Raw genomic sequence first — 103,576 nt, forward strand, 5'->3', positions numbered from 1 at the left:
AATGGCTCTATGGTTTTGGACATGTTTGGTCTGTTTTCCAAACTATCCGTCGTTCCTCACTCCTTGCTTGTCCTCTCCTGTCTTCCTAATTCATCTTCTCCTCGCTCTTTCGTTCCCTCTCTGGTATATTTTACCCTGGCATGTGCCACAGTTGAAGCCCATTAATCAGGCTTGCACAGTGAGGGCTGAATGCTAAAACACTCGCTCTCCACTCGGCTCCTCCGCCCAGCCACACAAAAGGACACATTAACCTTGTAGCCGCTTCAATTTCCCTGCCCCAACTTGGTCAAAGGGGGGGAAAAAGGGATAACTACAATTATTATTATTATTATTATTATTATGTTTTTTAATGAATGGGCAAGTACGTTTTTGATTGGGCAAATGTGAGTAGGTTTGAGTGTATGTGTGAGTGTGGCTGGTCTTGTGAGTGTGTGTCCATGTGTGTGCACACCTAGGTTTGTGTTTCCGTGTGTGTGTGTGTGTGTGTGTGTGTGTGTGTGTGTGTGTGTGTGTGTGTGTGTGTGTGTATGTGCGCCTATGTGTGTGTATATTTGTGTATGCAAAAATATCTGGGTATGTGCACATTTGTGTATGCACATATCTGTGTGTGTGTTTGTATGTTTGTGTGTGTGTGTGTATGTGTGTGTAAGAGAAAGCGGGAGAGAGACTGTGTGTGTGTGGGTGTGTTTGTGTTTGTGTGTGTGTGTGTGTGTGTGTGTGTGTGTGTGTGTGTGTGTGTGTGTGTGTGTGTGTGTGTGTGTGTGTGTGTGTTTATGTGTGCGTGTGTGTGAGTTGCCTCTGTGTCTGTGCTCTTGAGTTTGTTGTGCCCATTCACCAGGTTGTGTGAGGCAGAGGCATCCATGCTATAAATAAGGCTGGCTGCAGGCAGAGCTGGGAGCCAGTGGAGAGCTGTGACAGCTGAGGGCAGACTGGCCTTGTCTCCCTGGGAGACAACCATTAAAACTGGTCCCAAAACTAGCCTGGGCTCACAACAGTATAACAACCACTTAACCTGCTGACAAATAAGGCTGAGTATTATTGTGACCAATCATCAGATAAATGACCACAACACGTGGACCTGGTAAGACCTGAGTCTTTGTTGAGAGTTTGTTAACACGGGAGTACAATTTTTTTACATTGCAAGTGCAAATATTACAAAGATTACATAACGACAACTGTCCAAGAACCTCTCTTCACAAACCATCACGACAAAGCAGCCATGATCGAGCAAGCACAGACACAGCCAAATGAAAGAAGAAGAAATATCTTCAACCTTACCTTGACCTTGAGCATCCACTGTCTGCAGACAAAAAATACAGAAGGTAGGGAGAACCAGGGAGAGTGTGAGGAGCAGGGTCTCAGGCAAGAGAGCCGTCTGCCCAACTCTGTCCAGTCTTGCAGCCATGGCACCATTGGACCCTGGAACATAAAGGAGGGCTATGAAGACTACCAGTGGGTATAACATAAACAAAGCTTTGCTGTAGCATCCTCACACATTTTTAAGCATAAAAGTTATTACATCGTTTTCAAATGTCATTAGAGGGAGAGTTATATAGCCATTAATATGTCTGTGGCATTGGTGGACTAAAAGCTTAATATGTCTAACACCATACAACTATGGCTGACAATCCTAGTACAAGAACACGGAGCATACGCATCATGTCGCACAAGACACAAAAAGGGGTGTGCAGCAAAATCAATTAGAGATAGAGAGAGGAACAGGCAGTCATAAAGCATCGATGGCGTGTAGTGCATGTCAGGCCAAGCTTGTTTTAATTCACCAAGTGTGCCGCTTCTAAATATGAGTCTCCCCCGCCAAGACGGAACCACTCATTAAATACAAAGCTTTTATGAACCAACGATTCATCATTCCATTTAACGACACATTTTGTAAGCGTGCATTCAGGCATGAAATTTACGGCATTACCATTACGCTTAATGAACTATTATTTCTTCATGAACAGTGAGTAAAACAGGCCCCGGCAAATACAGACTCCAGATGAAACTGGAATCTGACAGATTTCGCGCTGGTGAATGAATGGCGGGGCACAGGCATCTGGGACAAGTTAATGCAGGTAATAAATTAGGCATGGCTCAGGAACAGCTGAGCCTATCACCGGCGCGCAACGACACACCTACTGCAGGTTTGGTTGGTCTTGAGCGCCGGTGTTTATGAGCAATGAGCACCGTCATGCACCATCTGGAGGGTCAGCACATGGCCAGTCCAATTCCAGCCGTCACAACAATAATACAGCACACAGGACAGAGCCGTTAACCAGGCAAAACGACAAAACACCACACAAATGTAAAGCTCTGGGTTGGCATTTCAAGGGAAACCTTGGGATTTTTCAACCTGGGCCCTTTTGGATTCCAACATTTTACCAAGGACAACGATCACAATTGGTCCAGTTGCAATGCTATAACCACCAACCACAAAGCAGCTATACATCTGAGTCAAAGTACACCGCTTGTTTGCGCCACTGTCAGGCTCATAATGTTATTGTTATCTGACAACATGGAAAGGATCCCGACTAAAATAGACCAGAGGCTGTTTACCTCAATGACTGTAAAGAAACTGTAGGAATTGACTCTTTCTTCAGTATTATGTAGTTTAAGTGTCAGTTTCTGCTTCAATACAAAATTACACTTTGTACTGTTTCTTTAAAGTTTGTTTACAGGTAAACAGACAAAGGGGACAACATGTTTCTTGTCAGGAGGTGAGTATCAGCTGTCCACAAAGTTTTCTGACATGCGAATAGGACAAACAAGGATGGGAGCAGTGGTGTCACAGTAGCCATCAAATTAACTGAAAAACAGACAAACAGAAGTGCCTCATAGAGGCACAGTGAGAGTTAATTTACTGTCAGAGCAACAGGTGTCAGCTATATGACTGCTTCCCCTTCTGTGAAGATAAAGCCATAATACACCATAAACACCATAGGCAAGTTTATTTACATAGTACAGTTCATACACAAAGGCAGTTCAGTATGCTTTACATAAGTATATGCAAAAGGAACAACCACCTGAAAGAATGAAAAACAATAAAAGATATCAATATAATAAAATCATTAAGAGAATGTACACAAAATCAAAAAGAATGTGTAATTTGCTAAAACTAAATTAAAAGAAAGAAATATAACAAAAACATAGTGGAAGTAGCCCCGACTGTGTGTTTATCTCTTTCAGAACTCTGAATAGAGAACCTTAGTAAGCCTGAATAGAATTCTGAATAGAAGTCACAATGGAATAATTTTCAGAGAAAGGCCTGAAATGTATGGGTACCATGTGACGGTACTGTGCTTTAGCGCAGCCTTGTTTGTGTCCAAAACGGTTGCAGGGCCCAAAGACATAAAGTACATGTTTCTCAGCATTAGGGCATCTACAGAATGGCCAAGTATAATGGATATTAACATGAGTGGGTTATACCACAAAATGCAACAAAGAAACAGTTTTTATTAACAGTAGATTAATATCATTTTTTATAATGCATACTCCACTCATCTCTTTTACAATGAAAACATCAATGCCATAAATAATTTGCTAAATAAACTACGATCAAATTTACAGTTATATAGATTCAATAGTAGCATAAGAGGGATGGTAGAACGGCAGCCCAAATATGGCGGCAGGCTTATCGGAAGTGACGTCTTTGGAACCCATGAATAGAGCTCACCCCGAGAATAGAGCCCTAAATAGGCTTGTAAAATATAGCTTTTACCGTAAGCCCAAGACATCACTTCCCCGCTGGGAATGACTAGAGAACTCAGAATCAGAGTGCAGTAAGAATAGTGTGCATGTTTTAGAGCTCAGTCATAGGCACATGAAAAGAGAAATGTTTTTAACCTGAATGAAATAAAATAAAATGTGCTTAATTTGGGGAACATCTAAGATATTCTGGCAGTTTGTTCGAGATGCATGCCACATCACAGCTACATTCTGCCTCACCATATTAAGTTTGGACTCTGCAGCACTTTAACATCTATACAGTAACTACCTGGAAGACTGTGTAAAGATTTAGAACTAGAGTGATGTGCTCTGTTCTCTCGGTCCTGGATAAAACTCTAGCAGCAGCATTCTGAAGAAGCTGCAGCTGTTTAACGGAATTCTTAAGCAGTCCAGTTAATAGACCATTATAGTAGTCCAGCTTACCAGTAATAAAAGCATGGATGACTTTCTCTTGGTTATTGTGGACACCAAACCCTTGATTTTGGATATATATTTTTAGATGACAGAATGCTGTTTTGGTGATTGCCGGCAGGGTTTTGTGCTTTATACAGGTGTACGTTGCTCACAGGTACGTTAATTAGAAGATATATATGGCAGGTGTGTGGTTTGAAAGCGTATTGGTGTATGCTCATATTTACAGTATAGGCTTTTCTCTTACAGGTGTATACATATTTACAGTGGAGACTTACGAGTCACTGTGTATGCACACAGCGGAGGCTTAGAAGTTTAAGCTGTTAAGCTGATCAGGGCGTCTTCATTACTCTCTTCAAATGGGAGTAAATATGTTTACTATGTTCTTTATAAAAACATTGCAGATGTAAGAAATGTTTAAAATATAATTACAGTCCCCGCCTCAGTTCAGTTGTTGGTGAATTACAGGATGTATCCCTGTCCTGCAGATGTTTTAATAAGCAACAAATAAAAAAACATAATACCAGTAGCATTTGCAGCGTGAGGAACTGTGGAAAATCATTGGGAAGAGCACTGATTATGAAGGAAATTAGGGGCCTGGCGGAGAACATCTTTCCTTGAGTGTTTATGCCTGAGCAGTTACCGAAATTGCACCAGCAGCCGTCTCATCACCCACTCATGTTCCACACAGCACAATGCACCACTCACATCAGCCCAGCTCCGCTAGTAGAGCATAACCCTCTTACCGTGCATGATGTGCCATAACGGATACATCACCTGCTGCATGATTGTGCTGCTCAAAATTCAGCACAAAAGCCCACACCTTGCTCTTGTTCCACTAGCTCCATCTGGAAGGTGGTCTTTAAGTGCGTGTTGATACTACACTGACTTGACATGACCATGCCTGCCGGAAGCCATCACTCACTCCACACCTCTCACATGCTTGGAGTGGGACCATGAGGGGGATACAGTCGGTATAGAAGGGATTGATAGACCTCAAGCAGATGGGTTCCCCCTTATGTGCCGTGGATATGCTTAAGGTTCCTTCCTGATTAACATGGAGTGTATCCTTGCCCCTGTTGCCATTGTGCTCTGTAAAGCCCCTTGAGACAATTGTATGGTTTTGGCGCTATATACAATTGATTTGAATTAATTGAATAGACCTACACTTTTCAATCATGCCTATTTAGACATAACAAAGGTATACACAGGTATTATCATGTGTACCTTCAGTGCATCAGTTATGGGTGGGAATGATGGGCACATTAGTTAGTGGAGACAATAATAGTTAGAGGGAATGAGGAAAAAGAGAGTTGGCCTTTTGAGCTTTGAATAAACTCAATACTAATGTTTTTGCTATAAAGAAAGTCCTCAGTTCCTGTAACTATAAAGAATAACCCAGCTTCAGAATTCTTTTCACGGATAAGCCCTTTTCTCTTCAAAACTTAATTTGATGATTGATTAAACATTTTATTGTAATACACATCTATTAATATTCACAAGTGTGTGTGTGTGTGTGTGTGTGTGTGTGTGTGTGTGTGTGTGTGTGTGTGTGTGTGTGTGTGTGTGTGTGTGTGTGTGTGTGTATGTATGTATGTACGTATGTATGTAAGTACAGTATGTATTTTATATAGGCTTGTCGGGTTTCATTCTGTGCTCAGCATGTTATACATCCGCAAGCAAAGAGGGCATAATGGCTTACGAGACACTCTTTAGAATGCAAACTATCATGTCCTGTTTGCCTCTCTTCTCCTCTCTTATTCAATTACCTCTGGACATTCTGGCTTGTCTGATGCATCATCTCTGGAGCTGCAGCCCACTCTCGAGCCCGGATCATATATTTACCATTCTCTCCTGATTATATTTTCCATTGATAGTCATTTACAGTTCCAGAGGGGGGGAAATGGTGGTCAATGACTGTTGTCCTGTGCCAGGCTGGCGCTGGAAGCCCGCCCAGAGGAAACAGATTGGAGTGGAATGACTGGCAACGAATGACCAGACGCGTTCATTACTCACTGAAGCCTTCTTCTTCCTCCTCCTCTTCCTCTCTCTGGCTCTGTGTCTGAGCCTGGGCGAGATCAAAATGCACGCTGCCACTCAGACATAACCACCCGGCTGAGATTAGCCTTGCTATTCAAACAAGCTGTTTTTCGAATTACTGGGTGAAAAAGTACTAGAGAGAAAATGAAAGGAGGTGAGAACTGTCTATATGTTTCCCATGTTTTTTTGACAGTTTCCCCGCTGCAAAGATCGCAGCCAAGTTGAGCTGTCCAGCGTCCTGAAGTGTGAGTTAAAGACACAGGGCTCACTAAATCAGCGTGACACTGTTGGCGTTTAGAGCACAGACGCTCTTCTCAGGCATGCTGTCAGAGCATAGTAATTATGCAGAATCCAACAGTGCCAAGAAGCAAGGAGTGGAGGAAAATAAACAGCCTAACACAAACAGTGAGGTCTGGAGTGAGATTGCCAGGTGCTACGTTCCGCAAACAATCCTGCATGCTGTCGAAAACCACGTCAGCCACCAGCGAAAGCACGGCACATTTGATCAGACTTGACAGTGGGAGCTCTAGTAGAGAAAACGTGATTTTAATATGGTAATAACACATGTACAGACCCTCTCCTTTAGCACAGATTTAATGGATAGGACTGAGTGTCTCTCTTGTAGACCTCAACAAAGTATAATTGCACCTGAACCACGGGGTAAAAACTGACATCTTGCTGGGGTATTTTTCTCACTAAATCTGCAAACTTATTTAATCCCTAAGGACTGTTGTCTCACTGTCATAATAGTCTTCCGGCTATGCAATTTTTAGAAACGACTTACATCACTAGGTGGCAAAGGTAAAAAGTCATTCAAGCTCATTCAAACAGAAACACTGATTGAGGTGTCTTCCTTTAATATCCAATTTTTTCAGAGAGCTCCCTATTGCTCTCAAATTACCTTCAACCAACCCGTTGAACGGTTACCCAGGTACTTCCTTCAAAAATATCTTGCGCTAGATGTCATTGTCTAAATTGCCATACATTCTACATGACTAATTTTACTACTAGACACAAGACTTCACACTAAAACTCTTTCATCTATTTCTATCAGTCTCTGTACTTATAGCACCAACTTATAGCACCAACATATCTTACCTCTATCCAAAGGGCCTGTTGCACGACAGTCCCAGGAGGAATGCGCCCTCTACAGTTGGGTATCCCACAAGTCCGCTGCTCTCAGGGAAAGATCAAGTCTTTGTGGCCAGATGATGAAATGGACCAAGTACCAGCTCCTTCCTGCTCTCCCTCTCTGTATGAAGAACTCTGTCTGTAATACATGCACACACACACTCACACACACACACAACTGGGGAGGATCTCTCTACCCTGTCCAAGCACAACCCGTCACCAAAGGGAGAGAGGAGTGAGACTGAGAGCGAAAAAGACAGAGAGGGAGAGTAAGGCAAGAGAGAGAGCTAGAGCCACAGAGAGAGAGAGAGAGAGAGAGAGAGACAGTGAGAGGGAGAATGAGAAAAAGAGAGACTGCGTCAATGATGCAGATTGTCGTGGAGAGGCTGTATTCCTGGTAATCTAAGTGCAGTAAAAGCCTGTGCCATTTCAACAGACTTAATTAAAGTGATTTGATTGTTTGCGCGCTCTCTCTCTCTCTCCCAACATAATGGGCTTCAGCAAAGGTTCATTTGTCCCAATTTTGTGCTCACCAGCTCTCACTCTCAAATTACCTACCTTTTAATCCATCTAATGACCGAGCATCGCACTTAAACTTCCCTTCAATACCGACTGTGAATATGAATAGTGAAATCAAGAGGGGCTGTCAAATGTGTCAAAAGAACGGACATCTTCATCTTCACCGGAGAACGTAGGAACACGCACTGCACCGCACGGTCACAAGGCTTTTTATGGAATATTTACAGAATAGAGGATAATAACAGACTGTCACCAGTCCGTCTAGCCGCTTCAATACTTTCATTTTCCTCACTATAGCTCATTAATCAGACCTTAGGGAAGGGAGCCATAGCTTGTCTCTAACATAATACAGTTAATGGCACATTCTGTTTTTTGTGAAGAGGCATTCATGATGGCTGTGCTCTATAATTCCCATCCAGGACACATCACCGAGAATAAAGAGTTCTGAATATTCATATGTGATTAATTAAGTAGCGGTCCAGCAACAGCATCATTTGTAACGATTACAATCAGAAGCGGTATAATAAATCCTGAGAGATCCAACAGACTCATTTAAATGGTGGCCAATATGATGTATAGGCCTGGAGTACAAGCCATACATTTCACAGTAGAAGTATTGCACTAGCTTTAAGCAGTTCAAAGCCAAACTGAGACTGAACTCAGAAAGCAGAGAATGACCATGTTTAATTATTGAACACCTTCCCAAAGACTCTGGGAAATGGCGCCTGTAAAGAGTCATGTCATTATGGCATGTCATTGATTCTACATAAATACTAGAACATAATTCAATCAAGATTGGTCCGTGCTTGTGCTACGAGTGACAGGTCACAGCAGAGGAATACAGTCTTGTCGTAATTGTGGTGATACAGTGTGCCAGGTTGTTTGCAGGATGCCATGTTCTGCCTTCGTAATCATCATTTCATTGCAACTGTGACAAAATTACGATCTGAACACAAGCCCCTTTGGTGGGGCAATTGGGGTTTTTACAAGATACAGTGGCCTCAAAGCACACTTGACATGTTCATGTTCATGTTCACTGAGCCACTCAGCAGTTGCAATTGCTAACGGGCTTAACCCAAGAAATAAGAATTAGCTTGGTGGTGGGTAGCGCTCTTCTAACGTCCTGGCAGGCTTAGTCAGAGAGCTGCCATATCCCAGTGGTGTAGTCCAGGGTATACGCAGGTATACGGAGAATACCCACTTATTTTTCAGTCAGCATTCCGTATACCCACTTCTCGAAACAGGGTGTTTATCCTGTGTTGTATGGGCTGCTTAAAAATAAATTAGAGTATACCCACTTCTCTAGGGACCAATACACCACTGCCATATCCCCTGTGCCATGAATATCCTTGAATATCAGTGAGCTACTAATGCTGATGCTCTCTCCATCACCTGTCAGTGTTTTGGTGGTTCAATACTGCCCTGTCACATTACAGGGCTATTTGCGCCTGTATTTTTGTAGACAGTATATACCACAGACAATGAACTTACACTCATACCTACTATTTACTTTATAAAACTGCGGCAATCTCAACAGATTGGAGGTGGACACAGAGGTTGCAGGTTCAAAGGCAAGTCCAGTACCCCATTTACCACACGCCCCCTGGGAATGACGCTTTTTAAGTGCAACTCCCATACCCCATATACCCCCAACCCTGGGAGTGCCAAAGAACACACGCCAAAAGAGATACAGAAGGCAGGTCTTACACATGGACATGACTTAAAACACTATTGGTGGACAGATGCGCTAACCAACACAACAAACCTACACAGGCATCAAATGACACAGCCTCCAGACAAAATGAGAAGAGTAATACACACCAACAATAAACCCAAAAGGGGAGACATAAACCACACCATTTGAGAACATTAGGCACAGAATTTTACATAAGTACACACACAAAGCAATATAGGTCAAACTATTACACACACAGAAGTGCGCTACCGCCCTTTATGCTACAATACATACATTTTGTATGCCAATAAGGCAATATGAGGAGGGTATTCAGAAAGTGTTATATGTTATTCAAACATATATGTATGTATTCAGTGTATTAATATTGTCATTTGCAAATTTGTCACAAGGTAAATTAATTACTTTTACAATGAAACGATTCTGTTCTAAAGTCCTTAAGGAGGTATGAGATGGTTGTGTGTGTTAATTGGTCTACTTCTCCTGGGAGGTGGCTGTTGTTGGAGTCAGGGCAGAGTACACTGCACACTGAAAATGTTTCCCAGATGAGAACTAAAAGCAGAGCTGAGTGGGCTTCCGTCAGTCGCAACCGTTGAGAAGAATCTTTGCAGAAACAAAAGGAACAAATTGGACAAGTGTATTTCACAACATAAGGAGTCATGGAAAATATCACGGTAAGTCCATGAATTCTCTTCTACAAGATACAAGTGAGATTATTTTCATCACAATTACCCTACCTAAATGTTCTAATCTACTCCAATTTCACCTTGTTGCTTGACAAACATGACATATTATTGTATTATTAAATATATAAAACTAGGGTTACGCTTCCTTTGTTGCTGTTTCATCAATGAGCATGTGTTTAATGCATTGCCAATCAACAATAAACTGGTCTTATTTTTTCAACAACAGCCAGATCAGTGGAAAGTTATTGTGAACAAAAAGTTACGTTTTCCTCCTGAGCTGATTGCTGCCATCCATGAGGGAAATGTTGGGCTTGTTAGCAAGCTGCTGTCCACCGGGGACGGCATCATTCGCCAGCTGGATGACTCTGAAGACAGACTATGGAGGGAGGCCCTCAATCTCTCCATCCGCCTGGGCAAAGAAAACATGATGACCACCCTGTTTCTGGGGGTCAAGTTTGACTTCCGTCAGATCCATGAAGCACTCCTTGTCGCCGTGGATACCAACCAGCCACGGGTCGTGAAGCTTCTGCTAGACCGGCTTGACCAGGAGAAAGGCAACAAGATGGACGTGCGCTCCTTCTCGACAGCCATCTTTGATAGCTCAATTGACGACTCTCAGTTTGCCCCAGGGGTGACTCCGCTAACGCTAGCCTGCCAGAAAGACCTGTATGACATTGTCGCTATGCTGACCCAGAGGGGCCACGACATCCCCCTGCCCCATTCCATCTCCTGCATCTGCCTGGAGTGCCGCAACGCTCGGCAGTACGACCTGCTCAAATTCTCCCTCTCCCGCATCAACACCTACAGAGGAATAGCCAGCCGTGCCTACTTGTCCGTCACTGCAGAGGACTCCATGCTCACTGCCTTCCACCTCAGCCGTGAGCTCCGCAGGCTTTCCAAGAAAGAGCCAGAGTTTAAGGTAGGAACAAAACTAATGGAACATTCCATCCACAAAGTTTGAGAGACATGAGTATGAGACATGACCTTATTACCATAACAATAACCCCTTCAACATTTGCTAACAGTAATGAGTTAAAGAGAGAGACACTTTTCTAGTTGTTAAATATAGACTTCTGAAATAAATCTATTTATATTAAGGCATATGTTGCCATCAGTTAGTGAAAAGCACCAATAGAAGCTTAAAGCCTAACCCACCCACTGGGTGTATCCCTCACCTTTACCTCATTTCAATGTGCGGTTCTATGTGTGCTGAGACTATGAATGCCGTTGTGCATCTCTTGCATGTGGTTTCCCCAGCCCCAGTACCTGAATCTGGAGGAGTTGTGTCAAGAGTTCGCTGTGGAGCTCCTTGCCATGTGCCGGAACCAGAGTGAGGTCACCACAATCCTGAACAACTGTGAAAGTGACAGCGATGACGACGAAGATGACCGAACGTTCGATGAAGGAATTCCCAACTTATCCCGCCTGCGTCTAGCTGTCAACTTCAATCAAAAACAGGTCCAAGCATGAGAGTGCAGTCTTATTTTTTTGATTGTCTGGCTAATGAATCAGCTTATTTGCAATTAAGATAAAACGTAACACAATGGTTGACAAGGTAAAAAGGTAAGTCTATTAACCAATCATGCATACTATTAACATTTGAATACAGTGCATTACAGAAAAAAAACTGGCTTCATAATGACAGTTTACTAGTGGCGTATTTGTAGGATTTGCGTTATAGGATTTCAAAAATCTCCCTGATATCATCTGGCCCTACAGTTTGTGACTCACCCCATCTGCCAGCAAGTTCTCTCCTCCATTTGGTGCGGTAATCTCTCCTGGTGGAGAGGAAGTAAAACGGCATGGAAACTTCTGGTGTCTCTCGGCATCTTCCTCACCATGCCCTTCCTGTGTCTCGTCTACTGGTTGGCCCCCAAGTCCAAGGTTTGGGGTGTTTGAATGATTTGTTCAGGTTTCTAACTGTTTCAAATTAGATTCGGTCTTATGTGGTTCCTTTGTTCACTGTTCCAACAGATGGGGAAGAACATGAAGATCCCTGTGATCAAGTTCTTGCTCCATTCGGCATCTTACATGTGGTTCCTTATCACTCTTCTGGGCGAGTCTATCTTCATGGAGATTTATCGAGATGACTTTGCTTCGCGCAACCAGAACTTCCTTCACAACTCTCTACACATGGTTTGGGTGGTTGGTAAGTCATGAGGTCAACGTTGTCCTTCAGTTAATTCATACTGTCCATACTATAGCCTACCTATCCATACTCTGAGTTGTAAATAAAAGGTTAGGATCATTATCTTGCAAATTTATGCATGTGTAAAAAATCCTTCAGAACAGCCTTCAAAAGTCTTCAAAGTTATCGAGATCATTATCTTGCAAATTATGCATGTGTAAAAAATCCTTCAAGGCAGCCTTCAAAAGTGAGTGCCATGTCCACATGGTGTGGCAGCCGTGGCCTACTGGTTAGTGTAACTTCACTTCACTGTGTGTGTGTCACTGGGTGCTTTGTGTGTCCCTTCCCTGGATGGGTCAAATGCAGAGGTGGAATTCAGAGTGTGTGTAAATCTACACCACCTCTGCCATAGAGTCACTTTCACACTTTCACTTTTCACACATTTTCAGGTTTCTTCTGGTTTGAATGTAAAGAGGTCTGGATCGAAGGGCTAAGAAGCTACTTCCTGGACTTCTGGAACATTCTGGACATGATGGTGCTCAGCATGTATCTGGCCTCTTTCGCACTGCGAGTTGTCATCATGTTGAGGGGATACATTGTGTGTCAGGATTCAAATGCTGTTGAAGAATGTGTTTACTTCACAGACTCAGGTTATAACACATTTGCATTATCACTGAATTTATGACTGTTGCAGCCATTTTATCGCAAGTGTAATGAAACTGACACACCATGTCACAGCTATATTTTCCCAGTTTGTATTTCAGTACAGACAGTATTCATTATTAGATACTACATTAGACACTAAAGCAGGGGTCTCAAACTCAGGCCCACGGGCCAATTCCGGCCCCCCAAGCGATTTTATCCGGCCCGCAAAGGTCCATTGATTAATACAAAAATGTAAAGTTCCACTGATTTAAATGGGCCACCCCAATGTTTACCGTAAAAATCTGACCCCCCAATGGCCAGACTGGACGCTCATCGGCCCACGGGTAATTTGAGTTTGAGACCCCTGAACTAAAGGGTTCTCTTATCCCTTTCCTTGCTACTGTTCTCACAGTTTCCTCTACTTGGTCTCACAGTCTACCTTACTCATCTGGTTTGTATTGTCAGTGCGACAGGACTGGCGACAGGAGGACCCACAGTTCCTCTCCGAGATCCTATTTGCCGTCACCAGCATGCTCAGCTTCACCCGCCTTGCCTACATCCTGCCCGCCCACGAGTCCCTGGGGACCCTGCAGATCTCCATCGGAAAGATGATTGATGACATGATGAGGTGAGATATGGCCCGACAGCACATCGTCGCCATAGCTACCATTATTGAGATATGTTCTGTTTTTGATGGAAATACTGGAGGTATTTGACTTCCTTCTTTTCAGGTTCATGTTCTTGCTGATGATAATTGGAACTGCATTTCTCTGTGGACTCAACAATATATATGTGCCTTATGTTATCTGTCCACACCTTGGGAAGTATGTCATCTTACACATATTTTATTGTATTGAATTGAGATGATGTAGCACCTGTTACAATAGGTGCTGTTAGACAGAAACCAGTCTAAAATAACCACAGAAATGTTGGAATACTCAGCAGAATTCACCTGTAGGTGAATAGAAATATCTTTCATTCAGCCCTATTTCAGAAGATTGATACATTTATTGAGATGTTTTTTTTTTCAGGTTTAATGAAACAATAAACTTCCTGTTCTGGACCATGTTTGGAGTGGCCAACCAGGATTATGTGGATATGCCAGCATATGTATTAGCCGAATTTATGGGAAGAATTCTTTATGGGGTATTCACTTTGGTAATAGTCATCGTGCTTCTCAACATGCTTATAGCTATGATTACCAATTCCTTCCAAAAGATTGAGGTGAGTTTTTCTTTTCAGGTGCTTCATTAATTTATGCTCCTTTGTGCAGTTGCATTATTCGTAGTCCAGAATATTTGTCTGTCTCATCTCACCTATCTCGTGATGTAAACACAGCAGTATCCATGCATATCTGTGGCTGTCTTGAAAGTGTGTGGCAATGAGAGTAAGTGAAGAGATATAGGAGATGATTTTTCATGCAAGTATGTTCCTCTGGCTGTCAGGATGATGCTGATGTTGAATGGAAATTTGCTCGCTCTAAACTGTACCTGAGCTACTTCAGAGAGGGCCTCACCATGCCAGTGCCCTTCAACATCATTCCTTCACCCAAGGCCCTGTTCTATGCCGTGAGGTGGGTGCATAAGCTAATAGTCGGACCATTACAAATATGTTTATCTGCGCATAGGGACAATAAGGAAAGGCAGCTCGTACAGCTACATGATTAAAGACCAGGTTGCCTACACTCAGTCACGAATTAGGCCTTAGGATACAAATTCCTGATCAATATTTTAGCCAGACTACGATAATTCACAACAATTTCATAATTATTCATTTGATTTGATTATGGAAACTGGAAAAACTGAGCACTGGTCATCATTCATCAACATTATTTCAGTTTGAAATGGTTTCTGTCAGTTTTAAACAGTGGCATTTGCAGCAAAACACTGATCAATTCTGACTAGATATCAGTTTGTTTGCACGCATGTTTTGCTGGCACTAACTGTTCCCATGTGAAATAGGGAACAGTTACATTTTAAATGCTTTACAGCAATCATGTATTCTCTGTTTTATAATAACATGCATTAATTACCTGATATTTTGCAGGGGCACCTTTCGAATGCTTTGTTGTTGTTGCAGAGGCAAGAGCGATCCAGAATATCCTCCAATAGCATCAATGGTACGTTAATGAGTCAACGGCACTGTTCATGCTTGATCATTGCATTTTAATAGAGCCTTTTCTGTTGCCACTTCACAGTCCAACAGCACACTTAACAACAGTGGGGGACAAGAGGAGAGCCGTTTGCCATATCGCGTGCAGGTTATGAAGGCCCTGGTCCAGCGCTACATTGAGACGGCACGGCGTGAGTTCGAGGAGACTAAGCGCAAAGGTAACGCAGATGTGGCATATCAAACCATCTGTAAAATGATCAAGATAGACAGTTATACCAATAGGTGGATCTGGTAAAGCATTTTTAATATATATTATGTTGGCTTGAAGTTTAAAATTCAAATTGGTATGTGTGAATCTGTGAATGTCTGCCACAGATGTGGGAAACAGGATCACAGAGCTGAGTATGGTTGTGGGAAAAGTGCACGCGGAGATGAAGAACCTCCACCAGACCCTTGCCAGTGGTCTGGAAAGCCAAGGCATAACTACCCCCGCAAATGAGGGCAGCAACATCCTCAGCAAATACATCATGGGAGCCAAAAACAACTTCCGGGGCTTCGACAACAAGGCAGCGTGGCAAAGAGGCTCCTCACCTCTGGAGGTGGCTGTGCACATAGAGGATGAGCAGGCACAGCAGGAAAAGAAGGATGAAGAGACAAGGCAGGAAAAGAAGGATGAAGAGACAAAAGAGGGAAAGAAAGATGAAGGGATAAAAGAGGGAAAGAAAGATGAAGGGATGACAGAGAGAAAGAAAGATGAAGGGATAAAAGAGGAAAAGAAAGGTGAGGGGTCCAAAGATGGAACAAAAGATGAAGGGATGAAAGATGGAAAGAAAGGTGAGGGGTCAAAAGATGGAAAGAAAGATGAAGGGATAAAAGAGGAAAAGAAAGATGAGGGGACAAAAGAGGAAAAGATGGAAGAAGAGGATAAGCAGAACAATAAGGGTGAGGGGTCAAAGGAGGAAACTAAGCCTGAATGGACAATGAAAGAAAAAATAGGAGAAGGGAAGGAAGGAAAGATGGAGAGGAAGAGGGAGATTGGAGGGATTGCCTCGGCAGATGACAAGAGGCTGGAATCTGTCTCGCCAGGATCTTTGAATAGCAGCAAAGACATCATGGGAGCAAATAACAACTTCCGGGGCTTTGACAACAAGGCAGCATGGCAAAGCGGCTCCTCACCTCTGGAGGTGGCTGTGCACATAGAGGATGAGCAGGAAAAGAAGGATGAAGAGACAAGGCAGGAGAAGAAGGATGAAGAGACAAAAGAGGGAAAGAAAGATGAAGGGACTAAAGAAGGAAAGAAAGAGGAAGAGACTAAAGAGGGAAAGAAAGGTGAGGGGTCAAAAGATGGAAAGAAAGATGAAGGGATGACAGAGAGAAAGAAATATGAAGGGATAAAAGAGGAAAAGAAGGAAGAAGAGGAAAAGCAGAAGAATAAGGGTGAGGGGTCAAAGGAGGAAACTAAGCCTGATTGGACAATGAAAGAAAAGATAGGAGAAGGAAAGGAAGGAAAGGTGGAGAGGAAGAGGGAAAATGGAGGGATTACTTGGGCAGATGACAAGAGGCTGAAAACTGTCTCGCCAGGATCTTTGAATAGCAACTTTGCTTCCACGAGTACCCAGGAGGTTTCCACTCAGAGGAAAACAGAGAGCAGAACTGCTAATGGGACTTCAGAGACAAAGATCAGCAATAAGTAGCTATGCACTTCATTTTCCATTTCAATCACTTCATGTTAGAAACACAGCAGAAATCAGTAATTAAATCAATAAGGGCATAAGTCGCCTTTTACTCGTCTTTACACTTTACCTTTACTTGTCTCACACAATGGCATGCTCCTCACACACTCTCTCAAACTCTCATATCTTCTGTGTTATACAGTTCAATCTGTCAAACATGGTCTTGAGCTATTGTTCCCCTTTTCTCTGCTGGGACATGCGATTGTTAAGTAAGGCTTATTCCAATTTGGCAGAATAGCCATGACAAAAAGTGCAATCGGCAACAAACGCTTGGCACAGCAGGCTAGTGAAGTTCTTAACTAAGCTTACACACCTATTCATGCTGCTACATTCAAACAGAACACTATTTGATAGTTGTCAAAAAGGATGGATGGGAACTAACTAATAAACTAATAACTAATAAACTAAAGTGTTTCATATTGATAGACAAGCACAATCTATTTTAGTAGTACCTAAAGCTAGTACCAAAACAAGACAAACACAAAACATTATTGCTAACTGTGGTAAAAGCAAGATAATGTCCTGTCTCAATGTAATGCTGTCTGTAAAGTTAGCTCTTCCAACTGTTTGGTGGACCAGCAGCTCTGGATTATCTTTTGTGTGTGGTGTGTCATGTCCGTCATCGTGTGTCAAGAGGTGTACAATGTCATATCACATGTAATCAGGTGAAACACAAAAATGCTTTACAAGGATGTAATCCAATGAAACTATCTCTGATTCCATTGTATTTTGTTCAAAAATCATCTCTAACAACACACACTTTAATAGATTTAGCATGGGTGTGAACACATGCCTTTGAGCTTTTAAGACACACGTTTTGACTGATGACTACTTCATATGACTTCCATTCTTGTTTAGACTGGTTGGTAAGCGATGGGAGCCTTTAAGTAATAATCAATAGAACATTATAACAACATACAGCAAACATAATTCATAGATTTTCCGTCCATTCACTTCAAGTCTGACATTTCCATTAGAGGAATCCTTTTTTGAAACAGTCATATGATGTAGCAGTTAAAACCATTTACTTATCGTCTCATTAGTATGAGGGACACTGTTATTTCAATTAGGCAGGATACCTTGAGACTTGGCTGTTCCTGTGTGGCTGTGTGCAGGTCTCAGCTTGCTGAACACCTGCTGTTTGTGACAGACCTCTGAGCCCTCTCATGTGACCACACTGGTATTCATTATCATTACCTGGAGCACAGGTAGCCTCTGGGGGACAGGAGCAGTGAGCCAGGAACAATAGCCCAGCTTTGTGAAGCCATGCTTCAACAGTCATGCCATCAAGAGACTACAGAAAGCAAGCACAAGGGCCTGGGAAATGCCAACCTGACCAGGTACTGGTAAAAAAACAAAAAAAAACATGTGTATACCAGATCTGCTTGTCTGCAGCAGCAGGAACAATAACATATAAAAATAGGTTTCATGAAAAATGACCATGAATCTATAACAAACAAATAACATCATCGTTGTCACCAAGGGCATGTCTCTTAATGTAGCCTAGTTTTTAAGTGACAGCGTGGTAATGTAAGAATTGTTCATTTTAACAAGCAGTGGAACAAATCTGAGAATAGCTTTCTTAGTCAACACATTAGACTATTAAAGGCATGGCCTGCTAAATTTAAATAACACGTCCCTTTTTTTAACAGCAATGCAGCACTGTGTCAGCCCAAAGGTTTGTCATTACAGATCATCAGAAAAGCCAAACTTAGCCTTAACAACATCACGGATGCAGAGCTGGCTTTGTCTTAGAAAGAGCTTAGGAGCTACCTAGCTGGTCTGCTAACCAGCTAAACTTATCAAACATAAATAAAAGAAGAGAAAGACACATTAAAGGGATGAAATAATTTACTGTGTCATTCATTATTAGTGAATCCTAAGTGTGGCACACTGAGGCTGTGCTGAGTGATATTAACTGAATGTCTGATGTCCCTTCCCACCTTGATGGGGGTCATGTGATCTGAGCAGTTTCCATGACATGTCGTCTGAAGATTTTGGACAATACAAAGACCACCGCTATGGTGGCAACTGTCACAGCAACAGTACTTGACGTCTGAAAGACAGCAAATACACAACCATGTTTGAAAATACTATTGAAAGCCAAAAGAAGAAATAGAATGACATGTCTTTTCAATTAACTACCTTGAGAATAAAATCTGTCTCCCAAAATGACTGTAGATATATATTGAACAGAGCAAGACTGCAAGGTACGTATGCATCTGTGGCATTTGAATCTCTACATCTGTTTGGCAGAGGGGAAAAAAACATGATGTTTGCTTTTTCACAAGAAACTGTTGTATACATTATATGGGCCATTCTACCGAATTCGTGTAATATGCAGTCCCTCAACAATAAAAACTATTTACAAAACAATTAGGTATTTAGGCATAGATATTTAATTAGAAAATGTTATGGTCTATATAAAACCAATGCATTACATGAGATAGTGATAAGCTAAATATATACAAAATCATCATTTATAGGGTACTTTCTATTGGGAAGTAGCTGTCCCCAACCCTGACATCTAAATTTCAATGCCTTTAAATAACACTTTTCAATTTTTTTAGATTTTTTTCAATGATTTAATTTCAAAGATCTTTATGATTGGGTTGAAATAGAACTTGGAATATTTAGATTTATTGTGGGTTTAATTTTTAAATCAATTTTCTATACTCAAAAAATCATGTCCCTAGTTTTCATGTCACTACCGAAACACAAGAGTTTTAGTCCATTGGCTGAGCCTGTGTTTTAGCCACGACTCTGCATTTTTGACCATGCAGTGACACTGCATCTCTGACCCTCATGGTTGAATGGTAAGTAGCTAAATCCCATAGTTTTTATATAAATGTGTTCCAAAGTCTGAAAATCGACGTGTAACCTTAAGAATTGTCACTACCGAAACGCATGTTTTCTTCAATTAAGTAAACCTTTTGGGGTTTCATGGAAAATCGTATGTTTGTATGTGTGTTCACCTCTTCAAAGATGTCTTTGCATGCAGTGTGCTTGTTAGAATTCTTTATTTATGCTTAAAATTAGCTAGAATTGTCACTACCGAAACAGTCACTACCGAAACATATGGTAGTGACCTGATGATTTCAGTAGTGACAAAATGAAATGGTAAGTAGTTCAATCCGATAATTTTTTAAATAAATGTGTTGTGTGGACTAAAGGGTGGCCCAGAGCACCTTTTGGAAGATTTTGGGAGAGAAATGAACATCCATCCAACAGTGCAGTCACTACCGAAACACTGGATGTCACTACCGAAACAGTGCAGCACTACCGAAACACAGGATGTTTTGTAAAAAATTAAGTATATTGAGTAATCAACTAAAATGTTATGATACTGATTGGATTAATGTATGTTCAATTTCATCAATCAACAACTCTGGAATCAATATGATCAGTATTTTGCATTTTACAAAGAAATATTGCACTTAGATTTTGATGAATTGTATAAATTGAACTTGAAAATTTGGTAAAAAATTCATTTTTATGGATTTCATTGTGAAAACCTTCAAGAAATATTTGTAAAAATACTCTTCAGAGAAGGGAAGGAAACACAATCTGAACAGGTCAATAATAATACTTTTTTACTATAGTAAATGTGATGTTTCGGTAGTGACAATTTTTGGAAGAGGAAAAACATTCCAACACATTCTGCAAATACAATATTAAAATTGACTGTTCTTTTACTAGATAAGTGTACTTTAGATATGGTGCAATATACATACGGACAAAGTTTTGGGAATAAAACATTAAAAAAATCTAAATATTTCCGACCTGACTTTGCACCAATTCGGTAGAATGGCCCATATATTGTATATATACATATTGAATTAATAAATGCAGATAGACAGACAGACAGACTAGGCAAAAACTTAACAAAACATTCTCGAGGAAAGAGTAGCTACCTGCGGTACAGTGCTGTGAGAAGGTCTTGTCTGTCTGATAGGTAGGGCCGCAACAAGTTCAATTCCACCAGCAAAAATAATGGCAATGTCTCCCCCTCCTGGACAAGCAGACCTAGACTGAACCATCCCTGTGGTACAGAAGGTGAATGAAAACAGACTGAAAACCCCCACAGTTAAGGCATGTACAGAGTAAAGCATTGGACAAAAGCAGTGGATCAAAAGAATTACATAGACAGGGTTCCAGTAACAGGGTGCAAAGGTCAATATAGGAAACAAGGGGCAAACCTGGGGTTCACCGCTGAGAGTAGCAAGCTTGTACATCTCTGCAGCTTTGGCCACATCTTTCTGACCAGTTGCATTACGACTAGAGAGCAAGTCTCCCATTTTTATTAAAGCTGCAAAACAAATATCATTAAACCGTCACAAAACAACACAACTGTCATAGAGACGCAAAGATGAGTTGTTACACAACTTTCGTGGTAAAACAGCTGCATGCATTTGCAAATGAAATGTAACTAACTGTTGAACGGACACTTGCTGAAATCAACCTCTACAAATGCTTATGCTTTGTGTGACATGCCATGAAGGAGACACATTGTCACATGATGTTGTCCTGATGTTTATTTGAGTCAGTTACCGTGAGCATCTGGATCTTGACTCTGAATGGTGAGATTGTAGTATCTAAGCATGCACTGTTTCACAAAGGCCTGGGTCAAAAAACCTCCCTGTGGAGAACAATACTCAGTAAGTTAGTTTCATGAATGTCTTACTCCTGTAACACCACATCCATACAAACAATGCAGAGGTATACGGTATGTTCATGCAGTTTTCACACATTACAATATATTAATATATAAAAAATGCAATAACGTACATCTCATTTGACAGAAATGTAAATGTAATTGCAAATGAAATGAACTCACAGGGTTTTGTTCGCACAAGTAGGCCACATTGAACTGGGCCGAAGCAAATCCTGATTCAGCTGCCATCAGGTAATAAACGAGAGCCATCAACCTTTGAAATGGGATGCATTGGTTAGGTTTATCACACTGTAAATCACACAAGGCCCTCATTATAACCTGTATAGTTTAAATCAAGGTTTGCTTTTACCTTATACGGTTAATCAATGGAAGTACGCTTACTAAAAATACAATTTAACTTCTGATTTACAGTACCAGTCAAAAGTTTGGATACAAATAAAAGTTTTCTTTACTTTTATTATTTTCTACATTGTACATTTATACTGAAGACATTTAAACTACGAAAGAACACAAATGGAAAGATGTTCTAAACAAAAAAAAGTGTTATCTACCATGAAGAAAATGATAAAAGTAAAGACAAAACTTTTCATACAATCATAAACTGTCATTGTACTGCACTGGAGTAGCAAGATACTTCTGTGAACTGAAGTGAATTAAGAGAGTTCAGAGGATGCAGTCCAAAAATACGACTGTGAGGAAACTATTAGTCACGTACAATTAGCATAAGATGTTCCCCTTCTGAAGGTTAACAGCCATGACTGTATCTTAATATATCCTACCCTGGTTGGTAAAACCTATTGTTGTGGCAATGGTGTCTCCTGGCTGTAGGGCCTCCTAAACAACTGTAATAGTTACCATTTTTCTTTAAAATAGGCATCAAGGCCTTTCCGCAAGATTGTGCCAAGGTAACCATTCTGTTCCGATGCCCATTTTGCCCATCTGAAAGTGAAAGACAGAGCATTACATGGGGGACTGGCAGGTTAACTGAACATGGCATTGAGTTACTGACTAGTGACGTGTGGTACGTGCATAACGGCATGTTCAGGACGCCTCCTCATCCGGTTCGGAAGCCCCTGATTCAATATCTCAGCCAGATTGATAGCTCCGTCCACATGACCCCTTTGAGCAGACTTCTGGAAGTAGTGATATGCCATGAGCTAAGATATATAAAAAAAGAAACATGAATTACTATTAGCTGAAGGAGAAGCAAAATATATGCGGCAGCTGATAGTAGGAACTGTGCTTTTTTCAGCAAATCCACATACTGAAGAGGGTGTTAAACTTCTGGTAACACGTCTGAGCCAGCATTGAACTAGGGTGATGTTCCCCTTGGGAACACCAGTTTCTGCCAATACAGCAAAAAAGCCAGCGTGCAGTTTCATTTCCTTTCCCCCATTACTCTGCTGTAAGCAAGGTCACGCTAAGAGCTCAGTTAGCGTTAACACACTTAACACACTTGCCTGATCCGCTGGTCTCCCTGGATACAGCCCTTGGGAGTGCATGACCCCCAGGTTCATGGCTGCGTCTGGGCTTCCCTGGGCATCAGCCTGCTCCCACAGCTCCACAGCGCGCCCATAGTCCTTCTCATAATGCTCGTAGTACCAGCCCAGAGCATTCATTGCTGGGACAAAGCCCTGTGAGGATGAGGTAGCGCAGGATGTTAGATGTTATGACACAGAAGGTGAGGCATTCCTGGTATTAAAATAACCCTATGTATGCTTATTTATGTTATGGTTTACTGGCAACAAACCCGCTCTATGGCTTTCTTTAGGAATATGACAGCCTTAGGGATGTCTTGTTCAACACCCCGTCCCTGACAAAAAAAAAATGAAATGTATCATTATTTATGATAGTGTATAATTTAAGATTTATGATTCTTTTTTCACACTTTGAAGAGGGGATAGTCATGACCAAATCAAGTTAAACATTTCTCAGAGGGGGATAGCTGACCGTGAGCAGGACAATGGCATAGTCGTACATGGACACTGGGTCCTGAAGTCTAATGGCCCCTCTCTGATAGTGCCTCACAGCAGTCTGGATGTCTGGAGACACACCATGCTGACCCCAGAACAGCATCCGGCCCATTGTTTGCTGTGAAAAAGCAGTCACCACATTACCAGTGAGTAATGAGTTCAAGTAAAGTCATATTTAAGTAAAGTATGAGTAAAGAATATGAGTAAAGTATATGAGCAAAGTACAGTATATGAGTAAAGAATATGAGTAAAGTATATGAGCAAAGTACAGTTTATGAGTAAAGTAATACATGAGTTAAGTATATGAGTAATATAATATATGAGTAAAGTATATGAGTATACGAATAAAGTATATGAGTGAAGTAATATATGAGTAAAGTATATGAGTTAAGTAATAAATGAGTAAAGTTTATGAGTAAAGTATATGACTAAAGTATATAAGTAAACAAATAAAATATATGAGTAAAGTATATGAGTTAAGTAATAAATGAGTAAAGTATATGAGTAAATTATACAAGTTAAAAGCCAATGAGCATCATACCTCTGCTCCTGCCACCCCATTCCGTGCTTGGAGTTTTAACCAGTGGAAGAGGTCATGGTTCTCATTAGTCTGAGACTTCAGTACTTCCTCATTATTCAGATATATGGCCTCCACATAAGTCTATGTCAGCAAGGATAAGCACAGGGTAAATTACCGCTCACACACAATATATATAACATACTGACTGTATTAATATGTGTAATTACTATTAAATATATAGTGCAGTATAGTATAGTGGAACTTCACAATCTCAGTGTGTCTGGGTTGTAGACTTAAATTGAATGTGCCTTCCAATTGCCTTGTTGTAACATTCACTAAAATACATTTAATAATATGGAAAAGGAAAGTGGGTGGAGAGAAACAACAACAACAACAAAACCAGCCACCCACTTTGTTCACTGACAGTTTGATAATGCTACCTGCTGTGTGGTGAGGTTTTGACGATCAGCAGATGTTTGTTTAGCGATGTTGGCGTAGTAGGCATAAGCCAGGTCAGGGTCAGGAGGGATGTTCTCATCACCTAGATGGTGCAGATGCCCGAGCCGCAGCAGCCCCAGTCTCCAGTCCCGCTGGGCCGCCAGCAGAGCGAGCAGCCATGCCTGGAGGAGAGAGGAGAGGAGAGGAGAGGAGAGGAGAGGAGAGGAGAGGAGAGGAGAGGAGAGCTGATCTATGAACTAACTCAAAACTAGGAATTAGGGACGGGGGTGGGGGGCTGTAAAAGTGACATTCTACAAACTTTAGTGTTTAAGGGCAGGTCAAACATTCCCTGATTTTTGGAAGCCTCCTATAAAATAACCTACACACATAGTAGGTAATGTTTTGATTGATTAACTGCCAAGGTATCTTGTTAATACTATGGGGTTGACACAGCTCTGCAAAGGTCAGCAGTGACTGTGATCAGTGATTGATGTTTTGCATAGTTTCCCTGTACCTCTTCCTCGTGTCCTCAAAGGAAAAGAGTTGAGACACAAGTGACAGGACACAAGTAAAGGAATACGAGATCCACTCAGTGTATGCTCACACACCCGCATAGGACGTGTCTTCACGCCAACACCACTGCTGTACAGCACCGATGAGAGGTAGAGGGCCCTGTTGTCCCCAAGGCAACCAGCCTGCAGCAAGAGAGGCAACACCCTGCTGATGACTCTTGTATCCACTGCCTGGGTCAGTTTATTAAGGCTCAGGGAGTACAGAGCCTTGCCAACGGAGGCTGGACTAACAGATGGACCTGGGTAACACAGCGAATATTGAGAAATAATGTTATGTTTGGAATTAAAAGAACTGTACACTGAGGCTTTATTGAAAGCAGAAATGCTAAAACAAGGAAAAAAGTATATATGATTAAATGTTTTACCATATTTTTTTGCCAACTTTTCTGCTATGCGAACTGTTTGACGTCTCTGGGGTGAACCAGGGGCTTCCCATGACTCACACTGTGGTGTCCTGACTTGGGACTTGTCTTTGGATAGCCACTGGCTGTATGAAGCAACACAGACATCTGAGTATAAATGAAACACCAGTTAGAATGGCTGACCTAGAGTGGTTGAGACAGGCTCTGGTATGTATGTTTCAGTAGAATTGCTTGCCTCTTACGCCATCTGTTGTACAACTTAGGTATTACCTGAGTGTACATTCTCTCTTGCTCTTTGTAGGTAGCCAGCGATTTTGAGCTTCAGTTCAAATTCAAAACTATGACAAGACTGGAGCCATTCTGTCATAAGTGTTATAGGAGGTGGTATGGGGACTTCAGACTGTCAAAAACAACAATAACAAAACTGACATGGGAACATATTTTACCTTTTGGATTATGATAGTGCAGAAGGCAGTATTACCTTTTTTTGGGGAAAAGTAATTTTTCTTAGAAAATACAATAATAGACTACTGAAAGTGAGTGGCTTTCTACAAGAAAAAAAATATTCAATTGCATATTTGATGGGTTCCTATTCCCACAGTTTTAAAATCCTGCCAAATATATTTTCCCCTTTAAGGCCCTGCTGCCTGTTCAATCAACTCACCTCACTTTGAGGAGGCATCCTGTTTCTGTAATAAACCATAGGTCCGTAGTACCCCTCAATGCCTTTAACAAATTCACCTCCGCCAACCACAAAGTAGCCATCTGTGTCATCCAGGTGAAATGCTATATCAAATCTGTTGGAAATATCATAATAATGTGTTCCGTCTCCTGACATGACCTTTATAATTTTGTACCTGTACATACAAACATTCAACTGAAATGACGCACTCTTACACATGCTCAGAGTTCTGTACAACATAGTGCTCTCCATCTCTGCACATCATGGTTATCCTGACCTGTAGATAAGAGTTTGTTTTCATTACCACTGAACCACGGTTATAAGAGTACTCTGTTCTTTTGATTGATGAGGTGTTTCTTACCGTCCAGCCATCCAGCTCCATGTTGAGATGGCACCACTGCCTGAGTGGCACTGTGAACTTGGAGAGGAAAGCTGACGACACTCCTGCTTTCCCATGCAGCTGGATGTGTAACTGACCTGAGGGGGGCAGTTAGAATAATAAAGGCTTTGAAATGAACAGATTGAAGATAACGCCCCTCTGATGCTATAAGAAACCACTTCATTTCAAGCTTGGATAATGGCCACTTTAATGGAATTTTTGCAGTTCTCCTCACAGTTTTGGTGCAGTCTTATCATTATTAAAATACAATTAGTTTGAGTTAGCCTTTTCTTTTTAACCCATATGTGTTCAAACCTGAAGCAGCTTAGTAACACAGGGCTTTTTTTTAGCATAGATATCAAACATCTCACCATCTAAACAATCTCTATGCACTTCTGCAAAGCCTACTTATAGACTAAAGAACAAATCGTTTCCCTTCTGTAAATGACTTTCCACATATTTGTTGGTGCTTCTGCTTAATATAAAGCTTGACAAAAAGATGCTACAAAACTGCTATGATAGATCATATCACAATGTCTATTATTTTACTTTCACCTGATTGGTACCACTGTTTATTTTTTCATTAGCTGCATTTCCCCTGTAGGCTCAATCTTTGTGATGATGACTGTGATGTGGACAATGGTGTTAAATATTATATAGTATGCATGAAGGATTGTATTAGGATGTGAATCATGTCATAGGCAGAGCGCACTGTCTCATTTCAGGTAAATTCCAATGGCTACATTATATATTAGAAAGATATTATTAGAAACACAAACCATGTATCCAAATATGGATGGAACTAGTGTTGCATCAGTACCTGAGCTCCTAAGGAACAACGAGGGAGAAGCATAACCCTTCTTTGAGTCTACATGATGCAGCACCCCACACAACTGCTGGCCACAGGGATGGAGCTGGTATATCCAGATCGAGAAAGCACACCTTTACAAAAGCGTGAACACAAGGAACCCCAGTAAATTACTGCTCTTACAAAGTGGCAGAACACCAGAAGACACCACTAAAGACACCAGACAGACAAACGGATGTCTGAATAACTGATGGCTAAAAGCTCTATCAAATAACAGACTCTGAAAAGTGACCTGAACCTGAGTGAGGTCTAGATTATGTGAAATCCGTAAAAGCAGACAATGTGAGGTAACTACCAGTGGTGTAGTCCAGGGTATACGCAGGTATACGGAGTATACTCACTTATTTTTCAGTCAGCATTGCGTATACCCACTTCTCAAAACAGGGCCTTTATCCTGTGCTATATGGGCTGCTTAAAAAAAATTAAGAGTACACCCACTTCTCCAGGGACCACTACACCACTGGTTACTATACAGAGCAGTGCACACTGAGTGGTGTTCTCGTGCCTCACCAGGGATAGAGAATAGCTCTGAGCCGCGAACTCTCCAGAGCACCATCGCTGAAGGGCTGAAGACTCCTTATGAGGCCAAATTTCTCCCCAGTGGAGGCATACAGTGTTGACAGGAAAATCGCCACCTCTGAACAGAATAGTCAGGGTTAAAAACAGTGACGCATACACAATGCAACCCTCCTAGCTGTGCAGATATACGTATAACTGCCATATTAATAGAGACTGTATATAATATATACATTATTAATATCTGGCTAATAATAAACTGAAAATGCATTTTAAACTGTTGAAATTTCACAATGTACTTTGCAATGGATACATTGAATGTTCATGTATTATTCTGCTCTAACTTCAAATATTTCACTTCAGTTGTGCGGTTGTATACAATACGTATAGTAACCTACCCTGTTCCCAGGGACACTGTAGGATTCTGTCTTTATTTGCTGCCCACAGCCTCTCCATGCCCCAGCTCAGACACAGCTGGTGCTGCTTCAGAGGCCTGCTGAAGGGGTCCCGGAACTTCAGCAGCATCATTGTATGAGCCGGTGCAGACATATACCCGTCCACACCTCCATCCTCACTGACCCAGGCCCGCAGCATACCACTGAGGACCCACGCCGAGGGCTGGACCATCCAGTCGGCTTGGTACACAAGCCAGTCAGGCAGGGTGAGAGGCACTGTCCTTACCTTCGTGGAGCCTGGATGACAGGTCCAGTGCCTACTGAAGACAGTTGACATGTCTCCAGTGTTGAAAGACACGAGGGCCTCTAAATGGACTGCCGATGGTTCAGAACATGAATAGAGAACTTGCAGAGAGCTGGATTCCACTTCCTCTATTTGGTTTAGAAATCTTACATCATCCAACATGTGGTGATCCCCAAGGCATTCAATGACCGTAAACTGAGTTAAACAGAAAATAAGTTGTCACTCTTCACAGGAGACATGCTAAAATATTAGTTTCTCTTTCTATTCGTAACCAGTTTCAAAGCCTGACATTAAAAAGTCCTTCAACAGCGTTTAAAACAAACCAAAGATAAGTTGCTTACTCACCAGCAGCACATTGTGAACCATCAGCCTGAGCAGGGGACACCTCCATTCTAACCCCTCCATGTCACCGTGGACAACAACATATGTTTGACTTGTTTTAAGTATAACTCTGTATGTATGTCCATGTATTAATCGATTTCAGTCACTGAATCTGTCAGGTTAAAATACCTCCTCTAAAACAATGCTGTAGCCAAGTCCACAGTCTTACGGTCTCCAGTAAGGTTGGTCGTCCAGGCTTGACTTGAGTGACTCCGGGATGATATCCTGCTCGGTCAACATAGTTAAGTAGTAAGCAAACAGTATGGGTGGCTCCACCTGTTAGTGCACACCACAAAGGCAAAGAAAGAGTGAGACAAGCAGTTCAGTGTATGAGTCGTTACATTATTAACTTTCTGGTTGTTCGTGGTGCATTCAGTTGAGAAAACAGAGATAATAGATAACTAACGTAAAAGGTCAGTAGGCATGTCATAATGAAGCGTTTCCTTCCTCAATGACTATGCATCTAGATTTCAGAGGATTAGAAAAACAGCATAGTTCAGTGTGCTCCGTTTAGAGGTAATGAACCTCATTCAATGGCTTAAATATGAAGCTATGTAGACAGGCTATTCTAAATGGGAGACAGCTGTTTTTTTGAAGTGATGCGAGCTCCTGTTATGTTTCGAAGCCAACAAGCCTAGGCCACATAATACATGAACCAAACACAGTCAATGCAAATGACACATACTCATCTGCCTAACAAGCCTGGTTAGGACTTAATAGCTACTTGTAATTGAAGATTAGGCTATCATCACCTACTATCATGGATCAAGCAGCAGCCCCCCCCACCCCCTCGATTTATTAATGTGTGCAAACAAAGATGAGAAGATGAATCCTTCTTTTAAAACTTTTTATTGCTATCATGCAGGAGTGCCATAAAATTTGTAATACTTGAAGAGTCACAGAAGATGCAAAATCCTTCCTTTTTTCCCCCGTACAAATGCACAATCACAAACAGAAGCTCAAAGGGAGATAAGTAGATAAATAACTGCTCAAATGTTTTTCACTCCCTTGCCCCAGCAGCACAGGTGTTGCAACAGGTTAACATGCATCAACAAATTGCAGTGCATTTTACTAATAACAGATATAGATTGGCACACACCCACACACACAGAGACACACACACACACAAAGAAAGCAAAAATCCATTTACAGCTTTTACGTGCAAGAGAGGTACAAATGACGCATCGTAAATGACCTACACCACACTGTTATTATAAACTGCTAGATGAAATACAACTTTTCACATTTTGATGAAGCACTGTCATCCATGCCATCTTCTGCTCCATACTGGAGAGTTTCCATGAAGACGGGAGGGGTCCTATGCAACACTGCTGTGCTTTCTCAGGAGTTTTGGGAGCTAAATTCAGATGTGACTTTTTGAAATGAAATTTCTGTCATTTTTCAAAACAACAAACAAAGGAACTTTTTGTCATCTCATGATAACCAAATATAATTTGATAAATCAAGGCACTATGACGGTTTTGGAAGAGCCAATCCAGAACGTTAGGGGGATAACCCACATGACAAATGCATAGTGCCAACCAGTAAAATACAAGCTCAGGCCCTTTTGAAAGTTTCCAAACTTTTGCCATGTAAACATTTTTAGAGAAGTGTGCTTGGGGATCAGCACCAGAGGATCCGAGTGAGGTGTGGGTCATGGTACCAGGAGTGCCGGAGGCACATTTTTACTGCCATAAAAATATAAAATGGTGAAATTATTGTGGAAATATATGAAATTTTCTATATGTTCTTCAAAGCCTCATTACCAAATAGATATTTATGATATATCTGAACTCTAGACACTGAAATCAGCACAAGTGTCTCTCTAAACTACATCTTTGGTTTGGCACTTCAGATCTGGACAGATACATTCCAGCCACATATGTTCAGGTCAAATAACTACACGGTTCAGGAACAGAAGACAGCTCACTAGGATACAAACAAGCACTTAACAGATATGACCAGTGATTTTGACAGGGACCTACAGGGATTTTTTATTATTATTTGACTTAAATAACTTACTTGTATAATGTCTATCTACTACTGACCAAGATGCTTTAAAGTGAGCATGCTGACATTACCTGCATGCATCCAAAGTCAGAGTATGGCCCTAGGAGTCAACTTTGTTGTGACAAGATAATATTAAATTAACGAAACGACAAAGAAGTTTACTAACACCTTTCAAAAATACATTCTTTTTTAGTTCTGCATATTAAGAGGGCTTGATAACTTTCTTTTTATTTGTCGATTTGGTCTCAACAGTAAAAAAAAAAGATCTGTTTAAAAATGTGTTCCGACAACCCCCTAAGGCCTTGTCCATGACTGTGACTCACCACTCTTCTATTGACTGTAGATGTTTTTTTTTTACTGTAGCTGTTTGCCAACAGGGCAGAATACTACAAATTCAGCATTAGTACAAGATATTAAGGAAGGTTATCACATATACATACACATATATATATTAATAAATATATATATAGCTCAGCCCTTTTCTACCTTCCTAGCAAGGGTCATGGGGTAGCTCAGAGTTGGGTTGTTTATCGACTACCAGGAAGGTGTGACGAAGGTGGCGAAATGGAGCAGAGACGATGAAAACTGAAATATTCTGTTTCTGTGAAAGGGATGTTAACCAAGCAAACACCTAAGAACATTCAAGATTTCAATCAAACGAAGCTAGACATGCAAAACGAAAAGAGATAATAGGACAAGTATTAAGTCTGAAGAGGGATGCGTCCCTTTGAAAGACTGGCACTGTTTCCTGCAGAATAAATAGTGCTTTGCATTATCATATGCAACCCAAACCCAAAAGAGGAAATATTTTGTCATTAACCAAAGACAAAAAGAAACACAATGACATAATTTACTTGCTGGTTGCTCCCAAAAATCATAGGAAAAAAAAAGTACCTTACAAAACCTTCAAAAGGCAACTGTTTGTGCCATCGTTTGTAACCAGTGTATTAAAGAAAAAAAAAATGTAATACATATATTTGGACATCTGCTTTAAAGACAGAAAATTATTCTTTACCATTAAAAACAACAAAACAAAGACTAAACAAAAAAAAGCGTTGACCGCTATAAAGCAGTCCAGAGTTCCTGTGTATTTTGTAGATTATTTTCAGCTTTTTACTTCTTCTGCTTCTTGAAGATCTTTGTGAAGGTGTGTTTCTTCCGGCTGGCAATCGAGTCAGTGTCTTCGCCCGTGGAGCCGCTGTCCTCCTCCAGGGGGCTCTTCTTGGCGGACAGCTGGGGGATCCGGCTGTTTACCTTGTAACCGGCCACCCCGGGCTGCCCTGTGGGGGAGGGTGTGTCCGGGTCGGTGGAGTTTGGGCTCAGGGAGCGTGAAGACTCAGACATGGAGAGCTGGACGGCCTGGACGGCCTGGGCGCTGTTGATCTCGCCGAGGCTGGCCGACTTCTCAATGCCGTAGGTCTTCTTCATGAGGATGGGGCTATCGGGGACCGCCTCCGGATAGGCGTCCTGCACGCGGCCGCCTCCATTGGGGGTGTGGCCGTGCAGCGGCTGGGGTCCGGCCTCATCCACTCGGGATGCGGGGTCGTGCATCAGGGAGGTGGGCTTCGTCATTAGGCCCTTGGAGCCGCCGTAGGAGGCAGAGAGCCGCTCCCCTGCCTGGGAGATGCAGAGGGACGATTCAGAGTCGGAGCGGTTCAGGTCCCTGTGAAGGAAGCACACAGAGTGGCTGTGGAGGCTGACATGACAATGAAAAAATGGTTTCTGATTGAATAGCAGCATTCATGACGGACACTTGTTCACAACTGCGATATTACCTTCAAGGTTCACAGCTAATATAAGCTTTGAAGGTCACAGAGGGAACACCAGTTGAATGCAGATGCAAAATGCAGTTTAGGAATTTACACATTTTAAATATTATATTGCATGAATGGAACATCATGAACAATAAATCATCACTGCAAATGTTTTATGGAGCTTGTGGACCGAATTTCTACAGTTCCCAACAGTATAAATTAAACATATCAAACATTAGGGGCTGTCGTGGTCCAAGTTCAATGCATGCTTGAAATGTTTTGCTTGTATAAAAAAAATATATATATAATTAGGCTTCTAAAGTATAAATTAGTAATGCACTCAGAGCACGGGGGTGGCGAGGTTGGAAAACATCATAATGGCAAAAATAAACAAGGATGCATGAACAAAACAAGATATTCAAGAAGGAAAACTGGAAAGGGAATGGAAGATCTTGACAAGTATGTTTAAGGGGTTGGGTTAAATCACTGCAACCCAGATTCCATTAAGGCAAGTGCAAAACATGACGTCAGGAGAAAGCCCCAGTAGCATGCCAGGCAGGAGGAGGTGCAAGCCGGGAGGGGGTGGGGGGGGGGTGGAGGGGAGTACCCATGACTGCCGGAGCGGCGTGGGCGCACATGGAAGAAGTCTGGAGAGGTGTCCATGGGCTGGAAATAAGATGAGTGATAGAGAGAGGAATGATGAGGGTTGGAAGAGGAGGAGTAGGAGAGGGAAAACAGAGGTGGTGGAGCAGCGAGGGAGGTGGACGAGGAGGCGCAGATAATGGAGGGATGCGAGATGGAAGGCAGTGGCTGCAGCTGCCCCGTGGACTCGTATGCCCCGAAGGATGCGCTGCGGCACTGGAGGAGGGGGGGTCTAGAGTGGGACTGGGGGTGCGGGCTGCTAGCCTCCCCCTGGCAACCCTCTACCAACCTCTGGGAGCCCATGGCCAGCTGCGGGTCCATGTGGCGTTGGCGCAGTGACATCATACTGGGGGCTGAGGACACAAAACACAGCACGCGTAAGTCAGTCAGTCACACTGGGCCTACACTGGCTTCTGAAGAGATGATGCTGTTTTTAAAAAGGTAGGTGATAAAAGGTGAGTGAGTCAGGCCAGGTAAGCAAGCAGGAAATTCAGGTGTTGGGGAAATCAGAGACACAGGTGTGACAGGGGCGTGTTGTGGTGCGTGAGCGCATATGTCTGAGGGACTACGCCTAAACACTAAGAGGAAAGGGGGACACGTGAATATTTCTATTCTATGAACTTCTAATGACGTAAGTTGTTCAACTGAGTTAACATTACTGTTACGGTAACCTAATGATTAACTTTACCAGCCGTATTGAGGATTTTCAGCACTACAGCCCTACCTACCTTTAACATGATGGATCTCTACGTTGAAACAATGAACCCTAAATGACATGCTTCCTGGTAAAATGCCTGATGTGGTATGACATCTGAATGGTAAAGAGCTATACATTAAATCTTGTGAGTCCTATGCCAAAAATAATCGAGTCTTTTAGCACTATGCCTCTGGAACTTGAACCAAGGAACAATTCTGATGGTTTGTGTATGGTTTTTGTTTTTTAAGCATCTGGTTGGATAAATGGCCTGTTCAAACTGGTTCAACGGTCAGTCCGTAACACAGATAATACCTGTCCTGCTGCCAACACCTGGTCTTTCCTTGTGCGACTAGATTATTGTGAAAATAAATATATATTAAATGCATGACAACTAGAGAATGTCTTAGTTGTGGTGTATGAGTTACATAAATGAACAATTGAACGTACTTTTTCAAAGCAGAGGAAATAATAACACTATAACCCTTTAGTGTAACATCTTGGTTAATGTTCTGTACTCCTACAGTGCCCATGCACCCAAATAAGACTAGGCTACTTAGAGGGGATTAGTCGTGGAGCAGTAAACAAGTGAGTGCTCTGGATGACGGAAAGGTGAAGAGGAGAGGAGGATAAGCCTGGAAGAGGGCAAGCTGTGAGAAGAACTCTGGAGACAGTATGGAGAAAGAGCCTCTTTGAAGCGCTCCACTTTTAGTCCATACACACCCTTTAACCTAAGGTTACATGCTCTGTGCCACGGAGACAGACAGATAGAGAGCGAGCGAGAGAAAGGGGGAGGGAGGCTAGGTGCTACAGGAGAGAAATTTTTTTTTGTTTTGAAGATGGGGGTTTAGAGGCGTAGGTGTGGATAAGGATGATCATTAAGGTCAGGCGAACCCGAGTTTTTCCACAGGGACTGGCTGTCCGATCCGAGCGACCACAAGTCGCTTGCTCGCCGATTCATGACCCAGGCGGCATCTGGATTGGACCAATGGTGCGCAAGACAGAGCCAGTGGCCAACGAGGAGTGAGAAAAAAAAGAAGGGGGGGGGACCAGGGGTGTGGCTGTTATTCCATTTTAATTTGAACCATTTGCACCAGGAGAGTCACTGCCCACTTCACAGAAGTAGGCAGCAAAGTCTGCTTCTCTGTTTTTCTGTCGTTTCCTGTGATAGGCAAGAAATGTTAATATTTATGGATAAAAAGCCTTTGCTGTACTGGCACCTGCTATTATTGTGTGGTCATTTATGTTCAGGACAATAAAGAATTCAAGTACCCTAGGATAATATCAATCCTTAAGGTAATTAACTGTAATCATCTGAATGAACAGCTATATCAGTCATATTTCAAAGGCTTCAGCAGAAAAATGGTGCCAATATCTAGTAATGAGTAAATGAAATCTAGAAGAGAAGAGAATGCTACACTATGTGGATGATGTTATTAATGAGAGGAGAACTACATTAGGACTAAACAGCAGGTTTCTATTCAAAATGTTAAAATGAACCCTTTTTATTTTGTCAACTTTATGTCTTTTTTTTGACACTGGCTTAACAAAATTGCATGACCCCCAGGGGAGGAATGAAAACGTGTTGTAAGCACAGGACAAACGGGGAATTTTGTTGATGGCCTTGATTGATAAAACCGTGACAGAAAAGCTGCTAAAAATACTTCTGGACAAAGATTTGGTGTCATTATAAATGTATTTTTATGTGCTTTTACTGAGACATGTTCATAACAGTTCATGAGATTCTCAAAGTCCCTTTTCCATTGAGTGCTATACATCAGTGCTTTAAAACACACACACACACACACACACACACACACACACACACACACACACACACACACACACACACACACACACACACACACACACACACACACACACACACACACACACACACACACACACACACACACACACACACACACACACACACACACACACACACACACACACCACAAAGTAAAGTTACCTGTGCCTACAGTGAATAACTCGTACATTATAAAAATTGAGATCTCTCAGAGCAACAACAACACTTTTTTGGCAATCAAAAGACAACATAAGAGCTCTCGATCCCTTCAGCAGTGCAGAGACATTTGCTTTTTATTGGTATTCATCTACGTCAACATTTTAGGGGGGGGGGGCAAGCTCAGAGTGGGCGGGGGGCGCAGTGGGGCCCCTTGCCGTGTCTGTGCGAGCCTTTGCTGGGCCGGGCCCTGTGGCCGTCTGACTCGGGTGAGCCCTTACATTGGAGGGTTCCGGGCGTCATGAACTCATCATCCATGTCGTCCATGTCGTCCGACAGGAGGAAGGGCTGGGGCGTGGCCCGGCCGCCCATGAAGCTGGGGTCCAGGTTGAGGGCCGAGGCCAGGGAGGGCAGGCCCGGGTTGTGGACGATCGAGAAGCCCGTCAGAACCTCGATCTGCTGCCACCGGTGCAGTCGCTCCCTGAGGGCTGCCGTCACCTCGCCCAGCGCTTGTCTGTATAGGAGTTACGGACCAATCAAGAGAGGGGAGGTATGAGTCATTATAAGATGGAACTAATACGGACCAATCAAGAGAGGGGAGGTATGAGTGATTATAAGATGGAACTAATACGGACCAATCAAGAAAGCGGGTGTATGAGTCATTATAAGATGGCACTAGTGGGATTTAAAAACCAGAATGTACATAAGTACATAAGACGACAAAACTACTGGTGTGCAGTTAACTGATGCCTGGAATGTGACCATATAAACCCGCTTGAATGGCTTTCATTGTGTTCTTGCAAACAGGGGCTGGATAAGAGGCAATTCACTCAAACGAAACTCAAATATGTAGTTTCTGGATGCTATTTATGTCTAAATGCCGCAAAGCAATGTTCCCTGATCTAAAATATCTCCTTTCTCGGTTTGTGTCTCACCATTTGAGAATCATATTACCAAAATTCAGCTCCCGTTGTCTAAGGGGAAAACAAACACAGAGGAATGCAAGCAAGAGGAAGAAAGTGACCAAAATGTGCTCAGCCTCAAGGCACTCACTTGGCTGACAGGATCTTGTGATCCACGTCATCCAGTGAAGAGCTGTGTGCCACATGGAAGGTCCCAAAGATGGTGTTCCTCTTCTTCTTAATTTTCTCAGCCTGAGGAGCACAGGGAACACAAAGAACAAAAGTCAAGAACTACTCACAATCAAAAGAGTTTGGGTGTGTTTTCATTCCACAACAACTAAAGTTGTGTTAACCGATGTTCAGTGTGCACCAATAGTTCAGAATGATTCACGGGAAACATTACATTCAGTCCCCTTGAATCTGGATTTGACTGCTTGGTTCTGGAATATGTTGGGACATAGAGTTTAGACAAACGGCTACAGCTATTGCCCCAGATTACAGTTCCAAATATTTTCATAGCGAAATCTGCATAACAATAAAAATGTTCATAATGTACGTAAAAATGTAGGTAGGTAAGCAACACATTTACTATTACCAGACAATCCAAGCATATCCCATGATTTATCTAAGATGCATTGTATGAATTCAGCAATTCATGCACTTGCTTTAAAAAGGTGAAAATAATCTGTGGATTGCATGGAATACAAGAACACTAGAGGCAGAATGCATAAATAAAGATTATTAGGTACAGCCACCCATAAATTCTACATTAGGCAGTTAAGCCTGCTTCTGTATAGCATGTACAGAGGCTTTTATGCATCAGTTTAGCAACTAATAGCAAGCCACAATAGTTGCTGTTACTGAGTGCATGATGATGAATTAGTTTGATTAATGAATTAGTGTGTGTTCTAGAAGGCTAATGACAATTCAGAAATTTAGAACATTCACATACTCAAGGTGCATCAGACACATCAAAATGCCTTTGGATTTCTGTGAAAGCGATAAGTAGTGGTTACTGTAACTGTAAGACATATATTGTTTCTTAACATCATTTCCTAAAATGTTCACTGCAACTAAACTGGATTATCCGCAATGCAGTTATTGACAAAGCAACTGGCAGATGCTTGTGGTATGGCTGTATCAGAAATTCCTTGGTAGGACCTATGGCAAGGGCTACACTATAACAAGACAAAAAAAACGTGTAGCTTTAAAGTACAAAATATAAGGTGCTTACGTACTTCTTAAAACTAAACTAATCGACGCAACCAAACAGCATATAAAACAGTAATAGCTTCCTTATGCACCAAATGACACCCTGTGTCATAAAGATTGAACATTTAGTCAGAATTGTGCCATTTATACACTAAACTACCATAGTAAACAGATACGGACAGACTGCTTCCACTTCACTAAGAGCTGGTGCTGGTATGCCAGAGGTGCTTGGTTGAAAACACGAGAGTGAATGGTTAATTCTCTTAAAACGCACCTTGTCTATAATGCCAATATGCTTTAAAGCACATTTAACACTGAAAATATCCGATGGTTGTCAGTAAGAGCACAGCTTTTATGTAGTGCACTGGGGTGTAGTGTAAAGGGCTTGCTTGGACTTTATCTAATTTGAGGCACTCTTGGGTGGTATGCATCTTTCATGAGATTTGGGCCCAATGCTTTAAAAAAAAAATATTTTTTGAAATATATTCATTAGAATTCCTGCTAGATACAAATCTATCATAAATATCAGTATAAACACTGACAAGTATGTCCAAACGGGGGATACAATAAAGTGAGGAACTGCTGTACACAGATTAGTGTTTTGTCTATCTAAGACTTCTTGCTGTGCAACACAGGTTTGAATATTCTAAATAATACACCAGTGTTTTTTGGTATCAGGTCATGGCTACGATTACTAAAAGTACTAATTAGTGACAGACTTCACACACTTTCAAATACAAGAAAAAGGTGGACAAGAGTCCCGGACATGCAGTACTTTCTAGCATAATATGACTCTCAGTTTATATCATCATTTTAATCCAATTAATTTGTAGCACAGTAGTGCAGGAGCCATTCTTAAGCTGTAACTGAGTGAGAGGATCTCTCTATTCATCCTCCAGCTCTTCCTCCCCTGAGCTCTGAACCCCACCAACCCCACACAGAGGTCCCTCTAGCGCGTTCCCACGGAGACGCGTGTGCCTTACCCCTTCTTTGGCCACCAGCAGCTGCTTCTCGGCATTCTGCTTCTTGATGTTGTAGTACTGCACCTCCACCTCGTGCGTCAGCTGCAGCCACTTCTGCAGGGAGTCGGGGGGAGACCAGCTGCTGCGTGACTCCAGCTCCTTTTCTGCCTTCTTCAGAGCCATGCGCACCTGCACCACAGGAAGGAGCAGGTCTTAGGCACATGCAGGACTGATGTGGCATGTGATGTACGGCGTGTTCGAAGAATCACATAGGATGCGCTAATGCATAAAAAATAGTTAACAGTTTTGTTGAAGAGGTATTTTGTCGAATCTCTTCCCTTTGGCAAGGTCAATGACGGTGATAGTTTCTGTATTTCTTTGTTGTTCTTCTTAATTTTGAATTAACGGTTATCATCAATCAGCTAAAGAATGTTTCATTGTGGAGTGATTTATTATTAGCTGTGAAAAGTCCGAGTTGGTATGTTGACGGATAATCAAACTCATGGAACGTCTCTCGTCCAATCAGAAACAGCTAAATAACACAAACCCAATTGTTTTATAATGAATATTATATGCCTAATGTTTACAGGCCTTAGTGGTCATGAATGTTTTGGGCATAAACAGCATTGGAACAATAAAAGCTTGGTGATGAAGCAGAGCTGGGCTGATGTAGGAGGCACTGGAGTGATCATGATCCCTGCAGCTTGTGAAAGAGGAGCTGTGGCCTTTGTGCGCCCGCAGCTTAATTAGATGCTGCACTAATGAGCTACCAGGGCCGTAAGGAGAAACTCATAATAGATAACTGTGACCCAGCTAACAGGCTACGGAGGCCAACATATCCAGCTTGGGGTGTGGGTGTTTGTGTGTGAGTGCATGAGAGTGTGTGTGTGTGTGTGTGTGTGTGTGTGTGTGTGTGTGAGAGAGAGAGAGAGAGAGAGAGCTAGAAAGACAGAGATAGAGTGAGAGAGGGAGATATAATAAGAGAGAGAGAATAATGGAGGCAGACATAGAAGGCGTTTTCAACATGAAACTTTTAACTGTGCTGTGTGTGAGGTGTGGCTTGGCGCTCATAATAAGAGGAAACTAACAACACAGAAAAACAGAAGACCTTCACACCACATCTGACAGAACTGTTAATAATGCAGAAGAAAAGAGAAAAGTGATCGAGCCGATAGCCTTATCATGTCTAAAAAAAAGTGCTACAGGCCTGAGAGGAACCAGAAGAGGAGTCATACGGGGAATGTGGTGAAACAAGGTAATTTCTCTAACGGAACACAAAAGAGCACCATGGCAGAAGTCCCAGAGCTGCTGACCCAGAGCCTCCCAGGTCAGGTTTGTTGAAAACAACTTTTTGCTTCAGTGAGAAAGAAAAAAACACAGCATTCCGTTTCAAGCAGAGGCATCTAGCTTTGCTTTGCAGACTCTGGTAGGTGTACAGCCCTGCACGGTACCCATGTTTTATCCATCAATCAATCAATCATCAGTAAATTATGCTTCCATGAATAAATTGCGTTTCCATAAGACTTAATCCATTGCCTTCAACTCAGTTATTAAAGTTTTAGGCAAGACGAAATATGGGACAAAACATGATCTTTTTTTTTTTTTTTTTTTTAATCAGAATAAGTCAGAACACTTAAAAAGGACTGAAGAACTGGATTAGTCCTGGGAAAAACGGGAATTCTCTTCACCATACTCTAAAAGGAACACAAGGAACACCACTAAAGAAAGGGCCAATGGTTTGTATTCCAAATTATTTTGATTTGAGGTGCACATGGGCATAGTTGCTCTGACAGTCAAAGAAAATGTATGCAACAAGTTGAATGAAAGAGCGATATAAAGCGGAGGACTGGTAATAACTGGATTGTCTTTAACATGTCTCTAGAACCTAGAAAATAAATGGCAAAAATGCATAGCAGTCTAAAAGTCTACAAGCGATTCATCAATGAATTGCTATTACTGCACAGCCCTGGCACTCGTGTTAAAAACCAAGCCCAAAAAAATGCATGGGGGGAACAAAAACAACAATAAAAACATGAATTGACTGAAACCCGTTTTTGACTCCAAAATGGTAGACTCATATAACAAATCTGTCACAAACTGTATATTTGCCGTATGTGGTATTTTTGGACCATGCTAATGCCTTTGGATTAGTGCCAGACAGTCTGTTGTGCAAGGCACTCAGTTACTTATGAGGTTTCAACGTAAGGCAAAGCATATTTTGAGGATATTCAGTTGTGCTTCAACACAAGTAATACCACCATATCTTGGCAGTATTTGGAGATTGAAATCATGGCGGGATGCACCATTTCACCACAGCATTGTGAAGTGTAATTCATGAGCGACTGTTCAACATGCACAAGGCACATTACAACATAGGGATATCACTGGGCAGGTACAGAGTGGAAGGGCAGGGTTTGGGTTAGGGCGACAGCTGGAAAGCATTGGGTAAGGCTACATGGCCAGTGACAGGGCAGATAGTAACCAGCTTTGTTTGCGAGCAAGAAGAGGAAACTAGGCAAATGGCAGCTGCTTCTCAATTGGAGCAATGAAAATGGATGAACTGGAATAATGTTAAGAAAAGGAAGATCAGCCTAAGAAAACAGTGGGATATGGACGCTAACTGCATTGTTTCAGCCACTTATGATGACCTCAGTCAGTTGGTGGGTGAAGACATAGGCTGCAAGCTGTGCATGGGCGTTGGCTCATTAAAACATGCTCCGTCTAGTTGTAAAACTACAAGTGGAGACATAATCTAGTTTTTAAATCATTACTATGTTCTGTTGAGGATAAACAAGTTGAGGTTAACGCTGATTGGTTAATGACAGGCCCAGTAGAATTTCTTCTGTGCAAGAGGGGCAGACAAGTGGACACCAGGCATGTACAAACAGTACTGGCAAATGGGGCGAGATTGGAGACTGCTGGCTGATGACGGAAGGCAACTTCAAATTCCACAGTGTACTATAACTGCTATAAAACCAGACATAGTGTTGTATTTTGAGTGTGAGAGCGATTGAGGAAGCCTTTGCAAGGAGGAAGTTAATGGATGTGGAACTGGTGGCGGAAGCTAGTGAACGAGGTTGGCATGCACACACACAACCAGATAGGTGCTTTGAAGCTAAATCAACCACATCCCTTCTGTTGGATTTTGGTTTGAGGAAGGTTTGAGGAAGCTTCAAAGGAGTTGTCTGAGGTTGCTGAAAAAGCAAGCCAATGGTAATGACTGAGGCACTCACAGATATCAGGGGACATGGGAATTAACCTGTATTATGTGAAGAAGCCTGTTGTTTGCAAGATGTTCTGGAAGTTGGCATGCTGGCATACTTTGATATACTTAAGCAATATAGTACGAGTGAGAGTGGGGACGGGTAAGGGATATTCCCACGGGTGGTGTTCGGCCGTAGCCACGGAATATCCCTTACCTACCCCACTCGCAGGAGTACTTTATTGCTTTTATAAAACAATTTTATAGTGAACCAATTAACATTTGAACACAAAGTTATTGATTCAAATTTTTTTTATTTCGCCATTGTTTCTCCACATCAATAAATAGTTCCATTGTCAACGTCTTGGTTTGGAATTATAAGCACTTTGAATTAACGGTTATCGCTTAATTGTATCAACGCGCTATTTAATGTTTCATTGTGGAGTGATTTATTATTAGCTGTGAAAAGTCCGAGTTGGGATGTTCTGGGATTTTCAAACTCATGGAACGTCTCTCGTCCAATCAGAAACAGTTAATAAATGTGATAGAACCCAATTGTTTTATAATATATGGGTATAGGTGAACAGGCCATGTTTAGAGCCACCTTCATTTATGGATGTAGATGGCACATTTAGAGCCACCAGCAAATGGGCCTAAGTATAGCTAAAGAACATTGGCATTCAGTCATGGTTGTTGTGGGGAAGTCTCGGGGAAGTATGTTGTTATCTGTGGTATCAACATGTGTCCTAAGTTACTCCTAACCCATTGTGACCATGGAGGGGTGTGGGTCTGGGATGCCAGGACACCACTGTTGAGCCTTCTGGAGGTGTTGTGAGACTAATTCAACGAAACACTGACAAAGGAGGGTGCCCACTTAACTTGATTAAACTTAAATGACTATAACTAAAATTAGATACTCAGGCAGCTAACATTGCAAAACAGCAACAGAAGCAAGCATTTGCGTGCCAGCTACAAACCAATGCCTGTATAATACATCTAGATTTTGTTACTAAGGGTTTTCCTGCAACTTTGGTCCCACATCCAGTGTTTATTAACATTACTGGTCTGTGCTGCGCCAGTCAAATGTATGAACCGTGGCGGTGGACCCACTTTAGATCATTTGTTGTATGAGTTTCATTCAATAGTTATCTCATGATCCACATGTATGCCTATCTCATGTTTGAGGGGAGACTCAGGTGTGTGTGCCTATGGATGCTGTCTGTTCAAAGATGTTCACATGTTTGCCTTGTTCTGCTTTGGAAAGCTGAACCGGAGAGACTCAAGCCTCAGGAATGCACCTCCTGCTGTGACCTTGCATGATGAGGGCTTCCTTTTAATGCCTCTTAACTCTGCTCATCTCAGAGGGAGGACCTTGAGGTCTGCTCCAGTATGAAAAAGATTTCCCGTCCTGATTAGGGATGTAATGGTTTGACATCCCCGGGACGGGAGAGCGGGATATAAACAAAACAAGAGCCTCGTGCAGGAGAACTGAAAGCCAGCTGCTTATGAAACACGGCACTTTTTTGAGGTTAGGCAGAGTGGTCTGAGGCTTTGTCTCGGAGGTTATTAAGTGTGTTTTGTGGTAAGTGCTTATCTTCCCATCTCTGGGGGGGGGGGGGAGGGGGGCATGAAGTGATATGTCGGGGCGACAGTGGTACAGGAGGTAGTGAAGTCATTTAGTGATCAGATGGTTGTTAGCCCTTGAGCAAGACACTGAACCCCTAATTGCTCCTGATGTGCAGTGTGCCATCAGTGTAAAAATTTAAAAAATGTGTACTCATGTTGAGTTGAGTTGAGTCGAGTGGGTGGGTGCAGATGGGGTTGTGGTGGTACCTGGTCCAGCTCCTCCTCAGCGTACTTCTGGCGGCTCAGCTCGTTCTCTGTGCCCGCACGCAGGTCCCGCAGTCGGTAGGCCTCCTGCTTTGCCATGTTAATCTCGTCCCGCAGCTTCTGCTCCAGTGTCACCTTCTCCACCTCCACTGTGCGATGCTCCTCCTGGGCGATCTGAAGCCTTTACATGAGAGAGGGGTAAGGAGCGGGATGGCGAAAGGTCAAGGTGACGGGGAGAGAGAGAGAGAGAGAGAGAGATTTTGAAGTAGAGCAGGATATAGGTCTTTACAACAGTCCAGTCTTCTTGGACAAAATGATGGCCAAATCCAATTTATGCTGAAACAGGAAATGTAAATCCATGGCGAACATATAACAGAACTAAAATATGAGAAAACTGTAACATCCTAAGTATGCCAAGTGTGAAAGTGCACTTTTTTAAAAGCTTAAACACCATCTACACCATATGAATTATAGCCTTGAAGGCCAATATGACCAAAGAACAATCAGCAATGGAAATAACATGATGTCCTGGAGCATTAGCCTACTAGCCAGTGCCAACCAGACAGCTGTCCCTAGCATTCCTGGCTTCTCTGCCCATGCCAGTTCACAGCCTTCTCCCCCATAGGAGGCCAGCAACACAGGATTGATGAGTCACTCAACTCCCCCCTTCTCATTTGCACGCCTGCTGGAGGTTTCAGATAGCACCAGACAAAGATTGATTCTTGAAGAGGAAGTGCCGTCAGCCATCTTTTTCCTCTTTGGGCACCCGACACAAAAAAGGTTTCAACCGTTTCCTCTATCGTAACTGGAAATAGCGCAAAGGCCCTCGAGCCAATGTGAAGGGTTCACAGAGACAATGAGTCAAGTGACGTGGATCCGTGGCACACGTAAGTGTAGGTGACTAATATACGGACCTTATTGATGTGTCAAAATTTCTGTTAAGAACTGTTAGAAACAGTGGTTAACATCTCCGTTAGTCACGTTAAGGGACAAGGGGGAGAGTACGAGTAAGAGCTAGAAGCAAGAAAGCCTTAAATAATCAAACACTAGAGGGAGTCTTGGAGTAACATGTTGTGTCTGGTGATACTGAAAGGGGTACATCAATAGACGTGCCGGCAGACCAAGCGCAGTCATAGCGAACTGCAGTCATAGCGAACTGCAGCAGTATCCTATGTGGACAGCGAGAGGCAGTGTGCATTGTGTGGGAGCTGTGGGCTGTCAGTGGAATGGAGCAGAGGAAGAGAGGCAGAGTGAAAGGCGATATCACCGATGGAAAATGTGCAGAGCTGAAAAGCCCTAGCCGGGCGACCCTGACCTTTGCCATTCAATAGCTACGGCAGACGGGCACCACCCACTCCCTCACACAGACACAAGCTTACATGCGTGCGTACACACACACACACACACACACACACACACACACACACACACACACACACACACACACACACACACACACACAGACACAAGCTTACATGCATAGACACACTTAAATACAGATTATAAACTCACGTTACAAACAATGTTTAGCATGTGTTCACACAAGCAATGAATCACACAAGCCTGGTACATAATCAAGCAAGTTCCATTTGTCTCAACATTGGGCTATTTACCTGATGATCCTAAAACCTGAAAGTGAACGACTGTTCACCCTCAATTTCAGTTCATAAGTTTAGGGTTCATTTCAATTATACGGTTGATTCAGATCACACATTGAATTTTGTGGTAGGGCTGAACAGAACAAGCCTATCTTGCCAAGACATGATGTACTTGGATGGTTTCATTCCAATACACTCTTTACTGTGCACTCTCATATTGCCTCTTATAACACTCCTCTAAAGAGTGCAGAACCTCAAAGACAACACAGGGCCAAAAGGCTGGCAGACTTGCTTGCTTGAACATTTATAGGTAAGGCCCCATGATTTCCACAAGGACCCTGTTTTTGACATATTTGGGGGTTATACTAGCGTTGCGTCCCTGTATTGCCTAGCCTATTACAAGTCTGTTATCTAGACAGATGAAAATTGTGTGTAAAAGAACAGTAGCCTCCGTCCTGAGTAAATTATTTGATTGGATATGTGATTTGATGATGATCAAATTGATGGAACAGAAATATAGAAAAAATAAAACTGAACACGTGGAATCTGGCAAAAAAAAATTATGGATTTCATAGGGCCCTAGATGGAGGAGAGTGTTGGAAGTGAACATGAGAAGTTAAGAGGTGATGCTTAGCACCAGCTATAGTTGTGACAGACACGAGGTGAAACCGGGCCCGCCGCGAACACACACACACTTCCACTCTGGCCAGCTTCCTCTTGGCGGTAGGCCGGGGGGCATAAGCGGGAGTGGCGACTTGATCTCTACACCGGATCTCTGGTAAAGTTCCACACTCACAGCAGCTGGCAACAGGGATCAGCACGAGCAGATCTCACACTGACCTACCCAGGCACTAACCCACACTTTTGCACACGTACACCCACACGTGTACACACACAGACTGCCAGATACACCACACACACACACACACACACACACACACACACACACACTTCACCTCAAGAACAAGTACTAGAACATGTAAGATTACATTATGTCCACAGGCAAAATCAATTAAAAAGCTGAAGCTGCTAAACTAATTTCTTACACAATATAGGAGCAAATATAATATATACATCTTTAAAAAACCTGCCAGTTCTATTCTTGCATTGTTAAGTACTGACACTAAATCATAGGACCAGTAAATTCCCTTGTATCACTATTAGTGTCAATGGTTTGCAGGAGCCCAGGCAAAACACCCACATGAGAAACCGCCTGAAGCAGGATACATGACTAGTCTAGTGGAGAGTAACGTCAAGACACACCCACATGGCAAGGCAGTCCTCCTTTGTAGATTTAGAAGCAAAAGTAACACTGCGTAGTGGACATAGTTTAGTCCAATCAGTCACTCAAACATTTCCACGCTGATAGGCTTGGGCCTCCCAAACCAGTTGGTATCTGTGCTTGAGAATGAAGGTGCAATTCATTTGAACAGGTCATGATCTGACAACCCAGACTAACTGACTGCTATTCCCCAGGCAAGACTACTTTGCAGGTTACGCATACCAGCGCCTTCCTAAATTCCACTAAAATTAGGCAGTGCCCATTCTTGTGAAATTAAGCTTACATCATTCCAACAGCAAGGGTAACTGACTTCCGCAGAAACAGAAAAGTCTCCTGTGTTCACACACGCAGATGCACAAACACATTGACACACCCATGGCCACGAGCCAAACACACAGAAACATACAAAGAAGAATGGAAGAAAGAAAGAAAGAAAGAGAGAGAGAGAGAGAGCAACAAAAAAGAAAGAAGAGCAATAGAGGAAGACCATGGCTCAGCAATTACACTGCAGAGGGAAACCAGATACCTAAGCTTGCCTTTCATCAAACTCTGTTTACACCTGCTTGTCCAGATCAGGATTTGATAGTCTGCATTAACAAAGACTAATGGTATAAAAAAACTCCATTTTTGTCTTTCCAGTTCTATTAAATCAAATTTTTCTGAACGGCATAGCCTATTCAACTCCTTCCTATTTAGTCTATTTTGCAGTCTTCCTCCACACACACACACACACACACACACACACACACGAGAACATTTGCTAGTGTGTGCATAGCTGCTTTTCTTCACACAAAGAGAGTCTCTGCCCACATCCTGTTTCAGAATCAAATCCTCCTCAGCAAGAGCAGGGACTAAGCTGCATGAAGACACTTCCCTTTAAGAAAGACTTGAACTGTTTAACTGATGAGTGAGGTGAGGTGTGCAAAGATATAAAAACCAGGAAAATGTTTTGGTAACGTCAAGGTCACACAGACTAACACCAACAGTACACTGTGAAGCGTGCTTTTCACAGTCCTTCTGAACATGTCACCGCTATGCAATACCAGCTGTACCAAGACGGCTAATTTCCTACTTAGAGAAAAAACAGCCTCTGATAAACAGAGATGGTGCCTGATTAGAGAGAAGGGGCAGTAAATCTACATCGAAAGTAGCACACTACACCGCATTAACTACAAACACATCCATTAGCACAATGTGGGTGAGACATTAGGGAGACATTAACAAGTAAACAAAAAGGTAGCCTATGTACTTGTCCATCCTATGAAAGAGCGCATTGTGAACCTGAACACTGGTTGCTATGCATGTTTTGAATAGCCCAGAGTACGTCTCAACAGGACAGGCTGCAGGATACAAATGGCTCTGTGTTTTTTGCATACTGTTTAAGTCAATAGCATGCGTGTTTGGATAAGGGAGTGTGTGACGGTTGCATTTACTTCTGCTGCAGGTCGTGCAGGCTCTGCTCAGCTCTCTGCAGGCCCTCCAGGTCCCCCATCATCTTCTTCATGTGGTCCTTGGAGTAGCGGTTCTGGATAAAGGCGAACCAGCAGCCACCCATGCCTATGACTATGGACACCACCAGCATGAAGTCCTTCAGATGGTTATGTCTGTTCACTGCAGTGGGGGTGGTGGTAGAGAGAGAGAGAGAAAGGGGGAGAGAGAGAGGGAGAGGGAGGATGAGACAGTGTAGCATAAAACTGACAAGATATGCAATATGTACCTTTGTCAACTCCTCAGTAAGCACATAACCTGAGAACACAACTGGAACCAAGGGATGCAGAGACAGGCCTTACATTTTCATGAACAGAGCCTTTGAGTTCACTCATGTAGAGGAATCCAAACAGATTTTTTTAAACTAGCTCACCAACAATTTGTTTTGCTATACATATTGACCGATGGCTAATTTGGTGTCTTGAACTGTCCGCACAGCATATTAGGCTATACACTACAACAGCAATGTCACTTACTGACACTGTATACCTTTCAAACTACATTTTACTTCAGTGCTAAGGTCAGTCCATTCTATACGCAGTTGTGCAAATGTGGATTTGGGCCAAAAGACCAAGATAAACCTGATTAGCACCGGCTATTTCAGTCCGTCAACTGATTCTAATGAACGGCATGGGGAGAACAGCGGGGCATGGAGGGGTCTGACATTTCCAGTGAGGCCCCGGCAGCCGTCCCTCTGCTGTGTCCTCTGGGCAGCTAAGGTGAGGTGTGGGGACTGCTGTAAGAGTCAAGGCCCTCTTAAGCAAGTCCAATCACTGGCCACTTTTTTTTCAGAACTAAACATGCAATGATGGATTTAACAAATAAAAGATGTTATAACTGGCATTATAAGAATAACTTCAAAATGGAGACACACGCTTCTGTCAACTAGGTGCCCTTCTGAGCCTTAGCATTTTACTTTTTGAGGCTTTACAATTGCCTTTGTTGTTCTCAACTGGGAAATAGAGAGCTGTTATTGCTGCAGTAGCCTTAGCTAGCAGCAGTGCATTCCTGCTGAATATGAAGCGCAGTGCTAGACTCATGCCGGCCGGCACCTCCAGAGCCATGCAAGGCTTCTGAAAGCGTGAACACTTCTATATAAGGTTCCAAACCTGCTGAATCCAAGTGAGAAATAAGGGGGGTGGGGAAGGTAGGGGAGACTACAGCAGAGCACAGAGAGGGGAATAAGCTGGGTCAGATCAGGTCTAGGACTAGCAGGCAGTGTCTACGTTGGCATGGTCTCAAAGCTTCACTCACAGACAACTCAGCAGTGATCCAATACCCAACCCCACAATGACACACACGGATATAGACAGCCTGCACATTCATGCGCAGATACACACACACACACACACACACACACACACACACACAAACTATGCAGTGTAATCCTCCATGCAGGTTATTTGTATGACACAGAGACTTGGGCTAATTCCCCCGCAGGCAAACAACTTTCTGCACTAAATCCCCTGCTTTCATGTCACTGATGTGGGCTAATGGGAGCCATTACGCGTGCACTCTTTGGCCTTCGTCATCCGTCATACAAACTGGGCTTCTCCGGCTCTGCCTTCATAACGCAGAGTAAACACTCAAGCTCTTTGCCAGATGGTGACGCCGGTGTTCTCAGAGGCACGCTTTGGAGGCTTTTTAAAAAGGAAAGGAGTTGAAAAGGCATTTGAGGCCTAAATAATGGCACAACAATTAATGCATTAAGGAAACTTATACAATTTAAGTTCTTACAAAAAAAATTACTGTAATGCGGTGGTAGAAATGCCAGTCAAATTTGACCTTGCTCAATAGCAATTCAATTCTACAACAAAATCAGCGGTCAGAAATTAGAATGGAATGCAACAAGTGCAAAAATCCCAATTCCTGAATATTGAAAACATTTCAACTACATCTTTTCACTCAGACCTCAGAAAACAGTCTAGCTGGTTAACATTTTTCAATGTCTGTGTTTTCCTCAGTGGATGATGCGATACTAGTATTTTATTGCTCTACAACAAAAAACACCAGCCCTAGTGGGAATGGGTGCAAAAACTGGTTTTGTGAAATATGAAAAAATTAACATCACTTCAAAACCAGACTACTTTTGTAACTTACTGGACAATAACATAACAAGAAATAATTGAGACTAAACTCTACAGCTTCTTAATGTGTTCACGGTCTGAGCATCTAGTTATTTCGACAAAGATGGGTATGAAAATAGATGTACATTTCATCTATGGCTTCAAAGTGTTTGGTTATTTATTTCTATACACAATAATGAAACACATGAGAGAGAGTTATCACGTATAACATCACAGCTATGGTTGCAGACACAAGCTGAATGGGTGAGAGCCCCTGGTGGGAGTCTGGTGGGATTCTGTCGAGCCTTCTGGCTTCTCCCCAAGCTGCTGTCACCTCCAGACCGCTTCAGCACAGCTGGGCCTCTTCACCGAGCACACACACACACACACACACACACACACACACACACACACACACACACACACACACACACACACACACACACACACACACACACACACACACAAACACACTGACACATGCCAGGCACAGGCCGCCATCCTCCGACCCTCAAAAGCTTCCGTACACACGAACACACGCAAGCTTAAACACAAACTCCCTCCTCCCATACTCAAACTCGGCAACCCCCCCCCCCCCCCCCCCCCCCCCTTGCATTTCACTGTGATCTTTCCCACACCATAGGGGATCTTACTAAGGAGCCTTGAATTTCTTCATCTCTAGTTCGAGGCGCAAAAAACCTGTGGTCATATTGTATTACATCATTAATTCATTATTCATTCAAAAGACAGCAGTCCTGCGGCACAGGATCGAAACAGTAATGTCATTCTCATCCAGCAAGCAGCAGGAGGCATCTCAGGGTACTGGACTTAAAAGCACATCAGTCTTAAAATTCTCAGAATGCTGCGTAGCACTGCCCAACCGTGGTTTCTGACCGGTCACGCCCCGAACAGTCTACACTGAAGCTGATGAGCTGACAGACATGAACATCTTCAACTGGCTAAACCTGAATGATCACATTCTGGATCAACACCTTAGAGATAGCTCCAAAGACAAGGAGCGAGACAGACAGACAGAGAGGTTGAGAGAGTGAGAGGGAGGGAGAGAGAGACATAAAGAGGGTGGGGGTGAGAGAGTGCGCCAGAGAGATGTGCCCAGACTACTGAGTGCAAGGAGATTCACTTCTGGCCTTACTTGCAGCTTATTGAAGCAAACAAATTGCCGTTTCTCACACACCGACAAAACACAGTTTTCAATGTTTCAGTCTTACTGTAAAAACAAGCAACTGAAGACTACAGAACCATTTGAAACGATTCTGATTGCTATACAATATGGCTGGTTTAAAACTGAAGACAATGACAGTCGGTAGCTGACTCAAATTTAAAAGAGAAGGGGGGGGTGCCACAGAGATAAGTTCAGGTATGTGATTAATTCTGTATACACAGGAGCAGTTTCTCTCAGAATCCAGTGGCAGCTGATCTCTCCATATTTCTACATTTCAGTTTTGTAAAGGACTAAAGATTATTTCACCAAATCACCAGCAAGCATGAAAAACTAGACACAGCCATAAATATAACATAACCCCTGCATCAACCCTAGACAGATGTTCATGACATCAGCGTGAACTGATGATCTGTCCATGTGACTTACTCAGTGGCGGTCCGAAGAGAACTGTGTCCAAGGCCTTGAGCTGAATCTTCTGCACATGGTTGCGGTCCAACATCTTCAGGACAGTGACCGTCAGAGTGGCATTCTTCACAGCTAATCTGGAGAACGACATACAGAGAATGAGTAAGCACAACAGACAACCTGGGCACTTGCAGAAGACCATTAGAATAGCAGGCCTGTAACACCATTCCTTAGCTTTTGCCTAATTTGGGTGTAAAAGAAGCAAGGTTGCTAGGGACCGTTAACAGGTTGCATGGGAGCGATGCTCTCTATTCTACTGCCCTGATATGATTGTTACCTGCAGCAGAAGGGCAAATGTGGTTAAAAAAAAAAAGTCCAAAACAAAGTGTGCAGTGGGGTTAGGTAGCTTCTGATAACTGTTTGACTGTGATACTGATAGACTTCTATATTGTGGTGTGGTTGGATCGGAGCAGAGGTTGCCAGTCACCTGGGCATGGCGCTGCCATTGAAGTTCATCTTGCGGAAACTCTCCTCATACTGCGGCAACTCCACATATGCGATGAGCCACTCCACCACCTCATCCACCGTCCAGTTGAACACTGTGGAGCAAAAGGTCGCCGTTAGAATGGTGTGTCTGACATCAAACCTCTCCAATATTCCTGGGGATTGACAACCTTGCACTTGACAGAAACTTTCAGGTTATAAATGGCATTTTGTTTCCCAAACCACATAAAAGGCCTGAATAAACCTTACAGAACGAACAGATTTGGGTCCCTACCAGCATGATTGAGAAACACCGGATTTAGACCTACCTACACAGGGTCCAAGAGCGCAAATCTCACATATTCTTCACACCTCAATCTAATCTCTTTGGCTATGGCGAGGATCATTTGTGACATTTATCACCACTTAATTCTCATGAATGTGTGGCCAAGGTATTAATGTCTTCCGCTGCCTTCAATGAGCAGGAAGACCTGCTCACGTAAGTGGCTTCTTCGAATTGTTGGCCATCTTTCAGCTCTCTCATTTGATGCCATACCGCCTTTACACTTATGTAATAGTGATGCACTTGACAAATGTTACTCAAAGGTGAGTCAGTGAGAATGAAATCGGTCTCAATCAAATCAAATCAAACCTCACAAAGATAATAAACACTTTTTTTTTACGGACCCTAAAGATAGCATAAGTATCCTGAACGCTTATCTTATATTTTGACGAATACCACAACCGCAGATTTTTCACCCTGCTATCACAAGCGCACCTAAAAAGGGTAAGGAAGAGCATGGTTTTATCATTACATTTACAAACCCATGGTAGCTGTGCACTACCCCACTTGAATACATGCTCAAGGGACACACAGGCATCGCATAAACCCATGTAAACCTATTAACAAAGCCAAAGCAGTAGAGTTGTAGGCTACTGCTTAAAACTGGCGTGTGTTTATCAGGCACTCAGGGAGGCATCCTCTATCATAACAAGGTTTTAAAAGGCACACCCTGGCCTTGACTCAAGAAAAATAGTGTAAAGGATCCAGTCATTTGAGTGGAGGCTGGCAGGGAGTCAAGAGAGGGCGCTTGCGCCTGTTAATATGCTGCTTGCCGCCTTAACTTGGACAGCTCCAGTTTCCTCATGGCTAGAGAGCCAAGGCTAGAGGAAGATCTGCATTGCAGGGTGAATCAGAGACACCAGAGAGCGAGAAAGAGGGGGAGAGAGAGAGGAGAGATAGGGTCTGTGTGTGTGAGTGTGTGTGTGAAAAATAGAGAGGCAGCATGAGCTGGTGTGCATTAAATGCAACAAGAGAAAGAGGAGACGTGCAGCACTCCAGTGCAACCAAAGGAGGGCAAAGATACGGTAGCACTTAGAGACTGATGGAGTCAGGGGACTTAAGTGAGGTGTGAATTTGTGAATTCATAGTGTGAGATAACAGTGGAAGGGTAGGAAGAAGGTGCGTGCGTGCCTGCGTGTGTGTGTGTGTGTGTGTGTGTGTGTGTGTATGCACGCATGTCTGGCCACAAGCCTATCTGTGTCTGCGTGTGGTGGTGACAGATTCAATGACGCCACTCTTTCACTGTCCACGCTGCAGGCTGTGTGACACTTTGAACTCTTAGCTTCCCAGAGCCTCTCACTGTGCCATCTCAGGTTCCTCCCTCGGAGTGGGGATTAGTGATAACAAAAGGGGATACAGTAAATAAAAAAGCCAAGTTTGATCTATGTAAATCAAAAAAATATTTCAAAAGGAAACAGCCACAACAGCTGTGAAACACAGGAGAAACAGCAGGCAGAGGCAGACAGACTGCCAGACAGTGAAGAAAAGAAGAAAAGCGATTCAAACAAATAAACAGAGAAAATAAAATAAACAAAGCTGGCTTACAGGACTGCGTCTGCATGCTAAAAATATGTCAAGAAAGAATGATGAGATAAAGATGAAGATGAAACAAAGGAGAGAAAAGAAAGAAAGATAAAGTCATGAGGCCACCGGAGAAGCGTTGTGGTAGAGCTGTCCAGCCCAGCTGGAACACTGTGTCCTGGCTGAGAGAGTGTGTGCTCCCTGCTATAGAGCCCTTCTTATGCAAACAGACGCAATCAGCCTGTTTGGCCTGAGGGCCAGTTAATTCTCACTCCATGGAAGGAAACCGGGAAGACAAGCACAGCTACTGCACTATACCTTCCGAGCCCTTCCACACATTCCACAGGTCTTCCACGCTGATGAACTGGTCGTCTCCATGGAAACTGTTGTGCTTGGCTTTGGGGTCATGGTAATTCAGGTCCTCTCTCAAGAACTGTGGAGAGAGACACAGACAGAGAGAGAGAGAGAGAGAGAGAGAGAGAGAGAGAGAGAGAGAGAGGAGGAAGAGACATTGAGCTGTCAGTCATATCTATGTATTGCTGTGCAAAGCTCAACAAGTGGGAGAGTCATGACGTGTTCTGGAAATCTGCAAAGGCACATCCATCCGTTCCTCTCTCTGGCTGCTGCAAACTCATTTCCTGTCTTCAGCTTAAATAGTGCTGACAGGGATCTGTTACTGGTTAAGCTAGCACTTAAAAGAGGGAATTACAACTATAAGCAATAAAGACCCTCTTCACACACACACACACACACACACACACACACAGTGTGCACTCAGACGTGCACTATCCGTGTGCGTGACACACACACGATTTTAGTAATTCCTGCACTCTGTGTACCTGGTCCCAAGTCCTGGGAGGGAACACTAATGGAGCTTGAGGGAAGTGTGACCTCATAAACCACAACTTACCGAGGAACCCCAGGGCTGTAAAAGTCACTGGCATAGCCGGACACTTACGGTTACGGTTATTGCACGGGCTGACTCTCCGGTCTCGTAGACAGATGTGAAATGTCTGAAGTGCTATGGAGATCACCTTCATATGTGTTCGAGGAAAGAACACTTACATTGCAGAGAGAATGTTCTATTTCCATCAACACACTACGACTTCAGCAGCACTAAAAGCCTCAGTGTGCATAAACCAAAAGCATACATGATTGTGGGCTAGGTTCGCAGACTAAATACCGCAGATGCTGAAGGCAAAATAGGAAGCCGGTAACTTCAATCTGCTCGACTGGCGACTGGGCAAAGGCCATGTTTGCTTGGTGGCTATGCATGGCCCAATCGATAGCCGGCTGTGCTCCCTGGCTGCGGATGCTTTTAAATGTGGTTAAATGCTAACCACCAACAGTAATCGGAGAGCTGATTTTTATGAAGGGTTTTTAAGTAATAGATATTGCAGGATAGCATGAGGCTCCATGTTATCATGTCTGGATTTCTCCTTTTTTTTTCTGGCAGCCTAAACATGCTGTTGCCAGGCAATACTGGAACAACAGTAGAAGTGGTGCAATCTTTAATTCTTGAGGCATTTTTCCAAGGTTCTGAAGTGGATGGCTAAGTAAAAAAAACATTTTTGTTTTGGAAAAGGAAAAGTTAATAATCTCTTCAGAGGGCTGGATGGTAAACAAGGGGGTATGGCTGTAGGCCTAGATAGATAGATTTGCAGAAAAACGCTTGTCATACTATTGGAATAACTAAGGGTCTGGCAGCAGACACAACATATTGTATTTTGCAACAGGCAAAGCTAGGAAAGGGGAAGGTCTGTCATGTGCCCCCACAACTCTACCTTCAGCGAAGACCATGCCAGTGTACTACATAATAGCCACTAAAGGGCAAATCTCCAGCAAAAGAAGGAAGCTGGATTTTCTCATATTTACTTCAAAGAATTCCACATCAAGCAGACCATTCAGAACAGCGATATGTGGCCCGACGCTTCCCACTTAATACAAAAAGGAGAATTCCCCCCACCTGGGAATTGTCAGGTCACTGAAGAGCAGTCAGCATATTTAATCTCACGGTTGGCAACAGCCAGACCCACAAAAGGCAGGGGAGATTGGTGTGGGCGGTTGTGTGTGGGGATGGGGGGGGGGGAGACGGCGAACAGAGGCAGTGTTGCGTTGATCAGGGCACAGCTTGAAAGAGCGTGCATGCCTACTTCAACGGGGCTGGCTCGACGCCCAGCATTGACACTGCCACTCTTGGCTCCTTCGCATGTTGAGGAGGCGTGCTTGGAATGGCCGCCCATGCTGTGCCTGGTCGGACGCTGCTGTAAAAGGAGCCGCTCGCAACGGTGTTGGGGAAGGGAGCAGCTGCTGGAGCTCAGGGCGAGCAGAGGAGCAGCAGGAGCAGCACCAGGCCGACAATGGAGGGGAAGCATGACAATGACAGCAGCGGCTCAGTCCCATCTGCAGACGGATTACTTACAGTGGTACTCTGACCGGCCCTGACCTTTCCCTTTCAACCTGAATACCAGACCATTCAGCCACGCCCATGAAGGAGGAGGAGGCGGTGTAAAAGGAGGACCACCTCATCAGAAGAAAATAAAGGGTGAACCATTGTGTGTTCACACACAGAACACACACAGAACACACACAACACACACACAACACACACACACACACACACACACACACACACACACACACACACACACCCTTACAACTGTCAAAGCAGTATACACACACTTAATGGCCACTTTAATCTTATTTTGGGTTTAAGACCACTACATCTCCCAAGCCGGAGTAAAGTCAATTAAAGGCAATTGGTGTAAGTGACATCTCATTATCCCTTGACATGCTTATACGGTTAAATCCTAATGGATACACAGGGATTACTGTCAATAAGGGCTCTCTAGGGTAAGCGTATGTAAATGCATAAAACTAGGGCAGTGCATTATTTCTTCTGGAGGACGAGCCTCCCACGCATTCAGGGTTTTGTGAGTGACAGGAAGACAGTCAATGTGGTTTTGAGGTGGTGGGTTACTGCTGTAAGCAAGCCAGAGCTGTGCCGCCACTGCACTCACCCCATCTGTCTCCAACACATCCACGTTTCCATTGGCATCGTCGTCCATCTGCTTGTGGATGCTGCCGATGGCCTCGAAGGTGAGGAGGGCATTTTCATCCTTGCACAGAGGCTTGTCAATGCGACAGAGCTCTGGATATGAGAGAGAGAGAGAGAGAGAGAGAGAGAGAGAGAGAGAGAGGAGACAAACACCATCATAAATATCATATTAAGTTTTCAACAATTTATTGTGAGGCAGTATATGTTGCAGAAAAAGTTCTCCACATTCATATTTCCTAATCCTTTCGGTATGCAAAGCCCTGAATCTTTGGCATCAATCCCCAAACTAATCTTGTTGTACAATCAACAATTAGTTGATTAAATAAATCAACTGTGAAGTCTAAGTCTGAGGAGACTCGCAGGCATCCCTATTTGGTTGTCAAAGCCAGTGTCCAGTTCGATTATGTTGACAATGACATAAACACATACAAGCTAGCGGTCACAATACAGTTCTTCAATTTATCTAGCTTGTTTAAAGTTTGGCTATAATTAGAATCATAAAACAAAAGCAAAACAGCATCTTAAAATGAGAGGTGTGTGAACAGAGCTTTTCAACCATGGCATCCCTCATCAAATTAGCCAAGGTGTTTGGACTTCAGCACTAGATGGATTAGTATTTACTTAAAGTTAACATGCGGTCATGGTTACAACAGCCCCAGCCAACCATAAAAATATACTTATTTATTTTTGTCAACAGTGAAGATTTCAGGAGACTGTATGAAAAATCTGAATCTGACTCTTGAACTGTAATATGGAGAAATAATTTTCACCACAGCATGAACAAAAACTAGAGCTACTAAATACTCATTATCTTAAATTCCACTACCTTCAAAAGCTCCAACACTAGTCCAGACTCTTCAAAACCCCAACGTGACAAGAGGAGATTTACTGTTCAAACCACAAACCATACAGCCTGTTAAATATACCAGCAGCATCAACTAAAACCAGTCTGTAACTATTTATAGATCCCAAAAGGCCATACAGCTGTCGAGTTACCAGAGATAGACAGAGCAAGAGAAAGAGAGAGCAAGAGAAAGCAAGAGTTGGGGGGGAGGGGCACAGAGGATGAAATCTTGGTAATACTGGTTGACTAAGTATTAGGCTACAGGAGTTGGTCCAATATTTGTCTATCACAGACGTGAGAATGTAACCTAGATGCTTTATTGCGAAGATTTGTATGCGTTAGATGTACTTGAGTGGTGCAGCCATTAGTCTCTTAAGTGACGATTCTCCCATATGCGCAAGTACAAATGTATATGTATATATATTGCGCAGCTACGCAATTTTAAGTTATGATTTCCGCGCCATTAAAGCGGATACGTGCTTCGGGCTTCATGCTTATGTAAACACCATTTGAGCGTATTATGCCCTTGACTTGCACGCTTTTCAGCAATGTGCTTCTGAGGGCTGTCAAGACCCACTACAGGGCCAAACACAGTATTGCCTTTTATGTCAGCAGTGGGCATGTTTTTAACATGAACTGTCAGTAGACAATATTTGTGTAACAAATTTAGGGTTTCATCTACTGAAATAACGATACATTATTTCTATTAACAAGGTAATATAAGGGAACATATTAGACCTAACTTACGGTATATAATACCGAAAAATACATTTTAAATCACATGCTCTGTTAAAAAGCCTGGTAAGCAATCAGCTCAACTACAATAAAACTGCAACACCAATTAAAGACGGAGGAGAGCTCACCAAGTGCAGAGAAGAAGGCTGTGAGTGTTGCACCCTTGTTTGAACATCCTAGAGCTCACCTACATGCAGTGCAAGTTTGCACTTGTGCAGACGCCTTGATGAACAACTTTTAAGCAACAGTAATCATCCACATTCCCTGCTGTACGTTCCTTATCCAAATAATTAGTGTTCTGTTTTGTTTCAGAGGGTGGTTTTTTATTGTGTCCTGTCTTTCTTAAAACTGTATTCAGAACCACAAAACTAGGTGTCATTGTAAACCTTCTGAACGGTATAGAAATCAGTTTTATGTAGGCTATGTTATATGAAGCTGCGGTCACTTGCCATATGAGATACATTAATGAGTTCTAGTTAAACTTTTCCCGTCTCCTGTACTTATTAGTTAATACATACAACAGGTATGAGGTATACAACTGGTATACAACACATCTTCATTTTAAGTCATCTGTGACGAGGTGTTTGATTTCTCGATGACTCCTGAGTGTTTAGTGATACGCTACATAACATGATTTTAAGATGGGACATTGAAATTCGTTTTTTTTTCCTTAACGGTGAATTTTTAAATCATGAATCTTAATTCCTTAAAAAAACGTATTAATAGCCCCCCTCGCAAATGTGCAATTAGTTAATTTAATTCTGTTTATGTGATAGCAACAGATGTTTTCATTTGAGGTTGGTCATAATAGAGTTTTTCAAAACCAGCACGATCAGGGAGAACAGACATAATTGGAATTTGCGTAACTGGAGAAGCCCAAAAAGGACCAAAATGCACAAATGGGAGAATCATGCCTTTAAATATTAAATTCAGAGCCTTGGCTGAAAGTTCTGCCTACAGGGCTGACTGAAATGTGTCTATGGACATATGAAGCAAATCTATTAAATACTCATCCAGTTTTGAAAGGAGTTAGGAGAATTTGAGAGTAAGATGTGCAGATATGGGTGGCACTAGGCCTAATAATGGTCACATACTAATTTCAGTTATTTGGTAGATTGGTATTTCAAAAGAAGATAATTGAATGTACCAGAAGCTGGTGGTTGGCTTTTGTTTTATGCTCATCCATGCCTGTTAAGGAATGGGTACCTTCTTGACCTGATACGAGTCAGACACTAGTTCAACTAGTCATCTAGGGGTTTTACCAGAAGTACGAGGATGTGAGTTCAGAGAAGAACATAATGAAGTAATAAGTAATTGAAAGGTGCAGTCTGTGATTCTAACCCCAGCGTTTCCCCTACCATTATATTAGGGGGACGCCCCGCCCCGCAACAACAGACGGCCTGTTAGAATTATACAATAACAGCCGCTGCCAGCTGCAACTTTAAAAGACACAGTTTTTCTGCAACAATAATTCATGAAATAATACCCCGCTATTGGATACACGAACAACTTACTTTTCTTTTGAATCCGGAAACTGGGTGTGTTGTCATTTACTTTTCTAAAGTTTTTCTTAACTAGACTTTGCTACTAACAGATGGCCTGAGGATTACACTGTCTCTTGCAGTTATGGCTAGCAATCAGAGAAGTCTGCGTCTGTTCTCACTGGATGAGACAGTATTTTTGTGCACCAATGATGGCAACTCATCGCATTAGTATGACAATGACGACCATGTTCATGTAAGAAAAGTCAAAATTTAAAAAACGGTCAACCTACGAAGCAAGCACCTGCGTCTGTGGGTAGCTATAGATAACCATTTATAATATATTTAAAACCTCATATTGGAAAGGCATTCAGCAGATTATTCGACAACCAGCTAGTAATACAGTACTGTGCAAAAGTTTTAGGCAGGTGTGAAAAAATGCTGTAAACTAAGAATGCTTTCAAAAATGGAAGTGTTAACAGTTTATTTTCATCAATTCTTCATAAATTAACAAAATGCAGTGAAGGAACAGAAGAAAATTCTAAATTAAATCAATATTTTGTGTGACCACCCTTTGCCTTCAAAATAGCATCAATTCTTCCAGATACACTTGCGCACAGTTTTTGAAGGAACTCGGCTGGTAAATTGTTCCAAACATCTTGGAGAACTAACCACAGATCTTCTGTGGATGTAGGCTTCCTAAAATTCTTCTGTCTCTTCATGTAAACCCAGACAGACTCAATGATGTAGAGATCAGGGCTCTGTGGGGGTCATACCATCACTTGCAAGACTTTCTGTTCTTCTTTAAGCTGAAGATAGTTGTTAATGACATTTGCTGTATGTTTGGGGTTATGTTCCTGCTGCAGAATACATTTGGTGCCAATCATACGCCTCCCTGATGGTATTGCATGATGGATTTAGCCTGGATACCAGCCTGAACTCCGCCCACAAAATTTTTGGGCTGGGAGATTCAGTCTGGAATCGAGTTAGTTGGGAGAGATTTAACGTTTCAAAAAGGTTGAAACGCAATCTAAACCAATCAAATTGTAAGGGCGGGCTTTATACGTTGATGGACAGATATAGATAGAATATACCGGAATATACATCGAACAAAGATGGCGCCGTCTCGGGAGCTTAGTGGGACATATTTTATATGATTTAAGCTATCTACACGACTTTTTTATGTCTACATTGACTCGGTTAGTTGTGTATACGCAAAACGAGTGTTGCCGAGGATTTTAGGTCCTAACTAAAGCACTCTAGACCATTATTGATCGGTTATGCTAACGCGTTGGCCAAAATAATCGTTGAAACTAATGGTAGCTTCTAGCCTTGAGTGCTAATTAAGTAACGTGAGCAGGCAGATATTGACAGCGCATTCATTTTGAAAGAGGAACAGAGAAACGCGATCAAGGCATTTGTCGATTGAAAAGATGTTTTTGCCGTCCTTCCTACGGGAGCAGGTAAAAGTTTAATCTGTCAGATGGTAATACTACGTTGCGCTGATTGGTTCTAGGTATCCAATTCAGCGAAGAGGAATTTTCTTTCCTGGTTCGTTGAAACACGCCCCATAATCACAGCCCAATTGTCCGATCTCAGACTCATATTCTGACTAGAATTATGAGTATGACATCGTCAGGCTATGATGGATTAGTATCTGCCTGTATTTCTCAGCATTGAGGACACCATTCATCCTGACCAAATCTCCAACTCCACTTGCAGAAATGCAGCCCCAAACTGGAAAGGAACCTCTACCATGCTTCACTGTTGCCTGCAGACTCTCATTATTGTACCTCTCTCCAGCCCTTCGGCGAACAAACTGCCTTCTTCTACAGCCAAATATTTCTAAATTTGACTCATCAGTCCAGAGCACCTTCTGCCATGTTTCTGCACCCCAGTTTCTATGTTTTCGTGCTTAGTTCAGTGACTTGGCCTTGTTTCCTTGTCGGGGTAGAGCTTTTTGGTTGCAACTCTTCCATGAAGACCACTTCTGGCCAGACTTCCCCAGACAGTAAATGTCTGTACCTGGGTACCACTGGTTTCTGCCAGTTCTGAGCTGATGCCACTGCTTGAAATCTTCCGATTTCGAAAGGTAAATAAGCTTAATGTGTTTTTCATCAGCTGCATTAAGTTTCCTTGGCTGACCACTGCGTCTACGATCCTCAACGTCTTCTTCAAAAGAGCTTGAACTGCACATTTTGAAACCCCTGTCTGCTTTGAAATCATTATCTGGGAGAGACCCTGCTGATGCAGTATAACTACGTTGTGTCTTGTTGCTGTGCTCAGTCTTACCATGTAAATGGATCAAAAATAAACATTTATTGTTTACATTTTTCAAAGCATTCTTAGTTCAAAGCATTTTTTCACACCTGCCTAAAACTTTTGCACAGTACTGTATGTTGTTGTGTGACATTATATTTAAAACTTTAACAGTTTTTAAGGTGTAGAAAGCAAATCACAATGAAATCAGTGCCCATATAGGACCATGGTATAGGACATCACTACTAAATAAAATGTATAGTGCACGAGAGAGAGAGGGATGCAAAGAGAGAATCAGTGAATAAATGCATCTTTACTCTGCCTGCGAATAAGAGCAATCCAGACCGATGAAATCTGGTATTGGCATCAGATTAATTTCTTTAGGCAAAGCTGACCGGTTAGATACGATGTTGAGATCAGCAATATGCTTTCAGAAAGGATTATGGAAACAATAAACCCATCCACTGCACTCAAATGGGGAAAATATCTGACCTTTCCAAGGGAGATCATTTCAAAAGGTTCCACAGCTATAAGCAGCATACATATCTATAAAGTCATACCATGAACAAATTCCTGAACCTCTTGATGGAACATTTTGATATGATCTGCTTAAACCTAATTCTATGGCATGCAGCCTACGTGTGGGTCAACCAGCCTTAAACTCCTCCAACCTCTCTTTTACTCATGTTGAACACTGTATTCCTCCCACATACATTCTTCAAAAGCTCATTCACCAACTGAGAAGACATAATCATTTCCAAACTATAGTGCTCTCTTAGGCCCTATTCCCACTTGCATTGAGAGCTGTTTATTTGATGCTAATTAACCGTATTGGCATCGTGTGGGATAACATATCCCCTGGGAGTAACCTAGTAACATCAACGACAACCTTCTGCTACGGCTCAAGTGTGGATGCAGGTGACACGTTTCCCATCTTCATTTCATTCACTACATTGATATCAGAATACGCCATTAGCAACCATAACACAGAAAAAGAAGTGGACATAACCAAACACTTTCAATCAATGACAATTAAATCACTGAACATCAACACACAGCAGCAGAGCCCAAGACAGTGCCATGACTACCCTTCACACAACCACACAATATAGACCTGTTTTGTGACAACGGGCAGGACTAAAAATAAATAAATATGCATACCCAGAGTGCAATGTGCCCGGGATGTGTCCACATAAGGGGTTTATAGTGCAAGTCCAAGATGGCTAGTGTGTCAGAGCCATAAAGCTAGCTATCAGTGCTAGTGGCCAAAAGCCAACTCAGCATCTGTGTAATATTACTGTTGTACAGTCCCTCCCATGTGGTGTTATCGATAAAGCGACCGATTAATGGCATATTAATTTGATATCACTATGGCTTCTTTCTTGACTCTGCAGTCATTCAATTGAGTTAAGAAACTCTATTTTGTTGAGGAAAGGGGAGGTCTTCATAGGTACTGCTGCAGCTACTCAGTATGCTTAGGTCAACTAACTGCAGTTAGTGGAGTTCCTCAAAATACACTTTTACATTGTATGCTCCAGTGTTTCCCCTACAATTGTATAAGGGGGGCGCTGAAGGAAGCTGAAGGAGGCCACTACTCTGGGCAGTCCTCACCAAGACAGGACTATTCATTATACATAATGTAGCTGATTTAATAAAAAATCCATTTGAATACACATTTCAATAAAGCCTTAAAACATTAAATATTAAAGCTTAATATTTCATTCACCCCATCAAGTCTGCAAATGGAGATTAATTCCATATCTTAACACCAGTTAATGAAAGTCTTGTGTAACTAACATGAAATGCAAGTCAAAACAAGTTACCTTTGTATTGCTTGTATCCCCTTACCTAATTGGATTGTCATAATTTCCAGTATATGTCAATGCAAGATATGTACTATGCAAAAACTGTTTTATACGGACATGTTATCATGTCAAGCAACTCAGTACGGTCTACATATCTATGCAAAAATGCAACTTGTGACCTAGATTTTAATTTTGGGTGAGAGGTTTGCCTCTCAGTTTGGTCAAAGTTGAGATGAGCTTGACTGAAACTCTGCTTCTGTTTTATCTCTCCTTTGATTAGTTTAGTACTGCATGGTCTAAGCTAGGTAAAATAATAATAATAATAATAATAATAATAATAATAATAATAATAATAATAATAATAATAAGGAGAAAGGTGTACCATCAAAGAAAGAACAGACGCAAAAACCTTGTGATACCCCAGTGACCATTCCAAATGCTAATTATTAACTACGGTGAGAAAGAACACTGACTCATTCACACATATTTCAGCAGTGATGCTTGAATAACAGCAGCGAAACCATGCTCTGGCCTAAATGGAGTATGACCAAACCACAAGAGAGCAAGCCAGAGCAAATCAGGTAAGAAGCCAGACCTTTGTGCTTTACGCACATTTGCGTGCTCACCTACAGTTCATACCAAAGGTATGAAGGTGTGAGCTCAAAGACATGCTTGTGCTTGAGTGTAAGGCCAATTCAGATCAGGGGAATCCTGCGTTTGAGCCAGCTGACACGTAAAGGAATGTGCGGCCACATTTTCCCAGCGCACAAAGAGGAATGGACAAGGTCATGATACGAGAGTGCAGACATACCCCTTATTTGACAGTGTCATGATCTCACAGAGGACTGTGCTTAATGGAGAATGCATACTCTGCCTATTCTAAGCATGGCTACATTTAGACACAATTGTTAAATACAGATAAGGTGGATGGTCTTGTGTTTTTCAGGTATACCATCCTAACAATAAGAATGAACTCAGCCACAGTACTGGTAAGGATTCAGGATCATGACAGAGATAAGGAAAGGTTGTTACAGAGCACGAGCCAAGAAGACCTTGAGATAGAAGCTACATACTTAGAGAAATTAGAAGTTGGTCATCGAATATAACTCAAAATCAAAATACAACTAAAGAAGACCAAAAACACAAGGCCCAAAATCCAGAAGTTCATGCAACCTCAAGATATTCTGGACATTTTATACACATACACAAGGCATTTGAGAAAAATAGGAGATAGAGGAGAACTTAAGTCAACCTATCAATGTCTATAAACAACCGGTTTCTCCAGTTCTACTATAACCGTGCCACCAAAAAAAGTGAAGTCCACGTAGATTGATTGTGTGCGGCTTGTACAGAAATACCTTAAATTAGACTGTTTGAGGTGCGGTTTAAATTGCATTGTTGTTCACAGTGCTTCTTTCCCCTCCATATTCTATATAGTACAGAACTGCTGACTAAACTCTGAACTTTAAAACTTTTAAACTTAAACCAACATGTCACGGCATGACTGCAGCTCCAGTAGGCCTGTCCCTGATTAGCCTAGTCCAAGACACTTTCCTGACATGTCTGCTATCTACATAAATCACCTGATGAGGCTACCTTTAGTTAGCCAGCTAATGGCAAGACACATACCAAGCTTAGACAAACTCTACCACATTATGCTTTGTTTCAGTTTCTGAACACAACGGCAAACATTTTCCATGGTACAAAATGTGAAATAACAAGGATTGGCAGCTTGAAAATGAAGGATCTTTCCCACTATTGACCCTGTAGCTTACTCAAGCTTCATAATAGCCCGGGGCTAACAATGAGCAGGAACTGAGGTGGGGCAGCAAACGTATCCAGTCAGGAGTCACTCTTGCCATCTTCCAAGCAAATAAAGTCTAGCTGTGACTACTCATCATGGTTTTAATCTTTTGACAAAAACTTAATCACATATTGCAATTTAATTTGAAGTACACAAATTGATAATGACAAACTTGACACACTTACCTGACACACTACTGTCAGTATGTTGTTGTTCACCATCAACAGAACCCTGCTTCTCCATTAAACTCTCTCCCAGGAAGCATAGACATAAAATCCACAAGGTCAACGATTTGTTGAAATCCATAGTTGGGATTTTTCTGGATTGAAGTGGAAAAGAGCAAATTAATGGCTGGTTTATGATAACAGGGTGAAATATAACTAAAATGAATGTTCTTCGAGCCTCAAGAAGTCAGAATTACTAACATCAAAATTACTAAAAACATTCTGTTTTGTTTTTTTCTCCAAGTACTTGGTTTAGATAGATGCTGCATCTCAATGAGATTGTTTAGTGAACTGTTTCTTTCTTATAAGTTATAACTGTACATTTAAATTCCTCATCTACTTATTAGCTTGCCACCTCATCTTCTAGCCATGGCCTTTTTCCTCCAGCTTGCAGTGTTATCACGCCTGTTTACTCGTCTACCATTGCACTAATGTGCAGCCTCTCCTCACCACCCACAACATTCAAACAGTGCTGAGCTGTAAAATAATCCTCAGCGAATTCAAATAAATTGGCACCCTCTTAGTTATCACTCCTTAAATCGTATTATTAAAAGGGAGCCGTAGTCCTTGAGTGAATATTTTGTGGGCAAATTAGCTATTCTACAAAATAAATGGAGAGCAAAATATCTTTCACTCTGAATCCCACTAATTGGAATGTATGATTAGGCCTAAAGTAGTCCAAAAGAAATACCACTTTGCAAGTCAATGGACGCGTGCTCCTAGCCCAAATGTCAACTGAACAATTCCATACCACAATGTAGGCAAGGGAATGTAGATTCGCATGTAGTTTCATTGAAAAGAAAGAGCATGCATGGAAAAAGCTTGCACAAGTATCGTTCTGAATTGAGATGTTCATCAATGCTATCCAAAGTTAACCGTCTTATACTGTATGGTTGAGAAGTTATACCCATTGGTAGGATAAACCTACTAGCTACCAACCTGTGCTACCCCGTGCATTACATAACAAGCGAAAACGCTGTTGGATACCCACAACAAATTAAATTAGTCGACTTAAATTAACGATAGTATAATGGTACAATGCCGATTTGCCTATTCCTAGTCATGTCGATAGTAGCCTAAAACCGAAGGACTAGCTACACTAATTTGTGAATTATAGAAACAAGGCATCAAGAGATGACAACACCTACGACTGCGACTTATGAAATATACCTAACTGCTCTCCTTTACCTGGTAAACTTGTCAGGAATGAAATGCTCATAATGCCATTGCTAACCATAGTTGCGGTGTAATCATCACTTATTCCATTCGGGAATTTAAACGAGTAAGGGGGATGTATTACACACGTAGCTAACAAACTCAGACAGATAGCTAGCTAATGATGACCAATCTAATGTGGTAAGAATTTTAGCTAACGTTAGCTAGTTAGATAGCTAGGTATAATATTTGAATTCATGATTAGCAAATGTTACCGAGCGAATGTACCATATTGCAACAAATAAGTTAATATTCTGCTCATATTATAACAGTCTACTGATATCAAGTCACTGTCTTTATAAAAGTAGCTAACGTAACTCGTTGGAATGGTAACTATTCATGTCACCTGTTTGTTTCTTCACGTTACCATTGTGCTTGGGACGGACGGGACCTAGCTTGAAGTTCTCTAACGTCAGATAGCTATCAAGCTTGCCAAGGCGCTAGTGAACTTGGCGTACTATGTTAGTTTACTCGATATCACGCGTTGTGGCTGTCAATATCACCTTCGCAGTTTTTTAAAGAGAGAACAAGCACGTCCATAGGTCATAAATACCAGCTGCTGTACCATCTACCATTAACGTCACGTTAGCAAATTGTATGTCTGTGTAACGACGGACTAGTTAATTGCTTGGTCCGTCGGGTTTGCAAAAATAGCACCAACAGAAGATATAATGACTATCAAACCTATTCAGTAAAAGTCAGTTTAAACACATTGCAGGATGAGATTAACTTGGAGTGCTCCTTACTTGGGTCTTGTCAATTCCCTCGGTAGATGGTACGTTAAAGCAATATAGAGGCCGCTTGATGGCAGGTCCAGCTGACAGCTAGCAGCATTAGGCTAGTGTGGGTCCCTAACTGGGTTCGTCCTTTCGCTGCATTGTAAAACCTGACTGGAGTCCTGCTTTAATGGAATGTCAAGATTCAGGTTCCACAAAGAAGAAAAGACTAGTTCCTTTGAATTCCACTAAATTCCAGCGCGAGGTTTCAAAGATCTATCAGGTCGACCCAGCTGCAGCTTCCACTCATGTCGCGATGCAGCAGTTCCTGCTTCATCTCACAGGTCCTTGCTGTACATTGCCAAAATGCGCGTTGTTCAAGTATGTTATCTTTACTACCTCCTAGTGTAATGGAAGACAAAAAACAAGCAATGATATTTTCTGCACTGTCACATTTAAACGCAAGTATGACGCCACCCTGCGGCATCGGCTACACATTTGCTCAAAAAAGCAACAGATGTTAAACAATGAATGAAGGCTTTCCCCAAACTTCTGATTAACCATGTCAATCTGATATGAATTATATATTTTAAATAATTTGAAAATAACATTATTTTAGAGGACTTTCATACGCACAGCTATCCATAATGAAACATAATATGGAGACTGGATCTATTTGAATATGCCCATAAGCTTTGTTGAGCAACACGCCTATTCTTATAGTATTTTTAACACTGTATGTTGTCAATTCGCATTATGGCAAGTATGCTCACTGAACACTCGGCTATTTTGTCACTTTGTTCTCTATGTCTGCTGTGTTGGTGGACAGTAGCCTAACTCCAAGACTAGGCCCGTATAGATGGCTTATAGGCGAATCGATTTAAGACATACCCTCCTCTGTCTGTTAACAACTTGCCTCATGATTTCTTGAAAACTAGACTGTAACCTAGGCCTTTTATATGGCTTGATGCACGCATAGTCTGTGTATGCCAATGCGATTGGGGAAGGCTGTATTGTTGACTGAATGTCTAGGACAGGTTGCAAGTGCATTCATGTGTTTAATAATTAGGCAATTAGTCTGCAAAAACCAGGCCTTGACAAACAGCATAGGCCTATAAACAACCAGAATGAAATGTAATTATACAACCTATAGCCTACTGTTCAGAGAATAATGCATATCCTTAGCCTTGGCTACTCAGTCAGTTTGGATAGACAGTGTTGAAATACGCCAATCCAGCAGTTCACAATCCACTTAGTCAATAGCTCTACATTCGAGCGTAGGCCAATATAGGCAACTGTTTGTGTTTTACTTCCTCTTTGAGAGCTGCACTAACTTCCTTCAAAGCGAACTCTCCTTCTACTTTTCAACGGAGACGACGCTAGACACGTCAAGAGCTTTCGCTGGATAAAGAGTATGTTTGGTGAGATTTTCTCTTTTATTGTGCTTACTTAACATAGAGGCTGTGTTTGTAGTGATATGTGAAAAGGTACACAGGGCAGAGCAGCCAAGGCAATAGCTTGAGTGACAGGTCCGCTACTTCTGTGTCAAGGCGACTGTCACCACCCTGATAACTCAACCATGTTCGAAGTTTGTAGCCTATATAAATCCCTCGAATAAGTCATGTATACGAAAATAATTGTAGGCTACCTATTTCACCTGTCAACCTGTTCTTTATAAGATTATTGTTCATTATACAAAGATAAAATCTTTGTACCTAGGAATAGGATCTGTTTTCACCTGTTTTGTGCTCGACGATTGCCCGCAACCGGCTCATAGAATCCGACAGTATATCTGAATGTCGACTACAAGTAGATTAATGATTCTGTTATGTATTTCAGCATCAGTATAAGATAGAGAGTGTGTGTCCAGTGTGCTTGATTGTAGGTGAGAGGGAGATTTGTTTATTGATTTATGTTTATGTTTGGTTTAACTTCCATACATGTTTACTGTGACATAGACTTAGCTTTAAGAAGTGTGAGAATGTTTCTAAATATGTGTCAATCTCTCAATTCTACCGTATAGTTGCTTATGTGAAAACGGGAAGTGTAACTCTGTGCAATAGGTTCCGCATGACTGGTGGGGACATTAACAGATACCAGTAAATCCTTAAAAGGTTGCATTAATAGTGAATAACATTTGGTTTTGTTGATATGATCAGTATAAATCACTCAGATAGCAGCTGAAACTGACTATGGTTTGCACCAGATCAAGCATGGATCTCAAGACAGTTGCTTCCTGCAAATGCTACATTAAGAGTGGTTTGCATTGTTTCTTGTGGTAATCATAGAACTATTGGCATATACATATTCATTTTCAATAAGCAAATATAATCCCTCATGAAATAGTCACAAATTGTTAATGTGACGGTAGGAAGCATACAGTGCTTTGACATTTTACCTCCCAGCTAGCACGCCCGTCTCACATGCCCATGTTTGCAAGTTCTAATTGGGTTCAGGACTGTGCGTGCACAGTTTTCACTCTGCAATGGGTGCTCAAATACCTTTTTAGTATGTAAATGGCGAATACAGAAGTTATTACACAAAAGATACTGGTAAGCCCCAGCCATTCTGAGAGACTAATACTTGGATATAAATAACTAGGTCTGACCACAGCAGTATACATATACTCAGATGACTGCAGTACAGGCAAAGCAGGGGTGTGAATAGTGTGAGATGGCTACTGTTTATAGGGTGTGAGAATTATTCAAACCACCAAGTCCCTCTGTGTGCTCCATTTGGTTCACCATTTTTAGTGATGGTACAGCTCATGTGTTCTACTATGCAATTTTATCAGCCTCAGTTGACTGTCACAAAGCGGATTTTTTAGTTTTTCAACATCTTTTTAACCTTATCTCTCATTAAGATAGCATTTTGGAAACAGACAAAACTGGATCTAGAATGATTAATGTAAACATGAACAAACAAATGCTTGTGAAACCCTGTATGTGACCTTCTGTCTGTACTCTGCTGCAGGTGCATAAAGCAGTGAAGGTGCCAACATGCAAAGTATAAAGTGTGTAGTGGTTGGAGATGGAGCTGTCGGGAAGACTTGTCTCCTAATTTCCTACACGACCAACGCCTTCCCCAGCGAGTACATCCCCACCGTGTTTGACAACTACAGCTCCCAGGTTACCGTGGACAGTAGGACTATTAGTCTGAACCTGTGGGACACTGCCGGGCAGGAGGAGTACGACCGCCTCCGCACCCTCTCCTATCCCCAGACGAATGTCTTTGTCATCTGCTTCTCGATCGCCAGCCCACCCTCCTATGAGAACGTCAAGCACAAGTGGCACCCCGAGGTGACACACCACTGCCCCAGTACGCCTATCCTGCTGGTGGGCACAAAGAAGGACCTGCGGAACGACCCGGAGCTCCTGAAAAAGCTGAAGGACCAGAACCAGACCACCGTTACCACACAGCAGGGCACGGCGCTGGCCAGACAAATCCAGGCCATCAAGTACCTGGAGTGCTCGGCTCTCAACCAAGATGGTATAAAGGAGGTGTTTGCCGAGGCTGTGCGTGCTTTTCTCAATCCACAGCCAGCTACCACCAAGAAACCATGTGTGCTGTTGTAGATGAGTCAAACAGCATGCCTGTCACTGAAGGATGTAAAAACTGTTTGATATAACTTAATGTACAACTAAAGTTATAAAATAAGGTCTTGTTTTTTTGTCAGAATTCCAATTAGGGCAATTTTGCAAAACAAAATATATTGAGGAGTTGGATGTTAATCAAACTAAGCTGTTTCAGTAAAGGGTTTTATTATATTGTATGTGTTTTATTAATGTATTAATTTAAATGAGCCACCCAGCTGTGAACCTTTTCTAACTTACTGAGAGACATGATGTGCTTCTTTCATGTGTAGTGGTTGCTAGAGTTTTTGACAAAGGAGTCGCTTATATTAATAGCAGCTTTCTTCCTGAAAGTGTCTTTTTTCTTTTTTTTTATGTCTGAAAGATTGTCATGTTGGTTATTCTTGGTTCTATAGAGTTGAGAATTATAGTGCTTTCATAGGTGACACCAACATCATTACTCTTAACCTGAGTTGCTGTCTATGTCTGAATACATGCCTTCTGCATTCCCCTTTCATCCAGTCTGCCTACGCTTTATAAAATGTATGCTTTTAGATTTCTGTGTTAAATGCAAAATAATAGTCAACCTGGTTTAATATCACTTGGAAAGCTGACTTTGAACAGAGACTTGATAAGCATGGTTGTATAGCACTGAGCTAATTTTACAAATGATTTTAATCATGAACTGTTGTGGAAAAATGTGTCTTTGATATTAATAATAGAGTTACAGAGATAAGAAAATGATGGTGTGGAGTTGTTTCTCAGTGGTGAACACTGGACATTGGTTAACACCTATCCTTAAGTATTTGGTTAGTTAGTTATTTTATTTGTGAAGTATTGCTGCAGCTCTATGCTATAGTATCCCTGATTTGAATGTTTGGGTGTGCATAAGGTTCCATACAAAAGAGGAAACAAAGTGTCACTTCTGATAAGCTACGCAGATTTTCCTATCAGAGTCATTAGTCAGCATGAGAGAAAGAAACAGAGGGACAGAGACAGTGTGTGTGAGAGATAGAAAAAGAGGGAGAAAGACAGAGAGAGAGGGAGCACGCATGCACAAAAAAAGGGAACTGGTTGGTTACTTCCTTCTAAAAATCCACAGCTATTTTAACCGGGGATTTCATTTCTCTCTCTCTCTCTCACACTCGGTCTTGTTCCTCCCTTCTTCTCCTGTTGTGTAGCTCTGTCAAGAATTCTTCACCTAGAGTAGTCATCTTGGAATTTCCATACCACTGGCCTAGAGAAGAGGGAGGGGCCTGTGTGTTCGAAATCTAGGCTCTGTTTTCCCTCTTCCTTCAAAAAAAGCTGTGTAGATTTTTGCTACTTTTTTAAATGATTTTTTTAATTTATAAACCGTTGATGTAATTTACAAAAGTATATGTCGGCTGTTGTTTCTAAGTAACAGTCTTATCAGGGAAATTACATTATTTTATAACTGTAAAGGGGTCACTGCCAGGCACCATTCTTGGGATAAAATAGTTTTCCTCTCTTCATAATACCACACATATCATGGAAATATCCTTTAAAATAACTCCTCTTTACATTTGTCCCTCTTTACAAAAAGCATGGACATGTATGAGAAACCCTGAACCCAAGGTGTAAGTGGAGATACCACAAACCATGAGACCAGAAGCTGTCCTCCATTTTACTGGGGATTCATTTGATAGTTAAATCACCCTCTGGTCTGTCGAAAGGGTTGTTAGATATCATTCACAGCCTGAACCGTCTGCCGTGTCATGTCCACTTCCGTCAGAGGATTCATTTGATAGTGAAATCACCTGCCGCTGCCGAGCAGCACAAACAACCAAACTAACAGATTAGGCATTGTTTGTAAGTTATTCTAAAACTTTAAATACACAATGTGTACCTTGCATGTTTCTGGTATGGGGATAACTGAGTATGGTTGACTGAGCTCTGCCTTTGTGTAGACACCTCAACCACTGGCAAGGAAACACATCATCTGCATTATTTCTTGAGGCATCTGCTGGTGTGTGTGCAAAGCAGGTGTCTTGTTTGGGTTTGGAAGCTATCCCTATGTATTTTCACTTCTCCATTTCATTTATGGGTGGTTTCTGAGATAAAAACAGGTAATCAATCTTATATAAATGTGTCGTACATTTTGTCCTTACTACTAGAGGAAAGCAGAACACCTTACACCACTTACACATTTTTTGCCGGAGACCCTCAGATACCATTGGAGTTCAAACATAGCAGACCTTGGATGGGTGTGGTCTTTTGACCTGACACAGCCAAGACCTTAAAGTTTTATTTTCAGCAACATCGTCCAATTATTATTATTTTCTTTACATTAATTATTGAATTATTGTGTTGCACCTTGGTTGAGGTACATTCAGCTCAATTTGAACCACTTAGGAAGTAGCCTACTGAATGAAAAGCCAACTCATTCCCAAGATCTATGAATATGCATTTTGACACTTTTGCTGTGTATGTATTGAAATGATCATTGGTTAAATATACTGAGAAAAACATAACTTTCAGTGCCATAAATCACTTGTATCTCTTGAGCTGCAGGAGTTGAGTTTTAAGTATATGACACTACATTGTAATCTATGCAAGTCACTGATGAAAATGTACTTCTTTGCTAAACTATTATCTCCGAACAAGACAATTTAGTTCAGCCCTGATATTCTAGTAAACCAGTTAGGGTTGTGGCTCTGCAAGTGTGTCTTGAGACCAGAGCAGGAAACCATGGTTCCTTTGGGACACTGGTACAAGCCCTAAATACGTAAACAAAAGCAGCTTCCTTCAAGCTGGACGGCAGTCCTTTTAGAAACACCCAGTAGAGCACATCTGTTTATGATCAAAAACTGTCTCCCCACCCTGAAAAGAATGCAATGCTTGAAAATCGACATGAAATCTGCAATGTGGTAAAGCTGCGATTCATTCAGGCTGATTAGTCAATGCAAGGTGAAGTTAACAGAATTTTATTTCACTGGGGACTAGCCAGGTGTACCAGTTTTATAGTATATTTCTGTTGCAATACATTTGTGTGTTGGGATGAGCCTGTGTTTGTGTTTTCATTTCACTATTTCGTGTAAGAGGTCTGCATCATACAAATATCAGATACTTCAGTAGTAGTGAAACAACTTTATGCTAAGCTAGGGCAGATCATCAGTGTTTGTTATATATGTTTCCTGGGTGGAACAGCATACACCTTCAATTAGGTTGATTAGACCTCAACTTCTGCCCTAGCAGCTGTTACAAGTCACACGTCGTCACAAGTCTTTCATTGTCAGCCAAGTGAGCCTAGTCAGCCTTGTTACCCAAGGAATCTGCCCTCTAAATCAATTGCCACCTTGAGGCCACTCTGCAGCCTTCATATTATTCCGGATGGCTCTCATTCTCTTCTGTCCCATGATGAGACAGCCCTTTAAAATCTCTTGCACCTGATCTCTGCACCTGTCACCTAGTTGGACACTAACGTGAGCGATTTATTTTGGTCACTGTTGTCCCAAATGTATGTACGTCTGTGATGGAGAACCAGAATCTGGTTGGTGGTTGGCAAATCCCGGGCTTAGACTTAGGGCCTCTGCACTCTGGTTCTACACAATGGTTTACATAGCATATTCACTGCCCGTGCAAATAGGATCACTCAGACGGTACAGCCTGTAATGTTTCCCATCTCCAATCTGTGCCACTCAGATGTTATGGACCCTGCTGGGACTTTCAGGCTAAAGAAAGAGTAATAATCCAGAATTAGATCTATCTCTTTGGCTGGCATGTGGTGCCTGTCCAGTGTCTCCTGGATAAGATCGTGGGGCATAGAACCATATGGCTTTCGGCAGGTCTAACCACAGCACCAGGTCAGTCAGATCACCTCTATTCTCCTTGGCATCTCTGGGGACTGGTGTGATGACTCCTGTATTCTCAAGACACCCAGAAACACCAAGGATGCCACCTTTATGCACTGAGGCCTTACCATCTGTTAAATCATTAACTTAATTCACAGGAATTGGTGCTCTTTGCTGGGAAATGCTTATGTATTGGGCTCTGTGGACATAGACTGGTCTAGTGAAGTAATAGTATTTTCTCCCTCACAGAAGTTGCATATAATTACAACATTATTGTCTTCGCCTTGCTAAAATGAAATGAGTGAGCACTGCCACCCTGTGGTTATAGTGTTCACTTACCGTGCACATGTTTATGTAAAAACGGAGGTAAATGGCGTTTCTCCTCAACCGAGTATTAAAAACTAGTATTTCAATTTCCTATCAATTTATATATTTATTTATATATGCAGTGTATACGGAATGCCTTTTTGTGAGACAAACCTATACCTAGGCTGAATGCGAACAATTTCATAAATCTAAATTGAAACCGCATATAATGGTAACCAATGTCCATCTCGACCGTAAATACAATTGTGCTTTTCCGGACGCTGAGGGGAACAAAATACACATTGGCAAGGCATGTTGTTTTCATGTGTCATGTTTCTGTCACTGCACTTGTTCGCATCCATGTGACGTCCCCCGATTAATCGGCGCGAGGTTGCTTCATTGCTCATGAAGCTCTTCCTGCCTTTGGCAAGTCGGGTTATTTATCTATCGCGACGTATAACTCAAACGTAGAATTATAGCCGCAAGGATTCGCTTCCAGAAAGATGAAACCACGAGGAGTATATGCTCTTCTTTCACTTATGCTTTGTTCACGTTGTTTACCAGGTAATTTTGATGCATTTTCTAGGTTGTCAAATATTCCTAAACAGATTTTTTTTAAAGGGATGTAGTTTTAAACAGTATATATTGAGGTTTTTACTCTTTTTGCAAAAGCAATATTTAGCAATATTTTTTCAGGAACCTTATTGCCAACACATTTTCAGAGTTGAAGTGAATCTGAGCTGCTTTAAAATCATTCAGAACAAAAATAGCACTTTGTAATTTCCATTGTTGTTGATTGATTTGAAATCTTAAAATATTGATCTCTCCTGTGTGAGTAATCATTTAATGTCAGTGCTGGTCATATGGGGTTCACAGAAATGATGAGTCTAGACTGCACATGTATTTTTTCCCCTGGTTTTCAGTCACTTTCAGATGTTTCAAATATTTGCTGCTCAGGGGTGATTACTGAACAGAGTAATCCCGCAACCTTTATGTACTGTTCTGAGGGCTTTAGCCTACTGAGACAGCAGAGCTCTGTGAACATCTGGCCTGACACAATCCCCCTATCCACAAAGGGCACTGCAAACCAATGTAGTGGTTGACATTAAAATATATGAATTTTCATATGTTGTTTTATACAGTGCCTGGTTAGACTTCAATTGTTTTCAGTTGTAAATTGTGTGGAAAAAAATGTGTGCTAGGATTTTTGTATTCGCCAGTAGCCGTACAGGGAATCTGACACGCTGGCATTGTCAGCATTTTGAACCATCAAAGCCCACATATCATCCTAGAATAAAGTTATATTTAAAATGTCTTAGTTATATTGATTGTACACATTAATGAGTATTTTGTCAATGCAAATATTTTTGTACGGCAGATTCATACACATGACCAGTGTTTAACAAAAGGCAATGGTTCCATGGATTACGTAAAGGAGGAGTCATTGGATCTGCCCTGGGTTCAACAGAGAAACCCAAAGAAAAGCTATAGGATATGTACTTGCTAGTAATGACAGCTTTACTTTATCTCTTGTTAGCTATAACCTCAAATGATTGGTAATCCACCAGCATGGATCTTTATGCTGGGACCATCTGGCACAAGAACATGCTTTCTGTGTTACTGACAACCAGGCATTTCTGGTAGAAAGCATATTTGAAAGAAACAACCGTATGTGATCTTGCAGTTGTTTTCAGCATGCTTTTTAAGTGTAACATTTTAAAAATTCTGAAAATAACTTCCTCTAAATCCTCAGAATTGCTAATGAGTTGAAGAGGTTTTCTTTGTTATACATAAAAAGGATAGGAACATATTTTTAAATGTTCTGTGTGATGATGTTTTCCATTCTATAAATTCTCAGCAAGTCTGCATAGATATATGTAAAAAAGATGAATAACTTAATTTATCATTTCCATCTTTCTATCATAAATGTCTATTCTGGGAAATGTTTGTCAGTTGTGATTTGGTGATTTCGGCCATCTGAAAACACTATGACGTATTTTCCTAGCTTGTTAGGCTATGTCAAATGCCTCATACTTACTTTGAAAGCAGTCAATGTCCCTGTTCTTGAGACTCAAGTTGCTGTTTGATACATTAATTTTGCTTGTGTTTGTGGTGTGTCCCTTAGCTTGTGTGAATGTTTGCATTTAGACATTCAAAGACATATATTCCCCCTCAGGAGTAGTTTGTGCCAGGCATGCCATATTTGTAATGTTATTTAAAGATTTAATTGATAGCAATAATTACTTCCTGTGATAATCCCTTAATCAATCATCTTACTACACCTGTCTGTGTGTCTGTGTGTGTGTGTGTGTCTGTGTGTCTGTCTGTGTGTCTGACTGTGTGTCTGTCTGTGTGTCTGTCCGGTGTCACAGCCTGTTGGAGTGCCCATGCGAGTTATGCTCAGAAGCTTTTAAAGGATTTATTCAGTAACTACACGAGTGCTCTGCGACCAGTGGAAGACACAGGAGATATCCTGAATGTCACCCTTCAGATCACCCTTTCACAGATCATCGATATGGTAACACTGAAATAATTATTGTCATAATAGTAAAAAATGATAATAATATATGTCATCAGGTTCAAGTACAGGATAGAGATGACCAGGACAGATGGCAGGTCATTTTTCATTTCACTCCACTGCAATTCATTTAAAATTCACTTCATAAAATGAATAGTTGTAAACCCCCCCCCCCCCCCCCCCCCAAACACATACTGTAGAACTTTATTTATAATGTAATGAATATGCACAATGCACTTAATAATAACTTTCTCACGGGCTACCCTGTGAAAACAGGGAGAAATAGAGAAGTGGCAGCTCCCCTGTGTGAACAGGAAGAATTGAGAGTTAACAATAGGTGACTTGGGGTCTTGTTCACCAGGTCAGAGTGCATAGTTCAGGTGACATCAGGCTACAGTTACAGTGATTGACTGGTGGAGGAGAGGTGCTGAGCATAATCATACAAGTTCATGATTAAATCACACATTGACGAATTCCACGTGTACCTACATCTCTCATCAGACATATTCATGTTACATAAATCCTTCAAATGTCTATGGTACACTGCATATTCATGTCATATGTACTAAAAACTACTACTCTTCTCTAAGATCTATTTTCACTCACCTTTTTCAGAACCACTCATCATGATCGTGTTCTCCTCTTTTTCAGGATGAACGTAACCAGATTCTCACAGCTTATCTATGGATACGACAGGTGTGGGTAGATGTTCACCTAAGGTGGAATAGAGATGACTATGATGGACTCGATACCATCCGTATACCTAGTAGTTATATATGGAGACCTGATATAGTCCTGTATAACAAGTAGGTAACAATGGTATTGAGTTTGTCAGCTCAACATATTCCCCTCCCTTACACTCAATTTCTGGTAAAGTGTCACGCCTGCCTGGCTCAAGGCAGTCCTGTCATTAAAAGGGGTCGACCACACCGTAGTGATACTTTAAAAGGGGTTTTATTTACAGTAGTATAAACAATCAGTATATGTATTAAAATGAAAGTGTCGTGCAATATGTCTAAGGGTAAACAAACAAGTAACAAACTAAAGTGTAAAACAGGACGAGGACGGAGGAAGTGTTCCTGGTGGAGTTCCTTGGTTGGACGTCTTTCACCAGGCTCTCACCACTGGAACAATCCAACCTTGGACGGCAACGCTGAAACCCAGAGCAGAGAGAGCATCCATAGCAAACCTCAGCCTCTTATAGGCCAGCCCATTTGGTTCAGCACTCATACCTGCAGGATGAATAAGGCACAGCCGTAACACAATAAAGAGGCGGAGCCCCTGGCCTGATTAGTAGGGCCGTAACATAAAGGCACAGACTGCACACTTCAATGAGTTCACTCATGGGAGTGTTCAAATTACCAGTTATATCTGCTTTTATATCAAAGACTTGTGTCAGGTTCTTATTCATACTGAGTAACAGTGGCGGTTCTACACGGAGGCCTGGGGTGGCCCGTGCCCCCGTAGACATGTCCCTGGCCACCCCTGCGGCCACCCCTTGCTGACCAAATAAAAAAATATACAGGAATTTATTATGATTTTACACCCGAGCGCCAAAAGCGGTACTAATGCGATGCAACGTTCTACACGGGTAAATCACTGTAGTTTGCCATTGTGTGGTGCTTGCTGGAGAGAGGAGCTACGATTGAAATGTTTGGCTCGCTCTCTTTCATTAATGGATCGCTGGTTCATAAGAGGAGCTGGTAGTCTGTGGTAACCATAGTAATCATAAACAACTGTCTACCGGCTGAGCTGGTGATTTTTCTGCCACATGAAGGCAGAGACGAAGGAAAAATAACCACAGCGTTTTTTTCAAGAACCAAAAGATGCCTGTTGACTTTCCCAGATGTTATGTGTATACAAATTGTCATAGACGAACTGAATGAATTTGATTTCACGACGACAAGAATGTGTGTGGGTCATACAGTCTTTCACGATCACTTTGTTAATTCCAGGATGAAAAAGAGTCAGTTCTTGTGACATAGTCGCTGATATCTGCCAGTAGGTAACATATCATATCTAGCTACTAGCTTGCTTTATATTCCTGCGCTAGCAAGAAGCCTTTGATTGCTAACTAATGTAGCTAGCTCTTGCTGCTGAGTTTTCAAAGTTGACTTCAATTTTTAATTTAATGTATCCTATGATCAGGGTGTTTCCACTGCTTTCAACACTGATAGCTACAACAGTTAGCAAGCAAAGGCTTTCTTTCTAGTGCAGGAATCTTAGATCAGCAGTAGACTAGCTAGCAGCTAAACAATAACATAATAACATGAGGGGCAGATAACATCGACTGTCATGAGAACTAACTCTTTTTCCTAGAATTAATAAAGTGATCCTGGGTCAAAAGCCACAATCACCAGTAGTATTTAATCAAAACAGGTTTAATGGGTACCGTTAGTTCGGTTTGTCATTAAATATCAGTCTTCAACATACAAAGACGTATGTACTTAACGGAGTTTTGGTAAATGGTTGTCGTGAATATGAGACCATAGACATCCTATTACGTAATAGGATGTCTATGTATGAGACTCTCCTGCTGTCAAATCAGGACCAATCAGAGAGGAGCCCAACTTTGGTTCCCGCCCACACAGTGTCAAAAGTTGAATTGACGCTCTGTATTTGCACCCTGTACTGTATTTTTCATTTTCATTTTTTATGGCCCTTGCTCTTGCACCTGCACTCATTGTTATAATGTTAAGTTAAGTTATACATGTTTATATGTTTTTAAAGTAATTCAAGTTTATAATATTTAAAAATCATTTGTTGCGGGTTTTTTTTATGTCCCCCCTAGTAAAAATGGTCTAGAACCGCCACTGCTGAGTAACAGTGTTCTAGTGATTCAAAAGAGGCAGAATAAGATTAGAATCATGCAGTGCTGTCAAGAAGGTATTTTTCATATGGCATATAGACTTAGAATTTTCTTGGTTTGTGATGTATCTCTTGTAGTCTTCCTTGACAGTATCCCATTCCCTCCTTTCTGTATTGCAGTGCTGACAATCATTTTACAGGCTCAATGGACACAAATGTGGTGATTCGACATGATGGTCAGATCATGTGGGATTCCCCTGCAATCACCAAAAGCTCCTGCAAAGTGGACGTCTCCTTCTTCCCCTTTGATGCCCAGCAATGCCGCTTGACCTATGGCTCTTGGACATACAATGGCAATCAGCTGAACCTCCTGAATGGAATGGACACAGCTGACTTGGCTGACTTGATACATAATGTGGAATGGGAGGTACTAGGTATGCCTGCAGAGAGGAACGTAATCCAGTATGGGTGCTGTGCAGATCCTTACCCAGATATCACTTACACTCTGAAACTCAAACGCAGGGCATCTTTCTATGTGTTCAACCTCCTCATCCCATGTGTGATGATCTCATTCCTGGCGCCGCTGGGCTTCTACCTACCAGCCGATTCGGGGGAGAAGGTATCTCTGGGTGTCACGATGATGCTGGCTCTCACTGTGTTTCAGCTCCTGGTTGCTGAGATCATGCCACCATCTGAAAATGTGCCTCTTATTGGTAACAAAGATTTAATCCAAAATAATACTTATTTAATGTTTATGGTGTCATAAATGTAATTAATTGGTACTATGCGTACCATGTTTCTATAGTTCAGAATGACAGATTACTTTGAAATAAGGCCTCATCCACATTTAATGGGGTAAATCTGAAAGATCATTTTTTTTGTACCATTTTTCTAAATCCACACTAAAATGCTGAAACACGACAGAGGTGTTTGTTGTTGTGGTGCTCAGATGCTCAAATTTTCTGGAAACCATACATCATAGTTTCTGAGACTCTAATCTAAACATTTTCCCTGTCCACATTACAACGCAAACCTGGCTTTTCAAAATGAATACACCTCAGACAGCGTTTTCAAAATGTAAATTTCAATTTTCAAATGTACCTGGGTTAGTGTGGACAGGACCAAGGCAAGCGAATCAATAAATACTTTGAACTATTTGCATGCCTTTTAAAATCACCCTCTCACTTTTTTTGTTCTACAGGGAAATACTACATAGCCACAATGACCATGATAACAGCCTCCACAGCTTTGACCATCTTCATCATGAACATTCATCACTGCGGCCCTGAGGCGAAGCCGGTCCCCAGGTGGGCTAAAAAGTTCATCCTGCAGTACATGGCCCGCATCTGTTTCGTGTTTGAGGTGGGTGAGAACTGCATGATGCCACAGCCAGAGAGACCAGAGCCTCCGCAGGAGAAGGGCACCGCTGACTGCATGATGAATGGCCAGGCTGGGAGAGAGAGTGTCCTGAGGGTGGAGAGGGCACAGGATGAGACGTCCCAGAAGATCCTTGAAGAGAACGAGGACACTGAGCAAGTTTTGAGCCGCTCTGGCTCAATGGGAAGAAACCCTACGAACCACTACACCGCCTGGAGAAATGGAGTCTTTATGAGCATGGACTGTGGCGATAGCTCAGAGGTTGCCCAGAGGCGAGTGAGACGCAGAGAGTTGGGAAGCGAGAGAGGGAAAGAGACTCAGTCTAAGGGTCAGTGCATGTATGAGCAGCAGGAACTCCAGAGGAATATCGAGTACATTGCAAACTGTTACCGAGACCAGAGAGCCACACAGAGGAGAACTGGCGAGTGGAAAAAAGTGGCCAAGGTGCTGGATCGTTTCTTCATGTGGATGTTCTTCATCATGGTGTTTCTGATGAGCCTGCTAATAATGGGCAAGGCCATCTAAACAAAGCACAAACTAGCACAGACAAAACACTGAAAGGCACATGCAATTTTCTGTCATGTTTGTCCAAACATATTTTTTCAACTACTGTACCAAATTGTATTTTGTAAATTGCAAGATAGTATTGAGTGATTGAGAATATCTGTTCTGAGGTTAATAATGTTTAACCCCACCCCCACATTCCCTCCTATTCTCTTTTACCTCACTATATCTACCCACAAGATCACAGATCCAAAGACACTTTGTTTGACGATTTCCTTCATGACTCAGTTGACTATAATATCCATAACTGGTCTCAAAGTTGTGATAATCTGGTCTGGTGAGTCATTACTAACATTACTCTTAGAGCACATTTGAGGTTTACTTGTTAATGTGTATGTCTCCTTACTTTATTTTGCTGGTACCTATGGCTAAGTTTACACAGCAGGTAAATGTAAGCTTGTGTCTGATTTTTTGGACCATACGTTCTCACCTACCAATATAAGTAGAATATTCGATAGCTGTATTTAAACTTAACATCCAAAGTGGTGCACACAACTTTCGATGGCCGTAAATAGGTAAGCAGGAGTAACTAAATTTGACTCAAAAGCCAAAAGGGGCAGATTAATTCTCACAGGGTTTGTATACAAAGGGTCACACTTACCACGCTGTGTCAATGTAGTACAATTATTTATTATTAGTAGAAGCTCAGTCCTGTAACTTGTAATTTTGTTATTAGAATATGAAGCAATACTTTATATACTGTACATATGATATTCAATAGGTACAATAAAGAGAAGACTTAACTCTGAAGTAAATATATACAATGTGTGTTATTCTCTGCTCATGTTGGTCATATAATCAGTATTGTGTGAGAGAGCTGAATTTAAAGAACTACATCATGAACTGCATCATGTTTGAAATTCAGTTTTGTTTTTAATTCTTGTTATTTTGTAAGTGACATACCCATTAGAATAGCCTGTGTAGATGTCACCTGTGTTATTTAATAGGAATGTACTCAACATCGAAATCATAAGTCAAGGCTCTGAGCAAGGCCTACTTGTCCTTTAAGACAAAGGATAGATCATTGGTCACCAATTTGCAAACAGATGTGTCTGAATAGTCCAGCACAATGTGCAGATATGCAGCCAACTACGATCTCATCAGAGAAGGCAAGTAGAACATTGGAAGCGTGTTTTGTTGTTCGACATGTTAACAGCGCATTGTTTTTTGAAAAACACACTGTACATTTTCAAAAAAAACTATTTCACAGATTAAAGTGTTTTCAATATAGTAAAAGGTTATTAGGATTCACAGATCATTCATTCTCATGAGTACAAGACCAACCAGCCCAAATACTATTATGTAAAGACCATTATGTAAGGAATAATATATAGTCGGGGTCCTGTTCATCCGGAAGGGATTTATTTTTTCGATAATGACTGCCAGACTATACATTATTCCTGCTTATTTTACGATAACTTGCCAAAAAGATATAAGACATTCCTTCAAAATACCTATTTTTAATGATTTTGTTGTAGTTTTGTGACTTTTACTTATCTTACTTTAAGAAAAAAATTGTTCTTCACGCAAATAGAACTTTAGAGTTTCAGTTGTTGCATAGCAACCCATTACTAGCTGACTTGAAGTTACAATTACTTTCCATTAAGTAACATGACCGGACTACTTGCTGGATGATAAAGATGTGAATTAGAACCACATGTAGGTTAATCGGGGCAAAAGCCTCATTTCTGTTTGGCATCTGCTACTCAGTCGTAACCGGTCTAATCCGAACTGGGGTGTTGGAGTAGAGACTAGCTTGCTGATCGGTTCTTGACTATGCTCAGTTGTTCCATATTTGGATCAAGGCATCACTGGTTGGAAGACCCTACAATGATTTTGCCACTTGACACTACAGCAAATAGTTAATGAGAGTGTATTGTGAGGGCTTAAATGTCATATCATCTGTTCTGTAAGGATAGAGATGAATCCAAGCTCATTTAACAGGTTTTGAGATTATTCTTTGCAGGATCATATCTTGTAATTCTTGAATTAGGGGGCAGGTCCATATCATTCGTGTTTGCTGTCGGATCATGTGGTACTGTCAGTGAGGTCTCCAATTTGAAATCGGGTCAAAGTCAATACAATTAGACACAGAAAGGATTGACAGATTGATGGCCGTTTGATAGGTGAAAAATCACCCTAGTTACCTCAGGACTCCGGAGCTGCATGAAAGTATATTTATTAGACAAACAAACAAAGACAATTGATATCAGGCTCTCCTACCAGCACAAGTCTGACAGTGAAGGCAATGATAAACTCTTCGCACAAGGTTTATATAGACAGAAGTTTAGCTTTCAGCAGGGATAACCATGTGGTGGATTTCTCACGTCCGAGGCTCCCTGTCTTGCAAGGATGGCAGTTTTGCACAAGGTCGGAAGAAGCACAGTTCCTTTCTTATCTCCTCTGGTCTAAACATGCTCTTCTTCATATGCAGACTTAGTGGCTCCTAATATTCTAGTTACACACACAGAGAGAAAAGCCATGCTCCTGCTTTCATAAGCACATGATTCATACAAGGAATATATGAATACAAGGCACTTGATTATTATATTCTTAAGTCATTAACAGTGTTTGGAAATAATCTCTATCACCGTTCTTAGTTGGTGGAGCGATTTGTCTGGTTTATTCCGATAACGAATGAGACTCCATGCTAAATAGTTACACGGCCCCTTGTGGTCTGCGTTTTTAATTTCTTAGAGGGACAAGTGGCTTTTAGCCTGATATCTTCAGTAGCCATGATTCCACTATCGGGCCACTGTGATAATTAAATTATCGCATAAATAAAATCATCTCATTAATTTAATTTAATTTAGGTCATTTGATATTGACTAGTTTTTTTGCCACCGAACCTCTCTTACCTGACTCCACTAACCCTGCCTTTCACCTTGACCTACCCTAGGGTAATCATCGGCCCAAAAGCTCCTGGCCACAATGGGGACTCAACTGGCCCTGGCATGTACCAGCTCGCCTGAATTTGGCCCGATGATGGAAACACGGCTAGTAACTGGTTTAAGGAGCAAACAATGGCAGATAAACACCACTAGTAGTAAAAAAACTTCCCATCCCTCCTTTGCAAACAACAACTTACATGAGTAAATAAAAATTATGCGTAAATAGAAGAAAGGCAAGCTAAAAAGAGAGAATTAAAAAAACAAAAACAAGGGTAAACCACAGGGGTCTGTGGGCAGCAAAGGATATAAGAACGAAAGGGCTCAAAAGCCAAGCTAAAAAGTCCAGTAAAGGCAACCACCACAGAGACAGGAAGCCGGGCACTGGTTTGTGGTTGATGGTGTGGCAGAAACCATAACCTAGCTCTTCAACCAAATGAGGCTGTTAAAAGGGAGTTTTTCCTTACCACCATTCCCCATACATTATAGATTCAGGCCTGGGATCTATAATGTGCCTAGAGATCATGTAAGTTGTTGACTGCACTATATAAATAAATAAAATGTAACTACATTAGTTTAATTTGAGTTTAAGTCTTCAGACACCCCAGGATAAGTGCTCTGGTCAGGTCTGGCCAGGATAAGCTTTGATCACTTGCATCCTTTGGGTTATTAACAAGACCATGTTGACTGATCGCTGCCTGCACAGTTAAACCTGCAAGGGCGTTTCAGACCCCAGTCCATGAGCCCTTACAGACTCATTTTAACTTTTTTAGTTTATTTGGTTTTTTTGCGACCCTTTATTTCAAGAGAACACTGGAGAGGAATCAAGTGGGCAAGAGATGGGGTGTGACTACAGAGGTTGTATGTGGTGAGTAACACTTGTGTCATGGCTCTCCTGCCTTTTTACTTCGAGATAATATTTTTTACCCCAGCTCAACACATTCCAACCCAGTGACAAAAGAGCGTTCACCATCAGTGCGTATCACCAAGTTTCATCCATCCCCACAAGAGGTTTCTATAGGCCGCTTTCAGCTTCAGTGTGTATCAGTTCTATCAGTTTCACTGTGCACAATTCAATTGTATTTGTTAACACAGCTGTTCATCTCTTAACGAATAAATTGTTGTGGGCAGAAAACATTTTCAACCATGTAATAATTTTCAATATTATTAAACTACACTCAGCCATATTAAATGCATCTGAAGGTGGAGAAAACAGGGAAAATGAATTACATCAGGTGTTTTTTTTTTAACTCTTAAGCAATACATGCCTTGGGAAATGAATAACATAGGTAATTTACTAAACACCTTTATGTTGAGGTGATTTGTAAAGAAATTTCATCCAGATTTACATTTCCAGAGGTTGTTATTTATTGACATACTGGAAAATAAACATTAGGATTATTAGGTGAGATGGAAATAGACCAGACAGTGTGCAGGGGCAAATCAAAAGCACATTGATGAAGGCTACAAGGTTTCATATGATTTAAGATTATTCCTAAAATATGTCTTCTAGCTGGGTGTTATTTTTCTACCAAACATCTGCAATATCTTGAGCCTTAATTGTTTAGTTTGTATACCATAAATTATCGGATTTAAATGAGCTGGCACAACATGAAAAAGAATAGCTACAAGTCTTCTTAAAAATGGGTACTCTGGAAAACGATGCATTATGACAATAATGAAGCCAGTTAATAGCATTATCAAATACAGAACTAAGTGACTGGCACACGTTTGAACGGCTTTGCTGTTGAGTTCTGCATTTTTCTTAGTCCAACATGTGATTGCAATTCTAATGTATGTGACAGCAACAGTACCCATAGATGAGGACAATAATATAACAGTATAAAACAGTCCATATATATTGTTTATAGACACATCTTCACAAGATAACTTGAACAAGGAAGCATTATCACAATAAAAATTTGGAATAACTGATGTACAACGTGACAACCTGACACTGAGGCTGACTAATACACCTACTAGGACAACTGCAACAGCCCAGGCACACACAGACAAGATCACTACTGCCTTAGCCGTCATTATTGCACTGTATCTCAGTGGATTGCATATAGCCACATACCTATCAATGGCCATTATGATCAGTATGGTGTGTGAAGCAGAGCCGTAAGTATGAGCACCAAGTACCTGAGTAACACACGCACTATAAGAAATTAACCTGTTTTTATAAACCATGTCAAACAATAGATTGGGGAGTAAGAATGTGTTACCAAGGATATCATTGACAGACAAGTTGCAGAATAGCAAGTACATGGGTTCGTGTAAGCTTCTCTCTGCAATGATGATGAAAATAACACCAATATTACTTATTAGCAGTGCAATATAGACAAAGAGCAATGTGAAAAACACTGGATATGTGGATGACTCAGAAAGGTCTAGATCTTCCAGTAAAAGAATGTCACTGACAGAAATGTTTTCCATCCTTGTACCCTGCTCACCTGTGAAACAGAATAAAAAACAAACAGTATTTTTGTTTCTTTTCATACAGCTTGTCAAAAGATATGTCAGTGTCTATGGGTTTATTCTGTCAATAGCTTTGATTGCGATTTGGCTAGGATTAAGAATAGAACACTTATGCATATAGCTTACCTTCAGTAGCAATGGGTATCAATCTAAGTCTTTCTCAGAGGCTTGTCTTGCAGAACTACTTATATCTTACCTTCTCTGACTGCCCATGACATTGATCCTCTGAGAGTCAGCTGGAGGTGGTGGCAGAAGAAACATGAGTCTCAGGCCCTCTGCAGGCCAACAGCATGAAATTCATGTGAGAACTAAACAGGGCATTTAAGTTCAATAATTTAATTTGAACTATGTAACATATGGGAGCACTTTTTCATGGGTGACTATGTTAAGGTGCCAGGTACCCTGCAAACCTGTCTTTTTGTGCTATGCACAGGACACACTGTCCATGGTTCAAAGTGTTTCCATAACGGTCCAGTTTCACAGTACAGTTAGCGCCACACACACATTGCACCAACAATTTTTGTTTTTATCACTGCCATCTTTGATGTACCCCTTTGTGTCACATCTGGTCAACGACATTAGCTGGGTTTCCATTTGTATGGACAACTAAGGGTCATGGTGGATTTTTTTTTAAACTTATTATGATGATGAGAATTTTCTTTTTTCAGCTACTTTTGCGTTCCCTCACAATCATTTGCATTCCTTCTCTATACTTTTGCATTCCCTTCCTCCCTCCTTGCTTCCTGCAGATCACTGTTATTTTTCATCTTAGTGAGTCATCTCATTCTAACTATTCAGGTAGGTTAACTTTCACTGATTACATAGCCATGCTTATCATCAATCAGTAAAACTATATCCTCATGTTTAATGACAAGTACAAAGACAGTACAATTCTATGAGCTGATCCATGTCGTGGTGTGGCAAATAGACCATGAATAGTGGGATAGCAATAGGATTGTGAGGTGACAGAAAATATAGGCTTTAGAGTTTGAAGCAGCGTGAAACTAGCCTAATCAGTGCAGGTCGCTTCCGGCCCTGATTTCTGGATGGGAGACGTTAAACATTCAAAGTATAAGCCCATGAATACTGTGGTGTAACAGCATAAATTAAAAGTTTTTAGCTTGATTTAATCCATAGAGCGGTAAAGCGTTTGGATATTTAGGGCCTGATTTACTAACATGCGACCGCAGCTTAATCTGCGGTCGCACATTAACACACTGTGTTTTTGCGCATTTTCCGTGGTATTTATCAAACCAGATCTGCGCTGGGCACTCTGTGCTTACTCCGCCCTTTGAAGGGCCTTATTTACTAACATTGATTTGCGACCGCAGCTTAATCTGCGCCTTTGCCAGGCGCACAATAACGCACAGTGTTTCCCCGCATTTTCCGTGATATTTATCAAGCCAGATCCGCGCTGGGCAATCATTATTTAGCGCACTGTTAAAAGACGGGAGAAATTGCCTGCAAGTTACTGCCCACCATGGAGATTCGAGGAAGAAAAAACTAAGGTTCAGCGGAGAGGAGTTAGATATATTGGTTCACGTTCGCTCAATCACTGAACCTGATTCAATGGGTTATATTGTTGTTTTGCCCGCCATCACCTACAGTGAGATGTTTAAAAGAACACGATTATAAATAATATGCTATTGGTGGCATTAATGCATAAACTGTCTATTATAACAATATAGATGTGTACATGGTGAGATTAATACGTTCTACAAGGGACATGGGTTCACTACAATATATCCCCACTGAAACAAATACATTTACCAAGTAGCCAGGCCTCTACAAAATCACGTTGCTCAATCATGGATAGATGGCACTATTCCGGAAGATAAAACTGTCATGGACAGACCACTACCACGTAAGTAATGGTCATGTTGGCATCACATATGACCTGGACATTCATTGAATATGTGTGCTTTCTGTTTCGGTAAACGTGTTCGTGGATTGAAGGTGGGACTGTTTGCATGTGGCTGCAATTAATGCTTCCAATTACGTTCGGAAAGTTTGCAATATCAAAAAAAGTCCTGTTTGATGTCTCTAATTTCAGCTATGGCAGTGGGGAAATGTATTGACCAGTGCGCCGTAGCAATGCGTCGAGTACCTGGGTGAATATTTGACTGATTGAAGGCTGAGATATACCAACTGCTGATGCTATAACTGTTTGAAATGATCCGATGCCAATATTTGTAATGTTGTCCTGAGTTTAACAACTGATGAAATGGAATGTGATCTCCGGTTGGAGGGTTCGATGTCTCTGATCTGGTTCAGTAATTGAAGTATTGCATGGCTGGTTAACCTGTACCGTCTAATGATTTGTGGATCGCTTAACTGAAAAAGTGTTGTACGAGTTGAAAAAAATATTTCTGTGGGCTGTCTCTGTCTATATCTTCGCCTTGCTCTTACAACTGCTGCAATATCAACGTTTTCAGACTCAATGGAAATGCGCTTCCTGGTTAAGACGTGCTTTTATGAGGCGGAGAATTATCCCGCAAATTAGAGACGTGCGCTCGACAGGCAGTTTTAGTAAATACCACGCAATACATCATTAGGCGCACCTACCTTCTCTCCTCCCATTAAATTGCTCTCCATGCCCACGTTCCACCCAGGTTTCCACCCACGTTTCCGTGCCCTCCCCTGTTCACACCCACAGGCGTTAATATGCGCTGCGCACCCTTAGTAAATACCATTTTATGTTTACGTTAGCTATTTTACGCCTGAAATGGGCGCAATCCTGTTAGTAAATCAGGCCCTTAATGCTCTAAAAACATATGTAGGCCTAACACATCGCCCCCTTGCACCAATGATGTTGTGCTTTAGTGTGGCATATCAATCTACACCAATTTCACAATTGTTTCAGAGAATCGTTCACCTTAAAATAACAAAACATAGTATGCCTCCTTTCTTACAACACTTGTGTCACTGCACAAAGAAGTACACATACATACTCACTTCATCTCACGGATTTTCATCCCCAATAGCATGGAAGAATAAGTCCAATAGACTAATGCTGCAAAAGTTGTAAGGCTGGGAAAACTACAAATTGTACCCCCTCAATACAGATGTAATTTTTGTTTTGGTACTTTTCCTACTGCATATTGGCGTGGTACTCCAGTTGCACTGCGGCAGACAAGAGAGCCCTTCAAAGGGTCATCAACACAGCCCAAAAATGAATGGCTGCTCACTGCCCTCTCTGGAATTCATTGCCTGCTCCTGCTACCTTGGCAGGGCCAATAACATCTTGAAAGACTCCGCTCACCCAGGCCACCACCTACTCTCCTGCCCTCTGGAAGACGGTACATGTCCTCCACGCGTCTAAAGGATATTTTTTCCCCGACAGCCATCAGAACATTAAATACAGACATGCACTTACAATTTCAAAACACGCTTCAAAACACATTGCCCAAAACTGCATGAAAGGTCCCTGTTCTGTATGACCCTTAGTGTCACGTCTGCACTGAACCCACCACGTTACAGAGCATTCGAACGGTTGCGTAGATCCAACGGATGGCCGAGGAGGAGTCTGGTGCATGGGGTTGTGTTGATACCAGAGACGTTATAGTGAGATTGACAGGTCAACAAACCAATCACGCCACAAGCAAGCTGTGTACCTTGTGAGTAGTAGCATGCTAACATTAGATGTCATTAGGTGACTCAGACACCTCGCAAATCCTATCAGACATATTTTGTCAGTTACAATAAAGGGGTTTTTACATTGTACAGTGTCTGTTTCTCGGTAACTTTAAAAACATCTAAGCAAAAAAAAGTCAAACAAACTACTTTTAGGTACAAATACGACCATCTACGGAGTTGGGTCCGCCATCTTTTTTTTTTGAGCTTCCCGCTCTTCAGACGTGAGCATAAACACAATCTGATTGGCTAGCGCCTGTGGTGTCAGTCATGGATGAAAGGCAATTTGATTGGCTGATGCATGCATTGCCTCTCGAAAAGTTGAACATCTTTCAACGGTTGCCGCAAGCAACGCATGAAACGCAACGCAACGGAACCTAACGAAGCCACAATTCAGTTCGGCGTCACTCCATCCAGCCTATCCGGATCAACGCTTTCCGACGCAACTGTGTGAATGCTCTGTTAAACTCACACACCTCCACTATAGCTTTAATCATCTCCCCAATTCCCTGTACCTGCCTCAGTCACATTCACATTCACCCAAATACAAACACCTACATATCATAATCATTTAACATTTTTGTTTACTATAAAAATGTAGTAATTTTTTTTTTTACTTTGCCTTCTAGTCAAACAAAAGGGGCCATTTTTTGTCTAATAATGATAATGAGGTGTTGTAAAACAGCTCATGTTAATCAGCTGAGGCAATTGACCGATCGCCAGGGCCCCCTTAGTTACTGTTGCTAAGGGCCTGATTTACTAACAGGATTGCGCCCATTTCAGGCGTAAAATAGCGGTCGTAAACATAAAACGGTAATTACAAAGGAGGCGCATTTGAGTAGAAGCACATTTTTACGCTTTGTGGGTGTGTGCCACAATGAGATGGGAGGGTATAAGGAACGTGGGCGTGTAGCGCAAATATATGGGAGGAGAGAAATTAAGTGCGCCTAATGATGTATTGCGTGGTATTTACTAAAACTGCCTGGTAAGTGCGTCTCTAATTTGCGGGATAATTCTCCGCCTCATAAAAGCACGTCTTAACCAGGAAGCGCAATTCCATTGAGTCTGAAAACGTTGATATGGCAGCAGTTATAAGAGCAAGGCGAAGACATAGACAGAGACAGCGCACAGAAAGGATTTTTCTGTATAACACTTTTTCAGTTAAGCGAACCACAAATCATTAGACGGTACAGGTTAACCAGCCACGCAATACTTCAATTACTGAACCAGATCAGAGACGACATCGAACCCTCCAACCGGCGATCACATTCCATTCCATCAGTTGTTAAACTCCGGACAACATTGCAAATATTGGCATCCGGATCATTTCAAACAGTTATAGCATCAGCAGTTGGTATATCTCAGCCTTCACTCAGCCAAATATTCACCCAGGTACTCGACGCATTGCTACGGCGCACTGGTCAATACATTTCCCCACTGCCATAGCTGAAATTAGAGACATCAAACAGGACTTTTTTTTAAATTGCAAACTTTCCGAACGTAATTGGAGCCATTAATTGCACCCACATCCAAACAGTCCCACCTACAATCCACGAATACATTTACCGAAACAGAAAGCACACATATTCAATGAATGTCCAGGTCATATGCGATGCCAACATGACCATTACTAATGTGGTAGCCAAATACCCTGGATCTGTCCATGACAGTTTTATCTTCCGGAATAGTGCCATCTATCCAAGATTGAGCAACGGGGATTTTGGAGAGGCCTGGCTACTTGGTAAATGTATTTGTTTCAGTGGGGATATATTGTAGGGAACCCATGTCCCTTGTAGAAATTATTAATCTCCCCATGTACCCATCTATATTGTTATAATAGACAGTTTATGCATTAATGCCACCAATAGCATATTCTTTATAATCGTGTTCTTTTAAACATCTCGCTGTAGGTGATGGCGGGCAGAACAACAATATAACAGCGCGCACATTGAATCAGGTTCAGTGATTGAGCGAACGTGAAACAATATATCTATCTCCTCTTCGCTGAACCTTCATTTTCTCTTCCTCGAATCTCCATGATGGCAGTAACTTGCAGGCGATTTCTCCAGTCTTTTAACGGTGCGCTAAATAATGATTGCCCAGAGCGCAGATTAAGCTGCGGTCGCAATGTTAGTAAATAAGGCCCTAAAGGGCGGAGTAAGCACAGAGTGCCCAGCGCGGATCTTGTTTGATAAATACCCCAGAAAATATATGTGATTAATAAATCAGGCTCTAAGGGCCTGATTTACTATCAGGATTGCGCCCATTTCTGGTGTAAAATAGCGGTCGTAAACATAAAACGGTATTTACTAAGGGGCCGCAGCGCATATTAACGCCTGTGGGGGAGGTAACGTGGAGGTGGGTGGTAACGTAGGCGTGAGGCGCAATTTACGTGGGAGGAGACAAGGTAAGTGCGCCTAATGATGTCATGCGTGGTATTTACTAAGCTGCCTGTCGAGAGCACGTCTCCAATTTGCAGGATAATTCTCCGCCTCATAAAAGCACGTCTTAACCAGTAAGCGCATTTCCACTGAGTCTGAATACGTTGATATGGCAGCAGTAATAAGAGCAAGGCGAAGACATAGACAGAGGCAGCGCACAGAAATAATTTTTTCAACTCGTATAACGCTTTTTCAATTAAGCGAACCAGAAATCATTAGACGGTACAGGTTAACCAGCCACGCAATACTTCAATTACTGGACCAGATCAGAGACGACATCTAACCCTCCAACCGGAGATCACATTCCATTCAATCAGTTGGTAAACATTGCAAATATTGGCACCGGATCATTTCAAACAGTTATAGTATCAGCAGTTGATATATCTCAGCCTTCACAAATATTCACACAGGTACTCGAAGCATTGCTATGGCGCACTGGTCAATACATTTCCCCACTGCCACAGCTGAAATTATAGACATCAAACAGGACTTTTTTTGAAATCGCAAACTTTCCGAACGTAATATGAACCATTGATTGCACCCACGTCCATAAATATTGTAGTGAACCCATGTCCCTTGTAGAAATAATTAATCTCGCCATGTACACATCTATATTGTTATAATAGACAGTTTATGCATTAATGCCACCAATAGCATATTCTTTATAATCGTGTTCTTTTAAACATCTTGCTGTATGGCGGGCAGAACAACAATATAGCAGCACATTGAATCAGGTTCAGTGATTGAGCGAACGTGAACCAATACATCTATCTCCAATTCGCTGAAGCTTCATTTTCTCTTCCTAAATAAATACCACGGAAAATGCGGAAAAACACCGTGCGTTAATGTGCGAACGCAGTTTAAGCAGCGGTCGCAATGTTAGTAAATCAGGCCCTGTATAGGGCGGAGTAAACACAGTTTGCCCAGCGCAGATCTGGATTGATAAATACCAAGTAAAATGCGCAAAAACACTGTGCGTTAATTTGCGAACGCAGATTAAGAAGCGCTCGCATATTAGTAAATCAGGCCCTAAGTCTGTATAAAGGTACTTTTGGCCACCAGATGCCGCCAAATCGTGGCAATGGCTGCCACGATCGTGACAACTAAGGGAGTTGAAGGGCCTGAAAAGTGACGCAATGCTTGCTGTTCTTCTGTCGGACAGGCAATCATGTGGTTTGTTTTAGGAGGGATTTGTTATTTGCCTGACTTTGTAGCCAATGTAACTAGCTACTTTATGTAGCTTATGTATTACCCCAGCGCTTCCGCTAGTAGACTGTAGTTGAGTCCACCTACTTTGTATGTAATCTCTCTGTGTTTGTGAAGAGTTTTTTTCATATTTCCATTTTTTACACGTTTACAATTAAATAAAAGATTATAAGCAGTGTTGGGTATCGTTACTTTTGAAAGTAATCCATTACGTTACTACGTTATTATCAATTAAAAGTAATCCATTACGTTACTACGTTACCTATAAATAAAAGAAACGCGTTAGAGTACTCGTGCGTTACCAACAATTAAAACGCGTTTGGGGTGTGTGCGTGTCCGCCTAGCGCAACAACACACAAGCTTAAGTTAATGTTCTATTTACTTGGCAATGGGTTTTCTATATTTTCCCACGTAGATCAAACGACTGACAATGCAGTTCATGATGGGAGTTGACTAGCTACTACTGATATATGTTTACTAGTTGCCATAACTGTAGCAATACCTCACGGCAGCTAGCTAGCAAGCTGCTACATGAACTTGCAACACACATCCTACTTTAGATGCACCAACAGTGCTGACTGTTTATGAATCAATCATGAACCTATAGCATAATGACAGAAAAGACAGTCATCATATTGCACGTTTTATTTAACAGGCATTCATCATTTGATAATTAGAACAGCTTCCATGAATAACTCCGGTAAGAGGCAGTTATTTTAACAGAATGTAGCTTACCGTATTGGCTGCGCACAAAACACATAGCTTATCCACTTTACAAGTGCAGGCGCCTAACAAAGTGCTTAACAGGTAGGCACGCAACCTTTTAGAATTGGAAATTTAACTCTGGCAAATATACAATAGTCCTGTCAAATTGTAGCCTAGTAAAAACAAACAAAAAACCTACTGGCAAATGTTCCTCCTTCTTTTTATCTTAACAACACGATGTAGGCTACTACCGTATGCGTTGCACAAAAGAACAGTGCATGGCACTAAAAAAACATTGAAGAACTGAAAATGTTCGTGTGACCCTAGGCTAACCCTACATTTATAATAATCACGTAGGCTGCCTTTAGCCTATTCATCACCACAGATTGCATTTTACCACTATGTTCTTGTCCTTTTCGCTCTGTAACTCAAAATAATGCGCGTACCTCCAGGACACACAGGTGCGCGCGCACACACACACACACACCCACACGACACACCCACACACACACAGAGAGAGAGAGAGATGCAAGGAGCAGGGCAGTCACAAACGCAAGCAGCAGCATCTGACTAAATGCAGAAAACCCGGGACTTTACTTTCCTTATCGAGGGAAATTAACGGAGTAACGGAGTAACGGAGTAACGGAGTAACGGAGTAACGGAGTAACGAGTGCTTATTTTGGAAATTAACGAGTTACTGATTACTGAATTCGCAAAACTAACGCGTTAGGTTACTCGTTACTGAAAAAAACGGATAAGAGTACTCTAACGCGTTACTTCTAACGCAGTGGCGGTCCGTGCATTTCACGACTAGGCCTTCAGAGATGTCCTACACGATATTAAACTGAGTGAATCCACCTCCTAATACCATCATTACGACGCCATGGCTCTCGAACCATTATATTTATACAGAAAGGCTGTATAAGTGAGCATTGCATCACCTCAACATAGTCGAGTACAACAGACTTTATTAATATTTCCGGAGCATCTCAAATCAATACACCCGTATTAACAATACATTAAGAGTAGTAAACTCTCCGTTTTATGATCGCTTGGATATTACTGTCACAACTTAAAAATAAAAGGCGATTTTCAGGGATTAGTCTACAAAGTTTTATTAAGTCCACCGAAAGTAGCCTATGTGAGCTTTAACAAGTTTGTCCACTAAACATCGCATGGTCCCACCTGCAAAGCAGTTTCATTAAACTTCCCATCCTCACGATATCCAGTTTTTCTTGAAAATTCCGTCTTGAAAACGGCGTTGTAATTGTATCAAAAACTGGAATTATCAAGTTGGTGTAAACTAGTTTATTTGAGTTGGTTAATGTAATTATATTTAGTCTCACCAATTGAAACAACTAGCATAATAAGCATTGAAACCGATGTACGTCGTTTTCGCATTAGCCAGCTAAACTGAGCACTGAAGCACTGCACCGGTCTGCCTCAGTATCCAATCAAAGGACGTTTACGTGTCACGTTCAACGCGAGGAAAGAAATCTTCCGGGCCTTCTAGAAGGCCCAATGTCGCCAACTCGAAATCTGATTGGTTGTCACAACTGTCTGTTTCAGTTAATTCAATTTAAATGAACTGAAACAGCCAGTTGTGATAACCAATCAGATGTACACGGGCCTTCAATGTGAATTCTGAAGGCCTCAGGGAAGATTTCTGTTCTCGGGGAAGATTTCTTGGAGCGTGGCAACACATGATAGCTGAAATATGATTGGATGAAAGCTCTAACATAAATGAACAACGCTGGAAGCTATGAAATTAAGATAATGGACTATGGGGAATAATTTAATACATATTTATGAAAAGAAAATATTAAAATTAAATGTATTTTATTACATTTATTTTCTGATGATGTTTAGGCCAGCAGAGAAGGCCTTGAAGGCCCTGACAGACCACCACTGTTCTAACGCGTTACCCCCAACACTGATTATAAGATATAAAATTGTGTCTTTATTGGTTTGGCTTAATGGTATTAACTTTGCAAATAATCCCTGGTAGATATATTGTCATCCGCAGAAATGTAAGATAAAGTGTGAACAGTATTACAGACAATAGGCCCAATAAGTACACCAACCTTTCCAATTAACAAATGGTGTTGCTTATAATTATTACTAGTAGTGAAATATGTAGTGGCATTAATTACCAGTCACTATTTCTTTATCAAAATGGCACAGCCTAGACATTGAGAGACAACCCATTGCGTGAGTACTTTTACTTTTACTTTTAAAGTAAATTTAAAAGTGAGTACTTTATACTTTTTACTTAAGTAGGATTGTTGCTGTAGTACTTTTACTTTTACTTAAATTTTCCTGGGTACTTGTACTTTTACTTAAGTACTAAACTTAAGTACAGTACTTCTTCCACCACTGCTGGAGAGGAATCAAGTGGGCAAGAGATGGGGTGTGACTACAGAGGTTGTATGTGGTGAGTAACACTTGTGTCATGGCTCTCCTGCCTTTTTACTTTGAGATAATATTTTTTACCCCAGCTCAACACATTCCAACCCACCCAGTGACAAAAGAGCGTTCACCATCAGTGCGTATCACCAAGTTTCATCTTTCCCCACAAGAGGTTTCTATAGGCCGCTTTCAGCTTCAGTTTGTATCAGTTCTATCAGTTTCACTGTGCACCATTTAATTGTATTTGTTAACACAGCTGTTCATCTCTTAACGAATACATTGTTGTGGGCAGAAAACAGTTTTTTTTTTCAACCCTGTTATCATCTTCAATAATATTGAAATATATTCACTCAGCCATATTAAATGCTTCTGATAAGGTGTACAAAACAGGGAAATTTAATTACATGAGGTTTTTTTTTAAACTCATACACAATACATTCCTTGGGAAATACATAACAGGTGTTTTACTAAACACGTTTATGTTGAGGTGATCTATGAAGAAATCTCATCCGGATTTACATTGCCAGAGGTTGTTATTTATTTACATACTGAAAAATAACCATTAAGATTATCAGGTGAGATGGGAATAGACCAGGCAGTGTGTAGGGGTAAAACAAAAACACATTGATGAAGATCACAAGGTTTTATATGATTTAAGATTATTCCTAAAATATTCATATATATGTCTTCTAGCTGGGTGTTATTTTTCTACCAAACATCTGCAATAACTTAAGCCTTAATTGTTTAGTTTGTATACCATAAATTATCGGATTTAAATTAGCTGGCACAACATGAAAAAGAATAGCTACAAGTCTTCTTAAAAATGGATACTCTGGAAAACGATGCATTATGACAATAATGAAGCCAGTTAATAGCATTATCAAATACAGAACTAGGTGACTGGCACACGTTTGAATGGCTTTGCTGTTGAGTTCTGCATTTTTCTTAGTCCAACATGTAATTGCAATTCTAATGTATGTGACAGCAACAGTACCCATAGATGAGGACAAAAATATAACAGTATAAAACAGTCCATATATATTATTAATAGACAGATCTTCACAGGATAACTTGAACAACGAAGCATTATCACAATAGAAATTTGGAATAACTGATGTACAACGTGACAACCTGACACTGAGGCTGACTAATACACCTATTAAGACAAATGAAACAGCCCAGGCAGACACAGACAAGATCACTACCGCCTTAGCCGTCATTATTGCACTGTATCTCAGTGGATTGCATATAGCAACGTACCTATCAATTGCCATTATCATCAGTATGGTGTGTGAAGCGGAGCCAAAAGTATGAGCACAAAATACCTGTGTAACACACGCATTATAAGAAATGAACCTGTTCTTAAAAAACATGTCAGACAATAGGTGGGGGAGTAACATTGTGTTACCAAAGATATCATTGACAGACAAGTTGCAGAATAGCAAGTACATGGGTTCGTGTAAGCTTTTCTCTGCAATTATTATAACAACAACACCAACATTGGTTATTAGCAGTGCGATATAGACAAAGAGTAATGTGAAAAACACTGGATATGTGGATGACTCAGAAAGGTCTAGATCTTCCAGTACAAGAATGTCACTGACAGATGAAATGTTTTCCATCCTTGTACCCTGCCAACCTGTGGAAACAGAATAAAAACCCAACAGTATTTCTTTCTTTTCATACAGCTTTTCAAAAGATGTCTGTGTGTTTATAGGTTTATGTCATCAATATCTTGTGATTTGGCTAGGATTAAGAACAGAAAACCTATACATAAAGCTTACCTGTAGTAGCAATTGATAATAATCTAAGTCTCTAAGAGGCTTGTCTTGCAGAACTACTTATATTATACCTTCTCTGACTGCCCATGACCGTGATCCTATGAGAGTCAGCTGGAGGTGGTGGCAGAAGAAACATGAGTCTCAGGCCCTCTGCAGGCCAACAGCCTGAAATTCATGTGGGAACTAAAGAGGTTATTTAAGTTCATTTCATTGTATTTGAACTATGTAACATAATTAATTTCAATTCAACTTTATTTCGCCATGTATACAGATACTAGGAATTTGGTTTGGTTTTCTCCATGCAGGCTGTAGCATCACGAATAGAACACAAGGACAAGATTTTTACAACAATACAAGATAGTACCTGTATGAGCAGAATAATAAAAAAGAATGGAGGTAGTGCATCAATAGTAATGCTAAATAAAGTTAAATAAATGCCAAAAAGTGCCATGAAGTGCCGTAATATTCCTCTCCCTGTACACCAATGACTGCTACTCTGGTGACCCGTCTGTCAAGACCATCAGGTATGCAGACGACACCACCCTCATCAGCAACAAAAACGAGTCTGCCTGCCGGAGGGAGGTCGGCCATCTAGAGTCCTGGTGTGCAGCTAGCAACCTAGAGCTCAACATCAACAAGACAGTGGAGGTGATTGTGGACTTCCGTAAAAAGGTTCAGACACATCCTCCACTTGTCATCAACAACTCATCTTCCTGGTGTTAACTGTGCGGGGCTGTGACAGATGCGGGCCCAGCCTCCTCCTCACCTGCTCCATTGGTCATCACTGAGCATGAGGTTCGGCGGCTCTTCAAATGTCATAACACCTGGATAGCGTGTGGGCCGGACATGGTGTCACCTGCTACCCTCAAGCACTGTGCCAGCGAGCTTGCTCCAGTGTTTAAGGACATTTTTAATCAGTCTCTTAAATCATGCCGTGTTTCTGTTTGTTTCAAATCTGCTGTCATCATCCCAGTTCCAAAAAACGCGCTGCTTCAAACCTTGTGCAGAACACATTGAACTAGTCTGGTAGATTTGGGTGGTTGGAGGTGGGGAGTGGGCTTCTTCTTGTAGACCGTGGCAGATTGTTGTAGGCCCTTCCAGACCACCCTGATGTTCTTATCCAAGCCCTGTTGTTCAATCCTAGCCTTATACAGCCCTTTAGCATGCTGGGTGGCTTTGCTGAGGGCATATTTGGCTTTGGTGTACGCGCCCTTGTCTCCGCTCCTGTGGGCCGCCTCCTTCTCTCTCCCCAGAAGCCTCACCTCCTTATTAAACCACGGTTAATTATTTCCATAAGTGAAAATGGATTGTCTGGGGATGCAGAGTTCCTCACAAAAGTAGACGTAGGATGAGCATGTGTCTGCATACTCATCAATGTTATTGCATGCCAGCTTGATAGCTGCCCAGTCTGTAATGTCAAAACAGGCTTGCAGTGATTCAGTTGCATCGGGTGTTCGTTTCTGTACAGATCACTTGATGGGTTTTGTTACTTGAGTAGTGACTGGTATGTGGGTATGAGTTTTTATCACAGCATGATTACTTTTTCCTAGTGGAGCGCACACGCGATATGCGTCTTTGATGGTAGAATAGCAATGATCAATAGTCCGTTCTCCCCGGTCGGCACAGCGCACCAGCTAATGGTATTTTTGGAAGTTCAGCTTTCAGATCAGTGTGGTTAGACTCACCCATGACAAATAAAGTGGAGTTAGGGAACTTGTTCTCCACCTCCGTGATCTGATCTGCTGTGCAGTGTCAGCGTGTGCCTGAGGCTGGACGTAGACACACACAAGGATAATCAATGTTATTTCTCTAGGTGAGTAGAAGGGTTTTGCAGTGTATCACCAATACTTCCAGGACGGGGGAGCATAATGCAGAGATGGAAGTTGAATCACTGCACGACTCGTTACTCACATAAAAGCAGACACCTCCGCCTTTTGTTTTTCCCGGTGGATGTCGCATCATGGTCCACTCTAAAGCGCTGATAGCCGGGCAGGTCCATCGCTGTGTCAGGAATATTGGAGTGAAGCCAGGTTTCCGTAAAGCAGAAAGCAGCAGTATGCGAATAGCCCTTGTCCAGCCGAAGTTGGAGCTAATCCAGCTCGTTGCTGAGTGATCTCACGTTAGCCAGTACTAATCCAGATAAAGGTGCACGGAAACCTTTCTTCTCCAACCGGAGTCTGCAGCCGGCTAGATTTCCCCTCGCTCTGCTGTGGGGGAGTAGCCTCCATGGGCGAGCTCTCTTATGTATGTTTGGGCTACGATCCGTAGAGACTCTAAGAATATCCGGAAAAAAACCCTGAAGATCAGGGTGGCAACTAGGGGATAAAGTTGCTCTGATAATAGTTAATTTCGCGTGTATGGGATTCTCATAGTGGCACGGAACACGGAACATAAAAACAAAAACAGACAAACTTTCTCCTGCGCAAGATCTCCACGGCCGGCACACAAGCACCATTACCGACAGCAGGCACGCACGCCCATGACCTGCCCAAGAGGTAAGGG

At 41.7% G+C, this 103,576-nt stretch overlaps 8 protein-coding genes across 12 annotated transcripts in view; 3 read left to right on the forward strand and 5 right to left on the reverse strand.

Annotated features, from left to right (window-relative positions):
• robo2 (roundabout, axon guidance receptor, homolog 2) overlaps window positions 1–1,405 on the reverse strand; it is a gene marked incomplete at both ends in the record, with an annotated part of 341,250 nt that extends 339,845 nt beyond the window's left edge. The window contains 1 exon segment of the mRNA XM_080844592.1: window positions 1,279–1,405. Coding sequence (XP_080700718.1) covers window positions 1,279–1,405 — 127 coding nt within the window.
• Window positions 1,406–10,179: 8,774 nt separating this feature from the next.
• On the forward strand, window positions 10,180–17,982 carry trpc2a (transient receptor potential cation channel subfamily C member 2a; the record flags this gene model as incomplete). Its single annotated transcript, XM_080844593.1, has 14 exons — window positions 10,180–10,194; window positions 10,433–11,125; window positions 11,464–11,664; window positions 11,926–12,090; window positions 12,181–12,355; window positions 12,784–12,984; window positions 13,445–13,607; window positions 13,711–13,803; window positions 14,011–14,203; window positions 14,425–14,552; window positions 15,026–15,098; window positions 15,177–15,309; window positions 15,467–15,749; window positions 17,940–17,982. 14 exons carry the CDS (start codon window positions 10,180–10,182, stop codon window positions 17,980–17,982), a joined length of 2,559 nt encoding a protein of 852 aa, XP_080700719.1.
• A 796-nt stretch (window positions 17,983–18,778) lies between these two features.
• Window positions 18,779–28,913, reverse strand: LOC308370514 (protein sel-1 homolog 3; the record flags this gene model as incomplete). Its single annotated transcript, XM_080845174.1, has 23 exons — window positions 18,779–18,880; window positions 18,970–19,069; window positions 20,739–20,866; window positions 21,024–21,133; window positions 21,376–21,463; window positions 21,662–21,752; window positions 22,355–22,438; window positions 22,505–22,656; window positions 22,960–23,133; window positions 23,250–23,312; window positions 23,450–23,590; window positions 24,014–24,133; window positions 24,433–24,612; window positions 25,039–25,241; window positions 25,368–25,511; window positions 25,635–25,764; window positions 26,029–26,161; window positions 26,262–26,323; window positions 26,408–26,523; window positions 27,246–27,367; window positions 27,804–27,930; window positions 28,208–28,703; window positions 28,854–28,913. The coding sequence occupies 23 exons, from the start codon at window positions 28,911–28,913 to the stop codon at window positions 18,779–18,781; spliced, it is 3,126 nt and encodes a 1,041-aa protein (XP_080701300.1).
• Window positions 28,914–29,767: 854 nt separating this feature from the next.
• On the reverse strand, window positions 29,768–68,840 carry stim1a (stromal interaction molecule 1a). 5 transcript variants are annotated; one of them, XM_080844877.1, is made up of 14 exons: window positions 68,604–68,840; window positions 66,604–66,737; window positions 57,453–57,583; window positions 54,751–54,865; window positions 52,573–52,684; window positions 52,107–52,222; window positions 48,377–48,554; window positions 44,067–44,244; window positions 39,053–39,220; window positions 37,009–37,109; window positions 36,237–36,469; window positions 34,884–34,964; window positions 33,585–33,648; window positions 29,768–32,562 (listed from the first exon to the last, which is right to left on the reverse strand). In XM_080844877.1, exons 2-14 carry the CDS (start codon window positions 66,722–66,724, stop codon window positions 32,013–32,015), a joined length of 2,148 nt encoding a protein of 715 aa, XP_080701003.1. In that variant the 5' UTR covers window positions 66,725–66,737; window positions 68,604–68,840; the 3' UTR covers window positions 29,768–32,012. The 5 variants fall into 5 exon arrangements, with proteins under 5 accessions (XP_080701003.1, XP_080701001.1, XP_080701004.1 ...); XM_080844875.1 differs by having other exon boundaries at window positions 33,261–33,648; XM_080844878.1 differs by lacking the exon at window positions 34,884–34,964.
• A 1,133-nt stretch (window positions 68,841–69,973) lies between these two features.
• On the forward strand, window positions 69,974–72,148 carry LOC308370266 (rho-related GTP-binding protein RhoG-like; the record flags this gene model as incomplete). The annotated part of the gene is made up of 2 exons (XM_080844924.1): window positions 69,974–69,994; window positions 71,547–72,148. The coding sequence occupies exon 2, from the start codon at window positions 71,573–71,575 to the stop codon at window positions 72,146–72,148; it is 576 nt and encodes a 191-aa protein (XP_080701050.1). The 5' UTR covers window positions 69,974–69,994; window positions 71,547–71,572.
• Window positions 72,149–76,416: 4,268 nt separating this feature from the next.
• On the forward strand, window positions 76,417–83,491 carry chrna10a (cholinergic receptor, nicotinic, alpha 10a; the record flags this gene model as incomplete). The annotated part of the gene is made up of 5 exons (XM_080844594.1): window positions 76,417–76,426; window positions 78,636–78,781; window positions 79,433–79,587; window positions 81,770–82,302; window positions 82,791–83,491. 5 exons carry the CDS (start codon window positions 76,417–76,419, stop codon window positions 83,489–83,491), a joined length of 1,545 nt encoding a protein of 514 aa, XP_080700720.1.
• Window positions 83,492–87,927: 4,436 nt separating this feature from the next.
• On the reverse strand, window positions 87,928–88,857 carry LOC308370217 (olfactory receptor 52E8-like; the record flags this gene model as incomplete). The annotated part of the gene is made up of 1 exon (XM_080844836.1): window positions 87,928–88,857. The coding sequence occupies one exon, from the start codon at window positions 88,855–88,857 to the stop codon at window positions 87,928–87,930; it is 930 nt and encodes a 309-aa protein (XP_080700962.1).
• Window positions 88,858–99,982: 11,125 nt separating this feature from the next.
• LOC308370528 (olfactory receptor 52N5-like) lies at window positions 99,983–100,915 on the reverse strand (the record flags this gene model as incomplete). Its single annotated transcript, XM_080845188.1, has 1 exon — window positions 99,983–100,915. One exon carries the CDS (start codon window positions 100,913–100,915, stop codon window positions 99,983–99,985), a length of 933 nt encoding a protein of 310 aa, XP_080701314.1.
• Window positions 100,916–103,576: the final 2,661 nt, after the last annotated feature.

Source organism: Sprattus sprattus (assembly GCF_963457725.1).
Source record: "Sprattus sprattus genome assembly, chromosome: 9".
In the NCBI taxonomy this organism is placed as follows: domain Eukaryota; kingdom Metazoa; phylum Chordata; class Actinopteri; order Clupeiformes; family Clupeidae; genus Sprattus; species Sprattus sprattus.

Coding starts and splice junctions, on each gene's coding strand:
- stim1a (XM_080844875.1), bottom strand. CDS start 66,724: ATGGATTTCAACAAATCGTTGACCTTGTGGATTTTATGTCTATGCTTC. Junction 52,685..54,750: donor TGTGTGGAAGGGCTCGGAAG/GTATAGTGCAGT, acceptor TTTGCTCCACAG/TGTTCAACTGGACGGTGGAT. Junction 48,555..52,106: donor TCTCTTCGGACCGCCACTGA/GTAAGTCACATG, acceptor CCCCCACTGCAG/TGAACAGACATAACCATCTG.